Source organism: Calliphora vicina, chromosome 2 (genome assembly GCF_958450345.1).
Source record: "Calliphora vicina chromosome 2, idCalVici1.1, whole genome shotgun sequence".
Lineage (NCBI taxonomy): Eukaryota > Metazoa > Arthropoda > Insecta > Diptera > Calliphoridae > Calliphora > Calliphora vicina.
The window spans coordinates 73,625,893-73,770,071 of record NC_088781.1 but is presented as its reverse complement, the minus strand read 5'-3'; the positions used below and the strand labels follow the sequence as shown (position 1 = coordinate 73,770,071).

The 144,179-nt window shown below is 31.7% G+C and overlaps 3 protein-coding genes across 3 annotated transcripts; 1 reads left to right on the top strand and 2 right to left on the bottom strand.

The window, feature by feature from the left end:
* Positions 1 to 26,420: 26,420 nt before the first annotated feature.
* LOC135950551 (uncharacterized) lies at positions 26,421 to 27,359 on the top strand. The gene has a single exon (XM_065500086.1). The coding sequence runs from the start codon at positions 26,421 to 26,423 to the stop codon at positions 27,357 to 27,359; it is 939 nt and encodes a 312-aa protein (XP_065356158.1).
* A 25,850-nt stretch (positions 27,360 to 53,209) lies between these two features.
* On the bottom strand, positions 53,210 to 55,453 carry LOC135950549 (uncharacterized). Its single transcript, XM_065500085.1, has one exon. It carries the CDS (start codon positions 55,451 to 55,453, stop codon positions 53,210 to 53,212), a length of 2,244 nt encoding a protein of 747 aa, XP_065356157.1.
* A 12,529-nt stretch (positions 55,454 to 67,982) lies between these two features.
* Sps2 (Selenophosphate synthetase 2) lies at positions 67,983 to 126,109 on the bottom strand. Its single transcript, XM_065499494.1, has 4 exons — positions 125,879 to 126,109; positions 100,929 to 101,298; positions 68,972 to 69,165; positions 67,983 to 68,911 (listed from the first exon to the last, which is right to left on the bottom strand). Exons 1-4 carry the CDS (start codon positions 126,057 to 126,059, stop codon positions 68,520 to 68,522), a joined length of 1,137 nt encoding a protein of 378 aa, XP_065355566.1. The 5' UTR covers positions 126,060 to 126,109; the 3' UTR covers positions 67,983 to 68,519.
* Between the last annotated feature and the right edge of the window lie 18,070 nt (positions 126,110 to 144,179).

Here is a 144,179-nt window from a genome sequence, read left to right as displayed (position 1 = left end):
TAGGGTGTCCGTGTATAAATGTTAATATATAGATGTGGGAGAGAATTAGAGTATAATATGTATGTAATGAGATAAACTTGTCAACATATATTATTTCTACATCTGAAAATCAATTAGGTGACCATACTTTTAGATTAAATGAAATTTAAAAAAAAAGTTACAATTAAGTAAAAAAAAATTAAACACGAAAACTAAGTTAATAATCAAATTACGTTATAAACAATCAGAATCGAAGAATAAATCAAATTAAATCATATAATGTAGCTATTTACATTCAGAAGTCGGGTAAATTTATAAAAAAAAACTAATTTACGAACAAGTTGTTTATAATTTACACCTGGTCACCTCAGATAAAAAAAATCAATAGCTGTGACGATATTATGATCAAGGGTAATAACGATAATTTCAGGTTTGAGAATAATTATAAATTCACGTTGAGATGAAGTACAAATCAGGTGAGAGATGAATCAGGATATCAAAATTCTTGTTATAAACAGGATACGATGATATATATAATTGACCAATTCCAAATTTGAAGAAAAAGTAGTCGACAGGGATGGGATGGTTTCCGTCAACCAAAGTTAGCAATACACAAGATGAAGGCTGAAGACCTGTAGACTTTTCTCCGGTAAGTGAATTTGAAGTTGAGTCTTCAACTACGTCCCACAGGGTATTCTCCAAAAAGGCAATTACGAATTTTATAGAAGGATAAAGACAATATTCGAAATCCTAATAAACAAATTTACTGTCAATAAATTTAGAATTTCCAACAAAAACCTCTATTAATTCCTTACCAAAAATGAAACAAATTCAGCCTTCCGAATTGTAATTAAAATTCCTTCCAAAAAGTAATGTTTTCCTTAGAATCCGTCTCAAAATTTATTTAAAAACAAATTTATCCGTTTATGCAACCTTCCTACTTGAATGTAATTTTCTTTTGATGAAAAATTATGAAAATTTTCTTTTTGACAATTTCATTTTAACAAAATTCCAAAGCCAACATAATTAAAATTTACAAAAAATTTCAATAAGAACATTCTACACTCAAACTAAAATGTGTACCAAAATAATGATTTTAAAACTGATAATTTGACGAATGAAACAAAAAAATTCCGAAAAATTGTCACCCTCACAAAGCAGATAAAAAGCAAAGCATGCTGAAGAATTTTATCTGAAAAAGGTGGCAGACTACTTCATATTTCAAAACGAGTTCATACCCATATATCCTTGATATGGTAAACTGCTGTATAACCACCATGTACGTCCTCTAGCTCATAATTCACGTTCCCAATTCGCTTCCTAACAATTGCCTTAACACCAGTAGGTGCTAACTTAGCATTAAAATTATCAACCAAAGAACTTTGGGCGAAGTTTCGACGTATGACTGTTTGTCCGACATTAAACTATCGTTTCCGCGATCTCAAATTGTAAGATTTAACGTTTCTGTCATAAGCCTCCTTTATCTTAGTACGAATAGAATTACGTAATAAATTAAAATTGTCCTGTCTTTCAATTTCGGTATCTGTCTCCTCTAAAAGTTTCAAGTTCCTTAAAATTTTGTAATCTTGACCATGAGTTACCATTGTCTGTCCGAATAAAAGCTCGTACGGAGTCCGACCTGTTGTCTGATGAAAACTACTGCGAATTGCACAATTAACACTTGGCAAAAACTCATCCCACTGGCGTTGATCATTGCGACAATAAGAGCGTAGAGCTTCATTTATCGATCTGTTTACCCTCTCGCTCACGTTCGACTGGGGACTATGGATTGCCGTAAACTGATGTTCAATACCATGTTTATCAACAAGTTTCTTAAATTCCGTAGATTTAAATTGGCTTCCGTTGTCTGAAATTATAATTTCAGGAACACCATAACAACAAAAGATTTCGTTCTGAAGATAATCGACAATTGGTTTGGTTATAAATTTTCTCAAGGGCTTTAAAAAAGTAAATTTTGTAAAATGATCTAAAATTATCAAAATTCCTATATTTCCCTTCCTAGTACGTGGAAAAGGTCCAATGATATCAATGTATAAACGCTGCAGAGGTCTTACCGTATCCACCATTTGACCCATAATTGGTCTAAGTGACATAGTTAGTGTTTTTGAAGTTTTGCAAGATAAACAATTGGTAACATATTTCTTGATATCAATCACTAATTTAGGCCAATAGAAAAATTGTCGAACACGATGTACGGTCTTTGCGATGCCACCATGTGCGGCATTTGGTATATCATGTGCTGCGAAAATAACATCCTTACGTAGTTCCAAAGGAACATATAGTTTCCAATTATCAGATTCGTCAAGGTTTCCAGATGTAAAGTTTGTCCTCTTGTATATAAATTTACCAATTACACGGTAATCAGGTAAGTCTGATTTGGAAAATTCATTTCGCAATTGAGTATAATCAGGTGAGTCAAAGGCTGGTGAATTCAGATCAATGGAATGCAATGTTTGTAATTCAATTTCGGCTACTGTCTCATCATCATCAAAGGCACGCGACAAAGCATCCGGAACAATGTTATCTTTACCTTTTCGGTGCTCTATGGTAAAGTCGAAGCCTTGTAATTTCAGCGCCCATCTGGCCAATCGACCAGATAAATCCTTTTGTCTCATGAGCCATTTGAGACTGGCATGGTCACTGATCACCTTAAATTCATGACCTTCGATGTATGCTCTAAACTTTTTGATTGCCAGAATCACAGCCAAACATTCCAGTTCTGTTATTGAATAATTCCTCTGGGCCTTGTTCAGTTTTTGGGACATAAATGCGATAGGCTTTTCGTTGCCATTGTCATCAAGTTGAGCTAAAACAGCTCCAACACCAACTGTACTAGCATCACATTGGATTATAAACGGTTTTTCAAAATCCGCATGTACCAAAATGGGTGCTGTAGTCAACTTCTCCTTAATGGTCTCGAAGGACTTTTGTGCATCATCTGTCCAAACAAATGCTTTTCTTTTCGACAATAATTCCGTCATAGGAAATGTAATAGTAGCATAATCATCGATAAATCGACGGTACCATCCGGCCATACCAAGAAATTGCCTGAGTTGTCTAACCGTTTTAGGAACCGGAAATTGGGAAATTGCATTAATTTTTCCGGGGTCTACTTTCAATGAACCTTCACCCACGACCCAAATATTGGACTTGACGAAGACAGAAACTACTCTTCTTAACATTTATAGTTAAGTTAGCTTTCCGAGGTTGTGTCGCCACCTCCTTTAAGTGTTTCAGATGTTCGTCAAAGTTTTTCGAAATAATCAGTAAGTCGTCAAGGTAAACGAAAACGTTAGTCTTTAAGTTATACGGAATGACTTGGTCCATTAATCTACACATTGTCTGTGGTGCATTGCATAATCCAAACGGCATTCTTGTAAATTGGTACAGGGGCCGATTGGGTATTGTGAACGCTGTCTTTTGTTTTGAGGTTTCGTCCAATTTAATTTGCCAAAATGCATCTTTAAGATCCACTTTAGAAATATAATAAATTGGAGGAAGCCTCGAAATTAGTCCGTCTATGTTTGGTATGGGGTAGGCGTCTTTTTTCGTAACGGAATTTAACTTTCTACTGTCCAAACAAAAACGTACTTTTCCTGGTTTAACAATTAAAACACCAGGCGATGACCAAGGAGATGACGGACATTCTTCGATAACGCCTAACTTTAACATACGGTCTATCTCGCCACATAGCAATTTCTCCCTTGCCGGTGATATCGGGTAATAACGTTGTTTGATAGGGGTTGAGTCGCCAGAATCTATGTTATGTTCCAACAATGTGGTACATCCCAAACCATCTCGTTCGGAGTTAGGGAAATATTCAACAACGCTTTGTAATTGTCGTTTCTGCGATAATGTTAAGGGAATTTTATCCGAGTCTTCGTCAGAAACGATTTCATTGACCGAATTCAATGTGACAATTTGAATGCTAAACTTATCCCAAAAATCCATGCCACATATAATATTCTGAGTGATTGACGGTATTAACAAAAATTCAATCGATTTATTCTGACCATTGTAACCTATTTCAAGACTCACTGTACCATGACAACGCTGGCGTTGACCGTCGGCTGTCCTCACATTACCAATACCCCGTATGTAGTCACCACATTCAATTATTTCGGAACACAATTCTCCGCCTATGACATTAACGTTTGCCCCACTGTCTAATAATGCAAAGTAGTTTCCATTGCGCAAATTTAACCTAACATAAGGTCGGTTGTCATTTTCCCTATTTACCAATGATGATATTGAATATTTGCTAAACTGTTTCCTATTCTTATAGAACTCACGCAGCCTTTTAATAGATCTGTTGACTGTTCGTTCACCATTTGATCCATTAAAAATTCTAGCTCTAGCAAGTTTATATTCCCTTAGGCGAATATGATATGGTCTCTGCAACGGATGAGTAATCGAAATCTCAGTAAAATTTGTCATATCCGGTGAATGTTTCCTCTCTAGTTGGTCTGTTATATCAAGTGTATTCGTATTAGCAGGTGAAATAGTTTTGTCAGGTTTAGTGTTGTGTAAAATATCATTCAATTTATTTTCGGATGTCCGTCCTTTTTCGCACGGACACCCTTTGATACGTTTCCCTGTTTGAGGCAACAATTAGGACATTTGGGTTTGAAAATATTCTTCGCCCCACAACCGTAACAAAAGATAGTCCTTGGTTCTAAACAGTCTATGAAACTGTGACCAATTTTGTCACAATTCCAACATTTTCCCGTTTTAATGATCATACATATTTCCGTATCATCCTCAACCAAATGTTTGTCCTTAACAAACTCATCATTATCGACGATGACCTCAGAAACCTGTGTCTTTTTGTACTCTCGTTTGGTATAGTTAGTCGATGCCATGTCTTTGACAAATTTCTCGTGTCTACGTACCGCACGACGTAAATGTGAAACACGAGATATTTCCAAATGAAGAACATCATATCTAATCTCCGGTCTTAAATTTCGTTGTATAGTCTCACACAACTCGTGTTCAGATAAAGGAGTACGAAGTTTGTCACACAGAACCATGATTGCCTCATAAAATTCGTCAAAGGTTTCGTTATGTCTTTGCTTTCTTCGTATTATATCATCCCTAATGTCAAAATCCGTTCCACCATCCTTATACTGTCTTTTCATTGCGTCACATAGATCTTCCCAGTCCATGTCAACACAACTGCGGTGGAATCGCCAAAACCACTTTAACGCCTTTCCCTCAAACAAAATATGGGCGTGTTCACAAAGAAGTCCGAAATCACCCCTAAGGTTTGCATTCGTCAATGTATTTATCATATATATGAATTCGTCTACGGTAATTTCCGAAGAATCGCCAGTAAAACGAACCTTCCAATTTCGGATTATGTTTATAACTCTTTCTGAATTCCCACCAAAATTCCTATCTTGATATTGATCTTCGCGATTTTCCGATACATTTCAATGGTTTCTCGATGCTTCGCTTCTATCATCTCGATGTTCCGTTCGAATCGGAGCTACTTGTTCAGTCCTATCTAATCTCTCCTGTCCTACGACTGGTTCTCGATTGGTTAAAGAAAAATTCCTAAAACCTTCCGCAATCATATCTGTCATTTCAGTTCTAAACTCCTGCAAAGAATGGTCAACTATACGACGAATATTATTCTGAACATTTTCCTGTTCGATGGCTTCCCTACGCGTTTGCATACGAGTCATTGGTCTTCGATTTGAATTCGCAGGCGTCTGTGCGTCACCACCAGCTTCAGGATCTAATATATCCTGTTCCACTTGTGATGGTATATCTCCCGTACTACGAACTAGTGGCATTTTTACGATAAAACTAACAAAAAAAAAAACTAAAGCTCAAAATATATGTCCTTCTAACAGTTGAAGAAAAATGAAGTAAATAAAAACTGAATATTCGTTAAAATAAATTGTAAAAAGAAATCTATCACAAAAGGAAATCGCACAAAAATATTTAAAATGTAGCAACAATGTCAAAATATATCACTACTAGGTGAAGTCTGAAGGTAGGGTATAAGGAAAAAAAAAATAAAAGGATAAGAAAACTAAAAATGAAACTTAAACAAAAGAAAAATACGGATAAATCAATCATCCTATACCGCAAGAAAATAGAGAAAGTATGAAAAAGAGAAAGAAAATTTGTAGCTGTTGGATACTTTCGACAAACGTCAAAAGAATCAAATCCAAAACAACCATAAGTTTCAGAAAGATAATAAGAGATTGATTTTTCGTTATAGGAAAGTAACCGATTACAAACTCAGATACTTTAAGTCCATATAAACGAAAAATACAAACTAAGAAAAGTAAATTTTGAAGAACTAGAAGGAATCGAAAATTAAATAGAAACAGATTTAGAAGAGGGAATGTGTCGAACGAGGATTGTATCCGATAACCACCAGATCAACTTCTCAAGTTCGAACCCAAGCCCTGATAAACTTCTGACCCACTAAATATCAGACCGGGAATTGTTTATAATAATCACAATAAACAAATAAGTCCACAGCGATAAAATAATGAAACAAAAGTTAAAGGCTAAGTGAAAATATGTTAGTTAAAGAGTCTACAGTGAAAATCATAACCCACAAAAGATTCAGAGTCCTCAGCATCTAGGTGAAAATTGCACAAACAAAATCTTAAAAATACAACTACTGAGGCCCCACGTTGGGCGCCAAAAATCTCTGTAACGATTCTTTCATGAGGTGGTTTGTTTATAGGAACGGTGCTACCTATTAATACGGCCGTGCTCGTCGGTGGGGGGGTGAGGTGTGTTCCCATATTAAATAAAAAAAACTAATATATTTGAATCCGTTACATTGACTTTACTTTAGGTAGCTAATTAAATAAATAATTAACAAAGTAGAGAAGGAGAAGCGGTATAAGGTTGATGTGTAGCTTTAGCTGGAATTCGCTACACTGTTCCATAGCCCTCCCTCCATGCTGACAATATTTAGATTCGACTGTCAGCCCAAAAATAAACTATAAAAATAATAAACTACCCTAATTGACCCATACCTATACTTCACCTTTCGTAATAAAAATAATTATAATTCAAAATTTCATGTTAGAAACCACAACAAAAGTATAGTTTTTATTTATAATATATATAAAAAAAGGTAATATTCAAAAGATTTTAAATAATAAATTAAAAAGATATTTAAACTAAAATCCATTTATTAAAATTTGATCACCATTAATAATTCAATTAGTAGAAAATTTGAAATGAAGATGGATTTTTACAAGTTTATCATATATACATATGTAATAGGAAATTTTAATATGAAACAAGGTGATATTGAAATGTTTGTTGGGTGTGTTTATTTATATACGCAATATTAATATGATCAGTTTAATTTAAATTTGATAAAAGAATATAATACTAATAAATGCAACTTTTGTTATTACTCAAAGTTTCTTTTTTTTTAAAAAAATGATATCTAAATTAACTTTACATTAATATTACGTATATATAATATAATTATAGTGTATTTTTTTATATATATAAAAAAATGGCTGGTAAAATATAAATAAAAATTGTCAAAACTTACATTTTTTTTTCAACGTAGTCAGCAGGCGCCGGATGACAGTGGAACGTTAATTATAATTACTCAACCATATAAATATTTAGATAATTTTGTATAAAGTAAAAGTTTAAATGTTTAAAATGTATTTGTTTGTTGGGTTATTTGTATGTGTATAAATGTTAATATATAGATGTGGGAGAGAATTAGAGTATAATATGTATGTAATGAGATAAACTTGTCAACATATATTATTTCTACATCTGAAAATCAATTAGGTGACCATACTTTTAGATTAAATGAAATTTAAAAAAAAAAGTTACAATTAAGTAAAAAAAAAATTAAACACGAAAACTAAGTTAATAATCAAATTACGTTATAAACAATCAGAATCGAAGAATAAATCAAATTAAATCATATAATGTAGCTATTTACATTCAGAAGTCGGGTAAATTTATAAAAAAAAACTAATTTACGAACAAGTTGTTTATAATTTACACCTGGTCACCTCAGATAAAAAAAAATCAATAGCTGTGACGATATTATGATCAAGGGTAATAACGATAATTTCAGGTTTGAGAATAATTATAAATTCACGTTGAGATGAAGTACAAATCAGGTGAGAGATGAATAAGGATATCAAAATTCTTGTTATAAACAGGATACAGGATATAATTGACCAATTCCAAATTTGAAGAAAAAGTAGTCGACAGGGATGGGATGGTTTCCGTCAACCAAAGTTAGCAATACACAAGATGAAGGCTGAAGACCTGTAGACTTTTCTCCGGTAAGTGAATTTGAAGTTGAGTCTTCAACTACGTCCCACAGGGTATTCTCCAAAAAGGCAATTACGAATTTTATAGAAGGATAAAGACAATATTCGAAATCCTAATAAACAAATTTACTGTCAATAAATTTAGAATTTCCAACAAAAACCTCTATTAATTCCTTACCAAAAATGAAACAAATTCAGCCTTCCGAATTGTAATTAAAATTCCTTCCAAAAAGTAATGTTTTCCTTAGAATCCGTCTCAAAATTTATTTAAAAACAAATTTATCCGTTTATGCAACCTTCCTACTTGAATGTAATTTTCTTTTGATGAAAAATTATGAAAATTTTCTTTTTGACAATTTCATTTTAACAAAATTCCAAAGCCAACATAATTAAAATTTACAAAAAATTTCAATAAGAACATTCCACACTCAAACTAAAATGTGTACCAAAATAATGATTTTAAAACTGATAATTTGACGAATGAAACAAAAAAATTCCGAAAAATTGTCACCCTCACAGAATCCAATAAATTCCTATTGTCCAAAACCTAATCCTAATTCTGTGCATTTTTTATTTATTTTCATTATTCATTGCATTGTCAATTAGGGTTTAGTTTCTGAGATAAACAAAATAAAATTATTATTTTGTTTATCATTGGCTCTGAGAGCACATTAATCCATCCAGATTCCCAGCAAAAGCTTTCTTTTTTCAACTCAACATTTGGTCCAGTACGAACCGGATTGGAAAGTAACCATTTTCAGAGATTTCTACATTGGATTGGCACAAGAAGACAAATATCTACACTCATATATTTCCAATAATATTAACAAGGTATGTTTTATATTTTGCTTTCGGTAGAGATTTAGTCATCAAAGTGCATTTCATACAGTTCATAGAAACTGTTTAGAGTTTTTTTGTTGTTTTTTTGGCATTATACTACCTCGTGTAGTTAAAGAAAAAGAAATATTACAATTTAGGAAAAGATAAAATCTAAAATTAAAGAAAAAGTGAATTAAAAAGCGTGATAAATTATAATCAACATCACCGAGCGATTGTGTATAAATTTCCTACGAAGCGGTCCGAGTAAATTCAAAAGTAAGAGAATACATTTGTTCGAAGTGGGGGTTTTTCATCATCATCATTATCAGCAGCAAAAAGTGAGTTTGGAATAAGAATTTTAAAGAATTTCTAGAAAAATATTAGTGAAGAAAAAAAAAAATCAAAAAAAATAAAAAATATCAATTGTGTCCATATTTGCCGGTGTAGGATATCATATTCTGGTTCTTATTTTCCTATGTTCCTTTAAGATTTTGATTTTCAGGTTCTCTTATGTTATGTTATGAATGTATGTATGTTCAAATTATTCTTCCCTTTTCAGCATTTTAATTACTCTTGAGTAATTAACTTTCTTTTTCATCGTGATATATTAGCTTTTTTATCCCCATACTTTTCCCCTTAGTTCCTTTCTCTTGAGTATTTTTGTTCCTACCACCAATTTACATCAACATTAATAATATACTCTTATTAACATCTACTTATATTCTCTTTAATAATTATCCCTGCAGTTCTCTTTCACTTATACGTTGATCAGCTCTTTCACAGTACTCTTTAAGTTAAAGCAAAGCTTTTAATTATTTTAATCATTATCTCTAGCTAATTACAATTCCTTCTCTTACCAAATCTTACCATATATACGATTAACCGTGTGTATACTCACTCTTGTACTTTCCATTTATTTGGTACAAGTGTTGCCATAGCGGGTATATATTGTTAAAAGTATATTTGGCTTAAAATAGCGATCTACAAAAGTGAAGTAATTACATATATTACTTAATTCTGTTTAAACGATCATTTTAATCGATTTTTGTTTTGTTTATATATGATTTCCAGAGCTTATTTTGGTTGTTAAACATTTCGGTTGTTGTCCATTTCGCATTATCAAATTTATCAATAAAAAATTTAAATCGATTTAAATATAATTTTTTTTTTGGTTTGAATTGATTTTTTTTCTAATTACTATTTTTTTGCGATAAATTTACTAATTTCAAATCTCTTATACTGTATGATACACAAAAAAGTATACTTTCCTAATATATTGATTGTTTTAATTGATTAATAGCGAACTAAAACATATTTCTTACTAATCAATTAATCAATTTTCATTCCGGATATTATTTACATTTGTAGGCTTTTTTGCTTGGTCACTTGGCAACACTAATAGTATTTTGTTTCTCATTTCCATTTATTTTGGAAATAAAGAAATAAAAACCTGGAAATTACATTTACAATAGGTCTTTCGCAACATAACTTGCTAAAAACTGTAAAGTAAACATCCTTACTTAATTATATTCTTTTATTTCATTTCGTTATTTCTACCTTTATTTCAATACTTTTTACTATTTTTTATTTACCAAATTACTATTTATTTCCATTATATTCATAATATATTATCCATTCAATAACAAAATTACCAATTACGATATGAACTTAAGTCCAACTGGAGCAGCATGAAGGTCGCCTATGACAATTTCTTAGCCCAAGCAGAAAAGGAGGCTGGTGAAGGTGAAGACCCAATCGACATAGAAACTTTTAAGTCTAAATACAAAAGCACATACACCACGTATTGTAATTGTTTGACTAAGTTATCAGAACTTTCCGATTCCATACGATGCAGTACAAATCCCATTCCTGAAGGGGAACCACGCCAGCTCGATGTTTCTGCTCTTCCCTGTTCTTCACGTGATTTGACCCAAAACTCAATCCCTTCCGAGCCACGCAGTCTCAATCTACCTCCTATTGAAATAGAGACATTCAATGGTGACTATTCTTCCTGGCCTACTTTTCGAGACATGTTCTCTGCCATAGTTTTCAATTCTCGAGCAAGTAACGTCGAAAAGTTGTTTTTCTTAACACAGAAAACAAAAGGCGAAGCTCGAGAAATTGTCCAAGAGAGTCCACTTACTCATCAGGGTTTCGACATTGCCTGGCAAAATCTTTGTTCACGTTTCGAAAATCGAAGAGTTTTGGTCAATGGTCAGTTGAAGATCCTTTTCAACCTTCAAACGCTAAATTCTGAATCTGGTAAAGGCATAAAGAACTTACAAAGGGAAATAAACTCTTGTATAACTATATTATCGCTTTACGAAATTAATGTTAGTAGTTGGGATCCGATATTTGTTTTTATTTGCACTAGTAAACTTCCTGAGAACACTTTAACTTTGTGGGAACAAGAGTTAAAGGACAAAACTTCTATTCCAAAATGGTCCCAATTAGATGAGTTCCTTACAAATCGCTATAGAACCTTAGAGTCAGTCTCTGAAATTCGAAGCTCAACTACTTCCAAAAATAGTGATTCGAAATCGAAAGCGAACTTCAATTCAAACTCTAACAAACGAGTTCACTCCTTCCAAGTCAAAGTTGCTATTCCCAAATGTCAAATGTGTCCGAAAGAGAATCATGCAATTCGCAAATGTCCCAAATTCCTGAAAATGAGTCAACAACAAAGATTGGAGGAAATAAAGAAAGAAGGTTTGTGCATAAACTGTAAACGGGTGTTTTGTTAGGGACAGCATGGGTAAACGTTTTTCACCTTGGTACGAAATACCAAGCACATGCATTGATAGATTCTGGGTCTGAAGTTACATTTATTTCAGAACGTTTATTCAATCTTCTCAAGCTTCCCTCTCAATCTACCAATGCAAAAATTTCAGGATTAAATCAGTCAATTTCAGCAACTGTTCAACATCAGTGTTCTTTTGTACTAGGGTCAAACTTAGATGATAGTGTTTCTCTTCCAGTTACGGCGCTTGTAGTGCCTCAACTTTCTAGCAATCTTCCTTCTCAGCCCATTCCAAAGTCTAAATTGTCGAATCTTCCAAATATTCCACTAGCCGATCCTAAATTGTATGCCACTTCAAGGATAGATGTTCTTATTGGCGCTGATATTTTCCCCTCTGTTGTTCGTTCAGGGATAAAGCAAAATATTTGCGAATCCCTCTTAGCGCAAGAAACCATCTTTGAATGGATCCTAACTGGTCCAATTTCTCAATATAATAGTCCAAGTCGAACAATAGTTTCAAATTTCTGTGAAATTTTTTTAGATAAAGAAATTTCTCGTTTTTGGGAGGTGGAGAATCTTCCGAGGAAGAACATTATGTCCCCATCCGATCAGGCTTGCGAAGATTTATATACCCGTACAACAAAAAGAGATTCAAAAGGACGATATATAGTTTCACTTCCCTTCAAGGAAGAGTTTCCTGAAACCTTGTCCTTAGGCAACTCTAGGTCTAGCGCTATGGCGCAATTCTTTCGAAACGAAGCTAGATTGATTCGGACACCAGATTTCAATACTGAATATGATAAAGTGGTTCTGGAGTATGAAATCCTAGATCACATGTTTAAAGTCGCTTCTCCTGACCTATATGAAAGTCCAAGGTTTTATTATCTACCACATCACGCTGTTATAAAACCCGATAGCATTTCTACCAAGGTTCGTGTTGTTTTTAACGCCTCTGCTCCTTCGTCAAATGGACAAAGTTTGAATTCTTTACTCCATGTTGGTCCGATTCTACAAACTGACCTTACTATTTTGATTTTAAAATGGCGATTTTATCGATTTGTGTTCAATGCTGACATACAGAAGATGTATAGACAGATTCTGGTCGATGAAAAGCATACTCCATATCAACAAATATTATTCCGAAGTAATCCAAATAGTCCAATTTGTGATTACGAACTTAAAACTGTCACTTTTGGTGTGAATTGCGCACCTTATCTTGCTATTCGAATACTATTACAATTAGCTGATGTCGTTCGAACCATTTATCCTATTGCTAGTAGTATCCTTCGGAATTCCATGTATGTCGATGATGTCTTAGCTGGATTTCATACGCAACAGGAATACATTAAAGCAAGAAATGAACTAATCCGAGCTTTAGATTACGCTGGCTTTTCATTGAGGAAGTGGACATCAAATTCCAAACAAATCCTAGAAGATCTTCCACCAGACCATCTACTCCATGAGGAATTCCTGAAGTTAAAGGACAACAGTTCCGCGAAAACGCTTGGCATCCGATGGAATGCGTGTTCAGATGACTTCTATTTTGCTGCTAATCCATTTCCGGAAACTGAAAATTATAATAAGAGACAAGTTTTATCCAACATTGCGAAGTTATTTGATCCTGCTGGCTGGCTGGCGCCTTGCATTATCCTTGCGAAAATCCTTATGCAAAAAATATGGATCGATGGTACCGGTTGGGATGAAAATCTTTCTCCAGATTCTCTTTCTCAATGGAAATCATTTCTGTCAAATTATTCCGTCATCAATACTATTCGTATTCCTCGATGGGTTGATTATCATCCAAATGCCAAAATCCAATTTCATGGATTCTGCGATGCGTCTGAAAAAGCATACGCGGCGGCATTATATGTTCGAGTTGCAGATTCCAATTCCATTTCCACACATCCTATTTCCCCGAAAACTAAAGTAGCTCCTATTAAAACGTTGTCCATTCCACGATTAGAACTTTGTGGTGCAGTTCTCTTAGCGGAGATGATAGATAATCTACTTCCACGGCTAGATCTCAATCAATATTCCATTTTCTGTTGGATCGATTCCACCATTGTACTGGCTTGGCCGTCTTGTTGTTGGCAACTTTTGTCGCAAACAGAGTAACGAAGATTACTCAAGTCGTTTCATGTTCAAATTGGAGACACGTAAACTCTGAAGCGAATCCATCGGATTTAGCTAGTCGAGGTTTACATCCACAAGATTTAGTCCAAAATGAGCTATGGTGGTTTGGGCCTCATTGGCTTAAGGAAACAGAAGCAAATTGGCCAAACCCCAGTAAATCTAATATTCCCAACACAGACTTAGAATCCAAAGCAATAAATATACATTTCTCCTACTTTTCTAATTTCGAAGATATTCTTGAACGATTTTTTTTTTTATTATATAAATTTTATTTTCAATTCAATTTCATTACAATAAGTTAGCCTCAGCGCCTTAAAGGCATTGTTGAGGAAAGTTGGCAAATTATATTAATACTTAAAATTTATATATGTTTATAAAAATGTGTTTAAGAATTATAACAAAAAATAAAAAAAAACTTTAACAATTTGCGATCATTTACATTAATTGTTCACTAATATGTTGCAAAATATATTCCTTTAATAATTTTTTAAATATTGATATTCTGGTTTCGTTTTTTAAATTTTGTGGCAAATTATTGTATTCACGACTACCCATGAATTCTATACGCTGTTTAGTTACTTCTAATCTACACCAAGCTATTCTTAAATTTCCATTATTTCTCAAATTTATTGCATGGTCATTTCTTATAAAACGTATGGTGTGATGTGCAATATTATGCAGGCACTTGAAAACATACATTAGAAGCTGCATTTTATAAAGACTATGTACAGGCAAAATTGTTTGACAAACATCAGCATATAACGAAACTGTTGGATATGCTATTGGAAGATTATAAACTTGTTTTAAGGCTTTATTTTGCATTCTTTGGAGTGACTTCAAGTCATTGCTTTTCTTATAACCATATAAAATAGCTAAATAATTCAAGTGACTTTGGATTGTAGCATTATAAATTAAAAGTTTTGCTTCCTTTTTAAACTTGTTTTTAAATTTGTATAAAATACCGTTAGCTTGTGCAGTTTTCATTCTTAGAGATTGTATATGATTATCCCAAGCAAGATTGTTTTGAATGTTTATACCCAAATATTTTATTGAGCTGACTTCGGAAATTTCTCTACCATCAATAATCACTGAAAATGTATCATTATGACGACTTGGCTTAAATCTTAGCAATTGTGTTTTATTCGCATTTAAAATGAGCTTATTTATTCGAGCAAACTCACATATTAAGGCAGCATCACGTTCCATATAAGCTTTTACAACTGTTTCATGTTTGTACGGATACAGCAAACAAATATCATCAGCATACATAAATATTTTACCAGTGACACCAAGATTATGCAAATCATTAATAAAAATTTTAAATAGTAATGGGCTGTTGCGAAATAAAGTAATAAAAAAAAAAAAAATTCATAATAATTTATATATATTCCGTATTATTATTGTATAAGTATTTTATATCGTTAGTAAATATTTATAGCAACATATAAGTGAAATACAAGACAAGAAAAGAATAATTATTATCTTAAGCACTACCCAATTAAAATATGTAAATTTGTTAGCAACGGTTACTCATTTGTTTCAATACCGAGGAAAATTCACAAAGCCCAGCTCTGTCAATTATTTGTCTCCCAACGCACCCTAACTTTTAGCATTTGACATAATAGGTAACGAGTTGACAATTCGCTGCTGCAAAAATTCTTTTCTTGCAAACACGTGAACTAACAAAGCAGCATACAAAGGATAAATTCACAAATTAAAAATTTGTATGTAATTTCGGTGTCTCTTAAGCCACCAATATAAATTAATAAGAGAAAACACCTGACAATAGAAAGTTAATTGTTGTGGCAACCAATCTATCACACCATCCCTTAAACCACCAAAGCCAATTTCCGGCAGATAGGTGTGGCCGGCAAGTCATAAAACGTTTTGAAACTAAAGTTCAAGTAAGTTTCCTTTTGTGTCAATAAATATATGTTGGACTAATATAGATTTCCTACTAGGTTCAACAATCTAGAAACAACACATATAAGACGACTCCACTGGACTGTGTCTCACGAAAAAACGTGGCCTGCGTAGTGGAGTGTCTTCGGTCATTTGATAAGCAATCACACACACGTGTTCTGTGACAATTTGCACATTTGAACAAATTATTTGGCTACTAAGCTGCGTGCCCACAAGACCTGACGCTTATTGGCGAATTCCCCAACATTATTTTCACGTGGCAGTTATTTTGCCCCTCTAATTCTATCCCCACAAAAAATTTATTTTACACAACAGAAGCAGGGACAGTAACAAAACAATTCTGATAGACATAATAAAAATCAAAGAATTGCATTTGCAAACATTGTTCAATGTAAAAAAATTCCAATGCCATCGTAATAACAACAAAAAGAAACACACCAACAGATTTTGTTACTTGTGAAGCAAACAACAACCAAAGAAGACACACAAGCGAATTTGAAATTTTTTTCTGAGTGCTGTTTAAAGGTATGATGACGTCATAAAAAAACAGAGGCGAATATTGGCAAAGAGCGCAAGCTCAAATGAGTAACGAGTGAGTGAAACAAATTAGAATTTCGTTTATTTTTTTATGCAGATGTTAACATTAACCCTTCAAACGTAATTTAATTATATTTATAAACAAAAATTAATACTGCTTTGAAAATCAAAAACTTGAATTGTTATAAAACAAAGAAAACAAAAAAAAAATGAATTAATGTAAAAAAAAAAAAAAAGGAAATGGAAATGGAAATTAGAATAAGAAACAAAACTAACAATTTAATAGATTTAGAGATAAAATGTAAAAAAAAAGGAAATGTTTTTTTAAAGAAATAAATATGAATAACTAAAACTAAACTAACAGTGTGTATGGAGAAGGAACAAGCCAGACAATCGGACAGACGGGAGTACGATCTTGTCATGCAACTAAACTAAATCGAACGTAAGATATGAGTTAGGGGCTGTAGCCAAATAATTATTTATTTTGTTTACCATTACAGCTAAGGATGGGTAAGGAATGGTAGAGGCTGTCATAGACATCAGACAGTTTTATCGGACAGTTCGTAATAAATATAAGGGAAAATCAAATTAAGGAATTCGGGTACGATTTTTTTGTGTCATGCGGGACTATGTTTAACTAGCCACAAGAATCCACCCATATCCGACGAGCTAGATCGTGCTTAAAGCAAGCGTACCCGAGTGGCTGGGTGAACATTAAGTGTCATCTAGGTCCGCGCGTAACACTGGCGCCCAACGTAAGGCAATGAAATTGCAAAATTACATTGCAAGCTCACATATTACAAATATGTAGATTTTAATTTAAATTTGAACGGATTGAATTTGATTTTCCTACTATTTACAATGCGACAGACTATGGTAGGGAATTGACGAAATAAGATATGAATGGGTCTTCGATATCTCGGCTAAATGGTTAAATAATTAAGGCAGATAGTGTCGAGGACAAATTCGTGTCATTTTGAGATTTGGAAGATTACGTATCGCTGCCTATTTAAAGTTATACTTTAAATAGTGAGGTGAATGTAACCTTTTGAAGTTTTTTTTTATAGCCAACCCATAAAATTATGCATATAAAATGCGAATTGGAAGTGGTTATCGCGATAGGACGGACTATTTTTTTACATATTTTTTTGGCTTGGGATTCTACATACACACTTATTTTATATTATTTTATACTAAAGAAAAGTTAAATTGATAAATTAGACTATAAAAAAAACTATTATGAAATTTAAACTAAACATTGTCAAAGTAAACGCTTTGGTAAATGGTTGGTAGAATTTTTTTTTGATTTATATATATATTTTTTACACAGTACTTTTAGTTTAACAGCTACCTTTAAAATAATTGAATATTGAGTTTATTGTGCTAAGATTTGAGTTTGGTAATCTTAATATTATTTTAAAATGCCTACGAACGGGGATAATGGTAAAACTCTTAGAAGTGGTAAGACAATTTCGGAAGGACAAACTGACAATACTGTTGTTACAGATTTAACTGACTTGGTAGACGATAATGCAAGGGATACGGAAGCAAATTCAATGCAGTCTCCGGCATGTCAACAACAAAGTGAAACTGAAAATGTGGCAATGACTCGGGGTTTGCAAGATCTAATGAGTCGTTTTGAAAGGATGTTCGTGCAGCATCAAATGGAGGTGAATCGATCAACGACAGAAGCAGTTCACAGCGCTATTAAAGGCCTAAAGAAAGATGTTGAAATTATGGCAGGCAGACTTTCTAATCTCGAAATCACAAGTGCCAATAAAACAGCAGACAATGAACAGGTGTTGGATTCACATGGAGAGAATCAATCTCGCCGAAGACTTTTTGAAGAAACGCTAGACTTTACGCCACCGCGTGTTAATAATTTTGTGCCTGAGACGTACGATAACAGGCGCACTAAACGAGTTCGCGATTGGGGACTCAAGTACGACGGCGATCAAAAATCTATACCGGTAGAACGATTTCTATTTAGGGTAGAGACATTACAAAAGAAACATAATATCTCTAGTGAGGAACTTTACGCGAATTTTCATTTATTGTTAGACGGCCAAGCTCAAGAGTGGTATTGGTTATACATGGAGGAAAATGGCGATACGGACAATAATAGCTTTTCAAATTTTCGAGTAGCTTTTTTAAATCAGTTTCGTCAGGCGGATTGTGACGAAGAGATTCGAACTGCGATGAATGAACGAAAGCAGGGTTATAACGAAACATTCGATGAGTTTTATGCGGCAGTAAAGGGAATGGCTTTTACCATGACAAACAGGATTCCTGAGCAAGGCTTAGTAAATATAATACGAAGAAATTTGAGACCTCGAATTAAAAATTAAATTTTTGGATGGTATAGGAGGTTTTTGCCAAATTTTGCCACTACGACCGCTCCAATGACAGACTGTTTGAGGAAGGGCAAGGAGTTCAAAATGTCTAGCGATGCTATAGATTCTTTCGAAAGATTAAAAGAGGAATTAACGTCACCAAAAATTTTGATAAATCCTGATTTTAAGAAACATTTTTTTTTGCAATGTGATGCGTCCACAACAGGTATTGGCAGCGTTCTTTTTCAACTCGACGACCAAGGTAACGAGCGCCCCATCGGTTATATGTCACAGAAATTGAATTCTGCACAAAAAAATTATACTGTGACGGAACTAGAGTGCCTCGCAGCTGTAGTAAGTGTACAAAAGTTCCGTGCATACATCGATGGACTTCCATTCACCATTATTACTGATCACATAAGTCTCAAATGGCTCATGAGCCAGAAAGAGCTTTCTGGACGCTTAGCGAGGTGGAGCCTCAAGCTACAGGCATTTGACTTCAGTATAGTCCACAGAAAGGGCTCCAATAATGTTGTACCAGACGCCCTCAGCCGCATGTTTGTAGAAGAAATTGGAGAAGGTAATAGCGTTAGTGAGATTGATTTCAAATCCCCAGCCTTTCAGGAATCAGAATATTTGAACCTTAGTGAGCACATCAAGAATAATGAAGAGTTACTTCCCGATTTGAAGATAATTGATGGTGTTATTTTTAAAAGAACCAAATTTAGAACCGACGAGCACAATGATACAATTTGGAAAATTTGGGTTCCACGAGGCCTGCGCACGTGTCTATTGGAGAAGCACCATCAGGATCCCATTGCAGGTCATGGAGGTGTCGGAAAAACTCTTCATCGTTTAAGAACAAAATATTATTGGCCAGGTATGGTGAGGGATACGAGGTCACATGTTCTGGACTGCAAAATTTGTAAAAGTTCTAAGGCCCCGAATGCAATATCTCGACCGCTTATGGGAAACCAAATAACATCCGAACGTATATTCCAACGGCTCTATGTAGATTTCTGTGGACCATATCCACGCAGTCGGCTAGGTAATAGTTTCGTTTTCGTTGTCTTGGATCACTATTCAAAATTTGTATTTTTAAAACCCATGCGAAGTGCTACGGCAAGTGAAGTTGTAAAATATATGGAGAATGACATATTCCACGTTTTCGGTGTCCCAGAGATGATTGTTTCGGACAACGGCCGTCAATTCACCTCAGAAAAGTTCGCGGAATTTCTACGAAAATACGGCGTCAACCACATGAGGACAGCAGTTTATGCCCCCCAGTCGAATTCGTCGGAACGGGTTAACCGCTCTTTTCTCTCTATAATACGATCCTATATTAGTGAAAACGATCAAAAAACCTGGGATACACACGTCTCCAAAGCGGCTTTTGCTTTACGAAGTGCTTTTCACGAGGCCATAGGCATGGAGCCATACCGAGTAGTATTTGGTCAATCAATGGTACAACATGGTACAATATGAAATACTCCGAAAACTGGATAGTATTGGGGAACCTCAGACTGAAATACTATCTAAGGACTCGAGACTTCAACTGCTGAGACAGAAAATTATTAACAATTTGAAACAAGCTTATGAAAAGGGAAAAAGGACGTATGACTTTAGGGCTAGGAATATACGATATAGAGTCGGACAATCTGTCTACAGAAAAAATTATAAACTCAGCGACGCAACCAAAAATTATAGCGCAAAGTTAGCCCCTAAATATTTGAAATCGGTAGTTTTAAGGGAAATAGGAAATTCGTTATATGAACTGGGAGACACTTGTGGCAAGTCTGTCGGTATATACCACGCGGCAAATATTCGAATATAAAATTGTGTCGTTTTAAATTAACATTATTTAATTTTTATACCAACTATTTTTCTATATACATACACAAGAAGATAGAGCATGAGATCTGCGTGGGCTCTTGCCCCACGTTTATGCGCGGACCATAGACTCAATATTCAAAGACACTTTAAAGTTACATTTATTGTTATTATTGCATAACAAAATTTATTAATCGCTTTTCGAGCCAACCATCATCCTGCGACGTTCGTTTGACTCGCCCTGTTGCGAAATAAAGTAATAAAAAAAAAAAAAAATTTCATAATAATTTATATATATTCCGTATTATTATTGTATAAGTATTTTATATCGTTAGTAAATATTTATAGCAACATATAAGTGAAATACAAGACAAGAAAAGAATAATTATTATCTTAAGCACTACCCAATTAAAATATGTAAATTTGTTAGCAACGGTTACTCATTTGTTTCAATACCGAGGAAAATTCACAAAGCCCAGCTCTGTCAATTATTTGTCTCCGAACGCACCCTAACTTTTAGCATTTGACATAATAGGTAACGAGTTGACAATTCGCTGCTGCAAAAATTCTTTTCTTGCAAACACGTGAACTAACAAAGCAGCATACAAAGGATAAATTCACAAATTAATAATTTTTATGTAATTTCGGTGTCTCTTAAGCCACCAATATAAATTAATAAGAGAAAACACCTGACAATAGAAAGTTAATTGTTGTGGCAACCAATCTATCACACCATCCCTTAAACCACCAAAGCCAATTTCCGGCAGATAGGTGTGGCCGGCAAGTCATAAAACGTTTTGAAACTAAAGTTCAAGTAAGTTTCCTTTTGTGCCAATAAATATATGTTGGACTAATATAGATTTCCTACTAGGTTCAACAATCTAGAAACAACACATATAAGACGACTCCACTGGACTGTGTCTCACGAAAAAACGTGGCCTGCGTAGTGGAGTCTCTTCGGTCATTTGATAAGCAATCACACACACGTGTTCTGTGACAATTTGCACATTTGAACAATTTATTTGGGTACTAAGCTGCGTGCCCACAAGACCTGACGCTTATTGGCGAATTCCCCAACATTATTTTCACGTGGCAGTTATTTTGCCCCTCTAATTCTATCCCCACAAAAAATTTATTTTACACAACAGAAGCAGGGACAGTAACAAAACAATTCTGATAGACATAATAAAAATCAAAGAATTGCATTTGCAAACATTGTTCAATGTAAAAAAATTCCAATGCCATCGTAATAACAACAAAAAGAAACACACCAACAGATTTTGTTACTTGTGAAGCAAACAACAACCAAAGAAGACACACAAGCGAATTTGAAAATTTTTTCTGAGTGCTGTTTAAAGGTATGATGACGTCATAAAAAAACAGAGGCGAATATTGGCAAAGAGCCTAAGCTCAAATGAGTAACGAGTGAGTGAAACAAATTAGAATTTCGTTTATTTTTTTATGCAGATGTTAACATTAACCCTTCAAACGTAATTTAATTATATTTATAACCAAAAATAAATACTGCTTTGAAAATCAAAAACTTGAATTGTTATAAAACAAAGAAAACAAAAAAAAAATTAATTAATGTAAAAAAAAAAAAAAGGAAATGGAAATTAGAGTAAGAAACAAAACTAACAATTTAATAGATTTAGAGATAAAATGTAAAAAAAAAGGGAAATGTTTTTTTAAAGAAATAAATATGAATAACTAAAACTAAAATAACAGTGTGTATGCAGAAGGAACAAGCCAGACAATCGGACAGACGGGAGTACGATCTTGTCATGCAACTAAACTAAATCGAACGTAAGATATGAGTTAGGGGCTGTAGCCAAATAATTATTTATTTTGTTTACCATTACAGCTAAGGATGGGTAGGGAATGGTAGAGGCTGTCATAGACATCAGACAGTTTTATCGGACAGTTCGTAATAAATATAATAAGGGAAAATCAAATTAAGGAATTCGGGTACGATTTTTTTGTGTCATGCGGGACTATGTTTAACTAGCCACAAGAATCCACCCATATCCGACGAGCTAGATCGTGCTTAAAGCAAGCGTACCCGAGTGACTGGGTGAACATTAAGTGTCATCTAGGTCCGCGCGTAACAGGGCCAACAACACTACCCTGTGGTACACCATATAAAACAGGGCGTAATGAACTTTCTTCACCACCAATTTGTACAAACTGCTCTCGGTTAGCTAAATAACTTTTTATTAGTGAAATATTTCTACCATGAATTCCGTAGAATTTTAGTTTCTCCAGCAAAATATCATGATCTATGAGATCAAATGCCTTACTGAAATCATAAAAAATTGCAGCTACACCACTGTGTCCTTCATCTAAACTTTTACAAATAAAATTTATAACATTTACGACTGCTTCTTCTGTTCCACATCCTTTTCTGAATCCATATTGAAAATCACTGAGTAATTTGTTTGAGTACATGTACGATGCAATTTGATGATTTAGAATTCTTTCAAAAACATTATCAATTATTGATAATACAGCAATGGGTCTATACATATCTGGGTTTGAGGCGTTTTTATCTTTAGGAATTGGAGTTACCTTGTGGATTTTTAAGATTTTTGGATACGTGCTTTTATTTATCATATTATTGAATATTTTCACTAAATAGGGTGTCAATTCATCTATACAATTTAGTAGTATATTTGATGAAACATTATCATGACCACAGCTTTTATTTGGTGTTAAATTTAATATTACATTCTTCACTTCATCTTGCGTTGTATAATTGAATGTAAATGTTGTATAATATTGAACCAATGTTCCAAGTGAATTAAAGAAGTCTGTTTGCGAATATTGGATTTGTGATCTTAAATTTGATATTGTTTGAGTAAAGTAGCAGTTTAAAACTTCAGCTTTATGTAAATTATTAGAGATCTCATCACCGTTAGCATCTTTTATTTTAATACACTGCTTCAAAGTTCTACCGAGGGTCTCATTTATAAATTTTCAACTTTTCTTTGGATCATGTTGTATATGTATAAGCTTGTTTTTAAAAAAGTCGTTCATACATTGTCTACATGATTTTTTAATTATGCGACTGATTCTTTTTAATCTGTCTTCAATGTCTGCATTACCAGGTTTTTTCTTTCTCAATTTTAATAGTTTCTTTTTATATAGTATCAATTTCTGTAAATTTCCATTAATCCAAGGTGTAATTTCATCTTTATAAAACCTTTATATATTTATTTCATTTGTTGAGTAATTAATTGCATTCTGCAAACACGAAATTACAGCAGATGTATCAGTAGACGGATCACCAGATTCACGTATCAGCGGAATTTCAGCTTGAATATAACGTTTGGCACGATTTAAATCACAAGAATAATATGTTTTTTCTATGAAATGTTGCATTTTTGCTTCTGCACAAATTCGAAAAGAAATAATATTATGGTCTGATAATCTACATTCCACAGATTCCACATATATCTTGCTGGACAGATTTGTATAAACGTGATCAATGGATGTGCCACTTTCAGGCCGTGTTACCATATTGTGACAATTAATAAAAGAATAATTTTTAAGCAAATTAATAAGTTCTTCCGAAATTTTATGATCCAAAATATCAATGTTAGAATCACCAACAAAAACACAAGGATTTCGTCCATAACAATGAAGCATATTTTCCAAAAACGCCAAAAATCTGTTTGAGTCACATTTTTGCGATCTATAGAAGGTTAAAATATTAATAGCTTTTCCATTTAATTTTACATCATCTAATGATAAAACAATAGCATCCACAAATTGCTTGCTTTCAGAAATTTCAATATTATATTTTAAATTATTGTGTACAAAAATAGAGGTGCCACCATAACCGTCGGATCTGCAGCAGTGTATAGCATTATAACCAGGAATATTGTATAATTGGAGTAAATCATTGTGAAACCAGGTTTCTTGAACAGCAATAACGTTGGGTAGCCGTGGTAAATTAACAATTAAGTTTTTAAATTTATTTAGTTTATCAATTGACATAATACTTCGCATATTTATAGACACAATATTAAAAAGTGAACAAGAAATACTGTTAAAATAGCTTTCGAATGTTTTTAAATTTTTAAAATATTGATTACTAATCATAAAATTTATTAATATTAAGTAAAATATAACAATAAATAAATAAATACTTTTTATGGGGATACGTATATATCATCATCAACTTCAACTACAGTATTTTGAGATCTGCGACTTCTTGGATTATTGGTTGTAGCTTCCAACAAAAAGTTATCAACATCTTCCTTGCATCTAATAAGTTTTGGTTTACCTAATTCACTTCTTTTGCAAAAGATTCTTCCACCAGCAGCATAAACAGCACGATAACCAACATTTTTAAGGCTTTTAGCATAGTTTAATAGGCTTAATGTTTCTCGACTCAAGAAATCATTCACAACCACTTTAGATTCCTTTTCATTTAACTTGGGCTTAATTGACATAAATTTATCCTTGGATATTTTTGAGTTAAATTTTACTACCATTACTTTCTTTTCATCTTTTTTATGGGAAGGTTCATTTCTTTTCTTCATAAAGTATGCATCTTGAACATTATCTGGTTGAAAGTCCACACCGGCATCACTTGTGAGTTTTAAAACAGTATCAATTGCAGATTGTTCTTTTGGTGCAACTATACCACTTATTATGCAATCGTTTTTTACTCTTTGATCATTCAGGAATTTTATAGAATTTTTTAAAGTTAGAACTTCAGTTTTTAATATTTTATTTTCTTTTTGCACAACTTCTAATTTTTTTTTGTTCTCGGCAACACCTTTCATTAGTTCATCAAATTGTTTTGACATAAAGCTTAATGATTCTGTTAATACAGACAGCTGATCTAGTTTTTTTAGTTCTGTTTTTATTTCGTTCAGCTCACTTGCAATGGTACCACTATTGTTGTTGTTATTATTAGCATCACATAGATGACAAGCTACTCTTCACTTTCATGTTTTAACAAGTATTCGTATTTTGGTTTTTCTAATTGTGTACAAACTACATGGAAGTTTTTTTACATATATCGCACTGAATAAATTCTTCCTCTTCTTCCACTTCTAAGTTACATTGGCCACAAAATATTTTATTAATTTTTAAACTACGGCGACCTTTTCCAGCCATACTTCATATATTTTATACTTTATGAATATTAATGAAACGGATGTACAACAATTTGATTTTATTAAATGTTTTATTAACAATTTAAATAAAAAAATAGAAATGTTCGTTGAAAAATTGCAAAAAATTACGTTTAAACTCTATGGTTGCCAACTCTTTATATCCTCTTTCTCTTTCAGTAGGGCAATGCGTGTTATGGCATATGTCTATCGTTTTTTCTATAGAACTCATAGTAGATATCGTTACAATTTCCATAAAACTTCACTTTCACTCTCCAAATCCGAAATCAGCTCCGTTAAAACTTATCTTATTTCCGTGTGCCAAAAAGCGTCCTATCCGAATGAGTACAAAGCCCTTTCCAGTAGACAAAATATTTCGAAAACTAGTACGATCTTGAACTTAAATCCGTTTCTTGATGCTGAAGGAATAATCCGATCGTGTGGTCGACTAGAATCCTCACCAGGACTTACCTATGACGAGAAACATCCTATTATCCTTCCATACAATTCCACTTATTCAAGACTTTTAGTTAATTTTGTCCACGACATAAGTCTTCACGGCGGGAACCAATTAGTCTTGCGTCTTCTGAGAACACAATTTCGGATACCTAAGGCGAAAAACCTCATTAAAACTACTGTCAATAAGTGCAAGATTTGTGTTATCTATAAAAAGAAGTGCCAAAAGCAGATAATGGCAGCCTTGCCACCGGAAGGATCCGAAATAACCCGTCCGTTTGCTAATACTGACTTCGCAGGACCATTCTATGTCAAAAGTTATTCCGGCCAAGCATGCAGAATTTCCAAAGGATACGTATGCGTATTCGTGTGTTTCTCCACAAAGGCGATCCATCTAGAAGCCTCTTCAGATTTGTCCACACAAGCATTCCTTGCGGCCTTTAGTCGTTTCGTTTCTCGTCGAGGATGTCCGCTAAATCTTTATTCCGATAACGGTACTACATTCGTAGATGCCTCTAGGATTCTGGCAAGGGAGTTTGTTCAAGCATCGCAACAACGCATCGTAGCTGACTATGCACATCAAAACATATCCTGGCATTTTATTCCAGCAGCGGCTCCGCACATGGGAGGACTTTGGAAGGCTGGAGTCAAGTCTTTCAAGACTCATTTCCGCAAGATAGCAGGCTGCTATAAATATACATTCGAGGAGTTATCAACTTTATTGTCCAAAATAGAATCGTGTCTCAACTCCAGGCCAATTTCTCCAATTTCAACGGATCCAACCGACCTATGCGCGCTGACACCAGGACACTTTCTTATTGGAACGCCAATTCTATCACATATCGATCCGCAAGTTGATGATTCTTCCATTTCCTTAATAAACCGGTGGCAAAGACTCAAGCTTATACACCAAAACTTCTGTCTGCGTTGGAAACACGAGTATCTCAAAGAGATGAACAAACGCATTAAATGGCAAAGACCTGAGGTAGATATCCAGGAAGGTTCTATGGTAGTTATTAAGGATGAAAACCTCCCACCGAACTCTTGGCGACTCGGTCGTATTGTTAAAATATATTCAGGTTCGGATAATCGCGTTCGCGTAGCCGACGTTTTAACACAGCGCGGATTAATAACTAGGCCTATCGTTAAACTTGTGTTATTACCAGCCGCATAGACTTTACTTGCTTTCACTTTGACTTATTTGTAATCTTTGTTTCAGCTCATCATGCCTAAAGACAGTTCAAAATCTTCATCCAGCGGATCACTAAGTCGATACAATGCCTATCCGTGTCGTATATGTAAACGTCCTCATCCACTCCGAACTTGCAGGAAATTCCTCGCTATGTCTATCTCCGTCCGTCTTCGAGCAGTCCGTGTCAATAAGTATTGCGTTAATTGTTTGGCACATGACCACTCTCAAGGCATATGTTTCTCCAAACATGGGTGCAAACACTGTCGTAAATTTCATCACACTCTTCTGCACGTAAACCCTAGACTAGTAAAAGACCTTTTGCCCTCCCGATCTCGATCTCGTTCAAAGACACCAAACCCAGAGCCATCCGAAAATGGACCATCCACTTCAAAGTCTGCGACCTTAACAGCAATCATCCGTCAGAACACTTTGATACTTCTTCCTACGATTTTGGCAAAAATTGGATCCACAACATCACACGCTCGTTGCCTACTAGATTCTGGGTCACCAATTAGTCGTGTTTCCAAAAGGTTGGTCGACAAATTAGAGCTAACAGCGTATTCACTGCAAGGTGAAACTATTTGTCCAATAACTTTGAAATCGAGATACGATTCTAATTCGAAAATTGAAGACACTTTCCGCGTGGATAACCGAATAACGACACAATCCTTGCCCGAGTCTTATAAAAAGAACTTTCGCGACTTATTCCTGGCAGATTCGAAGTTCTATGACATTATCATTGGGGTAGACATATATCCAAAGGTTATATGCCAGGGAGTTTTTCCAGAGTAGGGTTTCCAACTGCTCAGAGTATGATTTTTGGATGGACGATTTACGGTCCATGTTCTATATAAATACACATTGAAATGCACTTTACGCTAAACATAAAGCAAATAATAAAACATACATCTCAATCTCTACATAATTATGAATTTTGTATTATTTATAATGAATTTGCAATGTAGTATGTTCACATTTTATTTTTCCATTTAATTTTAAATTAATCTATATATTGTTAATCCAATTATAATAATAATAATGAATTATATATTTACCTACCATTGAATTAACTATTCTAATATCAATATTTTTCAATTCCTGAACAGAAGCAACATCTTGGACACGGCCCGGCTGACTCATTCCACTTTTCTTCTTGCAAATCCTGCAAGGCGGGCGGCAATGTTAATGCCAAAAGCCTAATACATTCTTTTGACCTTAATATTAGAGATGAGCAAAGTTTCCCCCCTTTGCTTTAATCTATATAAAGGCTGAATGTTATGAAAATCAGGCTATCTCTTTCTCTTATAATGCCTAAAACCATCTGTCAACCTGGCCAAGATGTCTAAAATGTAGTTTCCGTTCTAAGATAAGAATTTCTCCTTCTTGTTTTTTCATCATTCGAACCTTAAGGTAATATATTCTCCTTGAATCCAATAAATTCCTATTGTCCAAAACCTAATCCTAATTCTGTGCATTTTTTATTTATTTTCATTATTCATTGCATTGTCAATTGGGGTTTCGTTTCTGAGATAAACAAAATAAAATTATTATTATGTTTATCATTGGCTCTGACAGTAGTACACATTAATCCATCCAGATTCCCAGCAAAAGCTTTCTTTTTTCAACTCAACACATCCCAATGTAACAAATCCAAAGATGATCCTAAAATAAAAAATGCAGCATTTGCGGAGGTAACCACACAGCAAACTACAGGGGTTGTCCTGTCTACTCAATTGTTAAAAAATCACAAAGCCATAAACCAAAGATTTTCCCCGCTCAGTCATTAAATAACAACAATTTTAACTACCCCCCGTTGCACAGTGGTTTAGAAACTTTTTTTTTTGGAAATAATTCGGTATCTCGGGAACTATTGGAGATATTATTACAAAATTTCACATGGTTAGAGCTGAGGTGTTTTTGAGTTGAATTACATTTGTTCAGCTTCCTAGGGGTAATACGGGCCAGTTTGTGCCCCCTCAAAGTTGGTCACCTCGGGTCTCAAAGTTTTTAAAAAAATGGCATTTCTAAACGGCTGGTCCAATCGGGATAAAATTTGAGTTGGGTGTAGCCAAGGAGTATTCGAGTTTAAGTTATTAAAATGGGCCCTACAAATAATCCAGGGTCGGCGCTATGGGGGCTCAAAGTAGGGTACCTTCGACATGTAACATTTTTAAACACGTGCCATCTTTTTGTTTCCCATCCGATTTCAAAGAATTTTATATTTTTGGAAAGCGCTCGGCTAGATCTTGCTTACGTGTGCTATTTATCTTTTATAATTTCCTAGTTATAGGCATTTCAATATTGAAATTTTAAAATTTTGCCGTACCTTGGTCCGCTTTTTTAAAAATATAGGGCGCACTTTTGGACCGAATGGACTCGAATTTTTTTTTTGTTAGTTAGACAACTAAATTACCAACAACATACAAAAGATTACAGAGCAATATCAATTACGAATCCAAAAATAACAGATTTTCAATTTAAAAATTCAAAAAATAGTATATTTTTGCTGTTTTTTGGACAAAAAGGTGACATAACTCTTTTTTTATTAAAAAACAACTTTCTTTAAGAACATATAACAATTTTAAGTTTTTCTATAAAATTTCTTTACGGAGAACATTTTGGTATAAAAAACATGTCCTATTTTTCGAACATGTCGGCCCTACGCCCTTTGGAAATTTACCTATTTTTTATCAAAATTTCCACTTTGGACCACATGTTCTAAAATCCCAAAGCTGGGATCAGAAAACGGAAAGCAGTTTTGGAAATCCTGATGTGTACCCTATTTTTCTCTAAAGTATTTTCCCAGCCCCAAAGGAAATGTGGACCCTATAGACAAAATTGAAAAAATACCATTTTTGGGATTTTCGCTCCAATTTTTAGGAATTGCGGGATTCCCTTTGACCTTTTGACAATTTTTTTTGCACATTGTTATTTAGAATGAGAAACTTAAAAAACGCTGAAAATTTCATTGAGTTTCGTTAATAAATAAAGATTTTATTACATATTACATATTCATTGAGTTTCTAAAACTAAAATTTATATCAAAATTTTAATAGGATTGCAAATATTAGGAACAATTCGATCCACATTTATTCCGAGCTATATATGCCTATAACTAGGAAATTATAAGAGATAAATAGCACACTCAAGCATGTTTTTTCAAGATCTAGCCGAGCGCTTTCCAAAAATATAAAATTCTTTGAAATCGAATGGGAAACAAAAAAATGGCACGTGTTTAAAAAGCCCCCATAGCGCCGCCCCTGGATTATTTGTAGGGCCCATTTTAATAACTTAAACTCGAATACTCCTTGGCTACACCCAACTCAAATTCCCGATCGGACCAGCCGTTTAGAAATGCCAAAAAATTTCGATTCTGCCCCACTGTGAATCGGTAAATAACTTTACAAACTCAATGACCCAGCAAAAACTTCGCTTGCAAAGCTACAATGTCTTTTTTAATAACTTACTTTTTAAGTAGTAAAGTCTAAAAAAACAAAATAAACAAACAAAACAAAAAAACTGTTACTTTTTTTCAATTTGCCCATTTTTTTTATTGCATGTTTATTTTTAGAAAAACAGAAAAGAATATTGCATTACTGTGTGAAAACCATTATTTGACGCACAATGAAATAACTAAGCAGTGGTGTAGTGGGTACAACAACAGACTAGTAAACGGATGGTTGGTGGTTCGACTCGTGGCTGCGACTTATTTTTTTATTTCTTGTTTGCAAATACAAAATTCTAGAAATAACTCTACTAACAAAACAACTTAATTCCGGCCAAAATATAAAGGATTACTTTTGGGACATCGCGAACAAAAATAATGACTTCTTACAGTAGAAAAATAAGTAGTCGAATCGTCAAATTCCCCTTATTTTTCGGCTTATTTGTAGGTAAAGTTTTTGCTGGGGAGTAACATGATGCAAGAAATGCTTAAGAGGCAATCAATGTTATTGCAGGCTGTGCTTAACAGACCATGAACTGCCTAGAAGAATATGTTTTTGGAATGCAAACGGCATACGCCAACACAAAAACGAACTCGAATATTTTTTAAGAAACCAACAAATTGATGTAATGCTGGTTTCTGAAACTCATTTGACGTCCAGAAGTTCATTTCGAATAAATGGATATGTAATATATGACACCAAAGATCCCAGAGGTAGAGCATGCGGAGACTCGGCAATTTTAATAAAAACTCGAATCAAACACTACTTAATGTGTGATTTTTGCGAAGATTATCTTCAAGCTACTACAATCTGTCTTGAAGATTTTCATCGAAACTTAGTGATTTCATCGATATACTCACCACCTAGATTTTCAATTACAGAAAGTCAATATAATAGATTTTTTAAATCACTAGGCCCCCGTTTCCCCGCTGCTGGCGATAATGCTAAACACACATTCTGGGGATCACGACTGATTACCCCTAAAGGTCGGGTTTTGTTCGATACAATTTCTAAAATGGATTTGAATGTGCTTTCGAGCGGCCAACCTACTTACTGGCTTACTGACCCACGAAAAATACCGGATGTTATAGATTTTAGCGTGATGGAAAATATCCCTAGATCCCTAGTTTGATAAGGTATGGCATGCTGGATTAATATACAAACTGTGTCAAAATTTACCCGCAAACACACATAAGCTATTGGAAAGCTTTTTAACTAGTCGAACATTTAAGGTTAAAGAGGGAAACTTTTTAAGTACTGCACAACCCATTGAAGCTGGAGTCCCCCAAGGCAGTATCCTGGGACCTTTTTTATATTTGATATATTCGTCTGATATGACAACTAACAATCGCACTCATACATCAACATTTGCTGATGATACTGCTATTCTAAACATTCATGAAAACATTCAAGAAGCGTCTCGTTACTTACAAAACCACATATTTGAATTCGAAAAATGGTTAAAACAATGGAAAATTAAAGTCAACGAGCAAAAATGTACACACATAACATTTACATTGCGTAGAGAATCATGCCCCCTATTCATATCAAAAACCAAACAATAATTCAACAATCGGAAGTGAAATACCTGGGAATACATCTCGATCGTCGCCTTACATGGAAAAGTCATACACACAGAAAAAAATGATTGTAAAAACGCTGAAAACAAGGTTGAATCAACATTTTTCAACTATGATTTTGCTTCATAGGTGTTTCATGTTAATTCAACAAGATTTTACAATAAATCAAAAATAACATTTTTTCACTTTAAAACAACTAGAAATCATGTTGAAATAACATTGCTACACATGTTGAATCAAACTGGTATCATATTGAAATAACTGTAAGAATCCAATCAAATCAACATTGTTTAGTGTTAAAATAACATGAATTTCACGTTGAATCAATATGATTTTCATGTTGAATTAACTAATAATACCATTGAAATCAAAGTTGTAGTCCTGTTAAAATGAAATCTTTTCATGTTATTTCAACATGAAAAAATGTTAAAATAACATGAAAACATTTTATTTTAACATGGAATTTCAGGTTGAAATAACATGCAGTCATGTTAAAACAACATGAATTTCATGTTAATTCAAAATGATTCCAATATTGAAATAACATGAAAATCATATTGATTTTCCGCTAATATTAGGTCTGTTCTATTACAAAAAACTATTACTAATTGTGACAAATTTTCGTTAAAAATGTTTCAAAAACATGAAAACTTTAACAATTTGTAATAGTTTTTTTGTTATTGAATATAGCTATAAATAAAAAAACAACATTTATTAATATTTATTTTAAATATTTATTTATTTATAAAAAGATATAAAGATTATATCAATATAAGACATATATATATATATATATATATATATATATATATATATATATATATATATATATATATATATATATATATATATACAGTGAGCGTCAAAAGTGAGTAAACACCAAAAATTATTTGATTTTTTTTAAGATAATAAAAATCCTAAAATCTATCCATCGATTAAAATTTAAAAGTTTCGATTTGATGGTGATTGAGTTGAATAATAGAATCGGTTCTGAAAAAAGAAGATTTAAGTCGGAATATAATGATTTTTATGATCTTAAAAAAATCAAAGAATTCACTGGTGTTTACTCACTTTTGACGCTCACTGTATATATATATATATATATATTATTACAAACATTTATTTCTTATATAAATTTTACCATTATTAATTGGAAAAAGATGCAAAGGTGGGCTAGTAAATTCATGGAGCTCTTTTAAAAGTATTTCATTTTTTAATTTGCCTACTGCGTATGATTGAAAATGTTCATCAAAATAAAGAATTTCAACTTCATAACATAGAAAATAAATTTTAGTTTGATCTTTTACAAAGTACAATTTTATAAATTCTTCGTTGATTGTTACATAACTATTTTTTTTATAAACTCTTCCTAAATAAATAATTTTATCATAAAATACAACATTATCAAAATTAATTTTTGACTGTGAAAAGACATGACATAATTCAGCAATGGGTTCAATTATATTTATAGTATTTAATTCAATAGCATCTGGAATCCCATTCTCATAGTCTATAAGAAATTTTGCAAAATTTAATCCAGCTTTTTTACATAGTGTTAATGGAATATTTACTCTAGAATTAATATTATTACAATATTTTTTTGTGTCTTTATGTTTTGCTTCAAACCTTAAGCTCCATAAATACTTTGGAGGACCACACTTTTTAATGAAAGTTACATAATGAAGTAAAAAATGTGCTTTAGGTTTAAGTGATCCATAAAGTTCTACAAAAATGTTGTTATGTTCACATACTAATAACTTAAGCGTATCTAAATCACCCTCTGTATATTTATTTCTTAATAAGTTATCCAAAATCTTAACAAGAGCAATTAATAACTTCCAATGTGGATTCGGTTTAGGAACTAAGTCTCCAATAATAAGAAGTATGAAATCTGTTAAAGTCCACAATTACCGAGCTGTCATTTTTAATTTGCATGTTTGAAGTGCTTTCTGTAATATATCAGGTCCTATATTTCCCACCTCGTCTTCACCATATGGGAACATTCTTCTGCGACTATTGAAGATGTCTAAAGAAAATACTTTAGAATGGTAATGTAGGTAAACTATAATATCCTGCAGAAACTGATTTTGAATGAGAACCTAAAGGATTATTAATTCCAAAGTCATCAAAATATATAAACAGTGGAATTATTTGCTTATTTGTGAATTCAGTTTTTTGAGTTTTAAAAATATCCCCGTTTACAAAATTGGTAATTATATTTTGTTGAAGCGATTCTTCAATATATTGTAAAGACATTTCTAATATTCCCGGAATTTCAAAAAGTTTTTTTAATTGAAATTTAAGCGGCATAAAGCAACAACTAAATGTTTTGACATCTAAATCGGGGTTTCCTTGCCTAATACATTCAGAAATTTGATTTGAAATTGTGAAACATATAGGCTCTTCATAAATTAGCTTTTCTTTTAGTATTTTAAAAAATTTATGCTCTGTAGAAATTTCGACAAATGGATTTTTTAAAAATTCTAGAATGTTATTCATATTTGTGTTTAAATTTTGGTTATTGGAAGCTGCGCGAATGCATTCTTCAATGTTTGAAAATATATTTAACATTAATCTTTGAACAGTCTGAATTTCTTTTCTTGGCATCATTGGTTCAGAATACAAAAATAAAGAAAAATTAAATGCTTGGTTTTTTAAATTATCAATCTATGATAGTAATTCTGATTCATTTATAACTGTACAATTTGAAACAAAATGTTCATTAACAACAGACAAATTACTAATGTTATCAGGGCAAGAGTTAGCTGAGGGTTGAAAAATTTTATTTTTATTTAAATTGTTAAGATGCTTACGATTAATGTGAGCTTTGAATGATTTGAAAGATGAAAATTTTTGAGAACAATTATCTTGCTTGCACTCTATTGTACTAGTTGAATTAAGAAAGTGAACAATTTGATAATGTTGTATTAAGTTACTTAAGACAGATATTTCTTTATTACAAACAAAACAAATCAACATATTGAAATTAATAATTAACTTTTTAAAAAGTTAAGCAAGGAGTAAATGCTCGATAATTTGCTGTCACTAACAGGTTTGATTTCGTAAAAATATTCTTGTATAAAAAGCCACGGACCTTGACAACCTTTTGGATATTCTAAAGACAATGTATAAATTATTTTAAAGCAAATATCTAAACTTTTTAAAAGAGTCAAATTTTAATAGTGTTTTATCAAAATACACATACAATTTTTCAAGATTATAAATACTGTGGCCTACAACTATTATAAAAGGTTGAACAGTTAAACCTCTATTGTAATATTTGTCTCTAAGTTCTGATATTACCTTTTCATAGTCATTTATAGTGGTAAGGTGTACAATAAAACTCTCGTTAGAATCTGGTATTGAAATTTTCTTTGAATTCTTTCCAAGTTTATCCGCAAAACGTGCCGTTGGTAAAATAACTGAATTTAGTAGAATAGTATGAATATAATCTAATGAATCTGAAAAGTTCGTGATTTAGAATATTACTTTTGAAAAATAAGTATATAATAATAATTACTTTGTTCAGTAGTATCCTTTGAATTTGTCAGAACTTCCTTAGATCTTTTGTCTTTTATATATAAATAGTAATAGTTTACTATTTTTTGCATGAACCCCTTCCATTTACTGAAGAGAAGATGGCTTTTGTTTGGGTGCAGCAGCTCGAAATCAATATTAATCTATATAGGAAATAGAAATGAAAATAATGTTAAAATATCAACTTTTGACAATATTTAGTTAAACTTACTAGTTCATGAGATCGTGCGTTAGAATAAAGCGGCCAGTTACTTAGAAATTCATAATTATTGGTAGACGACTTCAACTCTTTTTGTCTTAACAAAAAAGTTCGTTGCCATTTATCTTTAACTACATCCCAGTTAGAAAAATCTCTCGAAAGAGAAGCTTTTAATGCTAGTAAAATTGATTCATCAACTTCAGAAGTAAGTGTAGCCGAAATCGAATTCAAAGTATACAAATTGTCTTTAATTTTAACTGATGAGCGTGCGCGCTTTGCCCTTTGGTTAACGTATTTATCCCAAAGCCTTCCACCTGGATTCGCTTTTCTACCTCGTGGTATATAATAGTATTCCTGGTGGTAAACAAAATATGATATTATTTCTATATTAAATTATGTAAAATTATGTTTTACTCTAATCTCACTGGGGAAGTTTTCTACGATTTCATCTACTATTGTTGGCAAATCTTTTGGTGACAATTTAGCTTCATGATAAAATATATCTTCCAATATAACATTGATCAATTCTGCACGAAATGAATCGGTCAAACTATCATTTTGTTTATAAAAAATAGTTATAGATTTCCCTTTAAGGCTTTCATCTAAAATAAACTTCAGACTCTAAAATGAAACATAAAAAAATTATTAATAAAATGCACTAAGAAAACAATTCCATACTTTGCCTTAGATAACTTAGAACTTCCAACTGATGCAGAAAAAGATGATTTTGGTGTTGATGTTGTGCCAATATTAGATTGATTTTGTAGCCATAAAACTACTTTTTCGGCAATCGTTTCAGACAATGTTTCGTCATCAATTCCATACTGATAAGTTAATAATAGTATTAATTAATATTTAACTAAATATTTGTACTATAACAATTGTTTTTACCTCATTTTTTCTCCAACTAAACAGTTTTTCTCGAAAACAAGCACGAATACCAATAGGGGGTATAGCTTCCTTTATATCTTCCTTTGATAAATACCTTAAACTTTCAAATGTAATCTCCGCTTCTAAATAAATAAATAAATATGATTCCCATTTGTTAAATTATCTTAAAAAATACATTAAATGCAGGTACTTACTTGTCAAATATGGTTTTACTTCACTTAAGTTAAAAGTTTGCAGCAGTTCATCTAATTGTGAATTTTCGCTAGTATTTTGAACAACTGGAATGTTTAATATAATATTACCGTCTATGTCATTAAAAAAATTAATATTTTCTTCAATTGATAAGGAGTGAGATCGAAAAATTCTTAACACACGTTTTTCATTACATTTTTTAACCCAAGTATTATTTGAATTTTTTTTTGATCAAGTTACCTTTGAAAAACATGTCAGTTATTATGTGTAATGTCAATTATATTAATTTTTTTGTTAATCTGATTAAAATGAGTGACCAGAAAAAAGTGCGTACTGAAATTATTAAATATTTTCAACAAAACCCAACTTGGTCTTACAAAAAGTTGGCCAAGCATACAAAGGTCTGCCGTCAAACTGTTTCCAATGTTATTAAACAGTACCGGGAGAACTTGTCAGTTGATAGAAAACCTGGTTCAGGTAGAAGGAATGGTCCACATGATGTTTCTAAAGCCAAAAAAATAGAACGCATTTTCAAAAGAGCTCCCAACACATCCGGTAGGAAAGCAGCCCGGTTAGCTCAGTGCTCGGACTATTTGGTACGAAAAGTTAAAGCTAATGCAGGTTTAAAAACATACAAGGCTCAAAAAGTTCCTGACAGGAACGCTACTAAAAATTTAGAGGCCAAAAACAGAGCACGGAAATTGAAGTCAAGTTTTATAAAAAAATATTCTTGCTGCATAATGGATGACGAAACGTATGTTCTGGCAGATTTTTCGCAACTTCCAGGTCAAAAATTTTATGTTGCTGATGCTCGAGGGAATGTTGAAGAAAAGTTTAGGACCCAAAAGCAGACAAAATTTCCCAGAAAGTTCTTGGTATGGCAAGCAATATGCAGTTGCGGCAAAAGAAGCCACTCATTTGTTACAACGGGCTCTATAAATACCGAAATTTACATCAAGGAATGTTTACAAAAAAGGCTGCTTCCATTCATAAGACTTCATAATGTGTCCACTTATTTTTGGCCTGACTTGGCATCCTGTCACTATGGCAAACAAGCCCTTGAGTGGTACAAGAACAATAATGTGGTATTTGTACCAAGAGAGGCAAATCCTCCAAACTGCCCGGAGCTAAGGCCAGTGGAGAGATATTGGGCTCTTGTTAAAAGAGAATTGAAGAGTACAAAAAAGGTGTCCAAAAGTGTGGTAGATTTTAAACGGAGATGGACTACATGTTCGAGCAAAGTGACAGAAAGCACTATAAAAACGTTAATGGAAGGGTTTCCGAAAAAGGTTCAAAATTTCATCACTAGTGATTAAAACTATAAAAATAATTTTTTTTGTAAATTGTAATAATAATTTCAATCAAATAAAAAAAAAATTAAAGCTGTAAGTTTAGTGGTTTCTTTTTTATAAACATATATGTATGTTAAGAATTTTTCGATCTCACTCCTTACTACTTCTGGCACAACACTTGATAAATTAACATTATTATTCTTTGGAACAGACATAATTCGATTTTTATATTTAAAAGTGGAATTTAACTTACTGCGAAACAATGCTTTTATAATTCAACACACACGAGACTAATTGAAGCTGTTCTAATAGAAGAATGACAAGTTTTTTATGTTCTAAAATAGCGGTACTTTTTTAGAATTCAACATGATTTCATTTCATTTCAACATTTTTTCATGTTAATTCAAAATTCTACAAGATTGTTTCTATCGGATTCCAATTGTTCTTATTATGGTATAATGTTGATTTAACATGACCCAATGTCGATTTAACATGAATCAATGTTGATTTAAAAAGAACCAATGTTGATTCAACATGATCCAATATCAATTTAACTTGAATCAACGTTATTTATAATTGATGTAAAAAACTCAAATGTAAATGTTGTTTTAACATTAATCAAAGTTGATTTAACATGAAGCGAGGCTGTTTTAACACTAACCAATGTTTATTCAACATGAAACAATGATATCCACAATTCGTTAATACATTTAAAATTGTCACATGTTGTTTTAACATGTTAAAATGTTGATTTTATTGTCAATATAATGTTGAATTAACATTGGTCCATGTTGTTTTAACTAGATTCAATGTTGATTTTACGTTAAAAACTTTTGTTTTTACTATGAAAACGTATTTTGTAAAATCAACATTGAACAATGTTATTTTAACATTTAAAAATATTAAATCAAATGTGCACAATTTTATTTTAAAGTGAATAATGTCGAATCAACTACTTTTTAGATTAAATTAAAATTTTTTAATATTGTTTCAACATGAAACAAGGTTAAATATACATTTAGTCAAAATATTGTCGAAAATTTACAATGACTTGAAATCAACATTTTTTCATGTTGATTTTACATTGGGTTATTTTTCTGTGTGTATAGATGAGTAGTATGGAAGTGGGGAGGCAGATGAAAATCTGCGTTCCCATTTGTTTTCAGTGAAGAAGAAAATATTTTTTTTGAAATTGTTGGGGAAGAAAATATTTTTTGTACAATTCCAAACTTGCAGAATGGGAAGAAAATATTTTTTTGAAATTGTGGGGAAGAAAATATTTTTTGTAAAACTGCAAACTTGCAGAATGGGAAGAAATTATTCTTAGTGAAAATTGACACCAATATATTTATTTTGTATAATACATACATATATATGTATGTAGTTATGTTAAAAGTACATACAAAAAATGTTTAACAGGTAGAAAATTATTTGCGATTTTAATTTTTAGCATGGAGACAATGTTTACATATGTAACCTAAATTAAGATTTTCTCAATTTGAAATATTAAAGAGAAATTACTAATTCTTTGGAGATGAATTGGATTAGATATAAATATAAATGATGGAAGTAAAATTATTTTAATTGACTAATAATACTTTTAAAAGGTGGAACAAAAATGGAATCTAGTAAAATTACAAATTCTTATATATAGCATCAAAAGATTTACTAACATCAAAGCCATATAAGGTATTAAATATTTTCCGCCATTAGAATAAATATGGAAATGTGGTGATGGCAGAGCTTGATGAGGGGATGTTTTATCTTCCCAAACGATATAATAATTTGGAAGATAAAGTAATAGATGAATTTAAAAAGAACCAATTTACTTTAACGAGAAAGTTAGAAAATGGTTTATATGTTTTGGAATTGGAAGAGCTAATCAGTAAAAATCCCACTGGAGAAGACGAACTGGGAGAATTTTTCATACCAAATTCTCAATCATTTTTCTGTTGGGAAAATAGAAAAATTTCAAGAAATTCTTAATAAGGATAATTGCTTTATTAGTATATAAGTATCAACGTTTCTTAAAAATAAATTAATTCTAAAAATAAAGTTTTATAATAAAGATGTCACATATAAAAATTCAACAATTTCTTCAAGATTTTGATGGTTTAATTTTTGTCGATCATCAACAAATATTGGAACAGTATTTGGCACTTATTAATAAAAATGGAAATGAAGAACCTATACCATCTAAATATGGATTACACTTCAAAAATTGTTCATGGTCGAATGATAACACAAACGTTGGTCCTGACACTTGCAGTTGTAGAAAACATAAACTACTTATAAGCAAAATAGATGATATTATAAGAAGATATTATTTATTATCTAAACGTCTAAAATAAGTTAATGTAGAAAATAGTTTTAATATCAAAAATGTTAATTTTAAAGCAAAAATATATTAAAAAATTATAAATAATGTAACATAAACAATTTTTTGTTTTTTTGTTAATAATAATTTCCTACAATTTTAAATTTGGATAGGCTCTTGTAAATTTTGAATTTAAGAAATAATTTTAGTAAATAAAAGACAGTCTATCAAGAAAAAACATATTCAGAATTATGGATACATCCAACAACTTTAAAATTGTATCAAATTATACTTCAAACAAGGACCAAATTGAAATTCAAGAAATTTTAATACTGCCACCTATAGACATTCCACTGGAAACCATTCATTATCTCTGGATAATGTTGTACTTGGGCAATTACCAAACTTTTTAATTTTTGGAATGGTATCTAACAAACCATATACTGGAGATAGAAAAGAAAATCCATATAACTTACAACATTTTAATTTACAAATATTTAACTTGGTTGTTAATGGTATAATAATGGTGGAATAATAAGCACTCGAGGTTATCAAACACTATTTAAAGGAACTGGAATTCATCATTTCGATAAAGGTCATCAAATAACAAAAGAACTATTTGATAACGAATATTTTTTACTATCTTTCGATTTAACACCAGATCATAATAATAACTCTAATTGTGGAAATTTAATAAATCAAGGAACTATTCGAATAGAAGGACGTTTTGGAAAACCGATTACGGAGGCAATTACCTGTTTAGTATATTGCGAATTTGATAGTATACTGGAAATTGATAAGTCTCGCTCTATAATTCAAACGTTATGAACTCAATAAATATTATAAGTACTTTAAATTCAAATAATTGTACAAAATATAAATTTAAAGGAGTTTTCCCCAGTAATAAATTACCCAAAACACCTATTGCAAAACCTTCATTTTACATAGCCAACACTGATCCATCTTATAAACCTGGACAGCTTTTTACTTTCCTGAAAATAAACCAGCAGAATTTTTTTGTTCTGCAAGTCAACCTCCAATTAAACCATTTATTTCATTTTTAAATCGAAATTCTAAAACATTTGTCTACAATAATATGCGAATTCAAAGTGAAAATTATTTCTTAATTTCAAAATTTACAAGAGCCTATCCAAATTTAAAATTGTAGGAAATTATTATTAACAAAAAATGGTTTATGTTACATTGTTTATAATTTTTTAATATATTTTTGCTTTAAAATTAACATATTTGATATTAAAAATATTTTCTACATTAACTTATTTTAGACGTTTAGATAATAAATAATATCTTCTTATAATATCATCTATTTTGCTTATAAGTAGTTTATGTTTTCTACAACTGTAAGTGTCAGGACCAACGTTTGTGTTATCATTCGACCATGAACAATTTTTGAAGTGTAATCCATATTTAGATGGTATAGGTTCTTCATTTCCATTTTTATTAATAAGTGCCAAATACTGTTCCAATATTTGTTGATGATCGACAAAAATTAAACCATCAAAATCTTGAAGAAATTGTTGAATTTTTATATGTGACATCTTTATTATAAAGCTTTATTTTTAGAATTAATTTATTTTTAAGAAACGTTGATACTTATATACTAATAAAGCAATTATCCTTATTAAGAATTTCTTGAAATTTTTCTATTTTCCCAACCGAAAAATGATTGAGAATTTGGTATGAAAAATTCTCCCAGTTCGTCTTCTCCAGTGGGATTTTCAATGATTAGCTCTTCCAATTCCAAAACATATAAACCATTTTCTAACTTTCTCGTTAAAGTAAATTGGTTCTTTTTAAATTCATCTATTACTTTATCTTCCAAATTATTATATCGTTTGGGAAGATAAAACATCCCCTCATCAAGCTCTGCCATCACCACATTTCCATATTTATTCTTATGGCGGAAAATATTTAATACCTTATATGGTTTTGATGTTAGTAAATCTTTTGATGCTAGATATGGTCTTGCTTTTAATTTATTGAAAGCCGCAACAATATAAGAATTTGTAATTTTACTAGATTCCATTTTTGTTCCACCTTTTAAAAGTCTTATTAGTCAATTAAAATAATTTTACTTCCATCATTTATATTTATATCTAATCCAATTCATCTCCAAGGAATTAGTAATTGCTCTTTAATATTTCAAATTGAGAAAATCTTAATTTAGGTTACATATGTAAACATTGTCTCCATGCTAAAAATTAAAATCGCAAATAATTGTCTACCTGTTAAACATTTTTTTGTATGGACTTTTAACATAACTACATGCATAATTTTCACTAAAAATAATTTCTTCCCATTCTGCAAGTTTGCAATTTTACAAAAAATATTTTCTTCCCCACAATTTCAAAAAAAATATTTTCTTCCCATTCTGCAAGTTTGCAATTTTACAAAAAATGTTTTCTTCCCCAACAATTTCAAAAAAAATATTTTCTTCTTCACTGAAAACAAATGGGAACGCAGATTTTCATCTGCCTCCCCACTTCCATACTACTTAGATGCAAAGTTGACTCAAATGAAATTGAAATCAATTCAAATTAATTGGCTTATTGGCAGAAACTCAACGCTTAGTTTAGATTGTAAACTTCTACTTTTTAACATGATCATAAAACCGATATGGTGTATCAAAAAACGCGAATATACTCACAGATCTTAACGTGCCCATTGTAAAAACTGAAATCTCAAAAAATGTACAAAAATATTTAAAAAAAACTTGAAGTTCACCCAAACCCGCTGGCCCGCAACATATTAGATAACCGTGGCCACACTCGATTAAGAAGGAGGGACACAGCAGACCTAATCTAGAAGGAAGAATGCCAATTTAACCAAAACAACCATGAATACAAAATTTTTTCGTCCGGTACTGGCTGGACTAATTAAATAATAATTATTAGATATAAGATTTGAACCACTTATTGTTAGTTCATTAAATAATGAAGATACAATAAATAAATGATGAAAAAAAAAATGATAACCGAAAGGCTGTCGGTGCATATGACAAATTTTGATGAGAGCTGAGAAGCATTTACGGCTGCTGTATATATTGCTGAGGCTTCAGCTGTAAAGTTGGAGCAATGGCTATCAATAATCCCAATACTAATGTCTTTACCATCATTATGTACAACGGCAAATGTGGTAAAATGAGTTGACTTTGAACCGTCAGTAAATATTAATTCCCATCCACTTTGTTGTAGATTTACGCTGAGGTTGAAGAAGAATTGTTTGTATACTAGTGGTGGAGTTGAGGATATTAGTATGCTAAGTTGATTAAATGCGATTATAAAGAGTACAACTGATAGTGGATAACCCTGTGGTATGCCATTGTGTAGAGGGTATGAGGGGGAGTGATGATTATTTATTCTAACTTTCATTTTACGATAACTTAAGAAGCTTTTAATAATGTTGTACATTTCCTTACATATTTTCCACTCTTTTAATTGCAGCAATATAATGTGAATACCAATACGATCGATTTCAAGTCAGTAGAGAGTATATTAACATGGTTTTTGCTAGACTGTGAGTTGTAAATAAAGTGTTGAAGGTATAAATATTGTGTATGTTTTCTAATCAAATTTTATTAACAACTCCACAAATATTTTATAAATTACATCAGAAATTAAAAGTACAATTCAATGCAAATGTGATTAAGAAATTATTTTTATAAAAAAGTAAATTAACACAAAGTAAATATATATATATCAATTCCTCCGCGTTAATTATACCCTACACCACCATAGTGGGGAGGGTATTATGCGTTTGTGCAGATGTTTGTAACGCCCAAAAATATTAGTCTAACACCCACCTTATATAGTATACCGATCGACTTAGAATCACTTTCTGAGTCGATTAAGCGATGTCCGTCTGGTCGGCTGGCTGGCTGGCTGGATTGCTTGCTGGTTGGCTGTCCATGTAAACCTTGTGCGCGGAGTACAGGTCGCAATTTTGAAGATATTTCGATCAAATTTGGTACATATTATTTTTTCGGCTCAAGGACCAAACCTATTGAAACTGGCTGAAATCGGTCCACTATTTCACCTAGCCCCCATACAAATGTCCTCCCGAAATTGGACTTTATCGGTCATAAATGTTTAATTTATATATGTATCTCCACAAATTCCGCTCCAAATAAGTTTTATATACACAAAATTCATGTCACCAAATTTTGTTACGATCGGTTCATAATTAGTCATAGCTCCCATATAGACCCGCTACCGAAAATCACTTTAACGTGCATAAATCGCTTAAAAATTTTGGTAAACACACAAAATTCAACATAGTTAACTTTAATATAGACATAAATCACACGATCGGTCCATAATTGGTCATAGCCCCCATACAACCCCACATCGAGAATCACTCAAAAATATAAATTATTGAAATTTTAAAAGAAAATTTTTTTTTGCTCTTTTACTTAGTGTAGGGTATTATATGGTCGGGCTTGACCGACCATACTTTCTTACTTGTTTTGTATTAAATTCTGGAGAATAATTGCGGCTTTTTTTTAATTCTAGTAGATCTTCTTAGTACTGGCTGAGGTAAAGACTGAGATTCCGTTGAGCAGTTGAATTAATCGGTTCTGGAATTGTATGATCAATTTTAGGTCTTTCGTTTCTATCATTTATAGTAGGTTGATCTGAAACGACAGAAGATTCTGTATTATTATGTTAAGGAAGTAAATTATCTAACTCTTGTGCATAGTTGGGGGTAGTGCACTAAATGTTGATTGAAATCAGCATTGCACTATCACTCACTAAAATTGCAAAAAATTTAGTTTGCACTATTTTTTATCAGCTTTAGTGATAATGCTTATTTCTTAACTAGCACTAAAAAAATAGTGACAGTGATAATTTTTTAACTATCACTAAACGAAGATTTAGTGCAAAAATCTGCACTACAATTAATTAGTGCAAAATTTTAACCTGCAATCAAACAAAGGCTGCATTAAACATACTATCACTAAATTTTCAAAAATGAGTAGTCATAAAATTGATGAATCCAAATTCGAAAAATAAAAATTTTAAATATTTATTGTTATTTATAATGAAATATTAGTCTTAAGTTTTAAATTAGTGTACAGGAATAAACTTAAACCATTTTGAACTTAAAAATTTAGTGCACAATTTGAAGTTGCAATCAAATTAGTGCATACAAAAAAGTTGCAATAAACTGATGATTTTTTAACTCACTATCACTAATGCTTAGTGAGGCTGCTAATTTTTAACTCAGCACTAAATATGAACAAAATGATTGCACTAATTTTGCACTATCACTAAGTATTAGTGCAAACTGCAAAATTAGTGCACTACCCCCATCTATGCTCTGTTAAAATCTCTATCTGTTATTTTTGGTTCAATATTAGCAAAAGATTTACGAATTTGATTTTGATGACGTTTAATAAGTTTACCATCCGCCGCACAGTGGTATGAGAATAAAAAAAGATTGAAATAAATCTGTAACTTCTAAACCCTTACGCCGATTTGAATGAAATTTCACATGCGCAAAGAGGCAGTGTAGTCGAATTTGAATTTGGACCTCATGAGCACACCAGGAGCGGGATCAGGGGTTCCCAAAGTAGGACACCTCGGGTATGTTCAATTTTTAAAATCATCCTATTTCTTCGTTTGTGTTACGATTTAAAAAAACATTTAGAATCTCCTCGTCGAGCACTACATAAAACCTCGTCGTAGCTATCAATTATCTCTTATAGCTTAGGAGATATTCGCATTTGAAAATTTAACTTTCAACATTTTTACCCACCCTACTCCAGTTTTTTGGTGACCGCGGTTCCAAATATTCCCCGATTATATCCATTTTTCTTTTATAGAATTAACAATAGATCTATATATCAAAAAAATTAACAATAGATCGATATCAAAATATAGTAACCTATTTTAGATGGCCCAATAAGTTCTTAATTATTTTGTAATGGGTTCCGATAACCCCGCCCCTGGTATGGATATTGTAGCCAAAAAACGAAAAAATCCCATTTTTGAGATTTTTCAAGATTTTTTTGGGAATTGCGGGATACTTGATAACAAATTTCAAAATTTGTTTGTATTTTTCCATTTTGAATAGAAAAATCTACATAACTGTGAAATTTTATTAAAAAATATTCAAATTTTTCGCAATATTCAAAATATTGCGATTTTTCGCAATTTTTTTGGGAAAAAAGTACTTTTATTATTTTTAAGTTATCTAAAAAATTTCTAAGAGGATGTATAATGAATTTGTACTTTTTGAAAAGCTAACTTTACGCCAAATATTTTAAATGAAAAAAACATTTATAATTTTTGATACCGACGGGAGTAGGTCCATTCAAAAAATGCCTATTTTTTTATGTGAAATTCAATTCAAGGGCAAAAATTCTCAAATCGCATATTCGATATCAAAATATAGTAACCTATTTTAGATGACCCAATAAGTTCTTAATTATTTTGTAAAGGGTTCCGATAACCCCGCCCCTGGTATGGATATTATAGCCAAAAAACGAAAAAATCCCATTTTTGGGATTTTTCAAGATTTTTTTAGGAATTGCGGGATACTTGATAACAAATTTCAAAATTTGTTTTCATTTTTGCATTTTAAATAGATAACTGCAAAAAACATAACTGTGAAATTTCATTAAAAAATATTCATAAATAAAAATTTTATTTCAATTTGAAAAATTTGTATCTATGCAAAATTCAATAAAAAGCATTTTTTGTCATATTTTTCAAAAAAGTATTTTTTAATTGTCAAAAGTTATATACATTTTAGAAGAATAGACAAAATCCTATATCCATTGATATATAACATGTCTACCTTATGTTTTTTACGTGTCAAATAAATTAGGGAAAACTAAACAACTCGCTGAGAATTTACCTAGCACTGTTATTTACATTCATAAAAATGTTATTATGTAGGCAACATGCTTTTTTATGAATTTCTATGTTAGGTAAATTCTCAGCGAGTTGTTTAGTTTTCCCCAATTTATTTGACACGTGTTATCGCGGTGTTATCGGAACCTTTTACAAGATAATTAAGAACTTATTGGGCCATCTAAAATAGGTTACTATATTTTAATGTCGAGTATGCGATTTTAGAATTTTTGCCCTAAAGTTGAATTTTACATACAAAATAGCCATTTTTTGAATGGACCTGCTCCCGTCGGTCGGAGAATATTTAGACCCGCTGTTATTAAAAAACTGGTGTAGGGTGGGTAAAAATGTTGAAAATTAAATTTTCAAATGCGAATATCTCCTAAGCTATAAGAGATAATTGATGTAGTGCTCGACGAGAAGATTCTGTATGTGTAATTTTTTTTAAATCGGAACACAAACGAAGAAATAGGATCATTTTAAAAATTAAACATACCAGAGGTGTCCTACTTTGGGAACCCCTGGTCCCGCTCCTGGTGGGGTCATTCAAAACTTAAACTCGACTGCACTTCCTCTTTGCGCGTGTGAAATTTCATTCAAATCGGCGTAAGGGTTTAGAAGTTACAGATTTATTTCCCTCTTTTTTTATTCTCATACCACTGTGCGATGAGCTGAATGTATTGGAATCGATTTCTGCGGATTGAAAATTGAAACAAGAGGCTTGTGATCCGTAATTATTATAAATTTTCTGCCATACAGATATTCGTGAAATTTTTTAATGCCAAATATAATGGCTAAAGCTTCTTTTTCAATTTGACTATAATTCTTTTGATGGGTATTCAAAGTTTTAGAAGCATGTGCTATCGGTTTTTCAGAACCATCGGGATATATATGGGAAATTAAAGCTCCCAGACCAAAAGATGTCGAATCAGTTGCTAACAATAATGGTAAATTATCGTCGAAATGAGACAGCTTAGTTGTTGAAATAAGTTGCCGCTTAAGATTTTGAAATGCTTCTTCTTGACATTTTGTCCAAATAAAAGGAGTATTTTTCCTTCGCAATTTATTAAGAGGCTCGCATAAAGTGGAAAAGTTATTTATATATTTCATGTAGTATGTCACTTTACCCATGAAAGCTTGTAAATCATGTAAGTTCTTAGGTCTTGGTAAATTTTGAATGACTATTGTACCTTTATCAGATGGCTCAATTCCATTCTTGCTAATTATATTGCCAAGATATTCAATTTTGTCTTGTATGAATGAGCATTTGGATATATTACAAGTTAAACCAGCACTTTCGAATTTTGAGAGAAGTTTTTCAAAATTTTGCTTATGTTCTTCATAAGTTTTGCCTGTTACCACTATATCAAGATAACTAACAGTGTTTGGAATATCTGAGATTAGTTGGTGAAGAAAGCGCTGAAAAATTGCAGGTGCACTAGAAACACCGAAAGTTAATTTCTGATATAGAAATAAACCAAGAGGCGTGTTAACCACTAACACTTTTTTCGATTCTTCATCCATTGAAATTTGGAAATATGCGTCAGACAAATCAATTTTAGAAAATTGACAACCACCACGTAATTTGAATAATAAATCTTGCAACTTTGGAATGGGATACTGTTCCATGTCTAACTGAGGATTAACTGTTTGTTTGAAATCGGCACAAATTCGAATTTTTGAATTTGCTTTTGGAACGATAACGAGTGGAGAAGCCCAAGAACTATATGAAATAGGTTTCCATATTCCTAATTCTACCAACCGTTTAGCTTCTTGCTTAAAAGATTCTTGAAGTGCAAAAGGGATTGGTCTGGATTTTGAAAATTTTGGAATAGCATTTTCCTTTAAATATAAATGAGCCTCAAATATGTTGCAACACCCTAATGAATCTGAAAACAATTTCGGGTACTTTTTCGAAATGTCTTGCTCATGCAAGTTTTCTAATTGGAAAATATCATTAACACAGTTAAATGCATCGTACCAATCTATGCCGAAAATGTTTGAGCCTTCATATGTATTGGCCACCAATAATCTCAAATTTTTGGTTTCGGAACCTAACTTGACTGTTACATCTAACATTCCGAGAACAGGAATATGTTGATTACCATAACCTCTCAAAACTGCATCTGTTTTCAATAATGGACATTTTTTGAAAATATCGTATGATTTCAGATCAATCATAGAACATGATGCACCAGTATAAAATTGAAATTCAATGTGCTGTTCGTTTACATGAACATTTACGAATAATTTCTTATCTCAACATTATTAATATTGTTGGATTTACATACCGGAGAAATGTGACCAGTTTTTCCACATTTGTGGCATTTGGCTTGGCGAAACTTACAATTTTCTTTCTTATGGTTTTTAAAACATCCAGAACATAATGGTAATTGATTTCCACATGGCACTTTGCTATTATTTTTGCTGGCTTGATTTTGTTATTGGTACCTTGCTTTGCTATTCTTATGCTTGATTTGCTGAACTTCTTGTGGAAGGCTATTATTTCTTATTGTTTGTAAAGATGCTTGTGTTGACTCATAAGTTTCTGCTATGTTGATAACTTCCTCCAAAGATGGATTCTGCTTCTGTAAAGCGGCTGTACGAACTATTTCATGTGACGTATTTAAAATTAGCGTATCCCTTATCATCTCATCGACGTATTCCGTTTGGCATTGTTTACATGTAAATGAACAATTTCTTGCTAAGCCCTTCAATTCGAGTAACCATTTTAAATAAGACTCACCTTCTTGCATAGATCTGTTGTGAAACTTGAATCTTGATGCTAGTACATGCACCTTTGATGCAAAATATTGTTCGAACTTACAAATAATTACATCAAATGATTTGGTTTGAATTTTTTCTGATCCGAATAACTTGCTTACTAATTCAAATAGATCTGGACCCATCCAAGATATAAAATACGACTTCATCTGATCGGCATCTTGAACATCATATGCTTTAAAATGTTCTTTTAGTTGATTGGAGTAAGCAGAAAAATTATCTGCGCTGATTTTAAATTTAGGGAAAGGCGGAATATTCTTTATTGGAGTTGTGTTAACGTTGTCCATGAAACGTGCTAAAAATTCTTGTTGTTTTTCCAGCAACTGTTGAGCCCAAGTTTGCTGATCCTTAAGCAATTGCGCAAATTGATTCTCCATATTTGAAATTTTTTATTTTTAAATTTTTCCTCGTCGCCAATTATTGTGTATGTTTTCTAATCAAATTTTATTAACAACTCCACAAATATTTTATAAATTACATCAGAAATTAAAAGTACAATTCAATGCAAATGTGATTAAGAAATTATTTTTATAAACAAGTAAATTAACACAAAGTAAATATATATCAATAAATGAATGTCGTCTGTACCAGAGAACGGATTGAATGGTCTATTTTGTGCTTTTGAATGCATTCACAAAAATTAGCCTTTTGTTGACAATATACATACATTAATTCTGTAAAGCAATGCATGACATTATTCATAAAATGGAGTGCAACGAAAAATGATGCATGTATGTAGGTGTATTCTTTTCTTTTAAAATAATGCACAGTTTGTTTAATGACAAAAGTTTATTATTTATTTATAATTCATTTTCTTATTTATGATTAGTTCTTATTTTAATTAGAATACTTTTACAATGTTTAATATTAATAAAGTTAAAAAAGGTTTATTTTTAAAATAATTGCAACTTCACTGGCTCACTGAAAATAACTTCACTAAAAATCAACTGTCCTCTTTAAAGGCTAAAACACAACTCTCCGTTTGTCAATTCTTATTTGTCTCTATACCTATTGTCCGCATGTCCGTTAGTTTTACAATAGTTAGTCAAGTCGACTGAGGTTGGCACCCTACAAACGGCCCTCCTGACGGCAATTCGGCTCGGATTGCCATTTTTTCATGAATTCTGCCACTGTTGTACTCCTGTTGGGACCTTCATGTTGGCCGACCTTTTCGACATCATACCTTCCATGGGGTAATTTACGCACTACCTTATATGGACCAAGAAATTTAGCTTTCAGCTTTAGTCCAACACCAAATTGAGTGCGCTTGATGGCGACTAACTCATCTATCTCATACTGGGTCTCAGGCTTTCGCTTGCGATTATATGTCTTACAGTTTTCCTCTTGCAATTTTGCTATGTTTTCCTTAGCTTCTGATCGCATGGTATCTCTATCTTCATCGAACTCACGAATCGTCTCTTCGCGCAATAATTGGCGAAGATCTGGGTAATCGGGTAATCTCATTTCTACACCAGTTAGTAGTCTAAAAGGAGATACTTGAGTACTTCTTGGGGCAGTAGAATTTATCAGCATTTGTACACGACGCACATGTCTATACCAATTCATGGGGTTTTCACTGCACAATTTCGCCAACATAGGAACAACTATTTTGTGGATTCGCTCCACTTGGCCATTTCCACGCGGTACACCTGTGGCTATCAGCAAATGTTGCATATTCTCCGCAGTACAATAATCCTTAAAAGCTTGGGAGATGAACGCTGCTCCACGATCTGTAATTATTCGCCTCGGATTTCCGAACATAGAAGATTCTTTTTCCAAGCAGTCTATCACTGCCTTGGCATCCGTCGACTTCGTTGGATAGAGCCAAACGAACTTCGTGAACCCGTCTACAACTACCAATAAATGATTATAGGCCTTCTTCGTTGTTTCCATCGGACCAACATGATCGATATGATATGTCATAAGCGGTCGATCTTCCTTATCTATCGGGTTAAGATAACCTTCCTTCTTGCCGGTTTTTGCTTCGGTGATGATGCACTCGACGCAACTTTTCACCACTTTCTATACCTTCGTCGCTAGACGAATTATTTCATTCATTCCAACTGGACCGGTACTACAATAAGTTCCTTCGCGGGATCCTTATACAATATACCGTTTTGCATGAAGAAATCTTCATAGTCACCAAATTCTAACACTGCTCGGATGGCTTTGGTACATTCGTCGTCTTCTTGGGCACCTCTCATTCTATGCGTCAGGCTGCTTTCCAAAACTAAACAAGCCACTCTACTAAGTGCGTCTACGTGTTTCATACGAGTTCCAGGTCTGTGCTCTATCTCGTATGTGAATTCCTGCAAAAACATTGCCCACCTGGATATTCTTGCTGGCACCTCGTCCTTGCTCATGGTGAATTTGAACGCATTACAATCCGTTACAATTTTAAACGGTAAACCAAGTAAATAGATTCTCCATTTCTTAAGGGCTTCTACAATGGCGAGGACTTCCAACTCATACGAGTGATATTTCTCCTCGTAGGGCTTCGTTCGACGACTCATGTATTGGACCGGATGCAATTGTAAGTCATCTAGGCTTTTCTGCAAGAGTACTGTTCCGTATCCGAACTTACTGGCGTCCGCGTGCACTTCAGTTATTGCGTCTGGGTCGTACAGTTTCAGAACCGGTGCACACACAAGTGCTTCCTTCAATTGTTTACAAGCTAATAGAACTTCGTCCGTAATCTCAAATTTAACGCCCTTCCTTAGTAACGTCTAAAATATGACGTTAGCCCTAGGAATCGCTGCATCATCTTCTGATCGGTAGGTATCGGAAAGTCTTTAACCACCCTTATCTTCTCCACCGCAGGTTTTATTGAACCATTCTTTATAATATAGCCAAGAAATTTCACAGATGACTGCAAAATCTGACACTTCTCCCACTTTATCTGTAATCCATTTGATGCCGCACGCTCTAACACTACCATAAACTTTTCCAGGCCCTCGATCATATCCTTGGAGGGAATGATGATGTCGTCCATATACACTATCGCCGTGCCATTTCGTATGAGATCTTTAAAAACTGCCGATAAAAATCGAGTAAACACCGCTGGGGAATTGCTTATCCCAAAAGGAACGAACAAGAACTCATATTGCCCATTGTGAGTCAGGAATGCGGTATATTTTCTTGATGATTTCTCCAAAGGCACATGGAAAAATCCATTTCGGAGATCCAACGTTGTATAGAAATTCGCACCCTGTAGCTTATCTAAGACATCGTCCATTAGTGGCATGGGGAAATTATCACGAACTATTTTTTGATTTAACTTCCTGTAGTCACAGCACAATCGTTTTGAACCGTCTTTCTTAGAAACTAGGACGATTGGCGATGCGTATTCCGATGTACTGGCCTGCACTATACCGTCTGTCAACCAATCCGAAACTTGTTGGTCTACCACCTTCTGATCGGCGAATGGTAAACGTCTGGGACGTTGATACACTGGTAAGTCATCTTTTAAAACAATATTCATCTTCACTGGGCTTTGTACATTCATCTGAGGTTTGTATTCAGTTATGGCTTGAATCACTTTAGTCTTAAAGGATCTATTCAAGTGATCAATATTAACTTCGGTACTCGGTTTATACTCGTCCAAATTTAAACATATGCCTGAAAATTCTTCGAGTAGCAAATTTCTTTCAGCTGCTTTCTTGAAAATAACCTCACCTTCTGTAATCGTTATTTCTGCCTTGCGTATTAAGCTATTGCCCAACATAATTGAGTGTAATATATCACGTTCGCCTACGACATAAAATCTAACCTCGAAATCTAAATCGTCAATTCGGACTACCTCATCAAAACGACCCATTGTGACAATTTCGCTATCACCAACACCATACAATGTAACTCTTTCCGGCATAAAATCAACTTCGCCCATAACGAACAGCATATCGACACGCACAAGACACAGATCACATCCCGTATCGAATAACGCAGATAAGGTTTTACCTCTAATTGTGATATCTTTAAATAACAACCCTGGGCCCTTACGTACCATGTTTGCCTGATCACCTTCGCTTTTAGTTTTGTTATCAGTTTTCTTAACAGGACATTCGAACGAACGATGGCCAAAACCTCTGCACTTGAAACATTTAGTTTGTTTCTCCGGACAGTCCCTCGCGAGATGGGATTTTCCTCCACATTTGAAACACCTTTTTTCCTTTCCATCTATATCGACTTTAGAGTTGTCAGCTTTCTTCTCAGTGGCCACTGCATCTTTCCCTTTGTATGACGACTTAGGGAAGGATCGTGTTTTCTCATACACTTTTATCTGTTTCTTCAACTCGCCTATAGTTTCTGCTTGATATAACACTGTCTTATTAAATTTGGAATCAGGGATTCCCTCTATGAAGAACTCTACCACACTTTTTTCATCCAGATCGATTTGTGCTCCAAGCTCCATAATGCTATATAGATATTCGATCAGTGATTCACTTTTGTTAAGGCGTCTGTTGCGAATTTGTCGATTTACTTCCGCTGCTGAGAAACGTTCACCAAATTCTTCCTTTAGAGTCGCCTTTAATGAGTGCCAATCACAGATACCACGTTGACTTTTAATAAATGTCTTTGCCGCACCTTCCAACAATTGCTTTCCGTAGACATACATTTGAAGCGACGACCACTTTAATATAGTACCCATTTCCTCAACCTCGTTAAGCCACTGAATAACGTCAGGTGTGCTTGTGCCCGAAAACTGTGACAAACTACCCTCCACATCCTTGAGCGTGTACATGCTTTTATGCATGGGGAAATCTCTACCGTCTTTGTCATCATCGGGAGAACCGCCTGCACAGGCGCCGTCCTCCTCGTTCAAGTGAGTAAAGTCCATCCCATAATGTCCCAAAAGTCTTCTTCTTAAATCGTCCTTCAACCCTTGAGTATCTAACTCCAACTCAGTCAATTTTGCCTTTAAGGCGTTAACACTCAAACCCAAAATCTCTCCACGATCCATCTCAATAATATCAAAATTTTAAGTTGCAACTATGTACAATATTATAATGAATATACCACAATGATATAATACAAATTTAAATCGATAAATCCAAAAAATTTTAATTTAATATGTACTACTAAATAAAAGTTTATAATAACAAAATTATTATGAAATTTAAAAATTAATAGTGTATTAACTTCAAAGCAAATCTATGAAATATTAAATTAATTCAAAATTTAGTTCAAATTTATTTTCTTTTCTTCTTTCTAGTTTAATCAAAATTCAATTACATTCTCATTTAATAATAATAAATTTTATAAATTAAGATTTCAACTTTACCAGAATAATAATCTGCAAATTCACCTTCACTGCCCACTGTATCTCTCTGTTTCAACACTTCAGAATTATATTCTGCAACTTCACCTTCACTGCCGCTGTACTTCTCTGTTTTCTTCACTTCAGAATTATATTCTGCAACTTCACCTTCACTGCCCACTGTATCTCTCTGTTTTCTTCACTTCAGAATTATATTCTGCAACTTCACCGTCACTGCCCACTGAATCTCTCTGTTTTCTTCACTTATTCACCTTCGTCTTTACAGCATAAACTTCACTCAGACACCTCTCACAGATTTACTCAGTCAGCAACCACTTCACAAAATCAACATAAATAATTTTAAGCTTGATGAGTGCTTCTCAATCATTCACTGCTTATTGGCTTTCTCTGCTGCAACCTCTGCTTGCGTATAACGACGCGATCAATCTTGTAGCATCAATCACTAACTCCATCTACTGCGTTGTGATTACTCAAAGTTGTGTTGTTGTTGTATAACTCACTCCATCTACTGCGTTGTAGTTAGTTAAAGTTGTGTTGTTGTTGTATAACTCACTCTCTCACATTGGTTTTTAGTTTGGTGGTGGGTTTTGTTGTCTCTCATACACAATTATTATTTATACAAGAAGTGTAGACTTCTTCTCACTCAATGCAACGAAATAATATAATTTTTTTTATATTGAATTCTTTAAATTCTTTTGGTTTCAAGGTTTTTATATTTTCGTTGTGTTTATTGTTGTTATTATTGTTTGTTGTTTTTGATAGTTAGTTTACTATGTAAGATTTATTTGTTGTCCACCACAGTTTTTAAATTACTTTATTTTATTGTTAAATTTTTATTGTTGTTTTTTTTTTGTTTCACTCTATTTTAATCCACTTCGTTTATTTAAAAAAAATCCCGGTTGAGCCCCCAAAATATATGTAGGTGTATTCTTTTCTTTTAAAATAATGCACAGTTTGTTTAATGACAAAAGTTTATTATTTATTTATAATTCATTTTCTTATTTATGATTAGTTCTTATTTTAATTAGAATACTTTTACAATGTTTAATATTAATAAAGTTAAAAAAGGTTTATTTTTAAAATAATTGCAACTTCACTGGCTCACTGAAAATAACTTCACTAAAAATCAACTGTCCTCTTTAAAGGCTAAAACACAACTCTCCGTTTGTCAATTCTTATTTGTCTCTATACCTATTGTCCGCATGTCCGTTAGTTTTACAATAGTTAGTCAAGTCGACTGAGGTTGGCACCCTACATGTATTGCTTGTCTTCTATAAAAGTAAACTGACACTCCCAAAAGCAACGAATACTTAACGAATGGTTTTAATGCTGATAGAATGAATTTACATACATGTTAAAAGTTTTACTGTTAAACTTGTGTAACTTAACATACTGGTGTTGCACAGTGGAATAGAAAAAAAAAGAGGTAAATAAATCTGTAACTTGTAGACGCTTAAGGCCGAACTATAATATGCATAAGCTAGCTTAAGGTAATGTCATAACCGAACGAAAAGTCTGTCAAATGCTTAAGGAAATCCGAAGAAACTTTTAGATGACCATAATGTACTTACGTGCATTCAAAACAATTTAGCTCCATTTGCACATTTATGTGCAACATGCAATTAAAAAAATACGTATTTCTTATTATTTTATCAAAATAAATTAATTTTCTTCATCCTTTTCATTTATTTCTCTATTTTCTTTGTATAAAATAAACAAACAGCTGATCCCGTACGGAATGTGCGACCAGCTTCGAACTTTGCTTAAGCAAATAAAATTTGACGAAACTTGACGAAACTCTCTTAAGTACATTATAGTTTGTCACATACATTTTATATGTATTCGCACAGTTGCTTAAGCTGACTTAAGCTAGTGTATGCATATTATAGTTGGGCCTTTAGTCCGATTTCAATAAATGTTTACGTGCACAAAGAGAAAATACTTTCGAGTTTAAGTTTTGAGTTTCGAACTCATGGTCCCACCAGATGCGCGGCCAGGGGTCCCCAAAGTAGGACACCTCGCGTTTGTTACATTATTAAAACGATCCTATTTCTTCGTTTGGGTTCCGATTTCCAAAAAATTACATATAAAGAATCTCCTTGTCGAGTGCTATAAAAAACATCGTCGTAGCTACCAAATATCTCTTATAGCTTAGGAGATATTCGCATTTTAAAATTAAATTTAAAAAAAAATTTACCCACCCTACTCCAGTTTTTTGATAATATTGGAACTAAATATTTCCCGATTTTCTACATTTTTATTTTATTGGACTAACAATAAATGTATATGTTAAACAGAAAAAGAATTGTTTAAAAATCATGACCGACTTCAATGTTATATGCATTTTTATTTAAAAATTTTAAAATACTAATTCCGTAAGATTCTGTATACAAACTACATATGTATGCACACTAGAGTGCTCCAAAAAAATAAAATTGCGAATTTTGACCGTCCCCCCCTATAGAATTGTTCTATGTATTGTAGAAACACATTGTGTAAAATATTAGGATGATAGGATAACGTTAACTGGTGGCGCAACGACGCTGAAGTTTTGAGATGCATTTACAAGGGGAAAATATGTAATTTTTTCAGTTTTTGTAAAAATTTTGCCATTAAATAATGACTTTTACAATTTAATTTAAAAGAATCGAAATGTGTACGTAATTGTCGTTATAATAAGATATAAAAGACAAAAATTGGTGAAAAAATGTTAAAGTTATTAAAAAATCGCCAAGCCATTAACGTGTCTCAGGATACTAGAACAAGAAATTTATGAACAAAATTAACATATTTTGAGAAATATTAAAATAAAAGATTATTTTTACTTAAAATATATCCATATTTACTTGTATATGAGTTTTTGTCCTCGTAGGATACCGTTAACCTATTCGCAGGTATGACCAAAAAAATTAAATTTTTTTAACGGCAGTTTCAAAACTCCAATTTCAAATTTTTTAAAATTTTGTTAAACAAATTTCAGAATTTTTTGATCATCACATGGGGATTTATTGACAACATAATAGGGAATAAAAATGTGAAAAAAGTATGTCAATACCTCCTATAGTTTTTCCGTACCTGCGATATAAATTTTGCGATTTTCGAGAAAAACTAATTTTTTGGCCATATTTTGGGGAATGACCAGAATTTCCTTACTGTAATGATTTTTAAGTAAAAGCTATTCAGAATAATATAGTCCAGGTAATTTTAAATATAGTCTGGAAGTTTTACTGAAATCGGAAAACTTTAACCCTTAAATCGTGAAGGTCAAATTTAAATTTTTTCAATATTTGGAATTTCTCATGGAAAGATAGCGAAATATTATATATTTTTGAGCCGATTTTGATGAAACTTAAGAAAAATATAAAATGAAGTCTAGTATTCACAATAACAGTACAAAAATTGAAATTAACCCTTAATAGCACTTGGGGTCCAAATGACCCTCAACTTTTAAAATCACGAAAAACACATTCATTTTGACCCCATGTACTCTTAAGGGTTAATTTCCATTTTTGTACTGTTATTGTGAATACTAGACTTCATTTTATACTTTGCTTAAGTTTCATCAAAATCGGCCCAAAAATATATAATATTTCGCTATCTTTCCATGAGAAATTCCAAATATTGAAAAAATTTACCTTTGACCTTCACGATTTAAGGGTTAAAGTTTTCCGATTTTAGTGAAACTTTCAGACTATATTTAAAATTACCTGGACTATATTATTCTGAATAGCTTTTACTTAAAAATCATTACAGTAAGGAAATTCTGGTCATTCCCCAAAATATGGCCAAAAAATTAGTTTTTCTCGAAAATCGCAAAATTTATATCGCAGGTACGGAAAAACTATAGGAGGTATTGACATACTTATTTCACATTTTTATTCCCTATTATGTTGTCAATAAATCCCCATGTGATGATCAAAAAATTCTGAAATTTGTTTAACAAAATTTTTAAAAAATTGAAATTGGAGTTTTGAAACTGCCGTTAAAAAAATTTAATTTTTTTGGTCATACCTGCGAATAGGTTAACGGTATCCTACGAGGACAAAAACTCATATACAAGTAAATATGGATATATTTTAAGTAAAAATAGGCTTTTATTTTAATATTTCTCAAAATATGTTAATTTTGTTCATAAATTTCTTGTTCTAGTGGCCTGAGACACGTTAATGGCCTGGCGATTTTTTAATAACTTTAACATTTTTTCACCAATTTTTGTCTTTTATATCTTATTATAACGACAATTACGTACACATTTCGATTCTTTTAAATTAAATTGTAAAAGTCATTATTTAATGGCAAAATTTTTACAAAAACTGAAAAAATTGCATATTTTCCCCTTGTAAATGCACCTCAAAACTTCAGCGTCCTTGCGCCACCAGTTAACGTTATCCTATCATCCAAATATTTTACACAACGTGTTTCTACAATACATAGAACAATTCTAGAGGGGGGGACGGCCTGTACCTAGAAAGTTTTTTTCGTCCATACAATCTTGGAGCACTCTAATGCACACAAATGTCAACGAATACTTAACGAATGTGGTGAATGCTTTTAGTTTCTTATGCATGGCAAGAGAGATATAGGCCTGTACCCATCAACAGCAAAAGGATTTTTGTTTGGTTTTTTGATTGGTATGACAGTTGCGACTTTTCATGCTTGAGGATATATACCAGGTCCGATCGGGATAAAATTTGACGTGATGAAAAAGTGCAATATTTTTGAAGGACGGAGTTGTAAAGTGGCATATTTTTGAATCTAATTGAGATAAGACCAAAAATTAACTTATCTAAACATAAAAATATAGCTCGGAATAAATGTGGATCGAATTGTTCCTAATATTTGCAATCCTATTAAAATTTTGATATAAATTTTAGTTTTAGAAATTCAATGAATATGTAATAAAATCTTTATTTATTAACGAAACTCAATGAAATTTTCAACATTTTTTAAGTTTGTCATTTTAAATAACAAGGTGTAAAAAAACTTGTTAAACGGTCAAAGGGAATCCGGCAATTCCTAAAAATTGGAGCGAAAATCCCAAAAATTTTATTTTTTACAATTTTGTCTATAGGGTCCACATTTCCTTCGGTGCTGGGAAAATACTTTAGGGATAAATAGGGAACACATCAGGGTTTCCAAAACTGCTTTCCGTTTTCTGATCCCAGCTTTGGGATTTTAGAACATGTGGCCCAAAGTAGAAATTTTTATAAAAAATAGTCAAATTCCGAAGGACGTAGGGGCGACATATTAAAAAAATGGGACATTTTTTATACCAAAATGTTCTCCGTAAAGATACCTTACAGAAAAACATAAAATTGTTGTATGTTCTTAAAGAAAGTTTTTTTTAATAAAAAAAGAGTTACGTCACCTTTTCGCCCAAAAAACAGCAAAAATCTATTTTTTTAATATTTAAATTGAAAATCGTTTATTTTTGGATCCATAATAGATATTGATTTGAAATCTTTTGTATATTATTGGTAATTTTGTTGTCTAACTAACAAAACAAATTCGAGTCCATTAGGTCCAAAATTACGCCCTATACTTTTAAAATAGCGGGCCAAGGTATGGCCAAATTTTAAAATTTCAATTTTTAAATGACTATAACTCGAAAATTAGAACAGATAAATAGCACACGCAGGCATGTTTTTTCAAGACCTAGCAGAGCGCATTCCAAAAATATAAAAATCTTTGAAATCGGATGGGAAACAAAAAAATGGCACGTGTTAAAAATTTTACATGTCGAAGGTACCCTACCTTGAGCCCCTATAGCGCCGCCCCTGGAACATTTGTAGGATCCATTTTAATAACTTAAACTCGAATGCTACTCGGCTACGGTCAAGTCCCATTTTATCCCGATCGGACAAGCCGTTTAGAAATGCCAGATTTATTTCCAAAAAATTTCGATTCTGCCCCACTGTGTGTTGTTTAGATGAAAAGCTGAGGTTTCTTAGCATTGGATAAGATATGCGATCTTCTCCGGGTGTCTTGCCTTTAGAGGATTTATTGTTTATTGCATTAGTTTTTGTGTTTTGAAATATTGAAGAAAAATGTGTATCAGCATATTCATTAGACCAGTGTTTTGCGAAATAGTTAGCAATGTCAAAAGATGATGATAAAAAGTCAGAGCCAGTCCTCATAAATTTAATTGTATTGGAATTTTTTATACCAGTAATCCGTTTTATATCGGTCCATATTTGTTGTGAGGTGGAGCTGGGGTTAATTTTGGAAGTAAATTTTTGAAGACACGCAGCTTTGCTTTCCTTAACTGATCTTCTAAAGAGTGCATTACATTTTTTGTACATGATTAAGTTGGTGTCTGTTCTTACTCGTTGGAAATTGTGCCACAATTTTTGCTTTTTATTTCTTAAAATTTCCAGATTAGAATTCCACCAGGCGACACGGGGTTTGAAATATCTGAATTTTGTTTGTGGTATACTAAGATTTGCCGCAGATCTAATAGATTTAACTAGAGATGCTGCTTGCTGGTTAACGTTATTGGTGCTTTTGATATTTTTTATGTTATTATCACACATTTTTTTGGAATAGTGACCAATTAGCGAGTTCGATTTTGTATTTAGGTTTGGCTTTAGTTGGTATTTGACGATTGTTTCTCTCAAATTCAATTATTATGGGGAAGTGGTCGCTTCCATGAAGGTTTGTTAGAGGTTTCCATGAGCAAAAGGGGAAAATTATAGTAGAACAAGAGGAAATGTCTACATGAGTAAATGTTTTATGGGTGGAGAAGTGAGTTGGAGCACCAGTATTTAATATTATTAAATCTTCATTTAATATGAAGTCTTCAATTATTTTTCCGCGATGATTTGTTATTGTTGAGCCCCATAAGGTACTCCAAGAGTTGAAATCACCAGTAAGGATAAATGGAGGATTAATGTTGTTTACTATTGTTTTTAGTTTGCGTTCTGAGATGCTTTCCTGTGGGGGTAAATAAGTATTTACCAGAGTTAATTCTTTGGTTTTTATTTTTAAAATTTCTTGTTTTGTTGTTGAATTTGACAATTTTTGCAACGCATTGGCTTGGGGAAGAATTGTCGAACTTTGACTTTGTGCCATGAAATATCCAATTTTTCTGGGGTGGAGTACTTATCGAATGTTAAAAGCATATCTCCGCACGGGGCCATTTTGGTTTTTTCTTTGATATTTGTATATATCAACTACGCATTAACATAGTGATAATGATAGAGATTGGACGTGTTCTATTTTTTACTCCGAGTTAATTCGTTATCCTAATGTTTTTATCGGGAAATAAATTACACCTATTTTTTATTAACGCGAAAGGACGCTTATATTTTAATAATATTAAATAATAAAAAAATCAAAACATAAACTAAAAGACAAATAATTAAAGAAAATTCTTTATTTCTTTTTTGAACCTTTTTTGTACATTAACATTAAATAAAGATCAAGAGTGTTAATTAAATTATTTACAACTACTATTAAATGAGTCTCTTAAACGAAAACAGTGAGCGAAGGTTGAGTGTAAACGGCAGAAACACATACGTAACAGTTAATGCAGATGAAAAAAATATAAACAAAACAAACAGAAGAATAGATGACAGCTTGTTTTTAACCGCCAAGCCTGTTAACCGTGCTCGTTCTTGTTCCCCCGCATTGTCAACAACTAATGATTGTCAAACAAAAGAAAACCCAACAGCTGTTAATCTGGAGTTACCAAAAAATACAAATACTTTATTTACGACTGAAAGTATGCTAGCAATATCAGCTTCAGAAACGAAATCCACCACACCGACTACAATTAAAATTAACCCATTAAGCGGCGCTATACCCAAGATTAGTCAACCATTAAATAAAGATAGTGAATCCCAAATACAGGTTGGAATGGACCGGTATTAAAAAGGGCACGAAGTCCCAAGTCTTCGAAAGCGGCACCCTTGGCTAAATTATATAAGGATAGTGAACCTGATAGACTAAATAATGAAAATCGTTTTTCTATTCTGGAATGTGAAACAGATGAACCAGTAAATAAAATTACCTCTATAAAACCACCCCCTATTTACTTGAGAGAAAATAATTCAAACTCACTGGTTCAGTGCCTGATATCATTAATAGGTGAGAACTCTTTTTACGTTATCCCAATCAAGAAAGGCACGATTCATGAAACTAAAATACAGGTCAATAGTGAAAACGATTATAGAAAGGTTGTAACAGATTTTGAAACTCAAAAGAAAAGTTTTTACACTTATCAGCTGAAAGGAAGCAAGGGTCTACAAGTTGTAATAAAGGGTATTGACTGTAATGTTGAACCACTCGAAATAAAGCAAAGCTTAGAAGATAAAGGTTTTAAGACAAATAATGTGATAAACATTAGAAATCGCGAAAAAAAACCCCAACCACCCAAACCTGAAAAAAATTAAACACATCCCATATATAACCTGAAGTACTTATTGCATCGTAAAATTACGGTAGAAGAACCACATAAACGATTTGGCCCCGTCCAATGTATGAATTGCCAAGAATATGGACAGACCAAAATATGAATTGCCAAGAAAATGGACAGACCAAGGCATATTGCAAATTGCCACCCGTATGTGTTATTTGTGGAGAGTTGCATAACACATCCCAATTTAACAAATCCAAGGATGATCCTAAAATGAAAAAATGCAGCAATTGCGGAGGTAACAGCGAACTACAGGGGTTGTCCTGTCTACTCAATTGTTAAAAAATCACAAAGCCATAAACCGAAGATTTTCCCCGCTCAGCCATTAAATAACATCAATTTTAACTACCCCCCGTTGCAACAGACATATGAAAACAAAGAAACATATGCAAATGTACTAAGAAACAACCAAACTCAGACGCAAGTCCGTCAACCACAAAACCAAAATATGAACCCAGAGGTAAGAGAGCAACCGCCAATTTTCAATTTTACCAGACTAGAATCTACAATAGAAACTCTTGTGCAATCGGTAAATAACTTTACAAACTCAATGAGTAACATGATGCAAGAAATGCTTAAGATGCAATCAATGTTATTGCAGGCTGTGCTTAACAGACCATGAACTGCCTAAGAATATGTTTTTGGAACGCAAACGGCATTCGCCAACATAAAAACGAACTCGAGTATTTTCTAAAAAGTCATGAAGTTGATATAATGTTAGTTTCGGAAACCCATTTGACGTCTAGAAGTTTATTTAAGATAAATGGATAGGTTTTTTATGGCACAAATGATCCAAGAGATAGAACATGTGGAGGCTCTGGAATTTTAATTAAAACCCGTATCAAACACCATTCAATGTGTGATATTTGTGAAGATTATCTTCAAGCTACGACAATCTGTTTGGATGATTGCTACAGAAACCTATTAATTTCGTCGATATATTCACCTCCAAGGTTTTCGATTACTGAAAACAAATATGAACATTTTTACGAATCACTAGGACCCCGATTCCTGGCAGCTGGCGATTATAATGCTAAGCATACTCACTGGGGATCAAGACTTGTAACCCCGAAAGGTCGCGCTTTGTTTAATACAATTTCTAAATTGAATTTGAATGTGCTGTCGAGCGGAGAACCAACATACTGGCCTACTGACCCAAGCAAAATATCCGATGTCATTGATTTTGCAGTTACAAAAAATTTACCAATGGTATGCTTCTTCACAAACGCAAAACTGACTCGATTAATAAATATCTGGAGAACTTAGATGCCACCCAGTACTCAAATTACTCTCTATGGCGAGCTACAAAAAAATTAAAAAGACCTGTTATGAGCAGACCTCCTCTACGTAATTCTAGTGGAGGCTGGGCGTGAAACGATACTGAAAAAGGAAACCTGTTTGTTAGTCATCTAAAGAATGTATTTTCCCCAAACGAGTCAAACGACATAATAGAGTTACCACCTACTTTACCCCATATTACTGCAGCTGAACCACTTCGTTTTGAGATTTCAGAGATTGTCAAGGCTATTGTTGATTTAAACTCCAAAAAATCACCTGGTATTGATAAAATCAGTAACAAGATGCTCCTCGAGCTACCCCAAATTGCATTAAGAATAATCCTATTTATTTTTAATGCTATATTACGCCTTCAATATTATCCACCAGAATGGAAGCTTTCTTTAGTTACAATGATACCTAAGCCGGGAAAAGATCACAGTAAAGTAGAATCATATAGACCCATTAGCCTATTGTCAAATATATCAAAGCTATTCGAAAAACAGTTAATGCACAAGTTAAAGCCGATAGTGAATCATTTTGATTGTATTCCAACTCATCAATTCGGATTTCGAGAAAAACATAACACCATAGAACAAACTCACAGTTTGGTAGAAATCATATCCAAGACATTTGAACAAAAAAAATATTGTTCTGCACTCTTCATCGACGTTTCGCAAGCCTTCGACAAAGTATGGCATGAAGGATTATCGATAAAAATAAAACAATATTTACCAGTGAACACACATAAGCTTCTAGAAAGTCATTTAAGTCATCGAAAGTTCGTTCTTAAAGAGGGAGACTTCATAAGTTCACCACAGCCTATTGAAGCAGGCGTACCCCAAGTATACTGGGTCCCTTCGAACCCACATATATACTTTTGCTGATGACACAGCTATACTAGCCATTCATGAAAACCCCCAAGAAGCATCTGTACTGTTACAAGACCATAACTCGACATAGAAAGGTGGTTAAAACAATGGAGAATAAAAGTAAACGAGCAAAAATGTATACATCTTACATTCACATTGCGTAGATAATCGTGCCCTCCAATCCTAATAAATAATCATATAATACCTCAACAAACTGAAGTTAAATATCTAGGTCTGCATCTAGACCGACGTCTTACCTGGAAAAAGCATATAGATACGAAATTGACTCAAATGAAGTTAAAATTACTACAAAATTACTGGCTAATTGGTAAAAACTCGAGATTGAGTTTAGATTGCAAACCTTTGCTGTACAGCTCAATAATAAAACCCATATGGTGCTATGGAATTCAATTATGGGGCACGGCCTCAGCTTTTAATATTGAAAAAATTCAAAGATTCCAAAATAAAATATTACGAATGATAACAGCAGCTGTGGTTTTTCGTCCAACTGTGGTGGGACGTAAATAAAAAATAATATTTAGATTTAAGATTTGAACAAATTATTGATAGTTCACATTATTTTGTGAAGATACAATAAATAAAATAAAAAAAAAACTACGCCCTGAGGTTTTAACTCATTGATAATTTTTATTTCGGGAATATTGATCAAATAAGGTGCATATATAGTTCCTTTGGAGAAATTTAAATGAGAATGGTATTGACATTTAATACTGCAGATTACGGGAAGATTTTTTGTAGAAATAAGATTTTCGGCGTTAGTTTTGTTACCAATTAGAAGAAGGAGATTACCATCTCTTAGTTCGGATACACAAATAGTATCTGAGCAGATAAGTTTTAAAGAGCGGTGGACCGAAAAACAGGAGTATTGTTTTAAAGTTTTATCCTCAGATGTGGCTGAAATAACAACATACTTTGGATCGGGTTTTTGGATAACCGGAAGATAAAGAAATACATCGAGTATATTCTGGTTTGGGCGTTTTTTTCGCCCGGGGGGCATCCGCTAATAATGTGAAGCGGTTGTCCCCCAAATTGGGAGGACCTGACATGATCACTATACTGTGATGATATTTTAGTTAATTACTATATGGGAGAAAACTTTTTGTGTTCACTGTTTTTAAAATGTAAGAAAGAAATTAAATAATTGTAAAATTTAGGAATGTTTAAACAAACAATCGCACGACGCAAGAGTTAGTCGAAGACTGCGTATTTTTTTTTATTTTTCAATGAACTTTGTGCAAACCTTAGAGTTTCCATTCGGCCTAATTTTTTATTGGAGGCTTGTAGACCAAATGGAAACTTTTTCGACCCGGCAATCAATCAAGGATCGCAGGAACTTTTTGTTTCTACCTCATATGCTATAAACGGTATAATGCACATTTTAATACCGAAGAAAAAATTTCAGCAACCAGCGTATAATATTTCGAGTCATTGCTAGTAATCCCAGCTCGCATAAATTATGCCTCCACATGTAGAAACCATACACTTGGGATACTTGTGGTGCCGCGGCGTTTTCTTTTGCATTTGACGTAATGTTCTCATCTGCATTCCCATCGTTGATGAGCAAAAGCTTACTTTTCAAGCATAAAACTTACCCTGCTTATTATAAATTATTTAAATAAAATAAATGTTTAATTATTTTCATATGAATACAGGAATAAATATTTATTAAAATGATTTTAGTTTATCGAAAATAGTATCCCAAAATATAAGATCGGATTATTTCCTGATAGCTGTATCTTTATGAAATAATCGTCATGAATTGGATGCATTCATTTTCCTTAAACTAAAAGGTTTAAAAAACATAAGTCATATATAAATATTTACATAAAATAAATTCATACACATTTAAAATATGATGAAATAAATATGAAAATGGTAAAACTTGTGTGGCCAAAATTTCAAAAATCGATTCTAATGCAAGATTACGTAATTAATAGTGGGTTCAATGCCCGCCAATGCAGGATTTAATATTTATTAAATAAAAAGATTTTAGTTCATCGTAATTAGTACCCCAGAATATAAGTTCGTATTATTTCCTGATAGCTGTATCTTTATAAAATAATAGTCATGAGTTGGATGCATACATTTACTTAAAACTAAAATGTTTATAATTATGTATTAAATATATCTACCTACATATTTACATTACATATTCATACATATTTTAAAGATGATGTAAATCAACTTCGAAAACCTCTGTATCATTACTCAGAATTGATTCGCGTTTATGTGATTTTTTTACATATCCGACGATCCAAGCTAACTGTTCACCATTAGTTATACTTTTAAACTCTTGGCAAAATTGATCGGAATATGCAGATGGCATTGATATTAATAGACCTCCAGATGTCTCCACAGATTTTCCTGCACGTAGCTTGGCATCTTGGTTCAATATACTTCCGAAAGATAAAACATTTTTAAAAACTGGTATTTTCTTGATAACAAATTGAAGACAATCCTTTTGAAATTCTGCTAAGTTTTGAGCATGACCCAGTAAACCAAAACCAGTGACATCAGTTGCAGCATTAGCTTTGTATTTGTGCATTAGTATAGCCGCTGAAAATAAAGAAACAATTTATATATATTAAGATCGCATTTCCAAAGTGTCAAACTTACCATTTTTATTTAAATAAGACATTGTATTTATTGCTAATTGATATGTTTCATTAATGTCGTCATCAGAAAATTTTTGAGCCAGTTTTAAATATTTATTATTTCTTTCCTTAAGCCATAGATATGCATTTGTTGCTAATTGCGTTCCTAATGGTTTTGTTAAAACAAGATGATCCCCGTCTTTGGCATTGTGAGGCCTAAATACAAAAACAAATATTTCATCATATATCGTAACAAATAAAATTCAAATGACAGGTTTTTATTAAAAGTTGTATTAAAATAAATCTTCGGCTGATTATCTTTTTAATAAATAAAATAAAGATTGGATATGCGTAATACTATTTTAATACTAGCTACACTCGGTCCACGTTGCTGGTCCTTAGAATTTTTTTGTTGAGGAAAATTTTTTTTCGACAAAATTAATTTTTTAAAAAACATTTTTTTGTCGAAAATTTTCAGACCTGAAAGCCTATATATAGAAAACTTAATAAACTATCTATAAGAATTGAAGAAAAGGTCGATCAACAATTTACAATAATTTTTTTTATGTCATTAGTAGTATAGTGTAAAAATTTGATTTTGCCACGCCCTTCCGCCCACAGACCAAAAATCAAAAATCTGACTTTATAATGTTACCCGCTAGGCTTTTCTGAAGATTCCGTGAGAATTTCATCAAAATCGGTCCAGCCGTTTTTGAGTTCATTCGGAACATACATACATACAAACATCCATTTTTATATATGTACTAGCTGAACCCGATCCGCGTTGCTGGCCCTTACAATGATTCTCTTTTATATTGCATCTCGATTTGAATATACAGTGTCGGACAAAAAAAAGCACGGACTTCCCCGACCTAACATCGCACCCGAAACACTGACAAAGTTGTAGCAGATATCTATAAGTACAGTGGCATGATATGCCCTTAAAAAATAAACGGATGTATTTAAGGCAAATGGGATATTATATTTATGAATTTATCTTAAGGACAGGGGATATACGTTTCTTTTTTTTATTTACTCGGGAGCAAACCACATACAAAACATGAATTTTCCAAATGTAAGCCAGCAATAGTCAATGATTGGCCTTATGCTTTGTCGTTGAAAATCGTTGGTATGCGTGAAATCATTACGTCTTTGCATTTTAATCTGCCACCGATGATTGTTGCCTCAATTAAATTTGGTGAACATTTTTTGATGGTCAATCGTGTTCCGTTGCATAATTTTGGCGCGTTTATGTTGCGAAGAAACATTATCTGTGATCCAACCTTCAATGTTTCAGTAGCATAATTGAGGCTTGTTCTTCGTTCATTACTGTGTCAATCGATTTGTATTTCATTGTTTCGCCAATCAGTGTGACGCCAGAACAGTTCCTTTTTAATTTAAGCCAAATTTTTAGTTCTATATAGTTTTTCTACTTGTAGTATTTTCTACTTTTCTATTTTGAATTAGAATTTGAATTTTAAAATTTTTTAATTTTTGGTAGCAGGCTTGGTTGGAAATTTTAGTGTATATAAGGCGTAGGAAAATTTGGAAAATTTATCAGTCTTGTTTCAATTGTGTTGTGTGAGTTTAAATATTTAAATAAAAAAAAAATATAAAGAAAATAAAACAAACAATATTTTTAAAAAAAGTGAGCAGTATAAGAAAATAAACTTTGTTCTTGGTGATTGAGTACAGAAGAAATTTGTATATTTATATACTTTCCTTCAATAGTACTATTTTCAAAAGCTAACGGCAACAAATTTTGTTGGTAGGTATTACGAATATTTTGGAAATTGTAGGAAGTGTCTAATTGTGAAATTTTCTTGGTTTAGCCGTTAAAATTTTTTATTCCTTGACTATTATACCAATTCAAATGTTTGATAAAGGAATTCTACAACACTAAACATTGAGAATCGAATAGAAGGCTGAATTTACGAATTGTTATTGAAATAACTATATTTTTAAAGATAAAATCTGTCTTTTTAAAGACAAAATTTTTTTTGTTTTGTTTCCTGTTTAAACTGTCTTCTTAAAGACACGTTTTTGTTTTGTTTCCTGTTTAAACTGTCATCTTAAAGACACATTTTTGTTTGTTCAATCTGTCTTTTTAAAGACAAAATTTTTTTTAATATTTCATCTTTTGAAATCAAACTTAATCAATTTTTGTTTATTTTTTTTTAACGTAAATACTTTTTAATAATTTTTTTTAAATTAGTTTTATTTAATTTCTACTGTAATACCATAAAAAAAAGAGATTGTATATAATAATTGTTTCTAACTTTTCAACTGATAAAACTGAAGTGAAGAGAGCTCTGTTCATCGTCCGGATAAAGGGTGAGTAATAAAGAATTTTTTTTTCTTAATATCGTTATACAAACAATTTTTTTTTATGGTACTTTTTTTATTTTTTTTCTATTAAAAAAATAAATATAGTAGTTATTTTCTTTGTTAAAATTTGCATCTAAAAATTAACCAATTAAAAATGTTAATGTTAATTGTAATTTAATTTGTATTTATTTCGTGATGGAATAGAATATTTATTAATAATGGGGTAAATAAATTATAGGAACATTTGTTGTATTAGGGAATATCCGATTTTTTTTACATGGCCTTTTGGGTATTAACAGGCGGGAGGGTAAGATAGGCCTCAACAGCGAGATTATTCGATCTACTCGCTGGTGCTCTCAACCAGAAAATTATTTATTTTTCCGATTATTTTGTTTGTTTGTTATTTATTATTTTCGGTGTTATTTATTATTTTTTTTTTGTAACTCGGCAAATTTCAAGGTATAGACAAGTTCCCACACCATCTGAGCTGGAGCCGGTGCACAAGAACACCGAACTGTCTCTTTTAACACCCAACCTTAAGCCCGACTGTTACATCAGTTTCAATTAATTCGCTCATTGAGCTTGTTGACATCATCATTTTTTGGTACCAAAATTGCACGTTCCCACAGCCAATCCGAATTTTTGTAGTTGGTTGTAAGACTTGTGAATACCTTGTCGACAACGTATTGAATATTCATTTGTATTTGGCAGAAGTTCGGCGGGAACGAAATCTGATTTGTAGTCGTTGTTTACTATATTAGTTGTACTTTCGGAAATTTTGTTTATCATCGGTTGATAATATAAAAGCACTTTTATAGTACAATGTTAACAGCGGCTTACTTGTTTTATCGAACGATATGAAAATTTGGTATGTACCGGACATGTTACACCAAATCATTCGCTTCAGAGTACACCACTGTGAATTAAAATTTTTAAAATGATGTTAAGCAACGAAATTAAAATTAGCATTGTTTGATCGTTGGGAATGAAAAAAGCATTTATTTCTCGAATGAAAAAATAAAAATAATTTTTTGAAAATTTTTTTTAACTTTTTTTTTATTTGCAAAAGTTTGGACACAATTACTGACCTTGAAATCATTAGGTATTGTGTCATTAGCGGTATAGTGTAAAAATCTGAAGATTCACTGAAAATTTGATAAAAATGCCGATTTCGTGCAAACTTCACATAAACCATCCCCAACGCACAGTGGTATGAGAATAAAAAAAGATGGAAATAAATCTGTAACTTCTAAACCCTTACCCCGATTTGAATGAAATTTTACATGCGCAAAGAGGTATTGTAGTCGAATTTAAGTTTTGAATTTGGACCTAATGAGCCCACCAGGAGCGGGACCAGGGGTTCCCAAAGTAGGACACCTCGGGTATGTTCAATTTTTAAAATGATCCTATTTCTTCGTTTGTGTTACGATTTAAAACATTTAGAATCTCCTCGTCGAGCACTACATAAAACCTCGTCGTAGCTATCAATTATCTCTTATAGCTTAGGAGATATTCGCATTTGAAAATTTAATTTTCAACATTTTTACCCACCCTACTCCAGTTTTTTGGTGACCGCGGTTCCAAATATTCCCCGATTTTATCCATTTTTCTTTTATAGGATTAACAATAGATCTATATATCAAATAAAGAAAGAAGTGTTTAAAAATCATGGCTGAGTCCAAAGTTATATTCATTTGAATTTAAAAAAATTAAAAAAGGAAAAAAGTACTTTTATTCTTTTTAAGTTATCTAAAAACTTTCTAACAGGATGTATAATGAATTTGTACTTTTTGAAAAGCTAACTTTACGCCAAATATTTTAAATGAAAAAAACATTTATAATTTTTGATACCGACGGGAGCAGGTCCATTCAAAAAATGACTATTTTTATGTAAAATTCAACTTTAGGGCAAAAATTCTCAAATCGCATATTCGATATCAAAATATAGTAACCTATTTTAGATGACCCAATAAGTTCTTAATTATTTTATAAAGGGTTCCGATAACCCCGCCCCTGCACTATAGGTTAAACGGCTACCAAAACTGTGCTAAAGTCCAATTTTTCAAATGCAAATATTGCACTTTTTTTAATGCCATATTGTAAGCAATACTCCAATTTAACTAAGTCAGCCTTTTGTTTTTGGTAAATATTAAATTCTATTTGACAACACGCAGTCAAAGACATTGCATCGTAATTACTTAATAAATTTTGTTGAAAAACCTGTATTGCTTTCAAATTTTCAATTGCATGTTTAAATAATTTCGCGAGTTATAAACAAGAAAGTGAAAATGGAGAACAATAAACTAAGTAAGTAAGTAATGTTTTTGTTAAAAAATGTGATAAAATTGTTTAACTTGCTTGAAATAAATCCACTTTTTTAACGGCAAAGTTCGGCAGATTAAATGAAATCAGAAATGAATATATTGAAATGTTATAAACCAATTTTCATTTACATATTATAGCCATTTTTAGCCGTTTTCGAATAATGCTATCTTTTTTAGGTTATTGTTTGAAATTTGGCTTAACGAAAATTCAAAAAAAGAATAATTTTATGCCGTTTTCAAACATGTTGACAAAATTGAAGTAACCATATTTTCAGATGAAGTGGAGAAGCATATAACGAAAACAATAAATTTGTTATACCCTACACCACCATAGTGGGGAGGGTATAATGCGTTTGTGCAGATGTTTGTAATGTCCAAGAATATTAGTCTAACACCCACCTTAATATGGTACATATAATTTTTTCGACGCAAGGACGAAGCCTATTTAAATTGGGTGAAATCGGTCCATTATACCACCTAGCCCCCATACAAATTTCCTCCCGTAATTGGACTTTATCGGTCATAAATGTTTAATTTATATAGGTATCTACACAAATGTTGCTCCAAATAAATTTTATATATACGGAATTCATGTCAGCTAATTTTATGATGATCGGTCCTTAATAAGTCATAGTTCCCATGTAATACCCGCTTCCGAAAATAACTTTAACATGCATAAATCTCTTAAAAATTTTGGTATACACATAAAATTCAACAGAAAATTCAACTCTCATAAAGAAAATAATCACAAGACCTAATTTCATGACGATCGGTCCATAATTGGTCATACCTCTCATATAACCCACTTCCGAAAATCACTCACGAATATAAATTATTGAAATTTTAAAAGCAAATGAGACTCTTGCCAATGTTTCTTGCAATCTATTTTACTTCATATTGCTGAAAAATTTTTGAGATGCAAAAAGACGCTGTAATGGAAGTGGAGAAGATATAGTTTTTAAGCTCCGAATTAATATTAATATTAAGCTGTACCTCAGATCCATTAATTTCCACATCATTTTTAGATAGGCGCTTACAAAACCGGAAACGTTCCACACTTCTACCAGAAGTAATTCAACTGTTATGTTGCAGTGAACCCATGGAAGAATTTCACTTTAGCCACCAAGACAATGAAATTAATTAAAGCGAAGAGGATCTTTTTGATTTAAATTTAAAAATGAATTAGATTTAAGCAATTACTAAAAGTTTTAGTATAATTAAAATATGTATTAAGTTTGCATTAATGATTGTAAATGGGTTAATTTTTGGTCGTTAGTGGGTTAAATTCCATTTTTTAATAGAATTAAATTCATTAGGTTTTGGTTTGAATATCATGATTTTGTAGTCGTTATTAATTTAGCACAGAAAAAGTAGTCATTTAACCTATGGATATTGTAGCCAAAAAACGAAAAAATCCCATTTTTGGGATTTTTCAAGATTTTTTTAGGAATTGCGGGATACTTGATAACAAATGTCAAAATTTGTTTTCATTTTTGCATTTTAAATAGAAAAATCTACATAACTGTGAAATTTCATTAAAAAATATTCATAAATAAAAATTTTATTTCAATTTAAAAATTTGTATCCAAGGTCTATTAATAAGGTCTGTGCAACTAAACAGCTGATAATTTTTTGTCCCTTTGTGTTTACATACTGTGTTCGTCAAAATTTGTTCACAATTTTAGAGCGCCATTTTTTCAAATTTGTTTACTTTTCTAACGTTTTGTGACAAAATTGAAAACTGAAAAAATAAATTAAAAACATAAACAAATAATAAAAAGTGTCGTGTACAAATTGAAAACGGAAAAAATAAATTAAAATCATAAAAAAATTAATAAAAAATGCGTTACTTCTCTTCAATAGTTCGTGAATTTTATATATCTAAAAAAATAAATGTAATATACATACATTTATTTTTTTTGTTGAAAATAAAATTATATTATGTATGTTTGTTTTGGTAATGTTTTTGACAAGTTCAGTATAGTTTTACACAAACAAAATGCCTGTTTTTCTTTTTGTTTTCGAATTGTTGTAGAGTTGCACAGACCTTATTAATAGACCTTGTTTGTATCTATGCAAAATTCAATAAAAAGCATTTTTTGTCATATTTTTCAAAAAAGTATTCCATGAATGTTTTAATTGTCAAAAGTTATATGGGGCATTTCACGTCAAGTGAACCAACTTTTGAAATCGATGTCTTCTGATCGCGATGAAATTTGCACCAATGTTAGTTCTATGGGATAGTAATTCGGACACCATTTTTCAACAAGATCGGTCAAGAACTCTCTGAGTTATAGGAGGTCAAAATTTGACATTTTGGCCAAACAGGTGTTTTTTTTTATCCATATAACTTATTACCTATTGTTCTTAGCAAAATGTGTCCCAAATAGTTTAGATAGCTATTTATGCAATCTTTCGAAAAAAAAAATTAAAAAAATTTAATAAAATATTTTAGATTTTTTTTTTTAAATCAAAAATATTTTTGACTTTTTTTTCAAAATGGGCCCTTTTTATTTTTTTTAAGAAAGCTTAGGTCTTTTCCTAAGCGACCTATATGGTCGCTTAGTGGGATGCGAGTGGGATATCTATCAAAAAAAATATTTTGTAACTCAAGATTTAAAATTTTTGAATTTTTTTGCAAAATCAAAAACTTCGTTGACTTTTTTTAAAAAAATGGACCCATTTTTTAATTTTTTTTTTTTTGCTCAGAAGAAAGCTTATGTGTTTTCCTTTAACACCCTTTTTGTCGCTTAGTGGGATGCGAGTGGGATATCTATAAAAAAAATGTTTTGTAACTCAAGACATACAATTTTTTACTTTTTTTTGAAAAATCAAAAACCTTTTTGAATTTTTTTTCCAAAATGGACTCTTTTTTATTATTTTTTTTTCTCAAAAGAAAGCTTAGGTCTTTTCCTTTAAAACCTTTTTGGTCGCTTAGTGGGATGCGAGTGGGATATCTATCAAAATAAATGTTTTGTAACTCAAGACAAAGGTTTTTAAATTGATTTTTTTCATATTTGTGTGTAAGTGTTTCTAAAACCTTAAAAATAAAAACCACAACAACTGACCGATAATAGCCACTGGAGGGGTGCAATATGAGGCCGACCGCTATTAATTTTCCACCCCCAAAATTTGTCTGAGTTTTGTATCTTGCGGCTTTTTTAGTCAATCCTAGAGGTAGTTTTCAGCGCACGTGATTTTCATTGTTAAAATATCAGGTGCCCCAGAAACAAATTTTTGGAATCAAGTGGAAATATTTTATGGCCCTTCTCCGAAGTACCAGTTTATTTATTATTTTATGACATTTGACTTTAAGAAGTGGGTGGAGAGGTAGAAGTTGACAGGTAGGTTATTTATATGGTGGTTTATTTTTATTATTATTTGTAACATTTGGTTAAACTAGGTACTTTAGTATGTAAGCCCTTCTTGACCCTAATAAAAGATTTTAGACTCATTCATTAAAACGTACTACCTATATGATCTTAAAAAAACTATTTATTGTCATTCTGAAGACATACGGAAATCAGTTTTTTAGAAACAGCGTTAAAGTTAAGACGTGTGTTATTTACATAAATACTTACAAAATACAAAATGTCTACGACTTCTAAAAAGGCTAAGGTTGAAAATGAAATTTATTCGTCTTTTTGTTTTAATCCCTTTAACAAAATGAAGCACAGATCATCAGATATGTGAAATATTTCCGACGGCTTATTAAAAAAATTCCCTACGCTGTCAAAACGATTGAAAATTTGTGGATCATGCAGGAAAGAGCTCGGAAAGTTGAACGAATTACCGAATTTGAATAGTAATGAGCCTTGCGTTGAAGTTATTCCAGATGAAGACAAAAGTAATTCCGAGAATGAAGACAGAACTGTTGATGATGATGGTTATTCTAACTTTTCAAATTCAACGAATGAGTGTCGAAACCAATACCATAAGGATGCAGTAGAAGTTCTTGAACAAATAAAAGAGAAATACAAAACGTCACAGAGTGAAGCTGAAAGAATTCAACTTCTCACGCTTGCTCCAAGAACATGGAGTTCTGCAAAAACAATGACTGAGTTTGGAACGTCTCAACGAAAAGCAAGAATTGCTAAACAATTGGTTGCTGAGCATGGGATTCTCACACTCCCAAACAAAAAGAAGGGAAAAACTTTGGAGTGCGATACTAAATCTCTAATAACTCAGTTTTATCAGCGAGATGATAAGAGTCGCCTGATGCCAGGTATGAAAGACTGGATGTCTGTACGAATCGATGGCAAGAAAGTTCAAATGCAGAAGAGAATGGTTCTCTGTAACCTGAATGAATTATTCGCAACATTTCAATCTGAATACGAGGATGTCAAAATTGGATTCACAAAATTTACACAACTGAGGCCAAAACATTGCGTTTTGGCAGGAAGCAGCGGAACTCACACAGTATGTGTTTGTATTTACCATGAAAATGTTAAATTGATGTTGAAGGAAATCAACTTAAATTACTTAAAAGATGATTCATCAGAAGATTTACACCATTACCGCGATTGCCTTAAATTGACTATGTGCCCTAATGCTACAACTTCTTGCCACTTAGGTGAATGTTCGAATTGCCCGGAAACCACATCCATCAAAGAAAATTTAATCAACTCTTTTGATCGAGAATGTATTGAGGAGTTAAAATTTGAATCTTGGCTTCAGACTGAAAGATGCACACTGAAAACCATAATTTTAAATGTGGATGATTTTGTGGAAGAACTGTGTAGAGGATTGCTAAATTTGAGAACCCATGATTTTTTGGTCAAAGAGCAGTGGTCATTCTTCAAGGACTTGAAAAAACATTTGAAGTCTGGTGAATTCATTATTTCATTTGATTTCGCAGAGAACTATAAATATGTTCTTCAGGATTCCATACAAGCATTCCACTTCAATAACGACCAAGCAACTATATTCACAGTAGTTATTTACTACATGAAAGAAGAAAACATGGAACACAAAAGTATGGCAATCATATCCGACGATTTAAAACATGACACCGTTGCAGTTTATGAGTACCAGAAGATAATACTAAATTATCTAAAATCAAAATTTACAGTAGAAAAGGTATACTACGTTTCGGACGGAGCTCGTCAACATTTTAAAAACAAAAGTAGCTTCGCAAATCTTACAGCTCATGAAAAAGATTTTGGAATGCCAGCTGAGTGGCATTTTCATCCTACTGCTCATGGTAAAGGAGCATGTGATGGTATTGGAGCAAACCTCAAAAGAAATGCAGCGAAGTATAGCCTCCAGTGCTCTCATCAAGATCGCATCTTAGATGCGACTGCTTTATTCCATTGGGCAAAGAATTATTGTAAAGAAACTAAAATAGTTTTTAGTAGCAAAGAGGATCATGAGGAAACATTGAAAACACTAAAGAGCAGATTCGATGCTGCGGTAACAATCGATGGCACTGCTCAATACCATGCTTTCATACCGCTTGTCGATGGAAGACTCAAATTAAAAAAGTTTTCTGCATCTACTCAATGCGATTTCTTTCCAAAGCCAAAAAAGAAGCCAGCAGCGAAATCATTAGCTGAATCTAATAACGCCAAGAAAGGATTGACAAAAAAAGCAGCTAATAAAGGTGACAAATAAGGAGGATAAAAGTATGGATATTTGAAAATTTAAAAACTTCATAAATTAAGTGTAAAAATAGTTATTATATAAATTGATCTATTGTGATTAAGATTAAATTTTACTAAATTATTCATCTTTTTATTATTATTATTATTATTATTATTATTATTATTATTATTATTATTATTATTATTATTATTATTATTATTATTATTATTATTATTATTATTATTATTATTATTATTATTATTATTATTATTATTATTATTATTATTATTATTATTATTATTATTATTATTATTATTATTATTATTATTATTATTATTATTATTATTATTATTATTATTATTATTATTATTATTATTATTATTATTATTATTATTATTATTATTATTATTATTATTATTATTATTATTATTATTATTATTATTATTATTATTATTATTATTATTATTATTATTATTATTATTATTATTATTATTATTATTATTATTATTATTATTATTATTATTATTATTATTATTATTATTATTATTATTATTATTATTATTATTATTATTATTATTATTATTATTATTATTATTATTATTATTATTATTATTATTATTATTATTATTATTATTATTATTATTATTATTATTATTATTATTATTATTATTATTATTATTATTATTATTATTATTATTATTATTATTATTATTATTATTATTATTATTATTATTATTATTATTATTATTATTATTATTATTATTATTATTATTATTATTATTATTATTATTATTATTATTATTATTATTATTATTATTATTATTATTATTATTATTATTATTATTATTATTATTATTATTATTATTATTATTATTATTATTATTATTATTATTATTATTATTATTATTATTATTATTATTATTATTATTATTATTATTATTATTATTATTATTATTATTATTATTATTATTATTATTATTATTATTATTATTATTATTATTATTATTATTATTATTATTATTATTATTATTATTATTATTATTATTATTATTATTATTATTATTATTATTATTATTATTATTATTATTATTATTATTATTATTATTATTATTATTATTATTATTATTATTATTATTATTATTATTATTATTATTATTATTATTATTATTATTATTATTATTATTATTATTATTATTATTATTATTATTATTATTATTATTATTATTATTATTATTATTATTATTATTATTATTATTATTATTATTATTATTATTATTATTATTATTATTATTATTATTATTATTATTATTATTATTATTATTATTATTATTATTATTATTATTATTATTATTATTATTATTATTATTATTATTATTATTATTATTATTATTATTATTATTATTATTATTATTATTATTATTATTATTATTATTATTATTATTATTATTATTATTATTATTATTATTATTATTATTATTATTATTATTATTATTATTATTATTATTATTATTATTATTATTATTATTATTATTATTATTATTATTATTATTATTATTATTATTATTATTATTATTATTATTATTATTATTATTATTATTATTATTATTATTATTATTATTATTATTATTATTATTATTATTATTATTATTATTATTATTATTATTATTATTATTATTATTATTATTATTATTATTATTATTATTATTATTATTATTATTATTATTATTATTATTATTATTATTATTATTATTATTATTATTATTATTATTATTATTATTATTATTATTATTATTATTATTATTATTATTATTATTATTATTATTATTATTATTATTATTATTATTATTATTATTATTATTATTATTATTATTATTATTATTATTATTATTATTATTATTATTATTATTATTATTATTATTATTATTATTATTATTATTATTATTATTATTATTATTATTATTATTATTATTATTATTATTATTATTATTATTATTATTATTATTATTATTATTATTATTATTATTATTATTATTATTATTATTATTATTATTATTATTATTATTATTATTATTATTATTATTATTATTATTATTATTATTATTATTATTATTATTATTATTATTATTATTATTATTATTATTATTATTATTATTATTATTATTATTATTATTATTATTATTATTATTATTATTATTATTATTATTATTATTATTATTATTATTATTATTATTATTATTATTATTATTATTATTATTATTATTATTATTATTATTATTATTATTATTATTATTATATATTAAATTAATTATTATTACAAATAAATAACAAAATTAAATTATTCAACATTTCCATAGAAAAAAAGTGATTTTTATTCCTGAGGTTAACATATTATGGGTATTACAGTATCGAGGCTATGAAATTAATAGCGGTCGGCCTCATATTGCACCCCTCCAGTGGCTATTATCGGTCAGTTGTTGTGGTTTTTATTTTTAAGGTTTTAGAAACACTTACACACAAATATGAAAAAAATCAATTTAAAAACTTTTGTCTTGAGTTACAAAACATTTATTTTGATAGATATCCCACTCGCATCCCACTAAGCGACCAAAAAGGTTTTAAAGGAAAAGACCTAAGCTTTCTTTTGAGAAAAAAAATTAATAAAAAAAGAGTCCATTTTGGAAAAAAAAAAAGTCAAAAAGGTTTTTGATTTTTCAAAAAAAAGTAAAAAATTGTATGTCTTGAGTTACAAAACATTTTTTTTATAGATATCCCACTCGCATCCCACTAAGCGACAAAAAGGGTGTTAAAGGAAAACACATAAGCTTTCTTCTGAGCAAAAAAAATTAAAAAATGGGTCCATTTTTTTAAAAAAAGTCAACAAAGTTTTTGATTTTGCAAAAAAATTCAAAAATTTTAAATCTTGAGTTACAAAATATTTTTTTGATAGATATCCCACTCGCATCCCACTAAGCAACCATATAGGTCGCTTAGGAAAAGACCTAAGCTTTCTTAAAAAAAATAAAAAAAAAAATAAAAAGGGCCCATTTTGAAAAAAAAAGTCAAAAATTTTTGATTTAAAAAAAAAATACAAAAATATTTTATTAAATTTTTTTAATTTTTTTTTCGAAAGATTGCATAAATAGCTATCTAAACTATTTGGGACACATTTTGCTAAGAACAATAGGTAATAAGTTATATGGATAAAAAAAAAAAACACCTGTTTGGCCAAAATGTCAAATTTTGACCTCCTATAACTCAGAGAGACCGATCTTGTTGAAAAATGGTGTCCGAATTACTATCCAATAGAACTAACATTGGTGCAAATTTCATCGCGATCGGAAGACATCGATTTCAAAAGTTGGTTCACTTGACGTGAAATGCCCCATATACATTTTTGAAAAATAGACAAAATCCTCTATTCATTGATATATAACATGTCTACCTTATATTTTTTACGTGTCAAATAAATTAGGGAAAACTAAACAACTCGCTGAGAATTTACCTAGCACTGTTATTTACATTCATAAAAATGTTGTTATGCTTTTTTATGAATTTCTATGTTAGGTAAATTCTCAGCGAGTAAAAAACATAAGGTAGACTATAACATGTCTACCTTATGTTTTTTATCAATGGATAGAGGATTTTGTCTACTTTTCAAAAAATTATATATATTTTGACAATTAAAAAATTCATGGAATACTTTTTTGAAAAATATGACAAAAAATGCTTTTTATTGAATTTTGCATAGATACAAATTTTTCAAATTGAAATAAAATTTTTATTTATGAATATTTTTTACCCGAGATGTCCTACTTTGGGAACCACTGGTCCCGCTCCTGGTGGGCTCATGAGGTCCAAATTCAAAACTTAAACTCGACTACACTTCCTCTTTGCGTATGTGAAATTTCATTCAAATCGGCGTAAGGGTTTAGAAGTTACAGATTTATTTCCCTCTTTTTTGATTCTCATAACACTGTGCAACGTACACTGAAATTTTGGTTGAAATCGGTCGACCCGTTTTCGCAGTTAGTGGTGACATACAAATGTACACTTCTTTTTATATATAAGATATAGATTTAATCTCAATAAAGTAAGATAAAAACAGTATTTCAATTTTTAAACATTCGATAAGTATGCCATTTTCAAAAAAAAAAAAACTAAAATCGTTAAATCGCTAATTTCAAAGAAACAAAAATTTAATAATTGAATGATTTCTGATCAACAAACTAGCATTGTATTAAGTGTTGTTCGCGTACTTCACAGTAAAAAATATCCAACAACTTTATTTCAGAGAGTAAAAATAAATTACTCTCAATCTGAAAAATAACCAAAAAAAAGTACCCGAACAATTTGTAAAAAGTTGAATTTTATTATAAATCAATTTAAAACGATTGTTTTGTGTTATATTACTTCTTTTCTTTGCAAAACTTGTAAATTGTATTAATTTTCTTAATTATTTTCTTAATTATTACCGACAAAAGTCTACGTACGACCATTATTTTCGTAACTCGCGGACTGCTAAACCATAATAAGTAAAAGTAATCATGCAGTTTTATTTCAAATGCATTTTTATTAATATAACAAAAAAATATCGCTAAATTTATAATTAATTTAAACTGTTATTCACAAAAAATTAAAAAAATATGTTGACAAAAGTCTACATACGATCTGTACACTAAATAAATATTTTTCAGCGAATACAAATTTTCATAAAATTCAATATTTCGTTGGGCCACCACGGGCATATACAAGCGTCTGGGCATCGAAGTAACTAAATTTTCCAGTTCTGCGGACGTTATATTTTGCCATTCTTCTGGAAGCTTCTCTTTTAACATTGGTTCACAAGTAATAATAACATTTAAGTCCGAGCTTTGAGGTGGTGTGCACAATTGTCGTGGGGCATGGTAGAGTAGCCAATCTATGACAGTTTGAGACGTATGTTTCGGATCGTTATCTTGCTGAAATATCCAACTTTAACCAAGAGTTAAAATATCAACTGGTGCTCTCAAATTTTGTTCCAAAATGGATTTGTACTGATAACGATCCATATTACCCTCCATAATCACTAACTTTCCCACTCCAGAAGAAGCGATAATACCCCAAACCATCACACTGCCACCACCATGCTTAACTGTAGCAAGTAAGTTTTTCGGATCCATTGCTGTATGTATTTGTTTTGCGCCATACTTTATCTGTCTCCAACACTTCCAAATATGTTACACTTCAACTCATCAGTGAACAAAACTCGCTTCCAGAATTCCATGTCCTTTTCAAAGCGCTTTTGCTAATTTACTAATTTTCGAGAATTTCTGCTTTAATTACCATTATTATTTAAGGTTCTTTGAATTGTTCGTGAGTAAACAATATCTTCTGATCTTGTTGCGAGTTTTTTGTTCAATTTTGTGGTATTTACTTTTGAGTTTTTGTTGACTTCTTTTAAAATGAAGATTACATCTCTACGATGTAGTTTCTTTGGGCGACCATTTCGCAGCTTGTTTTTAACTCTACCAGTGTTTTCAAAGTTGTCGTACGTAGACTTATGTCGACCACTGTATTTTTATGTTGTTTTACAAGTTTTTAAAAGTAAACGAACGGAATCCCGTAACTTCCAGTGATAATTTGTACAATTTATTACAAATTATCAAGTACACGAACACAACTATTGTAACTAAAACTATTGTTCAATTCACAAGGTCTCCTATCATGTTATATTGTCATAGTGTCCTAATATTTCACAATGGTTTTAAAAAGTTTGTTATTGCCTTTCAATAAAAAAAAGTCCTAAAATAATACTACTCTGTATGCTATGTTTATTTTGTTATCGTAATATTAGGACATTATGATAATATGACATGAAAGGAGGGAGACCTTGAGAATTGACCATATATATTTGCAAAGAATAATAACAAGAAGTGAAACGCTGTCAAAAAACCTAAGTCGGTTGTCAAAAAAAAACCTAACTATAAGAATGTATTGGTATCATTTTATTTATATTGTTACGTTTTAACCTTTTCAAAACGTTAGTTTACTTCCTTTAAATAAACCGTATACTTTTGATTGCAAATAAAAGCCGTTTAGTAGTTTGAAAATGGTAACAACTCTGTCGAGGCCCAGGACGAGCCCAGCGATGACGACTTACTTGACATCGATATGGAGCCTCTCCTATAAATAATGTGACCCTCGCTCGCTATGCCTCTGGTTCTTTTGCACTATTGTGAATGGCGCTTAGGAAGATTGACAGTTGACAATTTAAGTCCTGTCAATCAGCTTAAGCGCCATTACAGTTTTGTAAAAACCACCGGCAGCATCAGCAGCAACAAACCAACCCCTATTTGCAAAATAAACTTTTATAACGTTTGAGAACATAAATCTTTTATTTTTCCTACTTACGTTAAACCAATACACCAAGTAAGTGCATCCTGCATTTTTTGTATTCCCAAAGTTATTTATATATGTACATACATACACACGTATAAATAACTTTGGTTTCTATTTCTTTCAACCCCGTTGAAAGACAACAGCAAAAACAAAACCCAACAAATTTCAAAGCATAAAGCTAGAAATTTGTTTATGGTCCTTCGAACCGGATATGAACCAGTGACCTATGGATTTACAGTCATGATGTGTTATCAGGGACTGAGACTCTACTGCTGTTTCCAAAGTATGTCCCCCTGATAACACATCATCTACATATGTCTCATTTCTCAATATTCTTGACGATAAAGGATTATTAGTTTCCGTGTCATCTGCTAACTGTAGAAGTGTTCGAATTGCTAAGAAAGGTGCACAATTTATACCAAAAGTTACCGTAGCTAATTCATAATCTTCTATGTTGCCTGTATTGGTATTGCGGAACAATATTCTCTGATAGGGTTTATCCGAATCATTAATCATTATTTGACGATACATTTTTTCAATATCACCATTGAAAACAAACTTATACTTCCGCCAATTCAAAATTATAGTCATAAGATCTGACTGAAGAGTTGGCCCACTATATAAAATATCATTTAATGAATATGAACTTTGTGTTTTACGTGATCCATTAAAAACTACTCGGACTTTCGTTGAAGCACTCTCAGGTCGGAAAACTGCATGATGAGGCAAATAATACGAGAAATATTTACCATTTTCATTTATTTCGGCAGAATTACATTTTTGCATATGACCCAAATCAATATATTCCCTCAAAATGTCATTATAAATATTAAGGTAGGATTTTTTTTCCAAATTCATTTCCATATGAATATATTGCTTCCTTGCTTGATAGCGAGATGAAGCCAAAAATATTGATTTAGGAAACTCTTGCCTGAATGGTAATTTTACCACATATCGCCCATCTTCTCGTCGAAAAGTGGTTTTCTCAAAAAGTTTCTCACAAATTTTGTCTTCTTCGGATAAGACAGAATTATTGGAAATCTCTTCTGTTTCCCAAAATTTCCTAAGCTGAATACCTATATCGATTTCCTCTTTTGCCTTTTTTTTTTTTTTTTTTTTTTTTTTTTTTTTTTTTTCTCCTTGGTTTTCCCCTTTTTTTGTGTATTTTCAGATAAAAATGGACCCCATTAGACGCGCGGAAATCTGCTTGATTTGCTTTCAAGCCCATCAACTAGGTTCTTGCAGAATCTTTAAAGGGTTTTCGGTCCGTCAACGTGCGTACAGTGTGAGAGTTCACAGGTACTGTTCCAACTGCCTATCACAAGGCCACCACGTAAGGGACTGTAATTCAACTACCGCATGTGGTCGATGTGGACAGAAACATCACACTCTACTCCACAAGGAACGACGTGTGGAGTCTGATGTAGTTCCCCCAACTCAGAGGCGCTCTGTCCAAGATCGGCTACAGATCCATAATCGTGTAACTTCACCTCAACCACTGCAGAGGTTGCAACGCACTGCGCGTCGAGTAGCTGACGATGAAGTCCACCAGCGCACCCGTGACAACAGTCGAGAGTCGGAGGCCCTTCAAGTTCTAACCTCACGGCAAAGGCGCTCACGAAGGAGGCCTAATATGTTGCAGCGACAATTGGAACAGCAAGCCGTCGGACAGGCCACAACCCACCAGCTGCTTCGTCAAATGGTCGCCACAATGAACCGCCTAAGCGAAGCCATTTTAGTTGCACCCGTGCAAGGGGGCCGGCATGTCGAGGCCCAGGACGAGCCCAGCGATGACGACTTACTTGACATCGATATGGAGCCTCTCCTATAAATAATGTGACCCTCGCTCGCTATGCCTCTGGTTCTTTTGCACTATTGTGAATGGCGCTTAGGAAGATGGCGCTTAGGAAGATTGACAGTTGACAATTTAAGTCCTGTCAATCAGCTTAAGCGCCATTACAGTTTTGTAAAAACCACCGGCAGCATCAGCAGCAACAAACCAACCCCTATTTGCAAAATAAACTTTTATAACGTTTGAGAACATAAATCTTTTATTTTTCCTACTTACGTTAAACCAATACACCAAGTAAGTGCATCCTGCATTTTTTGTATTCCCAAAGTTATTTATATATGTACATACATACACACGTATAAATAACTTTGGTTTCTATTTCTTTCAACCCCGTTGAAAGACAACAGCAAAAACAAAACCCAACAAATTTCAAAGCATAAAGCTAGAAATTTGTTTAAACTCTTTATTTATTCAAATGTACAACAACAACAGAATTAAATAGTCACTCAATGTTTTTTATACACGTTTGTAAATTCGCAGAAATACAGACACAATTTATAATGTACACGAATTTACTTGAAAAACACTACACACTTTAAGGCACTCAGTTGATGTTTATTCGAAAAGCGTCTCTGATAAACTGACTAACGACTGCAACCTCTGCCACTATTTATAACACTGCCATCTGCACTCTAGATTGGTCTTTAAATGTCAAAGTTCGAATATTCTAGATCATACGCCATCTGTGGTGTACTTTCTACAATGTTCTTTAACTGAACATTCGAATTCAAACAGCGTTGCCAACTTACGATCAATGGTCAACTGAAAGCTTTTATTTAATAATGCCCACAGATATGTTACAGTTTGCTATTACAGACCTGTTATTGAAAGCATTATGCTACTTTTAAATCAGCCCTTAAAATCGTTATATTTGAATTCAAGTACAATTTCGTAACAATATGTATTGGTTTTGAAACCACACTCCTCAAACACACAGGGCTGTAAAAAAGCGACCTTAAAAATTATAATAAATTTTATTACAATTAAATTTAAAAATTCAAACAATTCTCAAATTATTTGAATTATATTTGATCTGGAAAGGTTTTATAAATAGATTTTTCCGCTTTTTATTCAATCATTTCTGCAAAAATTAAGTTTATTTGAATTTTTTATTAATTTCCAATACGAAATTTTACAAATGTGTTTTTTTAGTTTTTATTTCAACCCCCAAAAAATTAATGTCAAAAAAATTAAAAAAAATTGTTTTTTCGTTTGTACAAAATATACACGTTTGGGGTTTTAAATGCTAAGCTGACATTGCTTTACATAATTTTCAATAACAAACAAACTTTTAATATTTAATGCATTATTGTAACAGATCTAATCCATATAAATATATAAATGGTTTTGTAAGTTTATTTGTTTGTTGATTTGTTTTTTTTTATATAAGACTATAAGACTGAACCGATTTTATTGAAATTTCGAACATAGCTATTTTATTAAGGGATAAAAAGGGGGAAAACGAAAAAAACGGGAATAATAGGTTTTAAAACATTAAGGCAAGGCGTATTAACAAGGTGAGTGCATAAAATCAGCTGTTTCTTAATTCGCTGTGGTTTTATGTACACTATATGTCAAGGCGTATTTAACAAGGTGACAGCAGTGGCGAATTGAAATAAATACAGGCGAATTCACTTATTTTTTATATATAGAGTTTGACATACGGACGTACGGGCGAATATTTTTTATATATGTAGTTTGACATTTGTGCGTGCTATTTCTATAATCAGCTATGCTGCCGATGGTACCTTATTAAATGCACCTTGCTATATGTCAAACTTTGTTTATGTTTACATTTGTTATTGTAAATAACATTGTAATATTTTAATTCGCCTTGATTTTGACATTTACCGTACATTTTAACAAAAACAAATTACCTGTTGTTTTTGCATTGTTGTATTTGTTGCCGGGACGCACTCACCTTGTTAATACGCCTTGCATTAAGGAAAACATTTTTAATTTAGCTCACTATAGTCACAAAAATATGTACATATTTAGAAAGTACCTATTCAAAAGTCTACCTTCAGGGGGGTGAAAACGGCTAAAATTAGGAATTTTGTGTTTATCCATATTTATGTCTGTTTATTTGTTTGTTTGTACCTTATAGGAGGCTAAACCACTGGTCCGATTTTCTTGAAATGTTTACCGTATATAGCTAAGTGTTCTGTTCCAAATTTCGTGCGAAATGCTGTCAAACTACATATAAAATATTTCGAATGAAAAATTTGCGAAATAATTTCGCAAAAGCTGTACTCTGTCCTTTTTGTGAAATACATCTGGCAACTATATTTTTCCACACGAAATAACATAAGCAAATTTATAAACAATTATCTTTAAAATTCCCTTTTTTCCAGACAAAATGTAAAAAGAATATTGTTACGTTTTAACCTTTTCAAAACGCTGGTTTATTTCCTTTAAATAAACCGGATACTTTTGATTGCAAATAAAAGCCGTTTAGTAGTTTGAAAATGGTAACAACTCTTTATTTATTCAAATGTACAACAACAACAGAATTAAATAGTCACTCAATGTTTTTTATACACGTTTGCAAATTCGCAGAAATACATACACAATTTATAATGTACACGAATTTACTTGAAAAACACAACACACTTTAAGGCACTAGTTGATGTTTATTCGAAAATCGTCTCTGATAAACTCACTAACGACTGCAACCTCTGCCACTATTTATAACACTGCATTACCATCTAGAAAGCTCTATTTCTACAATGTTCCTTAACTGAATATTCGAATTCAAACAGCGTTGCCAACTTACGATCAATGGTCAACTGAAAGCCTTCACTTAATAATGCCCACAGATATGTAACAGTTTGCTATTACAGCACTGTTATTTGAATCATCTACTTTTAAATCAGCCCTTAAAATCGTTATATTTGAATTCAAGTACAATTTCGTAACAATACCTTAAAGTAGGTTTAAAGTAGTGTTGAACCTACAATAAATATTTAAAATTTATGAATGCTTTATAACAGACTATTAAACGTTTATGAATACTGTTTTTTGATTTTTTTAAATTTCGGTTTAACTGAGCATCATTGGTGAGTTAAACCTAAGTATAAAATTCTAAAGAACAAACATGAAAAATTTTGAGGAATGCACATGTGATTTGACTGAGAAGTATGGCAATGCTTACAAAATGAATTCGTTATAGTGCATTTACACTTGTAATTTTCAAACTAGTTTATGATCATAAGCTACATTCATAAACTATACCGTTTCATAGCATTTTATTGGTTTATTTTTGACAAGTCATAAAACAGCTGACTTCAATATAAAAAATGTAATAACGTTTAATGGACATTGTTACGTAAAAACGTTGCTGCAGGTACATATATATGTTCATATAAACATACCTTTCATATAAAAACACTTTTTAATAAATTTTTTAAACTTTTTCTTACAGTTTGGCTTTATTTTTAAAGAAAACGGTTTTTTTATTTTTGAGAAAATGTCAAATGTGACCAGCGTTGCCAGAAAAATTTTGAAAAACAGAGTTGCATTAGCAAAAATTGGTTGTTTGTAACTAGCAAGGCGAATTTATACAAGGTGGATTCAGTCAAACAGCTGATAATTTTTTTTTTTCGCTTTTTGGTTCTAACAACTGTCAAAGCTTGTTTTTATATTTAAATATCTACATATTCTAAGCTTATTGAAAAAATATTTATTGTTTACATAAATAAGTAAAGCCCGCACTATTCAATTATCTACACTATATTAAGTTTAAATACGTATTTGTTAAATTTTTCATTTTGTTTTTTTGACATTTGTTAAGACCAATCGTTGTTTTTGTAGAACTGACACCACCTTGTATGAATTCGCCTTGGTAACTAGTTTATCTCAATAGCTAGTTACAAACCTGTTTTTAATTTGTATGGATAAATAAGTTTCTCAAACTTGTTTAAAAAAATTTTACACTATACCGCTAATGATTTCAAGGTCAGTAATTGTGGGAAATACAAATCGATTGACACAGTAATGTACGAAGAACAAGCCTCAATTATGCTACTGAAACATTGAAGGTTGGATCACAGATAATGTTTCTCTGCAACATAAACGCGCCAAAATTATGCAACGAAACACGATTGACCATCAAAAAATGTTCACCAAATTTAATCGGTGGCAGATTAAAATGCGAAGACGTAATGATTTCACGCATACCAAAGATTTCCAACGACAAGGCATAAGGCCAATCGTTGACTATTGCTGGCTTACATTTGTAAAATTCATGTTTTGTATGTGGTTTGCTCCCGAGTAAATAAAAAAAATAAACGTATATCCCCTGTCCTTAAGATGAATTCATAAATATAATATCCCATTTGCATTAAATACATCCGTTTCTTTTTTTTAAGGGCATATCATGCCACTGTACTTATAGATATCTGCTACAACTTTGTCAAATGACCACCTCAGTGTTTCGGGTGCGATGTCAGGTCGGGGCAGTCCGTGCTTTTTTTTTGTCCGACACTGTATATTCAAATCGGGATAAAACAGAATTATTGTAAGGGCCAGCAACGCGGACCGGGTTCAGCTAGTTTGTTATAAAAATGCCAACCGGGTAAGTATCACAATAATTTTTTTTAATAAATACTGCTAGATATTCAGGCTAACAATGTGAGCAAGTATTTTTAGAAAATTATTTTTTTTCTGCCCAGTGTCACCTATAGGTGACCCCGCTATAAAATCGCAACTAGCTATTTTTTTTTTATTTTAATCTTATTTATAGTGTAAACTAGACGTATATTTACTATTTTTAATAAAAACAAATTGTTTCTGCCTTTGGCGAGGGTATGGTAATTGCCGTGTTAAAAGTTAAAAAAAACTTATCATACTGCCTGTTTTTACTTTTTCATACATTTTGCGATATGAAACATTATCAAAGTTTACACGGTTGCGTAAAGAATCGCTCGACTTTTTAAGGTTAGGTTTTCCATGCAGCCACGAAATGAGGAAGAAAGAAGAGCAGCTCACATGGGTCCAGCAATGGTCCTTTTGTGTCCTTTTTTTAAGGTTGCATACATACATTTTGGAATTCACCCGTACATGCAGTACTACGTGAAGTTTGGCAAAAACAATTTAAATTAAATATTTTCTTCTTAATAAGAAATGGAAATAAATGAGGTAAGTTTATAATAATAAATAATAATAATTTATTAAATTTATAGAAATATATTCTTAAATCTGGTATTAAATCTGCATTCTTTTTAATTTGCATATACTTGCAGTACCACATGAAGAGAACATGAATTTTAAGGTACTTTTTTTTCTTGTTCACATTTCATGTGTTTTTTTTTTCGGTACTCTATTAACTTCGTCTACTTGTTCGTATTTAATAAGCAAACATTCTCTTCACTTCCCTACTTGTGCTCTGATTATGGGTACAAATAAATACTACATTTGACGACGTGTTTCACACATGAAGAAAAAAACTTACTCGCTGCAGATGTCTAATAATTACGTAATACCGGCGAATATTTTTTATATATGTAGTTTGACATTATCGCTTGCTATTTCTATAAACAGCTGTGCTCCCTATTAAATGCACCTTTATGCACAATCATTGGTTAAATGACGGCAAAATTTGTTTTAGGTTTAATATAACAGCGTGTTAAGCTGGGTTTAACTGACAAGTATGAAACAAGCTCTAAGAAATTATATATCACTGATTTGCTGCAACAACGCCATAACTCAAAGTCCGGGTGTTTTGAGCTGAGTAATACAAAATATGCGCCGTTCTTTAGTCTTTCATATAATTTTATCAGTTTTAAAAAAAGTCAATTATTTTTTGTTGTAAACGTCAAAATGAAAATTCATGTTTTCTCGTATATTTGACAATAAAAAATTTGGGTACTACTACTACTATTTAAATCAGGTTTTATTTCAGAAATCGCATGATTTGTTGAAAATTTATTTAAGAAATAGTAAAATGTCATAAAACATTCATAAAACATTCAACGCTTAATCCGATTTGAATGAAATTACACATGCGCAAAGAGGAAGTGTTGTCGAGTTTAAGTTTTGAATTTGGACCTCATGGGCCCACCAGGAGCGGGGCCAGGGGTCCCCAAAGTAGGACACCTCGGGTATGTTCAATTTTAAAAATGATTCTATTTCTTCGTTTGTGTTCCGATTTCAACATTTTTATCCACCCTACTCCAGTTTTTTGATGACCGAGGTTCCAAAAATTTCCCGATTTTCTCCATTTCTCTTTTATAGGTTCAACAACAAATGTATATATCAAATAAAGAAAGAATTGTTTAAAAATCATGACTGGGTCCAAAGTCACATGTATTTGAATTTAAAAAATTAAAAAAGGCGATTTTTTGCTATTTTTTTGGGAAAAAAGTACTAAAAGTATCTAAAAAATTTCTAAGAGGATGTATAATTAATATTTCAAATATTTTAAATGAAAAAGAAATTGATAATTTCTGATAACGAGGGGACCAGGTCCATTCAAAAACCGCCTATTTTTTATGTAAAATTCAATTTTAGTGCAAAAATTTTCAAATCACATAGTCGATATCAAAATATAGAAAATTTAGATGGCCCAATATGTTCTTAATTATTTTATAAAGGGTTCCGATAACCCCGCCCCTGGTATGGATATTATAGCCAAAAAACGAAAAACCCCATTTTTGGGATTTTCTGCCGGATTCCTGCTTATAAATTTCAAAATTTGTTTTTATTTTTCAATTTTCAATAAAAAAATCTATATATGAGTGTAAAATTTCATTAAAAAATATTCATAAATAAAAATTTTATTTCAATTTGAAAAATTTGTATCTATGCAAAAACTCAATAAAAAGCATTTTTTGTCATATTTTTCAAAAAAGTATTCCATGAATTTTTTAATTGTCAAAAGTTATATACATTTTTGAAAAGTAGACAAAATCCTCTATCCATTGATATATAACATGTCTACCTTGTGTATTTTACGTGTCAAATAAATTAGGGAAAACTTAACAACTCGCTGAGAATTTACCTAGCACTGTTATTTACATTCATAAAAATGTTGTTATGTGGCAACATGCTTTTTTATGAATTTCTATGTTAGGTAAATTCTCAGCGAGTTGTTTAGTTTTCCCTAATTTATTTGACACGTAAAAAACACAAGGTAGACATGTTATATATCAATGGATAGAGGATTTTGTCTACTTTTCAAAAATGTATATAACTTTTGACAATTAAAAAATTCATGGAATACTTTTTTGAAAAATATGACAAAAAATTCTTTTTATTGAATTTTGCATAGATACAAATTTTTTAAATTGAAATAAAATTTTTATTTATGAATATTTTTAATGCTATTTCACTTTTATGTAGATTTTTCTATTTAAAAGGGAAAAATAAAAACAAATTTTGAAATTTATAAGCAAGAATCCGGCCAAAAAAATATTGAAAAATCCCAAAAATGGGATTTTTTCGTTTTTTGGCTATAATATCCATACCAGGGGCGGGGTTATCGGAACCCTTTACAAACTAATTAAGATCTCATTGGGCCATCTAAAATAGGTTACTATATTTTGATATCGAGTATGCGATTTGAGAATTTTTGCCCTAAAGTTGAATTTTACATAAAAAAGAGGCATTTTTTGAATGGACCTGATCCCGTCGGTATCAAAAATTATAAATGTTTTTTTCATTTAAAATATTTGGCGTAAAGATAGCTTTTCAAAAAGTACAAATTCATTATACATCCTTTTAGAAAATTTTTAGATAACTTAAAAAGAATAAGAGTACTTTTTCCACAAAAAAATTGCGAAAAATCGCCTTTTTTAATTTTTTTATATTCAAATGCATGTAACTTTGGACTCAGTCATGATTTTTAAACACTTCTTTCTTTATTTGATATATAGATCTATTGTTAATCCTATAAAAGAAAATGGATAAAATCGGAGAATATTTGGAACCTCGGTCACCAAAAAACTGGTGTAGGGTGGGTAAAAATGTTGAAAATTAAATTTTCAAATGCGAATATCTCCTAAGCTATAAGAGATAGATACGACGAGGTTTTATGTAGTGCTCGACGAGGAGATTCTGCATGTGTAATTTTTTTTTAAATCGGAACACAAACGATGACATTGACATTGGCAACACTATGACAGAATAGAAGTGTAATTTTTGGCTAAGCAAAAATAAATTTTTAAATATTTTTATTTAATTGTCTAAAGTGCCTAATTAGTTTTATTAAATCTGATAATATAGTCGGATGTTTTTTATTTGATTATTCTTTGCAATTTTCTAATAAAATCCGCATAAAAGGAAGGCTGAGATAGTATTATTGCAATATCTGAAGCTGCTGTTTTTTTCAACGTGTTTATATCAGCTGTTATATTTTATTGTTGATGTCCTATATTAAATGGCTCCACAAAAGGAAATATACAAATGTTCGTGTGGGAAAAATGTAACTAAAACCCAAAAAAGTGTGGGTTGCTCCTTATGTGGATTATTTTTCCACATTAAATGCGTTCGTATGACCGAAGATCAATTTCTTGTTTTTGCACAAAACAAACATGTGTTTTCCTTTATATATAATGGGTGCCGTGCAACGCCAAAGAACAATACGACAGTGTCTTCGGAGACGGGAGATAATATTCAACAAAGTTTACATAATCTTACAATGGAATTGGGTCAGCAGTTTGAGGACCATAGTCGAGTTTTTGAGAGACAGGTGTATGCCAGTATAGCTGCACTAGAAACGAAGATGCTTGAATTATTTGACCAATTTCGTGTTGAGCAGAGAGACTATATTAATACCTTAAAGTTGGATATTCTTCATAATGCTGAAATGATTAAAAAAGTTGAATCTGCTGCTAATAGCCGCATTTGTAGTTTGGAAACCCGTAACAATGTCTTGCAAAGAAGGCTTAATAGGGCAGACATAACAATTAAGGGGTTACCAAAAAAGATCAAGGACCTAAGTGCCTCATTTATTAAGATTGCATCGCTTTGTGGATTAGCTATTACACAATCTGATATACAGCACTGCACATACATTAACAATGGGAAAACTGTTTTAGTAAAACTTAATTCCGTGCAGTACCGGGATAAAATTATGTTGAATTTCTCAAAGAAAAAGTTTGTTGTGCTTAAAGATGTCATTGGTGGTGATGTTGCTTCAAAAGTTTTACTAAGGGATCATTTAACACCAGCGGCAGCAGAGCTCATTTCTATCTGTGGAAAATTGCGTGATTATAAGAAGATAGTCAAATACAGGTTTATCAACACAGATATCCCTAAAGTTAACGTCATTTTGCCAAATAATTTAGAGTGTGTCTGGGACACAAAGCAATGCGCAGCGTTACTGGATGAGGTTTTGCTAGTAAATGATGTGGGTAGCGTTGTAAATAATACTTGTAGTCCGGTGGGTTCTTGTGAACAAAGTAACTCTGGTCGGCTTGATGAAAGTCTCGTATTTGAATAGTGGATAAATATCTAACTCCTGCGTCATCATTTCATCAATGATCTCAATTTTTTTTTTTTTAATATATATCATTAAAGTAGAGTAGCGCACTTAAAGTGTTATATAACTTATAAAGATGTATATGCACATACGTATATGTTAACGTGTTATATATCTTATAAAGATATATATGTATATACACATACGTATATGTTTATATTATTCTTTTTGTTTTGTTGAAAATGTTTATTTTTATCTTTTGCTTAGCTCATTCCTTTTTTTCATATATCTCTTATTATTTTCCTATATTTATATTTTTTTTTAATTAATTGTTATTTTTTTAATGGACCTAAGGATTAATCTTGGCCCTATTTGCAGTGATAATAGTCACCTTGTAACATGCATTGGGGACAGAAATGGCCTGAGTATAGGACATTTCAATTGTCAGAGCTTTAACGTAAATTATTCTTCAATTAAATTGAATGAAATAAGAAACATTTTATGTGAAGGGTTTTTAAGCATTGTAGGGATTAGTGAGACTTGGCTGAAACCTGACATTCTATCTGATGTGATTAATATACCAGGTTATGTGCTGTTGAGGAACGATAGGATTGGAAGGCGTGGTGGTGGTGTTGGGATCTTGGTAGCTAAGGGAATTAAACATAGAGTAGTTATGAAATCTTCTGATTCTTCTGTATGTGAGTTTATTTTTATTGATATCAAATTGGGTAATTCTAGAATCCTTTTTGGTGAAGTTTACCTGCCTAGTGGCAATATTTCTGAATTTGAGGAGTTGATTGGTGATTTAGTTGTCAAATATGATAATGTAATTATATCAGGTGATTTCAATAACAATCTATTCTGCACATCAAAGTCTTACTTGATGTTAAGTATGTGTAATAGATTACATCTCACTTATGCTCATAACAGCTTACCAACACACTTTGATACGAGGACGAGTAGCACATCGTTACTTGATTTCTTTCTCTTAAGTCCCAGTTTGGATGTTCGGACTTCTAATCAGATGTTGTGTCCGGGTATTTCAAATCATGCGTTCATATTTGCAACTTTCAACTTGCCTAACTTGGTGTGTGATGATATGGTTGAATATAGAAATTATAGTGCTATTGATATGATGAGAATGGATGAGGAGGCTAGTTTATCAGATTATAATCAGGTTTTTGGTAGTAATGATGTTGATGTGCAGCTTTCTGGTTTTATGTCTAATGTATTTGCTTTACATGACTTGGTACCAGTTACGAGACGTAAGAGTAGGGGGTTTAATGATAATGAGTGGTTTTATGCATCGGAAATTACTTATAATATTTCTCTTCGAGATCTTGCTTATGGAACTTTCTTGGTAGATCGTACTGAAGTGAACTGGGGTATTTTTTGTCGAGTGAGGAATAGGACTAAGACTATTATTCGCAATGCTAAGAGAAGCGCACATAAGCAACGTTTTGAGGGGTTGAATAATAGACAGATGTGGAATTTATTAAGGGAAAATGGATGTATTAAATGTAAGGATGAAGTAGATAACGTGGATCCATGCGATATCAATCGGTTTTTTATTTCGAACCAGTCTTATGAATGGCCGGTAGATTCGTTAACTGATCTAAACTTTCTTAATGAGAATTCTTTCTCTTTTCGTGGAGTTGATGAATACGAAGTTTACTCGGCGCTATGTAAGATCCGTTCAAATGCTTCGGGACACGATGGTTTACCTCTGAAATTTATCAAGATTATTTTCCCTTACATAAGTCCTTCTCTTACGCATATTGTTAACACAATATTTACTACCTCTAAATATCCTTCGATCTGGAAAATTGCACGAGTGGCACCGATTAGGAAGGAGGCAAATTCTAAATAAATTATGCTTTATATAGATCAGAACGAGTTATTACATGTCAATCAGTCTGGGTTTAGACGAAAGTATAGTACTACTGCTCTACTTGGTGGACTTACAGATTCAATACGACGGAAAATTAATGAGAGGAAAATGAGTGTATTGGTTTCGCTGGATTTGTCGAAGGCATTTGACAGGGTACTACATTCAAGGTTAATTTTAAAGTTGTGTGACATGTTCAAATTTTCCAGATGTTCATGTAAGTTGATGCAATCATATCTGTCTGGGAGGAAGCAGTACGTTGAAGTGTGTGGTACGAAGTCATATGCTTTAGAGGTTTCGAGTGGAGTACCCCAGGGTTCGGTAATTGGTCCATTGTTGTTCATGATTTATATCAATGACTTTGTTAATATTTTTGATGTTACTTCTTTTGAATCTTTTATATATGCTGATGATATTCAGATTTTGTTTGCATCGAATAACCGTGATGTTTTGGAGAATAATGTTAATTTTTACTTAGGGTTAATTTCTCGGTGGATGGAGGATAATGGTTTTAATATTAATACTGATAAGTCTAAAGCTATGTGTTTTGGATGTGATGCTGAAGATTTCCATATATCTATGAATGGAGTTGGTTTACAATTTGTGGATGAAATGAAGTGCTTGGGGGTTTATTTAGACCGAGGACTGAATTTTTCGAAACATATTGATTATGTTTGCGCACGTGTGAATGGTACCATCAGAAGATTATATTCACTTGATCTGTACCTTCCATTTCGTATTAGGAGGAATGTTGCAAATGCTCTCCTAATGTCACAATTGATGTATGCCTTGGAGATATATTCAGGCACCAACAGTACATTCTTGAGGAGAATCCAACTTACATTTAATCGTATTATCGGATTTATTTACCGATTGAGAATTAGAACTCATGTCTCTCCCTATGTTATGGATTTTATTGGGTTTACATTTGAAGATTTCATTAAATTAAGAATGCTGTTACTATTCCGTAAAACTATTATGATGAATTGTCCGAGGTATATTGTAGATAGTTTCCAATTTTCGCGATCTAGTAGAAACCCACAGATAGTGTGTCACCGTATAGCCTCTTCCATTTATGAAAGATCACTTCACGTGAGTGTGGAATCCTCTTCCCATAAAATTAAAATTTTTTTCTTTTTCGAATCAAACATTTAAGCGTAGACTGAAACAATATTTTGAACAAAGTTTGTAAATTTGCTTCTTTGCTTCTATTTTTTTTTATTATTCTCCCCTTTGCATATTACCTAATACTGTTATCGTATAATGTATATAATTATTATACTTTATATTACAATTTTTTTTTTTATTGATTATTATATTTTTTTTTTTTAAAAATTTTAGTATTTAATTTCTATTCTTACTATGTATAAATTTTTTAATTTTATGTAATTAATTTTTTCTGAGTGGAATATGAATCATATTTGGCCCTAAGGGCTTGATTCTAAATAAATGAAAATAAATAAATAAATAGGATCATTTTAAAAATTGAACATACCCGAGGTGTCCAACTTTGGGAACCCCTGGTCCCGCTCCTGGTGGGGTCATGAGGTCCAAATTCAAAACTTAAACTCTTCCTCTTAGCGCATGTGAAATTTCATTCAAATCGGCATAAGGGTTTAGAAGTTTCAGATTTATTTCCCTCTTTTTTTATTCTCATACCACTGAGCGTTGTTGCAGCAAATGAGCGATATATAGATTATTTTAACCCGTTTTTAATTTTTTAATTTTTCACTGAAAACTTCAAATTTTGTTTTCGGTACTTAATTTCTGGTCTCTGTAACAAATAATGTATAAAAAGTGTCCTAAAGCACCCGCTTTGCATTGTGCACTGCATTAATATAGTTTTCTCATCTTGATCTGTAAAGTTTTTTTGAAAAATATTTATATTTCTACATTAAAATTCAAAAATGCTTGATTTTTTCCGTTAATAAAAGTTTTATTTTTGGTATTTATTATTATTGGTCGGACTCTCGTTATTATAAAAATCGATAAAAAAAATAGCGTTACCAGAAATTTTATGGTGTACATGAAGGCATTTTCCTCATAGCGATTTTTGAGTTTAAAATTGTGTAAATAACAATTAGTTTCGGTCTCCCAAACATTTTAAAGCACTTTCAAATACAATGTTATCTAGGTCGAAAAGATGTCTTACATTTATGTAAGATAATTTTTTCGAAGTTCCAGAACTTTCTCTTTTATACTTACATGATAACCTCATCCCTTTTTACTATAGCACTTGCAATGCCTCCAATTATGCACCAAGGGTTTATGGTAATATTTTGAACATGAACCTTACAACCAGCCAATTTTGCGGATTCTTGAAACCCGGTAGCAATCATTGGCATTATTATATTGCGTTCCTCTTCTTTTAATTCTTCCGGAGCTGTCATAATAAGGTTAAGTTTATCAAGTTCAGTAACTCCTACGGCGTATACGTCACTAACTACATTAGCCAAAGCGATTTTTCCCATTACGTGTGGGTCGTCCACTAATGGGTAGAAGAAATCGACCGTTTGTATAAGTGACAAATTTTGATATTTTTTTAAAGGCACAACTGCGCAATCCATTCCAGAACCTTAAAATATAATAATTCATTTAAAAATTTTTTTTTTTTGGTTTTTAATAAAAAGAGCTGATGGCAAAGTAATACGCAAAAAGCCAGGGTATCCCACAAGAAGGAAAAAAACACTGGGGAAAACGTTGGGCATTGAAAAATGCCTACTTCCTCTAGTATAACGCTGTTAGTGACTAACGGTTGTTTATTTCCTAAGACTTAAAAACGATCTCGTATGTTAGCTTCCTTAATGAAACTAATTAACTGAGAGTATGTACCGATGTCATGAGAATTTGCTTTTTGTATTACAAACAAATAAATGAAATGAAATGAAAATGAATTTAATAAGTCAAAAAGATTACTAAATTTACGAAAAAATTGGTGTTTAATTCTTATATCATTGAATTCAGAACAGTGAAAGATAAGATGCTCAGAATTGTCGATCATGTTACAAAAATCACAAACCTCAGACGATCTCTTACGTATCATGTGAAGGTTAACGCCACTATAACAGTGGCCACATAAGAGCCTTTTAATAATCTTGATGTCAATTGGATCCCAAACAACACCCCTGTGCTAAGGTCTTACAGGTATTTCATTGAAAAGAGAGAAAAAAAACGTCCAGACACTCGAGATCTGTTCCTGTAGAAATCCAGCCACACCTGATTAAGAGAATTCCATATCCTCACAAGTGCATCCCCATATGGAAGTCTTACCTCTAAAGGAGCGCCAAGAGAAACGGCCTGTTTGGCCAGGTAATCTACCCTCTCATTGAACCAAACTCCAACATGGGCAGGAACCCATACTGTATGTACCTCAAGGATATGAGAGTCAACTATAGAATTAACAATATCCGATACTATAAAGTTCCTCGAACTAGCACGTCCCAACAAAATACACGCATTTCTACTATCAGTGTAAATAACAAGATGCGAGTTATTATCCTCAATGGCTATATCAACAGCCCTTTTAATGGCAATTAATTCTCCAGACAGTGATGAAAGTCTCTCACATGTACTGTACAAAAAGAAACGTCCAGTGAGAAGATTAAAAACAGCACATACAGTGCCATTGTTCATTATCAGGGAGTCAGTAGCAACCAAAGTAAAATTCCTCATTTTATAGAAATCAACCGACGAACGATAGTGAACTCCAAGGACCTCCCTCGACATAACTCTGTTCCTGTTAAAGGATGACTCAATAATAATCCTAATCTTGTCACTAGTGCCACATTCACCATGTGACGGAATCGAGTCAAAAATATCATTGTATTTCCCGTAGACAAAAGAGTAACTGTTCTTAAGACATGAGGGTGCCGCTCTAATCAAATCCATAAGAAACGGGTTATAACACGCAACCTTTAAAAGCTCCTTGGACGCAAGATAGACCGATCTAAGATGAGGTGGCAGTTCGTTGGTCAATACATAAATGGCCTGTATCAGCGTGGAGGGACACAGTCCTAGACAACGTCTTAGACTTGAGTTCTGGAAGGTCTGAATCTTCCTATCAACATACCTAGGGGCGTGGACAGAAGTAGATCTCGCATACTCAATCTTACTCCTTTTAAAAGCACGATAAAATCTCAATCCAATCTGAGGCCTTAGACCTCCTCTGATGCCCGATAACTTTTTGAGAAGATTGGTAGCTGAAGAGGATTCCCTCAAAACACGATCATAATGATCATTAACAGTCAAAGTATTTCTGATGGTCAGACCAAGAAACTTAAGCGAATTCACCTGGTTAATAGGACAACCATCCACAGTCAAAATTAGCCCGTCTGCCAAAAAACATACATTTGGTCTTTGATGAATTAATACGCAAATTAAGGGAGGAACAGATGATCGAAATTGACCATCTTTAGAATCAAGGTTAGATACCGCCTGGTCAAAAAAAGAATCAAAGGAGAGAATCCGAAAATCATCCGTGTGGAGTTATTAGTCTCCCATCGGACGCGTCCCAGGTGGCGGATAGGGGGAGCAATTGCCTAGTCTAGTGATACTGTTTCCTACAACATGTCATTAGCCCTGACAAATGCTCGAGCAATGTCAATATCTTGAGACACTTTTTCTAACAAATGGTCTAAACTTATTGATATGGCTAGGTTTCGTAAAACGGGTTGTGATAGCCAACTATATAATATTGTGACACATTTTTAACAAATGGTCACAGTAGGATATAATTGGTGCTAGGGTAATGCTATAACTGGCGATACATTTTAGATCAAATGGTCGCCTAGCGATAGTGCTCTATTTATCTTTCTTGTTTTACTACCTGCGGACCAAAACTGTTCTGTTCTTTCCTCTCTCTGTTCTTTCCCTCTGTCTTTTCTCTCTCTCTTTCTTTTCCCCCACTTGTAAGGTTAACGTGGTTGGTAGCTGTGCCGAGAACCTGAATGGCTAATTAGTGGTTAAAGAAGATTAGTCGATAACAGCTCCCCTCCGGTGCTTATGACACGGGCCGGTTGTAATCTCTGTCTAGTCTATGTACGCCGTCACTGCATGGATGGCCCATCCCCTTACGTGCCTACTCGTTGGACCAAAAATGAACACAAACAACAACAAACCCCTGAAGAAAACTGATGATCTCGGATCTTCTTCAGAAGACGACCTACTAGCCTCTAGTCAAGAGACTCTGGTCGCAATGTCAGGCAGCTTGGGTGACCGTCACAGCACTCTACTGCCCTCCAAAAACTTGACGAATGCACCTCTTCAATCGGATGCCAAGACTGGCGACCAATTGAAGAAGAAAAGAAAAAAGAGGAAGAGTCAGAAAGACATCCTCAAATCCCGTTACGCCAAGGCGATATTCATTCTTGACAAGATTGACAAGAATGCAGCCAGCGGTGCCCCCCATGAGCGTGATGAAGAAGATCGCGCTAAATACCAGGCTGTGGTAGATGAGTACCAAAATTTTTTGGATTCCGTACCCAGTACATCAAAGGCAGCAGCCGAAGAAACAGAGAGGTCCAAGCGCAATCGCTCTCAGACAGAGGGAGAGAAGTCGCCTAAACGGAGAAAGGTTGTCGAAAAAAAATCCACTCCGGGACCCACATCAACCACGACTACATCCGCCAGACGGCCCTTCAACGAGGTGGTTAAGGACCATCTTCTAATGGCTCTGGCGACCGAGAAAGACGGCACCATCAATCCTGTGGTAACAGAATGGGGTGCTATCGAGTCCAAATTAACTGAACTCGTAATGGAACATGTGTTCGCTAATAGGACTGGCGCTTAAAATAGTGCAGATAAATCTGCAGCACTCGAAATCTGCTACAGATAACCTTCGGGTACTCTTAGCCGAAGAGGACCTGGACATTGGGCTGGTGCAAGAACCCTGGGCATCTGACTTGGACGTGAAGGGGTTCCCGGCCTCAGCATATAATATCCTCTATGTAAGAAACAATGGTAGGCCAAGATCATGTATTATTGCCAAAAAATCTATTAACATGTTTCTTTGTATGCAGCTTAGTTCAGAAGACCTTACAGTAGCTATGGTAGAGCTACCGTGCAACAGAAGCTTCATGATTGCCTCAAGCTACATGGCACATGAGAAGACAGCTCCTCCAGTTGAAGTGAGTGCTCTACTGTCCTCTGTTGGGGCATCTGACGACATCATCCTGGGCTGTGATGCCAACGCCAGGCATTCAATCTGGGGTAGCAGCGAAATAAATGAAAGGGGTGAGTCTTTACTTAATTTCATTAATTCCAATAAACTAAGTATATGTAATTCTGGTAATACGCCAACATTCATGTTTCCAAGTTCGGACAACTATAATGGATGGGAGGAAGTATTAGATATTACACTCATAAATGATAGGTCTAAGGTATCAGTAGATAGGTGGAGGGTATCCAAAAAAAGGTCGTTCTCTGACCATAACTGGATTCTCTTCAATATTAGACTTCAGAACTCGACAGAGAAAATACAATTTAGGAACCCAAGAAGGACAAATTGGTTCAAATTTAATGGGATCCTTAAACACAAACTTAAGAATATGCCAGTTGTAGAAGATTCGATAACTGGTCTTGAGAAAATAGAGGAAAACTTTAGTAAAACTTTAGTCAAGGCTTTCGAAGTTTCCTGTCCAGTCACTAAGGCTAAGAAAAGCTTCCCTCCATGGTGGAATTCTGAGCTATCTAAACTACGTATGGATACTCGTAGGGCCTTTAACATTAGCTACAATAGTAAATCATGGCAACCATATCGTGATCAATTGAAAGCCTACAAGAAAGCTATAGTAGTCGCAAAAAGAAACTCATGGAGAAGCTTCTGTGAATCTATAGATAATACAAAAGACTCTGCAATACTTAGTAGAATTCTAGCCAAGGGGCAATCCAATCCTACTTATATCAAAAGGAAGGATGACTCCTGGTCTGAATCCTCAGCAGAGTCACTTGACATCCTACTGAATACTCATTTCCCAGGCTGTAAGGATGTTGCTACGGATATTGAGAGGGAAGGTAGGACTTTATTCAATGCCGATAGTTATATCATCTCCTATGACAGGATATCATGGGCGATTGACAGTTTCGCACCTTTCAAGTCACCCGGGCCGGATGGTATATTGCCAAAGATGCTACAAAGTGCAAAAAGGCATATCATTCCCTGGCTTCATAGAATTTTTACGCTCTTTCTCTCCCTCAATCACGTTCCGGTTAACTGGAGGAGAGTTAAGGTCGTTTTTATTCCCAAAATTGGAAAAAGAAGTCATGAGGCGAAGGACTTTCGTCCAATTAGTCTTTCATCTTTCCAGCTTAAAACGTTGGAAAGACTCATTGACGCTCACATTAGGCATCGCCTAGAGGGTACGACACGGCTCTCTAATAGTCAGCATGCCTACCTTAAGGGCCGCTCTACAGAGACAGCTCTGCACGAGGTCGTAAGAGTTGTAGAGAGATCTCTCGAATTTAAACAATATACAATGGCAGCCTTTCTGGATATAGAGGGTGCTTTCAATAATGTTACCACTCTTGCAATTCAGCAAGCTCTTACTGACCTAGACGTTGAAGAATATATCAATACCTGGTTAGTAAACATGCTGAAATCAAGAATAGTTACAGCAAATCTTGGTAATAGCGTCAAGTCTAAGCAAGTTGGCAGAGGCACACCACAGGGTGGGGTGATCTCTCCACTACTGTGGCTTATCGTTATTAACTCGATTCTCATTGATCTAGACAGAAAAGGGATAAAAGTTGTCGCTTATGCGGACGATGTGGTGATACTCGTATCAGGTCTGTTTCCGGACGTGATCAGTGATATTATGTCCACTGCTTTAGGGTTGCTCGATAACTGGGCCACGGCAAGTGGTCTTGGGGTGAATCCAAGCAAAACGGAACTCGTACTTTTCACAACAAAGACCAAGATTCCAAGCTTCAAACTTCCACGGTTGAAAAACTGCGAAATCCCCCTTTCAAATAATGCAAAATATCTAGGTATTATACTGGACTCTAAATTGTCATGGAAGCTAAATACTCAACATAGGGTAAAAAAGGCTACGGTGGCCTATTATACCTGTCGTAAGATGTTTGGTAGAAAATGGGGACTTAGTCCCAGCATAGTTAAATGGATGTATACGGCTATAGTACGTCCAATTCTTACTTACGGATCTCTTGTATGGTGGACTGCAACTAAAAGGAAGTATGTCGTAGACCAACTATACAAAGTCCAGAGATCAGCATGCATTGGTATAACCGGCGCACTAAGAACTAGTCCTTCAGAGGCACTGAACACTATATTGCACCTTGTGCCAATAGACCTTCACATAATGGCCACCTCTGCCTGTAGCGCAGCGAGGCTTCGAGCATCTGGCTGTTGGAGATCGAGAACATATGGGCACGCGGGGATTTTGAGCCAGTTGCCTTCGATCGTTCTCCAACCATCTGACTATATTACTCCACCTACAGATTTTAATAGGGTATTCAAGGTCTTAATCCCCCCCAGGAGTGAGTGGGGTATGGGTAATCTCGTGTACAAATATGACACTAGGATATATACAGACGGTTCGAAAATGAGCTGTGGTGTTGGTTCTGGCGTCTTCTGTGACGAACCCGAGATAGGTATTTCTTATCGTCTTCCGAATGAGTGTAGTGTTTTCCAGGCGGAAATTTTTGCAATCATGGCAGCTATTGCAACTACTTGATCATAACACCCGCGGCAATATAGGTATTTTTGTCGACAGTCAGGCGGCACTTCTCTCACTGAATGCCTACACAAATTCATCTTCACTAGTTAGGCAATGTAAGAACTCTCTGTCAAGGCTAGGTCGTCTATCTGATATTACTTTGGTTTGGGTACCTGCGCACAGGGACCACTACGGTAATGAACAGGCAGACGAACTAGCCAGAATGGGATCTGCCTTAGATATCTCCAATGCGGTCTCAGTAGCAATTCCACTGGGGACTATTAAAGGTATCATCTTCAGACATTTTCTTACAAAGGCTGAGAATAGATGGCGTAATTTAGACACATGTAGGGTAGCCAAGTTGATGTGGCCATCTTTTAACGAAAAACGCACTATGCAACTGATAACCCGGAATAGAAGGGATATATCTAGGTTGATGGCAGTATTAACGGGACACTGGGCGTTAGGCAAGCACGCATATCGCCTGGGACTCCCCTTTAACGACCATTGCCGCAGTTGTAAGGATAGGGAAAAGGAGGAAACGACTTTCCACCTTCTCTGCGAATGCCCAGCTCTGGGCAACTATACATTGACCAACCTTGGTGAGGTAGCCGGGTCTAAACTCAATGACCTACTAAGATATCTCACAGCTACAGGTTGGGTCTAGCTAGCACTTTTTAGTTACATTGCGATGTAAACGACAATACATCTGACGAGTGGTGTGGTCTCATCAAAACGGGGTCCCTTCGACTCTACTTGATTGTTCGCACGTAGTGAACTACCACGTAAACCAACCAACCAATCAGAAAATCATCCGCATACTGAAAAATCAGGGTCATATCATTCTCAAGAGAGTGAATACCAGCAGTGTATAGGTTAAAAAGTATCGGACTGAGGCAACTTCCCTGAGGAAGTCCATTAAAAACACTGACGGACATGTTACCCATACACAGCTCCCTTTCAGAGAGAAAACATGATATCCAATCAATCAAATCCAACGAAATAGCCTGACTGAGTAGAATGTTTCTTAGTATGGAAATATTCACACAGTCGTAGGCACTGCTGATATCGATAGATGCCAACACAACTCTCAAACCCGTTGACTTGAGATATGACACCCTGAAAAGAAACTCATTCAAACACGTTGTCGTCGACATTCTCCCTCTGTAAGCAAAGGAACGAGCGGGTAAGACTCCCAAAGCATCGACAGCCGTAGTCAACCTTTTCTTTACCATCATATTCAACAACTTCAATAAAACTGAGATGAGAGCAATCGGCCTAAAGTTCCTAAAATCATCTAGTGAAACATGCATCTTGGGAATGGGAACAACCTTAATCTTCCTCCAATGTGGATGCAAAGTACAATCAAGAAACAAATTATTGAAAACGTGTAAAAGAGACTCCTTAGATGCAACAGTGACTCGATCCATACCCCCCGCAGAGGCTCGCTTCCTTGAGTCAAGAACACCGGTGAACTCCTTAAATGAGAAATGACAAAACGAAATGCAGCAGCAGTATTTGGTTGATTATTCACTTCCTCTATTCTTTTTTTGTAATCATTACTTCTAGCTTTCCGAGCCGCCAATTTCCAGGCTTCCGAAGCATTTACAGAATCCTCCAGATTATCCTGTGTTGGATACTTAAGAGCCTTACTCCTTGCTGCAATATGGTTACTGAAGAGACATGAAAGACCACCATTCCACCAAGCCTTGGGCACAAATTTACCGGACTTGAATGTTGCATTAGAAATTTCATTCCTAAGGGAGTTCATAATACAATCCATATCTGGTTCCAGTTCTATTGTCGACAGATTCTGCAAGAGTCTGCGTTTAGAAAGAAATTTGGTCGGTGAAACCGCAACAGCACCAATCTCAATGATAATAAGAAAATGATGGGAACCGCCAGACCACATGGGACGATGTGATGGGAAGTTCGCCATTGGACTGATAGAGAAGATAGTCTAGCAAAGGTCAAATCTAAAACAGTCCCTCTGTCGCTATCTAAATGAGGAAGAAAAGTGATGGAACCATCATTCAAACATACAAAATCTGATCGACTGAAAATGTCTCTAAAACAACATCCTCGGGAAGAGTCCAGCCTGTCACCCCAAAGGGAATGACGAGCATTGAAATCTCCTCCCATTATAACATTGCGCATGCCCTCAAGAAAATACAATAAACGGGACAATTCAGCTGCACAAGTAAAGTTTTGGTCCAAATTAAGGGTTTTTACAATAATCATATCCAGATTGGTTGAAAAACCAATCCTTCTGGCACGTATAGATTTCCTGATGCATATAGCACAACCGCCATAATTATCAGGACGAGTTTTGGAAAAAATATTGTAATTCAAAAGTTTAGTTGGGATCTGAATCGTCAACTTTAAAAATCTCAGAAAATAAACAAACATCAACGTTATAATTGTTGATGTAAAACTCAATGGAAGGCTTGTTTGATCTTAAACTCTGGACATTGTGCTGTAAAATCTTCATTATTAATTAGAAAGAGATGACGATGGATCACCAGATGTAAGTAAATCAGAAAGAGCATTAGATATTTTATTGTTGAAATCATTAAGTACACGAAGGTGGGAACCACTGCCCTCCTTGGTAAAGAAATCCTTAACAACAGAGGAGAATTCAGCAAAGATTTTCTCAAAATCAGAAACCTTAGCTTTATTCTCCCTCTAAATCACCGGCATAGAAGGGTCAGTATCAACAGGTTGAAGAGGTACATAATTAGGTACATGCCTAGGGGGTGGAGGCTTCGCATACACTACACGATTATACCTCCGTCTGGTAAGAATCCTATTAACTTCCTGATCAATATCCTTCACAGTAGACATATTCATTAAATATATCATACTGATTAGTCGAATATGATTTTATCACCTCAGTTCTAGAGAGGCGTTTAATGGTCATAATTTTTAAAATATCATCCTCCTAGAATGAGATAGACCTCCACACAAAAGACACTTCTTAATGCAATTGCCATCACAAATTTGATTAGAACAATTCAAACATCTCTTCTTGGAACGACAACCATTAGATGTGTGACCACAATTGTGACATTGTCTGAGTGGGGGAAAGTAAATATTAACTTTAATATGAGAAAAATCCAAAATAATGTCCTCCGGAATGTTGCCTGAGCGAAAACCAATCTTCACAGAGTACGTTGGCGTTTCCTTATAACTGTCCTTATCCATTTTAGCAAACCTCTTAGCGACACAATATCAACGTCAGAAGTTGCAAACTCACAAATATAATCTTCCGACAACTCCAAATGCCATAAATCACCCAATAAGAATAAATAAAGGTATCTGGAATAAAAGCCTTCAAACCAATCTGACTCAAATCCTTACCAACAAATTCATTAGCATTAGCAACAGAATCAAACTTAATGCGATACAAAGTTCTACCTACAGGAGTGATAAGACGAATGCCATTAACTTTTACCTTCCTAATCTTCTGATATAGAAAGAGAGAATTACGAATCTTCTCATTGCCAGGGTCAGCATTAGAGGAATCAACCAAAACTAAAAAATCACCCTCAGTGTCACCCTGAGATACCCCAGATTGGGTACAACCTCAACTTCATTACATACATCCGGAACTACATCCATTCCAGCGCATCTTGAAGCCGCCATTTCAGATCTCAAATTACTCAAAAACTGAGGTACAGTGTCATCTAAATCCGTCAGGGATGAACTGAGATCAGATGGAATTGACGATTTTAATGAGGTTGCCTTGTTGTTCTTGGCCAAAGGTGCCGAGACATCAGGATTAGAATTTGTCCTCTTCACATTACCACGCGACTTTCTAAAATCAGTAATCAAATTGGATTGAAAGAAATTTTCGAAATCCAGCTGTGATGATGTGTGAGCAACAGGGGACGCTTTTTTTAACACGCAACTAAGATATTAATAATCACGTAAAAATTGGGAAAATAAACACCAATTCAAATCGAAATTACAGATCTTTTTTATTTTGTAGGAAAATTCCACAGTAAAAAGTAACTATAAACACTAACACGCTTTTTTATTTTTTTTTTCTTTCTCTTAAAAATCAACCGAACGCCACAAGTGAATAGAGAGAAATGTGAATTTAAACAGCTTTGTATAGATACATACATATCGCACTTAATCAATAAGATGATATTAACTCAAAATGTTCAGTAGAGGTTTAAAACTGTTTGTGGTTACGTTTTAGGAGAATTTGAAAATCCGAATACATCATAGTAAGCAAATTCCATTTGCAAATATATTTAAGGCAGAATTAGTCTTTTTTGTTATTGAAATTTAATAGAAATTTGGAGAAAAAAATAATGAGCCGTCTGTTCGAAAATATCAAAGAGAATGCCAGGTAAGTTAATGTGTTTTAAAGAGGAATTATGTGTTAAAAGAAAAGAAAAAATATATATTTTGTCACAGAACAACTAACTGCCATAAGTAAAATCCAGAACGGAACAGAACTCAACAGCAACGGAAAGTAAAGACTAATGAAGCCTTTACATTGGATTTCTCTTAAATAGTTCCAATTATTGAAAAAAAATATCTATTTTTTGACTGAAAAAAGTGAAAAATTTTTTCGAATTAAAATCATAAAGTAAAACAAATTTTATCAACAAAACAGTATCAACACAAAATACAACCAAATTTAAATAAAACAATTTGATTATTTTTAACTTGAATAAAGGCTCAAATCAAAATAATAACTTTTTGTTGATATAAAAGTAGTCACTACAGGAACAAATCAGGATCCCCGCAACAGCCGGGCGAAGGGACTTTAAACTCTGGGGTGTATCGATCACCGGCTTCGCTAGAATCACTTTTTCTGTATATCAACATTTTCTGAAGTACATACTGTCATATAAATTCAAAAAGAAATTTTCGATTCACAATATTAATCAACATTTCCATATTATATTTCACATTAAAGGTATTTTGAAGCACTATTCAATGATACCCATAATGATCAGATTATTTTCCAAATACCTATATTAGAAATTTACTATTATATACAGTGGTTGACAAAACAATGGAAACTTTTCCAAATATTTCATTAGTGGCCTAAAATCTGAAATAATTTTTTAAAAAAATTTTAATTTAACAAAAAACAAAGGACATAATTAATTAAATTCTAAAAATGAGAAAACAAAATTAAAAGATTTCTTTATTACGGCATTGACAAAACAATGGAAACTTAGGTATTATTTTAACAATTATGGTCTAAACTTCGCAATTACTCAATATTTTGTTGGGTATCCCTTATTTTTTATAACTGCTACACATCGATGCATTGAACCAATTAAAGACTCAATGGTCTCCTTTGAAATATTTTGCCATTCAATTATAACCGCCTCCGATAAATCTTCCTTCCTGGTGTAATTTTGGGTCTTTATTTTACGATCTACAATTTCCCATTGATTTTCTATGGGATTGTGATCTGGCGATTGGGCAGGCCACTTCAAAACACGTTGGATTGTAACCACTCGGTTACAACCCTAGAGGTGTGTTTCGGGTCGTTGTCGTGTTGGAATCTCCAAACTAGGGGCATATTTTCATCAGCGTATGGATACATAACATCGTTTAATATGGTTCTGTATCTTTTATAATATGAATTGGACCCATACCTTGCCCTGAAAAACATCCCCATACAATAATATTGCCACCGCCAAACTTTACAGTCTTATTTGTGTACTTTGGATCTAATCTTTTTCCCTTTGATCGTCTTACAAATATTCTCCCATCACTGCCTCTTAAATAGTATTTGGATTCGTCGGAAAAGAGGCCAGTATTCCATTTCTGTATCGACCAGTTTAAATGATCCCTGGCAAATTGTAGACGAGCAGAACGGTTCTTTTTAGAAATGAGTGTTTTTTTCACAGAACGATAGCAACCAAGACCAGCCTCATTTGCCATGCTACTAACTGTTCGGGTACTTATTTCTAATTTTTGGCTATTAACAACCTCTCGAGGAGTTATTTTTGGGAATTTCTTGAACTCTCTCGCTATTAAATTATCTTGTCTAGAAGTAGTCTTACGAAATCTTCCACCTAAATGTTGAGTTTTTACAGAACCGGTCTCACGAAATTTCTTTATAATTTTTGAAACTGCTGATTTATTTATTGAAAATTTGTCGCAGATACTTTTTTGTTTTAAACCAGCTTTAAAATCGTTAATTATTTTATTTTTTAAGTCTTCACAAATCTTAACCCTCCGGCGGGTGAGAAGGTCCCTTTTACATTTTCAAACTGAAATTACTCCTTGATGGTCCATGGGAAGTATACCCGCCCCATATATATTCCATGGAAATTTTATTTTATTTATTTTATTTTTATTGATTTCAATACATAAAAGCCTTCGTGGCCAATTATACATTTATTGTTAGATTAATTTTTATTTTATTTATTATTATTATTTATTTAGTAGTATTTTAAATACTTTATCTTATAACTATATAACATATATACATTATTTTTCACAAAAAATACACAATTTCTTTTAAATATGGGGCATTTCACGTCAAGTGAACCAACTTTTGAAATCGATGTCTTCCGATCGCGGTGAAATTTGCACCAATGTTAGTTCTATTGGATAGTAATTCGGACACCATTTTTCAACAAGATCGGTCAAGAACTCTCTGAGTTATAGGAGGTCAAAATTTGACATTTTGGCCAAACAGGTGTTTTTTTTTATCCATATAACTTATTACCTATTGTTCTTAGCAAAATGTGTCCCAAATAGTTTAGATAGCTATTTATGCAATCTTTCGAAAAAAAAATTAAAAAAATTTAATAAAATATTTTTGATTTTTTTTTTTAAATCAAAAATATTTTTGACTTTTTTTTCAAAATGGGCCCTTTTTATTTTTTTTTTTATTTTTTTTAAGAAAGCTTAGGTCTTTTCCTAAGCGACTTATATGGTCGCTTAGTGGGATGCGAGTGGGATATCTATCAAAAAAATATTTTGTAACTCAAGATTTAAAATTTTTGAATTTTTTTGCAAAATCAAAAACTTTGTTGACTTTTTTTAAAAAAATGGACCCATTTTTTAATTTTTTTTTTTTGCTCAGAAGAAAGCTTATGTGTTTTCCTTTAACACCCTTTTTGTCGCTTAGTGGGATGCGAGTGGGATATCTATAACAAAAATGTTTTGTAACTCAAGACATACAATTTTTTACTTTTTTTTTGAAAAATCAAAAACCTTTTTGACTTTTTTTTTCCAAAATGGACTCTTTTTTTATTAATTTTTATTTAATTTTTTTTCTCAAAAGAAAGCTTAGGTCTTTTCCTTTAAAACCTTTTTGGTCGCTTAGTGGGATGCGAGTGGGATATCTATCAAAATAAATGTTTTGTAACTCAAGACAAATGTTTTTAAATTGATTTTTTTCATATTTGTGTGTAAGTGTTTCTAAAACCTTAAAAATAAAAACCACAACAACTGACCGATAATAGCAACTGGAGGGGTGCAATATGAGGCCGACCGCTATTAATTTTCCACCCCCAAAATTTGTCTGAGTTTTGTATCTTGCGGCTTTTTTAGTCAATCCTAGAGGTAGTTTTCAGCGCACGTGATTTTCATTGTTAAAATATCAGGTGCCCCAGAAACAAATTTTTGGAATCAAGTGGAAATATTTTATGGCCCTTCTCCGAAGTACCAGTTTATTTATTATTTTATGACATTTGACTTTAAGAAGTGGGTGGAGAGGTAGAAGTTGACAGGTAGGTTATTTATATGGTGGTTTATTTTTATTATTATTTGTAACATTTGGTTAAACTAGGTACTTTAGTATATAAGCCCTTCTTGACCCTAATAAAAGATTTTAGACTCATTCATTAAAACGTACTACCTATATGATCTTAAAAAAACTATTTATTGTCATTCTGAAGACACACGGAAATCAGTTTTTTAGAAACAGCGTTAAAGTTAAGACGTGTGTTATTTACATAAATACTTACAAAATTCAAAATGTCTACGACTTCTAAAAAGCCTAAGGTTGAAAATGAAATTTATTCGTCTTTTTGTTTTAATCCCTTTAACAAAATGAAGCACAGATCATCAGATATGCGAAATATTTCCGACGGCTTATTAAAAAAATTCCCTACGCTGTCAAAACGATTGAAAATTTGTGGATCATGCAGGAAAGAGCTCGGAAAGTTGAACGAATTACCGAATTTGAATAGTAATGAGCCTTGCGTTGAAGTTATTCCAGATGAAGACAAAAGTAATTCCGAGAATGAAGACAGAACTGTTGATGATGATGGTTATTCTAACTTTTCAAATTCAACGAATGAGTGTCAAAACCAATACCATAAGGATGCAGTAGAAGTTCTTGAACAAATAAAAGAGAAATACAAAACGTCACAGAGTGAAGCTGAAAGAATTCAACTTCTCACGCTTGCTCCAAGAACATGGAGTTCTGCAAAAACAATGACTGAGTTTGGAACGTCTCAACGAAAAGCAAGAATTGCTAAACAATTGGTTGCTGAGCATGGGATTCTCACACTCCCAAACAAAAAGAAGGGAAAAACTTTGGAGTGCGATACTAAATCTCTAATAACTCAGTTTTATCAGCGAGATGATATGAGTCGCCTGATGCCAGGGATGAAAGACTGGATGTCTGTACGAATCGATGGCAAGAATGTTCAAATGCAGAAGAGAATGGTTCTCTGTAACCTGAATGAATTATTCGCAACATTTCAATCTGAATACGAGGATGTCAAAATTGGATTCACAAAATTTACACAACTGAGGCCAAAACATTGCGTTTTGGCAGGAAGCAGCGGAACTCACACAGTATGTGTTTGTATTTACCATGAAAATGTTAAATTGATGTTGAAGGAAATCAACTTAAATTACTTAAAATATGATTCATCAGAAGATTTACACCATTACCGCGATTGCCTTAAATTGACTATGTGCCCTAATGCTACAACTTCTTGCCACTTAGGTGAATGTTCGAATTGCCCGGAAACCACATCCATCAAAGAAAATTTAATCAACTCTTTTGATCGAGAATGTATTGAGGAGTTAAAATTTGAATCTTGGCTTCAGACTGAAAGATGCACACTGAAAACCATAATTTTAAATGTGGATGATTTTGTGGAAGAACTGTGTAGAGGATTGCTAAATTTGAGAACCCATGACTTTTTAGTCAAAGAGCAGTGGTCATTCTTCAAGGACTTGAAAACACATTTGAAGTCTGGTGAATTCATTATTTCATTTGATTTCGCAGAGAACTATAAATATGTTCTTCAGGATTCCATACAAGCATTCCACTTCAATAACGACCAAGCAACTATATTCACAGTAGTTATTTACTACATGAAAGAAGAAAACCTGGAACACAAAAGTATGGCAATCATATCCGACGATTTAAAACATGACACCGTTGCAGTTTATGAGTACCAGAAGATAATACTAAATTATCTAAAATCAAAATTTACAGTAGAAAATTAATTAATTATTATTACAAATAAATAACAAAATTAAATTATTCAACATTTCCATAGAAAAAAGTGATTTTTATTCCTGAGGTTAACATATTATGGGTATTACAGTATCGAGGCTATGAAATTTTAGTTGGGTATGTTACATACCATCGGAAAGGCTAATGTGTCTAGTTTCTCTGCGTAAGTTTAATTTTTAAGGTTTACACACAAATATGAAAAAAATTAAAATAGTGCAAATTTAAAAACCTTTGTCTTGAGTTACAAAACATTTATTTTGATAGATATCCCACTCGCATCCCACTAAGCGACCAAAAAGGTTTTAAAGGAAAAGACCTAAGCTTTCTTTTGAGAAAAAAAAATTAATAAAAAAAGAGTCCATTTTGGAAAAAAAAAAGTCAAAAAGGTTTTTGATTTTTCAAAAAAAAGTAAAAAATTGTATGTCTTGAGTTACAAAACATTTTTTTTATAGATATCCCACTCGCATCCCACTAAGCGACAAAAAGGGTGTTAAAGGAAAACACATAAGCTTTCTTCTGAGCAAAAAAAAAAATTAAAAAATGGGTCCATTTTTTTAAAAAAAGTCAACAAAGTTTTTGATTTTGCAAAAAAATTCAAAAATTTCAAATCTTGAGTTAATATATATATTAATGTTTCGTTCATTTTTTACATCACTTGGTAATAAGTTGAATAACTGTAATCCTTTGTAGAATAGACATCTCTTCATGGCATTATTTGTGGCTTTATGTATCCTAAAATCGCTGGCATTTCGCAGATTGTATGGTTGTACTTCGTTGACATATGTTAGTTGCTCTGTTAAATATCCTGGAGCACTTCCTATCTTCATTTTATATATAAAAGTTAATGGCCCATAATCATAGTCAGAAATAAAGTATATTTTAAGAGAAATAAAGTCGTCTTTACTTAAGAGTGGACTTTAGGTCTATCATAGACAAGATAAAATATACTTTTGACGTTAAAGTCGACTGTAAATATAAAACTAGCTGAAGCTGTTTTTAACTCATTTAACAACAGCATCAGATGTTCTTCACCAAGTAAAAAAGTTCGACAAAAAGTCAAAAATGTTTATATTACAAGATATTGGCAGAGATTTTGCAATTATTGAACAGTTATCAATAAAATTACAACCAAAATATCCTAATTATGATATTAATCTTACTTTTCCATTTTTCCACCACAATTAGCTTTTTTTCTTTAGATTTCGCTGTTACTTTTATTGTTTACTTTTTTTTTTTTAATTTTCTATGTCAGCTGTTCAGTGGTGCCAATTGTCTATATTTTTTTGTATATTGTATGAAAACATTTTCTACATTTGAGGTGGCACCCAGTTAAAGTCGGTTCAATTTAAAACACACTTTAATTTTGACTATAGTTGCAAAATAATTAAAAGCAGGTTTTTATTTTAAAGTTGTTTCTAAAAAGAACCGACTTTAGTGTATGACTATGATTATGGGCCAATGTATTTAGTTGGAGTCTTTGTCTGATGTTTAGCCATTTTAGTGTTTCTAGCATAAATTGAATTGGTGTAAACCTATTGCATTTAATTATAGCTCTCATAGCTTTATTTTGTAGTTTCTGCAGTCTCTCTATTTGTGTATTTGTGCATCATGTGTATAAGATTGTTGAACCGAATTCAAAATGTGGTTTGATTATTGTATTATATACATTTATAGCAGTTATTGTCGATATTTTGCTTCTTATTCTGCTAAAAAAAACCAATCTTTTTTCCAATCTTTTTGCAAATATATTCTATATGATCTTTTAAGTTCATGTTTTTATCTATTATAAAACCTAAGTATTTCATCTTATCCACTTTCTCTATTATTTTATCATTAATTTTAAAAATTGTATTACTGTTCATGTTTATTTCCATTATTTTCGTCTTATTTTCGTTTAGTTTTAATTTATTCATTTTCAACCAGGTGTTTATATTTAATATGTCTTGAATTAGATCGTTTTGGCTTTGTATTTCAATTTCGGATTCATTAAAAATTAGAGTATCGTCCGCGTATAGCACTATTTCACATCTGTTAAGTACGTTTGGCATATCATTTATGTAAATAATAAATAGTAGTGCTCCTAGGATCGATCCCTGTGGAACCCCATATTCATTATTTATTTCGTTCGATTTAATATTGTTTACTTTCGTTATTTGCTTTCTGTTGGTTAAATATGATTCAAACCAACTCAGTTCTTTATCTTCTATTCCGTATTTGTAAAGTTTTAGCAATAGAATGTTTCTATCTATAGTCTCAAAAGCTCTTTTAAAATCGATAAAAATTGACATAATTTTGTGGTTTTTGTTAACATTTTTCCATCTATTTATAACATAATTCACTGATGTTTCACACGAAAAACTTCTTCTAAACCCGGATTGATATTTTGATAATATATTATTTTTTTCTAAGTAATCTTCTAGTTGTATCTTAACAGTTTTTTCCAGAATTTTTTCACATAGTTTTAATGCATTTATCGGACGAAATTCTTCACATTTATTTGTTTTTGCCACCTTTTCAATTGGTGTTACCATTGATGTTTTCCAATTTTCTGGAAAAATTCCTGTTTCCAACGATGTATTTTCTATTTTCAGTACAACATCTCCAATTAAATTCGAATTATCTAAGATAATATGAATATTTAAATTTTTAAAATCTGGTTTCTTTTTTAGGCTTTTACACATATTTTTAAGTTCTATGTTTGATATTGCTCGAAATTTAACATTTATCACAGGTATTTCATTTAAATATTGCACATTTTCTATATTATCTCTAATTTCCTTAATACTGTTCACAAAATATTCGTTAAACTGGTTCGCTATATCACAATTGTTATTATATTCTATATTATTAAATATCACAGATTGTATCACAGATCGATTTTTCTTTAGGACTAAGTCTTTAATGTTTTTCCACATTTCTTTTTGATCTTTGGTTTTGCTTATATTTTCATTTCAATTCATTTCATTTTCAAGCTTTATTTTATATATGTTTCTTTCCATTTTGTAGTTATTCCATGCTGCATATGTGTTTTTAAACTATTCTCATTTACTGTCTTCTTTACTGATAGTCTTTTTATTGCGTTTTCAATAGTTTCATTAGAAATATTTACATTATTGTTCAGATCTTGGCTTTCATCATAATTTATTTCATTAACTTCTCTTTGAAATCTATTTTTGTTGTATTTAAAAAACTCTATTTCTTTTTTATTTGAATGTTTTCTTTTCTCATCGTTTATTGAAATTTCAATTATTTCGTGATCAGATATTTTATTTTTTTTACTATTATTTACTTTCATATTTATTTTATTTGTTATAACCAGGGAAACCAAAATATGCAAATGCATGTTTTTTCTGGTGAGTCTAATGAGCACATTGATAAGATATTTACACGTTTCAGAACTATTTAAGAATTTTGGCATCGATTTGTTAGTGCATATTTTTGCATATTTTACCCTTAAATGCATATTTTTGCATATATTTGTTTTAAGAGTATATTTATGTCATATTTTTGAGTTTTTAGAGCATATTTTAATGTTTAATAGCATATTTTGACTTTATCTAAAACAAATTTTGTCTCACTTATTGTTCGCTGTTGTGTTGCAGGTTTTTACTCCTTTGTTTAAAATTCAAAATTGAAAAATAGATGGCTTTTTTTTAATATAAAATAAGCACTATTTTAATAATAGCGCTATCTAAATATCAAATTTTAGTTCTAATTCAAACTTAACCGTTCTAAGTGTTAAAGAAATGAAAAAATGTTTTCAGATCCAATAGACAACGATTTTCATTTGAAAATTTAAGTCAATATTTTGTAATTTATTGCAATAATAACCCTAATTGAAGAAGTGACTTTATATTTATATAAAATATCATCAAAAAATACGTCTCGAGGCCTTTTCATAGCTTATTGTTTTTATGTTGTATGTATTTATTTTTTGTTACACTTGTTTTAGTTCATGTTATTTTTGTTTATTTTATGTTACTTTACCTTTTTAGAAATGAATTGTATTGATTTTTTTAAATAAAAGTATATTTTTTGGTTAAAAATTATGAAAAGTTTGTTTTTTTAAGAGCATATTTTTTAAATTTTAAGGGCATATTTTAAAGTTTTTACTGCATATTTAAAGCGCTTAAAACGCTTTTTTTAGAGCATATTTCCGGTTTCCCTGGTTATAACATAGTCAATTATTGTTCTTGAATTACGTGTTATTCTTGTATATTCTATTATCACTTGCTTTAATCCATTATCATTAAAGATCTGTTCTAACTTCTTCTTATATGCACTTTCTTTGGCCCAATCAATATTAAAATCTCCTGCAACAATTATATCCGTTGTTTTTTCACTAAGTTCTTCCATTGTTTCCTCGAATACTTCGTAAAATTCTGAATCTTGACTGCTAGGTGATCTATATATAGCAGCTGTTATCATTGAGATTTTCTTGTATTTAACAGTGTATGCTCTTATCCAGTATTTCAAATCACACACCCTTTCTTGTAATAAGTTCAATTGCCATTCTTTATTGAAATATATGATTAATCCACCTGTTCTCGTAGAGTTTGACAATGTTGCAAATTGATGATATCCTTCTAATTGTATTTCATCTTCATATACTCTTTCTGTTAAATGAGTTTCCGTTAATATAATAACATCTAGTTTATCCGTATTTGCATGATATCCTTCTAATTGTATTTCATCTTCATATACTCTTTCTGTTAAATGAGTTTCCGTTAATATAATAAAATCTAGTTTATCCGTATTTGCAATTGCTTCCAACTGATTAAAGTTGTTAGTTAGACCTTGTATGTTAGTGTAAATTCCATGTATACTCTTTAATTGTTAATCCATTAATCCCATTCTTCTCTTTTTTAACTTTAATTTATTTTGGTACACCGGACATTCTTTACTTATGGTTGCATGATTCTCGTCAAGTCCCAAATTCAGCCTCTTATTACTTCTGATACAGTTAATGCATTTATTTATATATTCTTTATTACATTCCTTTGTTTTATGGTTTCCATTACATCTAAAACATACTTCATCATTTTTACAGTCCACAGATTTATGATTGAAACCCTTGCATTTAAAACATTGTATTATTTCTGTTCCATCAAAAACTCTACATTTCTCCCATCCGACGTTGAGCTTTTGAGCCGATACAATTTTTAATTTTGCGTTAAATATGGTTCTATTATTTCTCTTAATTTCACACTTTAATTAGTTCAATCTTGCTGTTTTCCAAAATCTGATTTTGTTTTTTTAATTTTTCAATCAGATCTCTATCTTCGTATTTAAAACTCATATCAGTTAAGACAATAGACATTTCGATCTCATTTGGGACTTTTATGTCATAACTTTCACTCATTTTGGTTTCAATCGCGGTTTTTATTTTTTCTCTTTCATCTATATTTTCACTTTGTATCACTAATGTACCATTTTTCCTATTTTCAATGTTTATTTTAAAATTTACCGGATCTACTTTTTTATTTAACTCGTCTTTCGTTTTTTCAATTTTTTGTTTTTCTTTTGGTTTAATTATTAAAGGTTCTTGATTTTTTACTTCTGGCAATGCCATGTTGCTTTTCAATGCGTCAGAGAATGATAACTTATTTTGTTTGACATTTGTTTCTTTTATCACCTTTTTTATTTCGTTACACATCCTTAGATTTGTTTGTTCTACATTGTTACACATTTCTTGGCTTTTGTTTTCATTGTCTTTTATAGTACCGTAGAGTTTTTTAATTTCATATACGTTTTTTTCGCAAGCTTTTTGTGTATTATCAATTATTTTAAGTCTTTCTTCATATCGTTTTTCTATTGCCTGCAGTAATTGTTTGATTTCATTTTCATTTTGTCTCAGTGATGTTTCAAATTCCCTTTTATATTCTTTTAAGTTTTGTTTATTTATTCTTACACCATCTTGAATTTCACCCAAAACAAGATCAAAATTTCTTATATACTGCATGCAATCCTCACAAATAAAACGTACAAAGTTATTGGATTCCAGCACCCCGATAGAATATTGATCTATACCCGAGCATTTCTTGGTGAAGTGATATATTTTTTCGCATACACCATTGCATCTTATTCCCGTTTCTCCTCTTATTACTGACTTGCATGCACTGCACTCAGTCATTATTAAGCATTAGTTTTTTTTTTGTTTTTTTATTCACCAGGAAATAAATTATTTATTAAAATGTATCTTCCACGTATAGGTTTATGGTTATTTAAATGTTTAATAGTCTTTTTTCTATTTTTAAAATTTTTAGAAATGGAAAATGAGAATAATTTAAGATCCGATGGCAATTGATTCCAAATACGACAGATCCTTATTTTAAACGAATGTTCGAAAATTGGGTTGACCAGTTACGTAGATGGAAGTAGTTTGTAAAATTACAACGAAGAAAAATGGGAATATATTCTGAAACACGGTCATGATCACGCAGCTTAAAATCAAAAACATACCTAACAATTTGTCTAAGTATACTCTTTTGACAATCAATAAAGCCTAACGTAGTACCAGATACGACCTCTAGGCAGTAATTAAACTGTGACATTAACAAGCCATATGCTAAACGGTACCTAACAAATTTCGGCGTGTAAGCTTTAAAAGAATAAAGTCTTCTTAATGTCAGACATGTTCTTTTAGAAAGCCAATCAATGTAAATTGTAGGATTTAAGAAGTCATGATTTGGCAAATGAAAATGAATGGCTTTTGTTTTATTTAAATTTACACTAAGCTCATTAGAGTTTATAAAATTAATGATAAAGTTTAAATGATGATTTATTCTAATCTGGAAATTATTTTCCATTAAGCCCGCGCTGAAAAGAAAAATATCATCTGCAAATACAAAGGATTTGCACATATCATTATCCATTAATGAAATACAATCATTCAAATACATTAAAAATATAATTGGACCCAGAACTGAGCCTTGAGGAACCCCAGAAGTAACAGTTCCAATACTCGAATTAATACCAAGTAGTGAAACAAATTGCGATGGTTCAGTTAAGTAAGAATAAATTAATCTACTAGCAGACTTAGAGAATTTAAATTTATCTATGTTTTCTTATAAGAATCTTATGATTGACTCGATCAAATGCCTTTGATATATCCAGAGAAACCATTGTACAGTTATCAGTTAAAGCTCTTAGTAATGAACTTGTGCTATGATTTCGACGAAAGGCATATTGATTGGAGTGCAGTAATGAAAAACATTCACAGTGGGAAAGAATCTGTAGTTTAATAATAATAATAATTTTATCTAGATTCGTTTAAAAAAATCAAAGCAATCCGACCAATAGTTTAGTTTCTATTGAGATTTAAATTTAAAATCTGAAAAGGTGAAAACTGAATTTACTCATTGATGGTCCATGGGAAGTATACCCGCCCCCCACATGTATTCCAAGAAAATTTTATCTAGAATCGTTTAAAAAAAATCAAAGCGGTCAGACCAATAGTTTAGTTTCTATTGAGATTTAAATGTGTTTAAATCTGAAAAGGTGAAAAGGTCCCGGGGACCTTTTTCATTTTCAAACTGAAATTACTCCTTGATGGTCCATGGGAAGTATACCCGCTCGGGAACGTGTGAAAAGGTACTTGTACTGAAATTTCAACAATAGCTTTTTAGGCTTTTTTCATATAAAACTCATAAAAAATTAATAATGTTATATATAAAAGTAAATTTTTTTTCTATCATTCATTACACGTGTATAATTAATAATTAATAATAAATCAAAAGAAAAACAAATGTTTAAAAAATGCGTTTTCATATAATAGAAGTATGTACAATGTCCCTGTGTACTTCGTATAAGGGCAACTTCTCCTCAACCGTCGGAGGGTTAAATTTAGCCATTTTCGTTAACTTTGAAAAAAAAGCAATTATGCGAAAAACTTAGAAAAAGAAATTGTGAAAAATTACCAGAATTTAAAAATAAAATAACTAAACAGGATGCTTTTTACATCGTTCTTTTAAATATTATTTTCGTTTTACAGAAGTTTTCGTTACGCAGAAGTTTCCATTGTTTTGTCAGTAGCGAAATAGTGAATATTTTTAATTTTGTTCCCTTTTCTCGGAATATAATTAATTATTTTGTTTGTTTTTCGGTTAATTTATATAAATAAAACTATACAAGTAAAATACTAAAAAAAAAAATTTTATTTTAAAAAAATATTTTAAATTTTGGGCTACATATGAAATATTTGAAAAAGTTTCTATTGTTTTGTCAACCACTGTATATTGACTTTAAATGCCTATAACTCTTAAACTAAGAGAGAGCAGGCAAAAAGTTTAAAATTTTTGTGCTTATAATTATGAGAGCTATAAACACCAAAAAATTACACAGGTCAACAGCAAAAAAAGGCTTCACCAACCACTATATAGATTTGATGCATCATGGTTACCTAAGTACAAAAATGGTAAAATTTTTTAATTCTATGGTTAGATTTTTTTTTAAATTTTTTTTCTAAAATTGTGAATTTTTTAGATGTTTCTCCACATAATTTATGATAACTCAAAAACGGTTAGTCCGATAAAACACAAAATTTTGCTATTTTCACGTAAAAAATATATTTTATGCTTAAATTTTTTATTATAACTCCGAAACTACTGAGCCGATTAAAACGCAATATATAACCGGATTAAAGGTTATGTAAATTTGAACTTTTAGAAGTTTAGTTCAATAATATCGGACTAACCGTTTTTGAGTTATCATAAATTATGTGGAGAATCATTTAAAAAAAAATCACAATTTTAGAAGAAAAAAATTAAAAAAAATCTATCCATAGAATTTAAAAATTTTACCATTTTTGTACTACTGGAAAAATAAATCAAAATTGTGTAGTGGTTTAAAAAGCCTCCAAATTTTTTTCGATTTTGTTGCCCTGTTTCAATGATCTTGATTTATGCCTCGAAAAAACATTATAAAAATATATACTGTTACTGGGATCTTCAATTGTTCCATACATTTAATGAGTGGTCTAATTTGGATATTCTTATATAAACATATTTTTTTACCTATGTAATCATCGTCATCGTTATTTAGTTTTGTTTGTGAGTCTTTCGATTGTAATATATCTGTTCCCTGAAGATACTTCAGCAAAGTATCTTGGGGGATTTTACAACCTCACCCTCGCAACGTTGAGAACTTTGTTAGTTGAAAATTGGGCTCAAGGCCATACTTTTCCGGATCAAACATGTTTTTTTCTTGTCACCACAAAGTCGAATTTATAGAAAGTGACGTGAACAAAGATTTATCAAATATGCCTTGACGCCAGGTGGCAGCGTAACGCCAGCTGACTATTTTTTGCTCTACTCATGTTATGCCTTGTGAAATGTCAAAAACTTGTTTACAAACATTTTAAAATTAAAAAGATTATTTTATATTTAAAAAAGTTAGTATTTATCACCGCTTTATGTGCATAAAATATTTAAAAGTATTAAAAAAAACTTTTTCATTTATAAAAGTGCGTTTTTGTAAATTTTTTTTTGACAGTTTACACGGTTTTACACAATCAAAAATGACTATTGTTCTTGTATTGTTGTACTCAAAGTAAATTAATAAAGTAGCGACAGTACTACAACAAATACAACATTTACAAAAACCACAAGCAATTTTGTTTTTGGTTTAAGGTCTGAGCTGTCAAAGTTGCCTGTTGTTGTTTTTGCTTTTGGGCTTGTTGTATTCTTCGCCACAACAACCACAAGTGAATTGACAGTTCAGACCAAAGTAAAAAAAATAGTCAGCTGTTCTACTGAGTCTACTTTATTAATTTACTTTGGTTGTACTTGTTGTAGTTATGCTGCCACCTAGTTAATACATCTTGCCTTGACGTGAACTAAGATTAAAACAAGGCGTATTCATAAGGTGTACTTGCCCCTACAAGAAAAAACACTATACAAAAACAACATTTAATTTTGTTAAAAACCCCAAATGTCAAAAAGAAAAGCCAAATTCAAAAATATGAGTATATATGCTAAAATGCATGGAAAAAAATATATTTCGTTAAATTTTTATACGCATGTTTCAATATTTGCATTATTCTTAACTTTTGAAATATTTATTACACTTTTTTAATTTGATCACATTCTAATGTATAAGCATAAACACAAATTTTGACAGTTAGGGTTTAGTCAGCTGATGATTAGCTACGCTAACGAGTACACCTTATAACATATACATTATAGGGTTCTATAGCTGAAACAAAAAGTCGACCTTTCGACTTTTTCCGTTTTTTAAAAGGTCGACTTTTCGAACTTTAGACTTTTGGTAATTTATGAAAGTCGACTTTTTAGTTAATCGACTTTTTTTCGACTATTTTCGACTTTCCAACTATTTTCGACTTTTTTTAACTTTTTACCATTTCTTGTAAAAAATACATGGTTTCTACATTTATTGATGCGCCTTTTGTAATGTTTAGCAATAAAAATGAAATTTATCATGGCGATAATAGTTAGAAGAATGTTGTAAGAATTTTGTGTAGGAAAAAGCATTATTTTATAAACATTTATTTATTATTTACATATATTAGCATACACTACAAAAAATGCAAGTACAATATTTTTTTTAACAATCTAAAAAGTCAACTTTTATCGACTATTCGACTTTTGAGATAACAAAATCGATTGTTCGACTTTTTTCCAACCATAAAGTCGATTATTCGAACAATCGACTTATAGAACCCTAATACATTAGTGTCCTATAGCTGAAACAAAAACTGGACTTTTTCCGTTTTTTAAAAAGTCGACTTTTAGCACTTCGAATTTTGGTAATTTATGAAAAGTAGTCTTTTCGACTTTTTAGTTAATCGACTTTTCGACTATCAGACTATTTTTTTAATTTTTTATTTTATTCAGTAATAAAAAGCCAATTTGGCCAAAATAATATTACATTTTCGACTTTTTTCAACTGTTTACCATTTCTTTTAAAAAAAATACATGGTTTCTACATTTATTGATGCGCCTTTTGTAATGTTTAGCAATAAAAATGACATTTATCAAGGCGATAATAATTAGAAGAATGATTTAGGAGTTTTGTGTAGAAAAAAGCTTTATTTTATAAACATTTATTTATTATTTACATATATTAGCATACAATACAAAAAATGCAAGTGTAGCAAATTGCAATAGTTTTAGTATAATGCAATTAAATATTTTTTTAACAATCTAAAAAGTCAACTATTTTTCAACCAAAAAGTCGATTTCGACCTTTCAACTTTTTTCAGGAAAAAGTCGATTGTTCGAACTATCGACTTATAGAACCCTAGTCCAAGGTGGAGTCAGTCAAACAGCTGATATTTTTTTATTTATTTTTCAACCAAAAAGTCGAATTCGACCTTTCAACTTTTTTCAGGAAAAAGTCGATTGTTCGAACTATCGACTTATAGAACCCTAGTCCAAGGTGGAGTCAGTCAAACAGCTGATATTTTTTTATTTCGTCGGTGGCGAATTCAGGAAAATACGAGCGAATTCATCGGAATTTGTTAACACTAGTCAGGCCCCCATTTTGTCAATATCTGATTATCGTTTTTCGTAACGATAAACCTCCAATTAACATTTTTTTTGTATGAGAACTGTCAGTTTATCGTCACGATAAAAAATAATCAGAGATTGAGAAAATGGGGGCCAGACTAGTGTTAACAAATTCCGATGAATTCGCTCGTAGACTGTTATTAGTGTTCTATAAGTCGATTGTTCGAACAATCGACTTTTTCCTGAAAAAAGTCGAAAAGTCTAAATCGACTTTTTGGTCGGAAAAAAGTCGAACAATCGATTCTGTTATCTCAAAAGTCGAATAGTCGATAAAAGTCGACTTTTTAAATTGTTAAAAAAAATGTTTAATTGCAACATTATACTAAAACAATTGCAATTTGGTACACTTCCATTTTTTGTAGTGTATGCTAATATATGTAAATAATAAATAAATGTTTATAAAATAAAGCTTTTTTTCTACACAAAATTCTTGTAATTATTATCGCCTTGATAAATTTAATTCTTATTGCTAAACATTACAAAAGGCGCATCAATAAATGTAGAAACCATGTATTTTTTACAAAAAAATGGTAAAAAGTTGAAAAAAGTCGAAAAGTCGAAAAAAGACGATTAACTAAAAAGTCGAAAGTTCGAAAAGTCGACTTTTCATAAATTACCAAAAGTCGATTTTTCGAAATGTCGACTTTTTAAAAAACGAAAAAAGTCTAAAGGTCGAAAAGTCGACTTTTTGTATCAGCTACAGAACCCTAACTGCTATGTGGCTCTTTACTGCGTGAACGTTTACGTTGCCAGAAATTTAACGATAATATATTCTTTTCAACTGCAAACCCCCCTCTTCATATATAGTTTTTAAAATTTCATGCTCATCGTACAGCAATCAAGTTTTCATTCTGTTCACCGCATTGCTATTTAAAATTAACTAATTTTGTTTGTTTGCTTCACGTTTAAGTTACTTCAGCAACAGCAAGGCGTATTTAACAAGGTGACAGCAGTGGCGAATTGAAATAAATACAGGCGAATTCACTTATTTTTTATATATAGAGTTTGACATACGGGCGTACGGGCGGATATTTTTTATATATGTAGTTTGACATTTGTGCGTGCTATTACTATAATCAGCTGTGCTGCCGATGGCACCTTATTAAATGCACCTTGAGCAACGTGTAGAAAATAAACACTAAAGGCCTAGTTAGTTTGTACGTTTCGTTCCGAATCAGCTGTTTTGTTTTTAGCATAGGGAAAGTTGTGTACAAGGCGAATTTATACAAGGTGGAGTCACTCAAACAGCTGATAATTTTTTTTCTCTTTTTGGTTCTAACAGTTGTCAAAGCTAGTTTTTATATTTAAATACCTACATATTCTAATCGTCTTAACAAAATATTTATTTTTTAAATAAATAAGTTAAGCCCTCACTATACAATTATCTACACTACATTAAGTTTTAATACTTATTTGTTTAATTTTTCATTTTTGTTTTTTGACGTTTGTTAAGACCAATTGTTGTATTTGTAGAATTGATAGCACCTTGTATGAATTCGCCTTGGTTGTGTATGTCGTTAGTTTTTCTGTAACGTTGCCGTTCTGTTGCGGATGAATCTGTTGAAAACAGAATTTTGTCCGCAACGTTAAGTGACAGCTGAAACAGCTGATATCATATATACACAAAAATGTCAACAATATGAGAGCAGTGGTGCCAACATTTTTGAAAGGGAAATATTTATTACTAACAAAAGAATAAAAAATATAATATTTTCAAAAAAACATTGAAATTTAATAAAATAAATATAAATTTCTTTTAATGTATGTACTATGTATGTAAAAAAATTAGTTTAAATTAAAACATTAACAAAAAATATATGTATGTATTTGTAAAAATTTTCACAATATGTTGAAGGTCTAAATACAAAAAACACTAAAAATAGTAACAAAATCACCAAGATGGTTTTTTGGTTATTATTTTAAAAACAGCTGATACGATCTTACGGAAAAACTAACTACAATATAACAGCATTCAGAACGGCACAGAACAGAAACGTTACAGAACGCAAAGACTAATGAAGCCTTAAGTTTTATTAATTTTATTTTTTTATATTTTGCCGCTCAAATAATTTTTTTCTTGGTTTGTATTTGTTATATAACGTGACGATTTTTCATTGCCTTTGGCGACCAAAATTTCCAATTGGCGACATGGCGATTTACAGACTAGTTGATTTATTTATTTTTCGATTTTTTAAATTATTTGTTTTTCTTGGACTATTTTTGATATTTATTAACCCAATAGTTAATAAAATTAATCATTTATAATCTGATAATATGGATAATATGCAATATTAATTTTTTCTTCTTAAATGTTTAAGCCGTCATTTTTAAGTAATAATGGAAATATTGATAACTTAATATGCTCATTAAAATTGGCTATTGGTTCGACGGATTCTTTGGAATCAGGAATCTATCGATTTTGGCACAGAATTTGAAATGGAATTACAAAATATAAAAATGGTGGAATATGATGTAGAAATTTTAAAATAAAATTGTTTTTTGTATTTAAAAAACTTTTAAAAGAAATGCTTAAACAGTTACCAGAAAATATAGCTCTTTTTAAAGTGTATAATGAATTTTCAATAATGAAATGAAAATTTTAGGAACATAGTTCAAAATTCATTGGCCCATAATCATAGTCAAACACTAAAGTCGGTTCTTTTTGTTGAGATTCCGGCCTGCTATGAATCGATGGCATGAAAATTTCACATGTTATTGAGTAGAGATTCTTTCTTGTGGAGGTTACTCATGCTGGCGGATTAGTTGTTTAGTTTCGAATTATTTATTGGTTTAGTTTGTTTTCATTTATATTGTTAAACTGTGTGCCTTGCATTATTTCTTGGTCTTATGTTTGTATCGTCTGATGTTTTATTTTAATTTGTTTATTTTTTAATTGTTTTGTTTGAAAAAGTTGTTGTGTTCTTGATGTTAAAAAGAAAAAAGTGTGAGTGCATATGTTTGTTTATCTGTCAAAATAGAAATGTCAAAATGTGGATCGTGAGATAAGGCAGTGTTGTCTGAAGTAACGATGTTGTTTAATGTGGCAACAACAAAGATAGGGTTTTTGAAAAGGTTTTGTTAGTTTAGTTTTCAGAAAGTTAAGGCAAAAGGGTTTGATAGTGAGGAAAAAGGAAAAAAGAGTTAGTCAGGAAGTGGCGGTTGAAGAACAATGTTTGAATAAGCAAACATAAATTAAATATTAAATTGAAAAAAGATTCTTTTTATAAAGTTGAGAAATAGAAAGTGCCAGAAATGCAATAAGTGCTATTTCAAAATAAAGTTGAAGCACTGACCGTAAAGATTTCTTAACGCACTTTATACTAATGAAGACAAAAGCAAAATATAATAAACTGGAACTGTGGCCGATACGTTCCTAGAAGGAAGAATACATCCATCTTCATCACCCAGAGGACCATTATACATCCATTTGGCTACTTACTGGAGAACAATAGTTGTAATTAAGAAGATCAAATGTGCATATCAGTAACGGCCAACTAAAGAAAGCGAAGGTAACACTGTAAAGTATTTAATAAGGAAGTGTTCGTACACAAAATAATAGAAACATTTACTGAGGCCACCTATTAGGCAAAAATTAATTTAAATTACCGTCCACAAATTGAACGAGCTTTTAGTTAATACTCAAATCAACAATTGATACATAATTTTAGTAAAGACAAATTATAGGAAAGTGGCATTAGGGTAGCGTTAAGTTGTTAAGTAAGGATATTTAGATTAAGTAGAAAATATAACGAAAATTCAAATTTATTTTAAAACAATCGTTATTATACGAAAAAAAAGAAAAAGGAAAATTATAATTATAACAAACAAGACAAAATTATACCTACATACATATATAGAATACATCGTTTAAATAATTAAAAAAAAAAAAACGAATAAGCCACTTTAAGTTCAAGTATTTATGTTTGTATTGTTTTAGTATAAGTTTTTTTTTTGTAATAAATTTATGTAAAAGTAATGTTTTTAAAAATGTGTTGGTAAATTGTTGAGTGAAGGTTAGTTACCGTGGGCCGGCTTGGATAAAATGAGGAATTAATAATTCCGTATAGTGGGTGAGTAAAAAGCATAGGGGTCATAAAGAATGGAAGAATGTGACCAAGGTTGGGAGAGCGACGAAATGGGAATGACATCTAACCCGTATATTTTGGTATTGTGCTCAATGACAGGGAAATGTTTGTCTAATGTTTGTTTTGTTAAGTATTTTTTTTGTTGATGCGAACCGTTGTGTGTGTATGCGGGTTGAGAATCCACGACTCAGATGAGCTAGCTGAGGTGGCATCACACATAAACAGAATAGTCCAGGTTTCGTAACATTTTAGAAACAACTTTAAAATAAAAACCAGCTTTTTATTAATTTGCAACCATAGTCAAAATTAAAGTATGTTTTAAATTGAACCGACTTTAACTGGGTTCCACCGCAAATGTAGAAAATGTTTTCATACAATATACAACAAAAAACAGACAAGTGACAACGCTGAACAGCTGACATACAAAATTTAAAAAAAATCAAAAAAACGTAAACAATAAATGTAACCGGGACATCTAAAGAAAGAAAGTTGTTTGTTGTGGAAAAATGGAAAAGATAAGATTAATATCATAATTACGATATTTTGGTACTAATTTTATTGATAACTGTTCAATAATTGCAAAATCTCTACCAATATCTTGTAACTTAAACATTTTTTACTTTGTGACGAACTTTTTTACTCGGCGAATTACTTTTTTACAGCTGATGCTGTTGTTAAACGAGTTAAAAACAACTTTAGCTAGTTTTATATTTAGAGTCGACTTCTGCGTCAGAAGTATACTTTAACTTGTCTATGATAGACCTAACGTCCACTCTTAAGTAAAGTCGAGTTTAATTCTCTTAAAATGTACTTAATTTTTGACTATGATTATGGGCCATTAACTTTATTTTTCAATCCAAAAATATCTGCAGAGGAATGTGAATTGCAATGGTCAAAATTAGCATATATAAATTGGACTCAGATCTTTAAAGGTGAAATTCCAACAAATTTTGTTAGTTTTTGGCCACAAGTTTACAATTATTGAGATGCAGGTGGAACATTTCACTTTAAAGACAGCATTGGCCGTTCTTAATATGTTAATTTTATTAACCAGCAACGTTTGCGTAGAAAGGTAATTTCAATATGAACTTTTAGATTCATTGATAAGAATAGTATATAGTATATGAATGTTAATAAATTTTGTTGCAATTCATTTCAGCCTATTTAAATGTTAAAAAGTTTAATTCTAATACAATGTATACTTTTATATCAATCTAATATAAATAACTAAAAAATAACTAGATTTAAACCGAAATAAATTGACTTTATAATACATAAAATTAGTATGTATGCATTTTACAATATAAAACTCAAAAAAAAAAAAATATTTTGGCGATTTTTCGTTTAGCTTTTGGCGATGGAGGTAAAAAAAATCTGACAACCCTGTTGTTAAAGTACTGAGTATTTGGTTACTGAGTACTCAATACCGACTGTTTTTTTGAGTACTCGGTATTCAAACATACACAATACTTTCAGAGTTGCATTATTCTTAACCCTAGGTCTCCACGTAGCAATTTTTATTGCTAAGCTCAAACAATAACGTCGGCAGAACAACAGCAGAGTGACTGCTGATTGCTTTAGGTGGAGAAAACGTTTGTCACAAATACAAAATTTTCAACGAGAGATGTTCTATGAAAAACAGTGGTTTATTTTGCGTTGAATGATTTTTTTCACTAATTTCATTGTTTTTTTTTCTTTTGGATCTTAAATAAATTAAATATTTATGAATTAATCGCACCGAATCATAGAAAGATGCAATTTTACATTAATGACAACTGAACTGACAGCTTATTGCTTAGCAATAATTGCTCAGGCAATCAGTAGAGCAATCATTGCGCAATGGATTGCTACATATGGCAATTTGCGGTCTACATTCGCGAATTTTATTGACGCAATCAAATTTGACAATTGTAGCAATAAATATTGCTACGTGGAGACTTAGGGTAAAGAATTTTTAAATTTACACCAAGGCGTATTCATTATAAGTGGGTTTTTATAAGTCTATTATCCGTATAATTGAGTTTTTGCTGAAAAAGTCGATACTCTGTGATACAATCCGAAAATAATTTAAAGATACCATCAAACAACAATTAAGGAAGTGTGCAGAGACCAGCGCCGAACGGCTAATAGCCGTCTAAGCCGAGCCGCCGATAATTTTAGATAGCCGCCGCCGCCGATTTTTTTCAGTTAAAATTGGCTAACTACAAGCCGCACACAGTGGGTTGAATTGTACCCAAAGTTTTTTGGAAAAAAGACCTTTTTTCACAATTTATGCTGTAACTTTGGAATGGAAAGCGATAAATTATTGAATAAAATGGGAAATTAAAGCATACTTAATGTGCTATTAAAAAATTTAAAATATAAATTTATTGTATGTATTTATATTAGTATAAATTTAATTTAAAATCCAATTTTTGTTTTACACAAAATTGTATAAATTTACAAATTTTTTCAAAAAAGTCATAAAAGAGAATATTATATTTTTTTAGTACTGAATAATCATAAATCCATAAAACACAGCACTTTAGAAAAAAAAAGTTTAAAAAAACATTTTTTTTAACCCGTTAAATGCATTATTGTTTTTTGGAAAAAAAGACCTTAGCTCACAATTTATGCTATAACTTTGGAATGGAAAGCGATAAATTAATGAATAAAATTGGAAATTTAAGCATACTTCATGTGCTATATAATTATAAATTTATTATATGTATTTATATTAGTATAAATTTAATTTAAAATCCAATTTTTGTTTTACACAAAATATGTGTAAATGTACAAATTTTTTTAAAAAAAGTCACAAAAGAGAATATAATAATTTTTTCGTAATGAATAATCATAAATACATAAAAACACAGCATTTAAAATAAAAAAATTAAAAAAAAAAATTTAACCCATTAAGCGCATTATTGTTTTTTTGGAAAAAAAATACCTTAGTTCACAATTTATGCTGTAACTTTGGAATGGAAAGCGATAAATTAATGAATTAAATTGGAAATAAAAGCATACTTAATATGCTATTAAAAAATTCAAAACATAAATTTATTATATGTATTTACATTAGCATAAATTTAATTTAAAATCTAATTGTTGTTTTTCACAAAATTTTATAAATGTACAATTTTGTTTAAAAAAAAGCCACAAAAGACAATATTTTAAATTTTTGTAATGAACAATCATAAATACATAAAAACACAACTTTAAAAAAAAATTTAAGAAAAAAATGTTTTAACCTATTTTGTATCAGAATATGTTTTTTAGCAAGAGGAGTTCTTTCACTATAACTTAAATAAGTAAAAAACCTCAATAAACCCGCACGATTTTTTTCTGTATATAGAAGCTGAAAGTTCATATTTTAAGAGCATTTAATGGAATTTACCCGATCTCGCCCTGATTTTTTTTAAACTCAATCTATATATCAAAAAAACCCCAATAATGGAGAACTTTAAAAAATTTCTTAAAAAATATTTTCGAAACATTTATCTAAACAAAAATTATTTATTTATGTTCCCAAATACCTGAAGTTGATGGTTCCATTTTAATATTTCTACTTTTAACAGATTTAACAAAAAATATAAGCTATCGAAATATCACAATTTTCAATTTTAACCACAGCACGCAAAATTTGTAAAAATTATTTGACTTTGACCGCTCACTGCCAATAAAGTAAGTTACTCACAACTGTAATTTTAGCAGTTTGTGATGTATTATTTAATGCACTTTAACCCAATACCAAACATGACTGAAACAGATAAAGTTCAGCTTTTGAATTAATCGCCACTTTTGGTACATTTCAACCTCTGTGCGGCGATGGATTTTTGAGTTAACAAACTACTTAACAAACTAAATAAAAGAGATAAAGAGAAAAAACCATTTATTTAAATATTTATTAAATAAATAATATAAAAACATTTACATTTCTTTATTTCTATTTAATTTCTATTTATTTATAGGTTTTTGTTGAAGAAAGTTGAACAAAGATTTGAAAAAAAACTTTTTATTAACTATACTGAATACACTAACTTGGCCCTGGGGCCAAATTTAGGACATCTGACCGGGTTTGGCCAATTGCTTGTTATAGTGGACAGCAATACCTACATTTGGGCATATTCAGTTTTTTAGTGTATAGTTTTTTGTTGAATAAAGTTGTCAAAAACTATTTCTTAAAAATTTCACTTAATGTACTCTTTTGGACCTGGGGCCAAATTTAGGACTTCTGACTAGGTTCGGTTAATTGTGGGTTATAGTGGACAACAATACCTACATTTTGGCATATTCAGTTTTTTAGTGTATAGTTTTTTGTTGAACAAAGTTGTCAAAAAACTATTTCTTCAAAATGTCACTCAATATACTATTTTGGTCCTGGGGCCAAATTTAGGACTTCTGACCGGGTTTGGCCAATGGCTTGTTATAGTGGACGACAATACCTACATTTTGGCGTATTCAGTTTTTTCGTCTATAGGTTTTTGTTGAAAAAAGTTTTCAAAAAACTATTTCTTAAAAATGTCACTCAATATACTATTTTCGCCCTGGGGCCAAATTTGGACTTCTAAACGGGTTTGGTCAATTGCGAATTGCGTGTTATAGTGGACAACAATACTATCATTTTGGCATATTCAGTTTTTTCGTCTATAGTTTTTTGTTGAACAACGTTGTCAAAAAAACTATTTCTTCAAAATTTCACTCAATATACTTTTTTGGGCCTGGAGCCAAATTTAGGACTTCTGACCGGGTTTGGCCAATAGCTTGTTATAGTGGACAACAATACCTACATTTTGGCATTTTCAGTTTTGGCGTCTATAGTTACTATATAGTTATATATAGTCTATAGTTACTTCCCGATTTTCTTAATTCCCATAAATTGGGTATTTCGACTTCCCGGTTTTTTAAATTCCCAAAATCGACGCTATCTCGTCGACGCTATCTTGGCTCACGTTCAAACAAGCATCACAAAAATGTCTGATGCATTGTCAGCGCATCAGCATCAGCTGATTTGCATGAGCATCGCAAACTAATCACAGATGCGCATCAAATGCAGCGCAGTGATGCTTTTCCGAAAAGGCCCAATTTGTTAGCTTTCATTATACGGCATAGGGTTCTACCAGTAGATTGTTCGATTGTTCAAACAATCATATTTTTGCAGAAAAAGTCTAAATCGACTTTTTGGTTGGAAAAAGTTGAATAATCCATTAGTTATCACAAAATTCGAAGAGTCGAAAAAAGTCAAATACCTAATTAAAAAAATTTTCATTTCAGATTGTTAAGAAAAATATTTAATTGCAACTAAAACTAAATATGCACACAATAATAAAACAAAAAGAAATAGTCTACAATTTGGTACATTTGCATTTTAGTGTATGCAAAAATAAATAATAAATAAATGTTTATAAAATACTAGCATGCAACCCGCTACTTCGTTAGCGAAAAAATGTGGAAATAACAAAACAACTACGTAAATTATTTTAAAATGTTTATTATAGAAATTTTAATTATTGCGTAAAGTAAATACACCTTACAATTGTTTGTAGTCCATGATATTTTGAAGTATTAAAGCATCTCAAAATTGCTTGCGTAATTGAAAATTCATAATAATAATTGCAAATATTAATAGTAGATAGATAAAGATATACTAATTTAATAATGTGTGTGAAGTTAAATTTCGAAATTTATAACCCTAGACACAAACCAGTTGAGTTAACAGAGTTATGTTTAAAAGTTTACATGACACCGTTAAACATTGTAAATCAAGGAAAGTGTATTCAAAATGGAATAATAACCACAGGGTTGAACCTAATGTACCACTAATGATTGAAACGGGAACTAATCTCCCGTTTTTTCCAAAAACTAAGTCAAATCATAAATGTCAAACATAGTTTTATACTTTTGCGGAATTTTTAAAATTTAATTATTATGGATGGACGAATCTAAATTCATGGAAAACGGGAGAAGATGGGCAGATGGAACTTATAGCCAAGGTGTTTTTCTATCATAACCCATGGTCATAACCCTTAACAGTGCGAGTTTTGATAGCCAAATTAAAATTTCTTGGGAGGATGATCTAAATTTCTTGGAAATGGGAGAAGATGGGCGGATGAATCTTGCTGGAATATTTAGGTAGGGTGTTGGTCTATCATGGTCCGTGGTCATAACCTTTAACAGTGCGAGTTCTGCTAGAGAAATTTAAATTTTTCGAAAATTTAAATTTTTTTGAGGATGATTCTAAATTCTTTTATAACGGGAGAAGATGGGCAGAAGGAACTTGCTTGAATTTATAGCCAAGGTGTTTTTCTATCATAACCCATGGTCATAACCCTTAACAGTGCAAGTTTTGGGAGGAAGAATTTAAATTTTTTGGAAATGGTAGAAGATGGGCGGATGAATCTTGCTGGAATATTTAGGTAGGGTGTTGGTTTATCATGGTCCGTGGCATAACCGTTAACAGTGCGAGTTCTGATAAAGAAATTTAAATTTTTCGAAAATTTAAATTTTGTTTGAGGATGAATCTAAATTTCTTGGAAATGGGAGAAGATGGTCTATCATGGTCCGTGGTCATAACCTTTAACAGTGCGAGTTCTGATAGAGAAATTTAAATGTTTCGAAAATTTAAATTTTTTGGAGGATGAATCTAAAATCCTGTATAACGGGAGAAGATGGGAAAATTAAATTTTTCGAAAATTAAAATGTTTTTGGAGGATGAATCTAAATTTCTTGGAAATGGGAGAAGATAGGTGGAATGAACTTGCTGGAATTTATAGATAAACTGTCCCACTATGATAATCTGTGGTCATAATATTTAACAGAGCGAGTTTTGATAATAATTTTTTAATTTTGACCAAAATCAAAATTTAATATACTTGGGAGGCTGAATCCGAATTCTAGGAAAACGGGAAAAGATGGGCGGATGGAACATGATGGAATTTATAGATAGGCTGTTAGTCTATCATCGTCCATGGTCATAACCTTTAACAGTGCGAGTTCAGAGAAATTAAATTTTTACGAAAATTTAATTTGGAGAATGAATCTAAATTTCTTGGAAATGGGAGAAGATTGGCAGATGAATCTTGCTGGAGTAGTTAGATAGGGTGTTGGTCTATAATGGTCCGTGGTCATAATCTATACCAGTGCGAGTTCTGATAAAGAAATTTAATTTTTTCTAAAATTGAAATTTTTTGGAGGATGAATCTAAATTCCTGGATAAAGGGAGAAGATAGTCGGATGGAACTTGCTGGAATTTATAGTCAAGGTGTTTTTCTATCGTAATCCATGGTCATAACCTTAACAGTTTGGAAGGATGAATCTAAATTTCTTTGAAATGGGAGAAGATGGGCGGATGAATCTTGCTGGAATATTTAGGTAGAGTGTTGGTCTATCATGGTCCGTAGTCATAATCTTTAACAGTGCGAGTTCTGATAGAGAAATTTTCGAAAATTGGAATTTTTTGGAGGATGAATATAAATTCCATCCAAGAAATTTAGATTCATCCTCCAAAACAATTTCAATTTTCGAAACAACAAACGTTAAAATAAAATTCTATGGAAATAAGTTTTAAACTTTTTTCCCAGTATTCTTCATACAAATTGCTTACGCTTCCAAACGTTTTGTTTTATAAAATGAGGACCTTAATTTACTGAAATTGTTATTAAATTTTGCGAGAACAAAATTCTTATTTTAGCGAATAGGAATAAACACGTGATTTTTTTTGAGAAATGCTTTAATGAATATATTTTTATGAATATTTTTTGTTTTGTTTCACATTTCAACAAAATAATTTGTTTTGTAGTTTTTTATCAAATAAAACTATAACATTTCAAATAGCATTAAACCAACTATATTTACAACACTGTTATTAATATTTTCCCTCATAAATTCCCATATACATTTCATATAACTGTATGTTGAATAAATTTTAAATTTATTGAATAAGGTGAAAATAATAATTTTTACAAAAAAGGTTAAGGTTTGTGTCTGTACTATTGGAATTTTCAACACCATTAGAATTCAACTAATGGTGAATAGGGTGAAAAACTATATATTTTAAAATAAAATTAGTATTCTAAACATGAAAATAAACATTCTGGTGTAGGCTAAGGGTTTAGACTACTGAACTGTAGCCGAACTACATCGGTTCGAATCTCAGTGGAGGCAAAACAATTTTATTGAAAAAAAAAATAAAACTACTTGAATAGAATAGTAGAAATGAATTTCAAAAAAGTACCAATATAAGTGTACTGAAATTTGGCCCTTTTTACCCATTTGTATTTGACTTCCGAATAGCATGTTGTGGATTCTTTTTTGTGTGGTTGGAAGAATATTTTATCTTTTTTTTATTTTTAAATTGAATAAATAATATCAAATCTCCGTTTTTATCCCGTTTTTTGTCCCCCGTGAAGAAATAATTTTCAAAAAAGTACCTAGTAATACGTACTATTTGAAAATAATAGTTCATGGAATTGTTAGTGAGAAAATACATTTTGATAAAAAAGTACCAAAAAAGAAAACAATTTTGAGGCCTTAGGAATTCGAATTTCAAAAAAGTACCAAAAAGATTTCTAGTTTTTATTGATCTGAGCCAGATACATTCAATATAATATTTCTATGTTTATTTATGTAGGAGATATACATGTTAACAGAGGGTTCTACGGGGACTATTTTTACCCCATATGGCCACTTGAATTTTGAATTTCAAAAAAGTACCAAACACCTGTCGGCTCTTTTTTTGATTACAGGCTAACGCATTTAAAATATTATTTCTAAGTTTATTTGTTTTGGAGATATAGAGGTACAGGTTTTACCCGTTTTTGCCCCATTTGTCCCCCTTAACGACCGAATTTCCAAAAATCCCTTCTTAGTGGATCTACATATTGTAAAAGGAACCCATTACCCGAATTTCAAGTTTCTAGCTTTAGCGGTTTGGGCTGTGCGATGATGAATGAATCAGTCAGTCAGTCAGTCACGTTACTCTTTTATATATATAGATTCTTATGTTTACTAAATTCTTCCAAAATTTGTCTATATAAACTAAAAGTTTTTAGACACGTCCCAGCAGTTTGAAAAGTGCCAATTGGAAACCTTTCACTAGCTATATTACTACTTGTACAACTAACTAGTTCGATGAGGCTGCTAAAGTGGTAGTTAAATGGTTATCAATTGCACTACATTTCACCAGCATATTCAGTAATAAACAATAGTCAGATATTTGTCTTTAGTTTTTGAAAATAAATTCAAGAAAAATAAAATCTTCTAGAATATACCACTTCGATGGCCACATGTAATGCTGAATGTGGCCGTTTGTGTTTTCATTCTCAGTGATGAAAATGCAAAAATAGAGAGTAGACTCACATGTTATTCTTAATAACAATTAGAGAGCAGTACAAATAAGAGCTCAGTGGTTTAGTGGTTAGAGCATTTGACTAGAAAACGAGAGGTTATGTGTTCAACCCCGCTCTCAGAAAAATTATTTTTTTCTTTTTTTCTCAAATGCTGGAGTATTTTCACTATTGAATTTAATAGTGAAGTGTTATGCAGAGTGTGCCAATCGGCCACCCGCAATGACATCCCCTTGTTAAGTTCACCAGTCAATAACGTTGCGTGTGGGTTGAAAATTCACTAGTAGTAGTTCTTAGTGGCCAACGAATTCGACGTAGCGGAACTAGTGCGATGAACTGCAGGGATCGTATATATGTATGTACTTGGATTCCAGAAACTTTAAGAAAAGTGTTTGATAATAAACATGCCAAATTAGTTTGTTTAATATGGGTGGAACGCAAAGCGTTCCAATTTAAATGGGGTCACAGTGAAACGAGTTCTATTTATTCATGACAACTATGATCTGGTTTATGAATTAATTCTAATAAATTTATGTACCAAAACATTTTAATTTTTTTGCTTTCATAAAATATTTTATTATATAAATATACTTAGCCAATTTTTTGTATGAGCCGAACAAAAAAAGGCTAGCCGATTAATTTTCGGCTTAGAGACGGCTTTCAGCCGCCTCCGCCTACAGCGATTGGTAGTTTGGTTGGATTGTTCAATTTTTTTTAATTTTTTGGTAGGAAATACAATTAATATTTTTAAAATTTATAGTTTTTAAATTTAAAGATAACAAATAAAAAACATGTGTGAAATAAAATATTTGGAAACCCTGATTATTGAACTTAACGCCGTTAAGGGCACCATACACTATCAAAATGCTTGATGTCACTTTCGTGTACGTGTAATTTGATGCTTTGATGTACACTTGATTGATGACTCCTCAATCTGCATTTTATTTTCGATTTTGTGGTGTTAACACCAATAGCGGGAGTTATATTTAATTTTTATTTGCACTAAAATGTATTTAAAAATGTCAATATCGTATGCAACTTTAATTGCAATAACGAGAACATGTTGAGAATAAAGAAAAAAAACAAAATAATAAGCGAAATATGTAATATAAAAAATTATTCTCTTCATCCGACACGCTCATCAACCTCACGCCTTGAAATATTTTTGTAAATGACTTCGTGATTGATGAGAAAACACCATACACTATCAAAAAGTGACATCAAGCATGCTAAAAATCAAAATGTTTTTGATTTTCCATCAAGCATTGTCGGTGTCACACATACAAACACATTTGCTTGATGAGTATTTTGATAGTGTATGGTGCGCTTTAAATGTATGTCATCTTTGCATTTATATGAAAAACATCAAAATCATAGTGTCAGTGTAAAGTAAATGTAAACAAACACTTGTATTTCTTAAACAAAAGGCCGCAAAAAAGTTATTTTTTTTTTACAATTTTATTTAATAGTTAAAATATGTAGTATTTTTAGATATCTTTCAAAAACTCCAAGACTGGCAATTGATGCTGATGGAGAAAACCAAAAATCAAGCGGCAATGATAGAAAATAAATATGAATAAAATATCTATAATTTTACTTTTTTGTAGTGAATACAGTTGAAAACTAAGCGGAAATTTTAGGAGTGAGTGGATTCAACTTTTTGATTGGTTACAGGAGAAAGATGGAAGCTGTTTTTGCAATGTATGTTTCAAAACAATCTTAAATCACTGCTCCCACATAAATAATGGAATTTGCTTCGGCTAAGTGATATATCTTTAGATGGATTAAAGATGGATTCAATGAACTCTGTTATAGTGACTTATGTAATTTTATTTTTAATATACTTTCACTTCCAAATAGTTCTGCTGCTGCAGAACGAAAACTTAATTTATGACAAACCCTAATATAATAGTAACTTACCGAGATATATAAAAATCGATTAATTATTTTCGAATTTATTCACAATTAAGTGAATTTGCTCATTTTCACAAAATTTTACTTTTTTGTTTGATATACATAAAATTGAGTAGGTAATGGTTCTTCTTTCGATAGACTGAATTTTGAAAAAAAAAATATTTTTTATGTAAAAATATCCAATTTTTGAAAAATCGAAATCGGCAGAAATTGTTCAGATTTATTGCATTATGACAAACCCACATGTAATAGCAACAAAATGATTTTTTTGCCCTGTGTAATCAAATGCTTATATTTATTTATAAGAATTTGGTAGGTTTTAGAATGTATGTTGGTAGGAAAAATATTTTCTTTGTGGCAACGCTGGCTATAAAACATAATTTTCTATCATTAACCTGCAATTAATTCGTAATTCAACTCTGGGTGGAGAAAGAACTCGCGCGTCATTGTCTTGTCGCTATGCAT

Bases quoted from the DNA above. Each gene is read 5' to 3' on its own strand.
- LOC135950551 (XM_065500086.1), top strand. From the start codon at position 26,421: ATGGCAGCCTTGCCACCGGAAGGATCCGAAATAACCCGTCCGTTTGCT.
- LOC135950549 (XM_065500085.1), bottom strand. From the start codon at position 55,453: ATGGATCGTGGAGAGATTTTGGGTTTGAGTGTTAACGCCTTAAAGGCA.